The sequence below is a fragment of the Podarcis gaigeae genome (genome assembly GCF_964106915.1).
Source record: "Podarcis gaigeae genome assembly, chromosome: 1".
Lineage (NCBI taxonomy): Eukaryota > Metazoa > Chordata > Lepidosauria > Squamata > Lacertidae > Podarcis > Podarcis gaigeae.
Window position 1 is genome coordinate 115332854 of NC_139678.1, and position 141471 is coordinate 115474324.

General features: G+C 45.6%; 8 protein-coding genes and 2 long non-coding RNA genes across 17 annotated transcripts; 1 reads left to right on the forward strand and 9 right to left on the reverse strand.

The window, feature by feature from the left end:
• Nucleotides 1-16925: 16925 nt before the first annotated feature.
• HOXD3 (homeobox D3) lies at nucleotides 16926-68859 on the reverse strand. 5 transcript variants are annotated; one of them, XM_083711885.1, is made up of 4 exons: nucleotides 68747-68859; nucleotides 52633-52659; nucleotides 23193-23826; nucleotides 16926-19791 (listed from the first exon to the last, which is right to left on the reverse strand). In XM_083711885.1, the coding sequence occupies exons 3-4, from the start codon at nucleotides 23746-23748 to the stop codon at nucleotides 19043-19045; spliced, it is 1305 nt and encodes a 434-aa protein (XP_083568011.1). In that variant the 5' UTR covers nucleotides 23749-23826; nucleotides 52633-52659; nucleotides 68747-68859; the 3' UTR covers nucleotides 16926-19042. The 5 variants fall into 5 exon arrangements, with proteins under 5 accessions (XP_083568011.1, XP_083568014.1, XP_083568015.1 ...); XM_083711888.1 differs by lacking the exons at nucleotides 52633-52659; nucleotides 68747-68859 and adding exons at nucleotides 32751-35604; nucleotides 36596-37118; XM_083711889.1 differs by lacking the exon at nucleotides 52633-52659 and having other exon boundaries at nucleotides 68747-68793.
• On the reverse strand, nucleotides 46104-52659 carry HOXD4 (homeobox D4). Its single transcript, XM_083714670.1, has 3 exons — nucleotides 50714-52659; nucleotides 47857-50589; nucleotides 46104-47331 (listed from the first exon to the last, which is right to left on the reverse strand). Exons 2-3 carry the CDS (start codon nucleotides 48284-48286, stop codon nucleotides 47021-47023), a joined length of 741 nt encoding a protein of 246 aa, XP_083570796.1. The 5' UTR covers nucleotides 48287-50589; nucleotides 50714-52659; the 3' UTR covers nucleotides 46104-47020.
• Nucleotides 68860-69000: 141 nt separating the features above from the next.
• On the forward strand, nucleotides 69001-70968 carry LOC310833422. Its single transcript, XR_014558682.1, has 2 exons — nucleotides 69001-69178; nucleotides 70045-70968. It is a non-coding gene; the product is annotated as an uncharacterized lncRNA (long non-coding RNA).
• Nucleotides 70969-75002: 4034 nt separating this feature from the next.
• Nucleotides 75003-77763, reverse strand: HOXD8 (homeobox D8). The gene is made up of 2 exons (XM_083714304.1): nucleotides 76859-77763; nucleotides 75003-75883 (listed from the first exon to the last, which is right to left on the reverse strand). Exons 1-2 carry the CDS (start codon nucleotides 77445-77447, stop codon nucleotides 75582-75584), a joined length of 891 nt encoding a protein of 296 aa, XP_083570430.1. The 5' UTR covers nucleotides 77448-77763; the 3' UTR covers nucleotides 75003-75581.
• Nucleotides 77764-84590: 6827 nt separating this feature from the next.
• On the reverse strand, nucleotides 84591-87490 carry HOXD9 (homeobox D9). Its single transcript, XM_083743327.1, has 2 exons — nucleotides 85968-87490; nucleotides 84591-85537 (listed from the first exon to the last, which is right to left on the reverse strand). Exons 1-2 carry the CDS (start codon nucleotides 86965-86967, stop codon nucleotides 85296-85298), a joined length of 1242 nt encoding a protein of 413 aa, XP_083599453.1. The 5' UTR covers nucleotides 86968-87490; the 3' UTR covers nucleotides 84591-85295.
• A 2249-nt stretch (nucleotides 87491-89739) lies between these two features.
• On the reverse strand, nucleotides 89740-113769 carry HOXD10 (homeobox D10; the record flags this gene model as incomplete). Of its 4 annotated transcripts, none has more annotated exons than XM_083712574.1 (3): nucleotides 89740-91749; nucleotides 93342-94126; nucleotides 113629-113769. In XM_083712574.1, the coding sequence occupies 3 exons, from the start codon at nucleotides 113643-113645 to the stop codon at nucleotides 91472-91474; spliced, it is 1080 nt and encodes a 359-aa protein (XP_083568700.1). In that variant the 3' UTR covers nucleotides 89740-91471. The 4 variants fall into 4 exon arrangements, with proteins under 4 accessions (XP_083568700.1, XP_083568701.1, XP_083568699.1 ...); XM_083712575.1 differs by lacking the exon at nucleotides 113629-113769 and adding an exon at nucleotides 108966-108969; XM_083712572.1 differs by lacking the exon at nucleotides 113629-113769 and adding an exon at nucleotides 103324-103427 and having other exon boundaries at nucleotides 90026-91749.
• On the reverse strand, nucleotides 99292-106096 carry HOXD11 (homeobox D11). Its single transcript, XM_083714037.1, has 2 exons — nucleotides 104951-106096; nucleotides 99292-103842 (listed from the first exon to the last, which is right to left on the reverse strand). Exons 1-2 carry the CDS (start codon nucleotides 105711-105713, stop codon nucleotides 103607-103609), a joined length of 999 nt encoding a protein of 332 aa, XP_083570163.1. The 5' UTR covers nucleotides 105714-106096; the 3' UTR covers nucleotides 99292-103606.
• A 490-nt stretch (nucleotides 113770-114259) lies between the features above and the next one.
• Nucleotides 114260-116298, reverse strand: HOXD12 (homeobox D12). Its single transcript, XM_083714421.1, has 2 exons — nucleotides 115582-116298; nucleotides 114260-115078 (listed from the first exon to the last, which is right to left on the reverse strand). The coding sequence occupies exons 1-2, from the start codon at nucleotides 116192-116194 to the stop codon at nucleotides 114840-114842; spliced, it is 852 nt and encodes a 283-aa protein (XP_083570547.1). The 5' UTR covers nucleotides 116195-116298; the 3' UTR covers nucleotides 114260-114839.
• Nucleotides 116299-126693: 10395 nt separating this feature from the next.
• Nucleotides 126694-130761, reverse strand: HOXD13 (homeobox D13; the record flags this gene model as incomplete). Its single annotated transcript, XM_083712017.1, has 2 exons — nucleotides 126694-128283; nucleotides 129732-130761. 2 exons carry the CDS (start codon nucleotides 130759-130761, stop codon nucleotides 128033-128035), a joined length of 1281 nt encoding a protein of 426 aa, XP_083568143.1. The 3' UTR covers nucleotides 126694-128032.
• An 8539-nt stretch (nucleotides 130762-139300) lies between these two features.
• On the reverse strand, nucleotides 139301-140895 carry LOC310833935. Its single transcript, XR_014559009.1, has 2 exons — nucleotides 140647-140895; nucleotides 139301-139986 (listed from the first exon to the last, which is right to left on the reverse strand). It is a non-coding gene; the product is annotated as an uncharacterized lncRNA (long non-coding RNA).
• Nucleotides 140896-141471: the final 576 nt, after the last annotated feature.

A 141471-nucleotide genomic window follows, 5' to 3' on the forward strand; every position in this document is an offset into this window, starting at 1 on the left:
TCAGACTGAATTGTACGTTCCTGGTAAGTTCCCTTGAATCTCTCTTAAAAGAATATAGACACCACAATCTCATTCAAAGTCAATAAAGAAGTTTACTTCAGTGTGATCCCTGAAGGCAGACTTAGTTACAAATATGTACATGTGGATCTACCCCAAATGGGGGAATAATCCCAGTGCTTCTGCTAGCTGAAAGCAGAGCAGTCCTAGCTAGAAGCTGGTCAAACAAAAAAGGAAGTGAAAAAGAGGGAGGTGTACTGCGTGACTCATCCTTTTGCTACCTGGGCAGGTTAGGTCACACCCACCTTCTATCACATGCATAAGGAAGGATGCTCCAGCCAGGAGGAACAGGAAGTTTTGACTGGCTGGACGAAATATCCCTAATCATGTCCACTCGATTAAAACAAGGAATGTTGTATTTGACTGCTCCCAGTGGATTACATCCCACAAATCCTAGAAAGTCCTGGCTAAAACAAAAGCACCCAAATGATAGTTTTCACATCCTGTGCAATATTTCTAGTAAAACATGAGGCTTTAAAAAAGAACAAGGAAAAATAATAATGCTTGGGGAGAATATAAAACGGTGGCTGTAGTTATAAAGAGGAAGGCTTTATTACAACTTTCTGTGGTCTTTGTGGTTCATAGGGGAACAGTAATGTGGCCAGAAGCCACTTCTGACATATTTTAGGCAAAGAAAATGACATATCCTAAACCACACACCACTGGTTGATGGTTTACTTTGCTATAGTGTGTGTTGAAAACGTGTGTTATGTGTTTGTGTGCATATATATAATGCTTTTATTAATTTACTGGATTCTTTACCCCCTAGCCATCAGCAACTGTGGCACTGCAATCTGGCAGGACTGAACTGTACTCTAATTTTTAACAGTGTTAAATGTGAAATTGAAGAACATTTGTATTTTAAAAAATGAGCTTCGTATATAGGTTAAAAACTGTGTATATCTCACCAGATATACATATAGCTCAGAAATTAAGCTGTCTTCCTTGATGATGTTGTGGTATAAATTTGATGGGGGCTGATAGAAAGCTAACATTTATTTTCTCTTAAATACAGGAAGCTGATATACTCTGAAGAAGGAATGATGAAGCACGTGGATTAATTTTTTTAAAGAAACAGAAAAGGTGGAGGACAAATGGCTTACCAAATGGTCAGCAAGCCCTACTGTGAGGGAAATAGCCATTCGTTCAGATTTTCTCTGGAGTGATAAAGCAAGGCCTCAGTAAGGCACACATACATACAAACTTCTAAAAATATCCTATATGGTTTGAAGGAAGAGGAAGTATGTGTCCTTTGACACATCTGATGTAGAATAGAATTCAGCTGCATGGATGCTACTAGCCCAGAGATGGAAGGAAGAGACAATCCCAACCAGAGAAGAATGGCAAATCAAGTTGATGGACTATGCCGAAATAGCAAAATTAACTGGGAAGCTCAGAAATCAAGAAGACAAGAACTTTAAAAAAGAATGGGGAAAGTTTCTAATTTATACAATGGTACCTCAGGTTACAGACGCTTCAGGTTACAGACTCCGCTAACCCAGAAATAGTACCTCGGGTTAAGAACTTTGCTATAGGATAAGAACAGAAATCGCGTGGCAGCGGGAGGCCCCATTAGCCAAAGTGGTACCTCAGGTTAAGAACAGTTTCAGGTTAGGAACGGACCTCCAGAACGAATTAAGTTCTTAACCCAAGGTACCACTGTATACAAGATCACTGTAAGCACATTAAAACATTAGCAGGATTTTAAATACACTTGTAATGAACAGAATGTATGGAAAACTTAGAAAGACAAAAACTTGGAGAAGCAGTGATATGCAGCTGAAAATAGATTCAAAAGGACCCATGGAAGTGGGGGTAGTCAGGAGATTCAGAGTAATCTTGACACTTGAATTTAGAACTGATTTTGTTGTATGTGTATATTTCTGAAAATCAAATAAAAATTTATTGGGGGGGGGGAATAGAATAATAGAATTATAGTGTTGGAAGGGACCCTGAGGATCATGTAGTCCAATGCAGCTGTCCCATGTGGGGATCAAACCTGCAACCTTGGCATTATCAGCACCATGCTCAAACCAACTGAGCTATCCAGCCTCTATATCACAAAAGGCAATATGGAACTAGAGAAAGGAAATGGGGCTAGACAGGGTGGAAAGCTTTTTCTCCCCGGCAAACCATTTTTGCCCTATAAAAAGTGTGAGAAAGTAAGTTTCCAAAACAAAACATCATTTCAGTAACAACAGCTGCATTGTGCACAACATCTGAGTCGCCACTGTGAGTGTCCTTCCACAAAAAGACAGTTTGTCCATTGTGCAGTCCAGTGCACAGTCTGATCCTTCACAAGTTTACTTAGAAGAAGACCCCATTGCATTTGGCGGCCTTTGCATCCAAGCAACTTTGCATAGGTTTGCAGCCTGAAAGTGCAAAGGCACGTCCCGGGCCTGCCAACCCATGAGGCCAGGTGAGGCGACTGCCTCAGGCAGCAGGGTTCACAGGAGAAGCAGGTCCCGATGCAGATCTTTCTCCACCTTCACCCCTTGTTCCTGATGTAGATCTTCACTCACCCCTTCTTCGCTGGGCACCATTTTGTGGTTCACCTCAGCAGGTGCCAGAATGTATTGGGCCAGCCCTGGTCGCAGCATTAAGGTTCCCACAGAGGAAATGAGCTTAGACAAGACTGGAACACTCAAGGTTGCAGGTGCAGATGCACAGAAGAGACCAAGAGTGAGAAGAATGTCTGGGATACAAAAAGCTTGCAGGACACAATGTGAGAAAGACACAAGAGCCTGGTCTCCATGTGTATCACAATGAGGTAGCAGAAAGGACAAGAAAGGGGGTGTTGCTTACATCCCAGCACTTCCAGCAAAATTAAACCGTTTGTGTGAGTGCTCCCTCTTCACACACAAAGTAGCCTGATATCAGGGCCGGATTTAGGCTTGATGAGGCCCTAAGCTACTGAAGGTAATGGGGCCCTTTATATGTCTCACTGTCCTTTCTCAACAACAAATTGTCGCTGTTTTTTGTGTTGAATTTATGCTATATGGTAATTTATGGACCTAATAGGTATCTAAAGTCATTCGCACATGTTGCCAAGCAACCAGTCCATGCAGAATGTAGGCACCCTATATAGAGAAATGAGCAAACCAGTGATATTTTAGGGAGCAGGCTAGCAGGCGGGGCCCATGACTTACATCATAGGAGCCTACACAACACAAAACACTGTTGCTGTATGTAGGTTTTATTTTATTTGTTTTTTATCTTATATTTTGGAAATGTACATCCAGGTTTCATTTCCTTTAATTTTTTTTGGGGGGGGCAAGAGAGTGGGGCCCTAAGCTATAGCTTGTTTTGTTGTTGTTTAGTCGTTTAGTCGTGTCTGTCTTTTCGTGACCCCATGGACCAGAGCACGCCAGGCAATCCTGCCTTCCACTGCCTCCCACAGTTTGGTCAAACTCATGCTGGTAGCTTCGAGAACACTATCCAACCATCTCATCCTCTATCGTCCCCTTCTCCTTGTGCCCTCCATCTTTCCCAACATCAGGGTCTTTTCCAGGGAGTCTTCTCTTCTCATGAGGTGGCCAAAGTATTGGAGCCTCAGCTTCACGATCTGTCCTTGCAGTGAGCACTCAGGGCTGATTTCCTTCAGAATGGATAGGTTTGTTCTTCTTGCAGTCCATGCGACTCTCAAGATTCTCCTCCAGCACCATAATTCAAAAGCATCAATTCTTCGGTGATCAGCCTTCTTTATGGTCCAGCTCTCACTTCCATACATCACTACTGGGAAAACCATAGCTTTAACTATACGGGCCTTTGTTGGCAAGATGCTATCTAGGTTTGTCATTTCTTTTCTCCCAAGAATAGCTTGTTTAGCTTATTTAGCTTATACGTAAATCCGGCACTGCCTGATATTGTGGAGGAGAGCTGCAGTAGGAGACAGACAGTATATGATACAATCAGGGGGACTCACACTTGTGACAATATGGAAAGGTGTGGCAGTTCCCACTACCATTCATGAGACTGACAGAGGATTCCAAGAAGCAGGTAGGAATGGGTGTATGTTTACTGCTATTGCATAAATCCTCTGCATATCTTCCCAGGAGTTAATTTTATTCACTGGGACTTACCAAAAGTGTGCATAAGAGTGTATAGGATTTCACCTTTAAATATTTATAATCGTGTTAGAAGTTCAGCAGTGCCTGACCCCTCTAAACTCCGGGATCCAGTAAATGTTAGAAGCTAATCAAGCCAGATAGCTTCCCACATTCAGGTGATCACCTGGGAGATAGGTCATTAGGAGAACAAAGGAAAGGGGGCTCTGGGCCAGGTGGGAAATGAGTGGGGGTTCCTCCTGCAGCTCTTAGTTTGAGGGCAGAGCTTGCTGTGATGTGGGGGAGCTTCATGCTGGAAAGGCAGAGAGAGAGCCATGGGTGATTTCTGCTTGAATCCAAGGCTGCCAGCTCGGAGAAGCAGGACAGTCTTTGGGCTGTTAATGCTGTGAATCCTTCCATCATGGCTCAGGTTGTATTTATGTGTAAGTAAACCGTATATCATAAAGACACCACAGTCTCTGTTGTGCCTCATTCCCAAAAGTAAACATGAACCCTGGATGATCACTTGGAACCCCTGGAATCTCACACCACTTGAAGATTGGGGTGGCGTGCAACAATAGCCTTTTGTATTTAATTGATTTGCAGATAGATAGATAGATGATAGATATAGATAGATAGACAGACAGATAGATAGATGATAGATAGATAGATAGATAGATGATAGATAGAGATAGATGATAGATAGATGATAGATAGATAGATAGATGATAGATATAGATAGATAGATAGATAGATAGATAGATAGATAGATAGATAGATAGATAGATAGATAGATAGATGATAGATAGAGATAGATAGATAGATAGATAGATAGATAGATAGATAGATAGATAGATGATAGATAGATGATAGATAGATAGATAGATAGATAGATAGATAGATAGATAGATAGATAGATGATAGATAGATGATAGATAGATAGATAGATAGATAGATAGATAGATAGATAGAGATAGATAGATAGATAGATAGATAGATAGATAGATAGATAGATAGATGATAGATAGATAGATATAGATAGATATAGAGCTCCTATTGTTGTCTTGGTTGCTTTACTGGTTTATTATTTAAACAGCTTTGGGCACTTCACATTCCAATGTGGCTGCAGACTGAGGTACATGCCCCTATAATATAAATAAAGCAAAACCTTTATGTGAATCATTGGTCTTAGGTGTGATTCATTCTGGATAATTCAAAAAATTGCTCTTTCCTTGTAACATGAATGTTGGTCCTACTAAAATTTCCTCAGCTGTGGCCTTTTGAAATTTTACTAGTGTTTCTCTAGCATCAGCTTCATGGGACTCTGAATGGCATCTTTCAGAACCTATTGTTTTTAGGCGTCATTTTGAAAACTTAAAAGGATGTCAGAAATAGGAGAAAATGTTTGCTACATCAATTAAAAATAAGCCACTTTTTAATGCATTTTATTTATTTGCAAATATTTTGATACAACCAAATTGAAACAATTTCTACATAAATTTCTACATAAATTGAAACAATTTCTACATAAATTGAAACAATTTCTACATAAGAAGATCTAAATATAAAGACACAAGCATTAATATTAATATCAATGACAATAAAACTCAACAAAGCACCGTAAACAATGCCACAACACAAGTCTGTTCAGCAGCTTTTGTAGTTTGAGTCAGTCAGAGCCCCACCTTCCCAGGCCTGGTGGGAAAAGGCCAGCAAGGCAGGGATCAGGTCTTTCAGGACTCACAGCCAATATGGTTTCTGGCCATGTCAGTAGCTTCAGCTTTGTAGCTGGAGTCAGTCCACCCTCCCAGGGAAAAAGGCCAGCAAGGCAGGGAGCAGATCTTACAGGACTCACAGCCAACCATGGCTCAGGACATAAAGCTGATTTCATAAAATGATTATTTTTCAGGCTTATTGGGAAGTCCCACTCAGCTCAGTAGGACGGTTGTGTAAACATGTACAGGATCATGACCCATGTCTGATTTTGCAGAACTTCGTACACATCCTCCTTAAAAACATGTCTGAGAAGATAGGTGTTTCCATTAAAAAAGTGTGTGTGTTTAAAAAAAGTGACTTAAAAGAAAGATTGTTCACAAATTCTTTGGTAAGATCTCTTCCTTCCCTCCTTTTCAAAATCCTGAGTGTTTCAGCGTTCAGAGAAACATTCAGTAATGCTAATGCTCCAGTTCTGAGAATGTGTTCTATCAGTTCATCTGCCTTCAATGCTGTTGTTATAATGACACATTTGGCACCCATTACACTGAGTCAGCAGTTGGCAAACCCCACCATAAGTACACACATGCTGGTGCAGCAAATTAGGGACTTCAGTAACATACATTTCCCTTATCCCTGTACAGTTTGGATGAGCAACAAGAAAAGGAACAGGCCTATTAACCAAGTGCCTTTTTAACCAGCAAATCTGTTAGTTAACTACATTAAATTATATTTCCATTCGACCATTGACTTATTAGAAGACTGCATGTTAGAAGCATGTTTCCCTAGAAGGAAGTCTCACTCAGTTCAGTGGTCCTTACTCCCTAGCAATTGTGCTTAGGACTGCAGCCTAAAATGTGATCCTATGCCTGTCTACTTGTATTCAGTGGGACTCAGGCCAAGATTTGTGTGCGTAGGGCTTCATTATTCAAAAACTCCCTTTTTGAAATGCAAAAGGAAATGCGATGTCAATTTCCTTACAATGTCAATTAGAAGGAAAGGTCATGGTTAATATTTTCTTCTTAATTCCCTATTTCTGTTAGCGGGGTTTAATGGAATAAGGTTTAGGGATTGTGATGCCGCTGAATATTTAGAATAGTTCTGTATTTATTTTATTTTTCATATGGTGGGAGGCTGTGGGTTGGGCTGAACACCTAAAGTGATACAACTTTTTGGAAAGGTGAGCCAGCAGAAATTATGTCACATCTCTCTGGAAAAAGCATATTCATGGGCATTTTAATTAATGATAGGCAAAAAAGCCTATTTTTATTTTGTTTCTTTGCACGTGGATTTTGTTGACATGTATTGGAAATCCTTGAAGGGGGAGAAAGCCTTTCATACTTGAAATGACACTACATTTCATATCAACTGTTAGTTGAAGCTGTACTTCATGTGGTATTTGGATTTAAGGGAGGAGTGGTATAGTGGTTAGAGTGACAGACTAGGACTTGGGAGTAAAGGTAAAGGGACCCCTGACCATTAGGTCCAGTCGTGACCAACTCTGGGGTTGCGGAGCTCATCTTGCTTTACTGGCCGAGGGAGCCGGAGTACAGCTTCCGGGTCATGTGGCCAGCATGACTAAGCCACTTCTGGCGAACCAGAAACACTGTTTACCTTCCCGCCGGAGTGGTACCTATTTATCTACTTGCACTCTGACGTGCTTTCTAACTGCTAGGTTGGCAGGAGCAGGGACCGAGCAACGGGAGCTCACCCCGTCGGGTATTGAACAACCGACCTTCTGAGCGGCAAGTCCTAGGCTCTGTGGTTTAACCCACAGCCACCCGCATCCCAGTCAAGAGATTAGTAGGTGCATATTAGACAGCTCCTCCTGGCCGTGCTTTCTGGCTGAATTCCATCTGGCCCCGGACGCGAGCGGGAGGAGGAGGAGGAGGGGCTGCTGTCGAGTGAAAAGTGCACACACGGAGTGATTGATGAACTCTTCATAGAACTACAAAAATTATTTTAAAAAAATCCGCCCCATTGGCCCTCCTGTCTCACCGCGACTGCCCTGCTCCCAGCAGTAAGGAAGAACACACAGCCCTCCTTCCTTCCCCACTGGGAAACGCGACTTCCCTTGGTAATAACCAAAGAAGAGATTTGTTTCTTGCTGGCGATCAACTTACCATTCAGTCTCTCTCCTGATGAAAGTAGCTGAGGCCCCCAAAGTAGCGGAGACCTGGCCAAGCTCTCGCGCCTTTCCAGAGGCGGCGCTGGGTTAATGAATGAGCGCAGTGCCTGCCACGTGGTCGCACAAAGAGGCTCCGCCAACTCGTCTCGGGCCACGCAGCGAAGCGAGAGTGGGAAGAGCGATTCCCAACCCCGCACTCCTGCGCGCTATTGTTCGATTTCAGGCTCCCAGCCCTGGGATTGCGCGAGGAAGAGACTCTTTCCAAGAGTGTGCCTGGCCTGGTGTTGTTGCTGGCAAACGTTTGCCATTCCAAGCCAGAACCTTCTTGATTTATTTATTTTTTAAACCATTGTGCTGTGTGTGGTTAGGGGAGGTTGTTTGGTTTTTGGAAAGAGTCTGGTTTCTGCGCCTTGGAAGGCAAAACGGAGCCTGGTGAAAGACGTCGGGGGCTTCCTTTTCTTAAGCTGCAATGTTTCTGCCAGGGTGGTTTGGGAGAGGTGACTGCAACTGCCACCCTAATCGTGGACTGCTGTATATAAGAAAAAGCAGCCTGAACAGGTTTATTGTGGCACGAACTTTGTGTGCCACAATAAATCTGCTTTCCAAGCACAGAAGCCAACTCCTAAGGGCCGAGGTCCCTTTGCCCCCCTAAAATATTTGAGGGGTTCTCCTCCCCCCAAAAGTTGATGGACACTGCCATTCAAACAGTGTGTGCGCCCCATGTCATGTGATTGATTATGTGGGCGGGGCTTACCTGAGGGCCCCACCCCAATATTTTATTCAAGTTGGCACCGCTGCTTCCAAGGGTTAGAAGGGTGGTTCTGCCACAACGTTCTAGCGTAGCACTCTAGAAAAGAATTTTGTTGCAGCAACAAGCGCGGAAGACCAGTGAAGTATCCTAACTCTGCACAAGGCCGTTGCCTTTGCTGTATTTCTTCTCTGCACAGTACTGGAGCCTCTTCTTTTCCTTCTGTCACACCACAGACCAGCACGGCAGGGTTTTAAATGAATGGATCTGGGATCCAGAGCTCTTTTGGTTCCTATAGCAAGCTGACTCTGTTTTGCATGAATTGTATTAATTTGTGTGTGTGTGTAATATGCATAATTTGTATAACTGGGTTAAAAAATGGAAAATCAATACAAAATAATTGGCAAAAAAGAGAGAGTTTTGCCTAGTCTACGTATGTCAGTGGTGTCCAAACTTTTTTCACCAGATTTGATGAAGTGAATGGCCGACCAAAGGGCCAACCAAAGTTGCTGAGGGGTTTTTTTAAGGATTTAACCACAGGTAATAAATTGCCATAGGGACCGGATTAAACCGACCAGCGGGCCGGATTAGGCCCCCGAAAGGGACTTTGGACATTCCTGACGTAGCTGATCCGGATTGGGACCGGATGGGTGGATTTCCATCTCCTGACATTAAGTGGTGGTGTGGTGCCCCTGATCAAAGGCATCTTGGCACCGATGGCTTTGCCCCACCGAAAGCACTAGACAATGGTCCTCTCTGCGCTCATTAATCACCACCACTTCATGACCAGAGGAGTCCGGGACAGAATCCCCACGTGACGAGGCCCCAATGATTGGCTGAAAGGACGGATGAGGAGGTGATGGAATCCATCTATTTACCACCCTGATTGAGAGTACACCCGGGCAGAGGTGCCAACTTGAATAAAATATGGGGGAGAGGGCAGGTAAGCCCTGCCCCGCATCATCGATCACAAGACGCTCGCGCCCTATTTGAATGGCGATGTCCATCAACTTTGGGGCGGCCACCCTCAAATATTTATTGGGGGGCCCGAAGGTACCTCAGCCCCTAGGAGTTGGTTCGTATGCACCTGGGTGGGCACCGTGCACATGATTTAGTATCAGTGGCTTAGCGTGGGTTGTCTGCACCCGGGGCAAGGCAAGTAATTTGCGCCCCCTAACCCGTGGATTTGCGCCCCCTAACCCTAACCCCCAGATGTTGCTCCCGGTGCGGCCGGGCCCCCCCCTGCACCCCCACGCTACGCCACTGTTTAGTATACGCGCGAAGGCTGGAGCAACGCGTAATCGTGGTCTTGCGCGGTAGAGTTTGGGAGTGGAGTGGGTGGGTTCGGTTTCCACGTTCTGCAGAATGGAACGCTGAAATCTAACAACTAAGGTTTGTCCTGGACTACACCACACCGGGGAGGAGGCATTCTTCAAGCATGCATTCAGAAGAGTGCGGGAATAAAATAAAACAGACCCCATTTGCAACCTGAAGTAGTGCAGCCTAGGAAAAGTTTTACCTCTGCGCGGAAAATGGAAACAAATAAAATGCCTCGCATTCCTCATTACCGAGGAAGCCCCGCTTAGAAATAAATCATTCACTTGGAGGATTTAAATACGCGCGCGCGCAATTAGACTCTTTCCTCCCCCCGCTCCGCCCACGTAAATAACTTTATAGGAAGGGTTACAAGTATTTACACATCCAGCCCTTTCAGCTTTGACTGAAGCTCTTTGGCACAGCCCAAATGAATGCAGTTCAAAGAGTCTTTGGCAAAGGCAGCCTTCCTTCCAAGAAGCTAAAAACAACAACAACTACTGTGCTAAATGACTTGGCATTTATTTTCTCTTCTTATTTTCTCCCCATTTGCTCGAATGTGTCGTGCCCTTCCCTCCTGCAACCTCCTAGCCCGTGCCAAAAATCCCCAGCGGTCCAGCTTAGCTCCACAGACTTTCCAGGACAGAAAATAATAGAAGGCAGCTGGCAAGCTAGAGACCGTGCACACAGCAGAGAGACGGGCGAGGGCAAAGGGGGCTGGGCTGGGGGTTAGCACTGGAAGTCTGGACTAGGCGATTGAGGTTGACTCCGACCTGAACACAGGCCCCTGTCAGTGCCACCAGTGGGACTTAACTTCCAAGGAACTGCTCAGGATGGGTGATATCAGTTCCCCGTCCCCACCATTTCGAAACACACTTCGGACGGGAACTAGTCAGGGGGAAGCACTTTGGCACCCATATCCTATGCCTGAGTGGGCGTCAAGTAACTTCGACACAGAGCAGACCCAGTGAAATAAATTTACTCAGGTTAGCCATGTGCATTTTTTCCCATGGGCCTAACATTGGATAAGGGACACGGGTGGCGCTGTGGGTTAAACCTCAGAGCCTAGGACTTGCTGATCAAAATGTCGGTGGTTCCAAACGCCGCGACAGGGTGAGCTCCTGTTGCTCGGTCCCTGCTCCTGCCAACCTAGCAGTTTGAAAGCACGTCAAAGTGCAAGTAGATAAATAGATACCACTCCGGCAGGAAGATAAATGGCGTTTCCCTGCGCTGCTCTGGTTCACCAGAAGTGGCTTAGTCTTGCTGGCCACATGACCCGAAGCTGTACACCGCCTCCCTCGGCCAGTAAAGCGAGATGAGCGTCGCAACCCCAGAGTCGGCCATGACTGGACCTAATGGTCAGGGGTCCCTTTACCTTTCCTAACATTGGATACAACCTCGCGCGTCTCTACGGGAAAGCATGCCCTCCTGAGTTCAAGTGAGCCACTTTCTCTATAGCTCACCATGTCGTGACGTTTTGGTTGGTCCTAACAGACGCAAAGATTTTGGCATTATTGTCAAGCAAAAGGCTGCTGCTTTTACGGATTGGTTGTTGAACTCAATTGAATTCTAAATCTCTTGGGGTGGGTAGTTTTCAATCACTCTGCTCAGCCCCATTGCCTTTGGTGGAACTCTCCCACGAGAGGTATGTGACGATTGGGTGCCAAACCAGTACTTTCGATGCTAAGTACTGTACGCTTACTTGGCAATAGGTCATATGATATTGGACTCCGGTGGGACTTCTTCTGAGTAACTACGCGTAAGATCAGGTTAGAACAGCCAGAATGCTACAATACTAAACGGAACTGAAACCCACCCTGCGCTTGTATCCTGTGGCGCAATGGGTTAGTGCGCCTGGCTGCTAACCAGAAGGTTGGTGGTTCGAGGCCACCCAGGGATGGCTGTGGGCGGGATTCGTCCTATTGCACAAGGAATTGAACTATGAACCTCGGGGTTTCGTTCAACTCTATGACTCTATGTTTCCCTGTCCCAAGCAAACTGACCACTCTCCGATCCTACTTCTGACCTTTACTTTTGTGTTTAAGGTAGGATGTTACAGTGGTACCTCGGGTTACAGACGCTTCAGGTTACAGACTCCGCTAACCCAGAAATAGTGCCTCAGGTTAAGAACTTTGCTTCAGGATGAGAACAGAAATCGTTCTTCAGCGGCGTGGCGGCAGCAGGAGGCCCCATTAGTTAAAGTGGTACTTCAGGTTAAGAACAGTTTCAGGTTAAGAACGGACCTCCGGAAGGAATTAAGTATTTAACCCGAGGTACCACTGTACTTGGGTTCCACCAAGTGAAACATCCTTCTACATAATTGCGGGTTTTTTTATTTAAAAAATTAAAAATATGGGTGTCTCCTAACGGCATCTAGTGCACATGTGTCTATGTCCTAATGCCTCTAAATAAGTGCTATTTTGAGAAGGGAATTTAATGAATATAGATGTTTCTACTGATTAAAGGACCACGGAGGGGCATTCATTACTGGGGACGTTGTCTTAAACGTGAATTGGGGGTGATATATGTCACTTGTATTTTGAATCAATAGAAACGTTATGATTTGTTTCCTTGCCTGTTTATTTTTATTGCGGGGGCAGCATCAAGAGATTTATTAGAAAGCTGAGAACGACCCTCACAGCACTTGCACGTGGAAAAAAATTCCAGAAAGGAGACCACATTTAATCTGCAGATGGACCAGTGGTCATTTGCATGCAACTAATTATTATTCCCAGTGTTAATCAAGATAGCGTTTAGAAATAATACTACTGGTGTAAACACCCTTGTGAACCCTTTACAGAAAACCGCTTTTAGCTGGTAAATAATGAATTTGGTTCGGTAATGTAAAGTATGAAGACTCCTGTCAAAGCCCTATTATATGCCACTAATATTTTCCCAAAGTTGCCTGGCTGCGAACTAGCGAACTTCGAACTAGCCCTGAGTCCAGTGAGTGATATTCCGATCCAGGCCAACTTTGCTTTGAAGTATATCCCCTAGATTTTAATAAAACTGACTTCCAGGTTTTGGATCGCGATGTCAATCATCTTAAATGACACGGCGATACTTCAGTTTATCTCCGCGGTGGATCGGAGCGGGTTTTCTCAAGCCGCCTTTCTTTCCAAGAGGTCGGCCACGTGACTAGCTGAATAAATTCTGGAAAAGCTGAGGAGACGCTGCAGGGTCTATTTAAGCAGAGCTATTTTACAAATGGAGGCAAATAAAGCCGCACATTCGGTTACCATTGCAATTGATGTGAAATTTCAGAAAGGCTTATATACACCTTCGTTCGTAAACGGATGGCGTGATCTGCGTCTCGGTCATTCATCCTTCCTAACTGAACACGCTGCCACTTACTCCTTGAGTAAACATGCATAAGATTGCGCTGCAATTTATTTATTATGCTAGAAATCGAAGAAATATCCAGCTATCTTCCTGTGCAGCCCGACCCCTATATCTGTTTATCCTGCTATGTTCAATGGGACTTAACACGCACATTTACTTGGGAGTAAGCCCCAGTGAAAACAGAGGGCTTGCTTCTGACTAAACATGTATAGTATAGGATAGGACAGCCTCGAATTACCTTAAACCAAAGAGGGGAAGAGGGCTTAAATTTGACTGGATTGGAACCAGTAATAGAATCCCTGCTTTAAGGGATTTTAACGTCCTCATTCACACCCACCCGATCCAAAAGACATTGGGAAGAAGAAGCATTCTAAAGGCAGGATCCTCTCCAGCACTCCTCCTCCTCCTGGGTTTCATGCTAGTTAGGTGCTACTCAAGCCGGATCGGCGGATCCTGTGTATTTGACAAGGAAGGAAGCCTAGCGGAGTTCAATAGGACTTGATCCTAAGGAAGCGTTCGCCGGAGTGCAGCCTTCCATGAATCAGAAAGGAGTACTAATCAGCCTTGGCAAGTATCTGAAATGCTTTGTAGAACCCAAACCTAAGCATGTACACTCAGAATTAAGACCTACTGGGTTCAGGAAGCCTTACTCTAGAGTAAGTACACAAAGGCAGGAAATACACGGTCTATGTATGTATATTCACTGGGTTCAATGCGGCTTACAGTGTGAACAGGACAATGCACGCTTAGACTCAGGAGTAAGCAAGTATATAGGACTGGAGCCTAAGACTCTCTTCTGGTCGCGTCTTGGCTACTTCAGCCCTGTAGTGCGCACTATCTTCTGGAGCGCAAAGAGAAGGGGGAGCTGCCTTATATGTGTTTTAAGTTCTTTTCACCGGCGGCTCCTTTCTTTTATTTTTATATTTTAAAGATCTTCCATACCACAAAGGGAGGCCTCCCAGTCTAACGTCTAAATGCTACGCCGCAAATAAACCGTGCGCGCTTTTGTGCCTTGCAAGCGGAGTTTCTAAACCAAAGAGGCGCCTCTTTGCTTTGTTCCGTTGGCGACCTCTGCATTATTATTCCTGTGCAAAAATGGCTACCAGGCCCCTTTGTTTGCACACAGCTCTGTTACAGTTGGAGAGGGAGAGAGGCAGGGGAGGGGGAAGGAGCCAACGAGAGAAGGCAGGCGGACGGGCGGGCGGGCAGCCTCTATGCAGCGGGTAGGCTGCTGTATCATCCACGTCGCCTTGCAAATAGCTTCAGCAAAGCGTATCCCCCACTGACCCCGTCGAGGGGTGTCCTATCCGACGGACGTTGCTTAGCTACAGGGTTTACTCCAAGCCAATGAGGAAGGAGACCCGGGAAAGATGCAGCGCCTCGTTTCTTTACCTAAGTGTGGGAGTATCAAAGCCCGTCTAGGCACAGGAGGAAGATTAGGGAACCGTCTGAAGGCCCCTCTCCTCCCATTCGGAGGGGCTTATACCTGCGAATAAAAACGGGGAGCTAAATCTAGTCTAAATGTTTGCTCCTCGCTCTGCCTTCCTCCCCTGCTTAGAACAGCCGGAGCCCTGGAATCGCCTCCGAATCGACGGGCAGGAGGCTACTACGGATCCGTGTTGGCTGCTCCTTGCGTGTCAAAACATTAGGTTCAGTCCCATGCCCGCTTCTTTCCCAGGAGTAAGTACCATGAAATGGTACTTATTTCTGAGTAGGAATGCCTAGTCCAGGAGGGTGGGGGTGGATGCCGTTCTGAAGGGAATGAAGAGGAAAACAAATGGTGACTTATGTGACTTGGTGACTTATGGGGCCGATGCCAAGCAAGTTCACTTAGAAGTCAACCCAGCTGACTTCACCCAATATTACTTTCCAGAAAGCTCTCTTAGGATTGCCCCCCCTAAAGAGAGAACTGGGGTTGTGGGGGGCATGTGCCTCTGATTCTCAGGCTCTCTCGCGCACACATTCACACGCACGCGGATCTTTCCTTGTCGCCCTAGCTTCTTTCTGCCCACATGCAATACCACAATAAGCCACAATCGAGTTTACCACTTTGGGGTGCAGTGGGTAAGTCTAAATTAAAAGCGAAGGCACGCCACGCAATAAAATCAAGGGCAAAAGAGGAAGACTATTTCAAAATTTAGACTTTGTTTCCCTTTAAGAAGGGAGAAGGGAGTTTGTTAGGGTAGCCTAGTCCCTGTTTTTTCTTTCTTTTCACCTTAACCATTGAAAAAAATGGGAGGGGGGTAATGCTGGCGTCCTCCAAAAGCACATTCTTGGCTTTGGCCAGGAATCTGGCGCAGCTAAAATGAAGATGAGTTACATTTAAAGGCAAGTCCCCGCGACCTTCCTCCTGGTGTTCTTGAAAAGACATGGGCTTAGATGCTCCTGGGGAGAAGGACTGTTGACTCTTTGTAAAAAGGGGTGTGGGGGGGGAGAGAAATATTCTTGGACCCGCTTACAGCACATTGTATTTGATTCAGATAACACCCCACCAATTCAGGAAGCTAAACGGAGCAAGATTTATGTTAGGTGTGGAAACGGGTTGTATATCATTTATGACGATCCGAAATGCGCGCGAAAGCCAAAGGGATGTTGTGCCAGAAACGTCTTTGAGCTTAAAGCAGAGCCATTAAAATCCGTGGGAGAGTTGCCATTGACTTCTATGAAGAGTCCCTCCTCTCCTCCATCTCTCGCTCTCGGGCACGGATCCCACAGCTGTTTACTTGGAAGTAAGCGCCAATTTAATCAATGGGGCTTTCTGGCCAAGTAATTTGCTTAGCCTCGGCGTGTTCCTCCGGGGCTGGCCTCCTGAGTCGGGGGGGGGGGAGAGCCAGAAATAGAGCCAAGAGGAGACGTCGCTGTCCAGTAATTGGGTTACGCTTTAAATGGAGCCCTATGCCAATTCTAACAATATACTCCTACACAATCCCTGAAATGTACGATTTCGAGACTCACTTATGAAGGCTATAATGTATATATGTATAGCGCAGTCTGCTCAAATCCCCATTGAGAGGGTGCCAATTGAGTGCTATGAATATTTTGAGAAAGGCTATCCCAATTTTTCTACGTATGTACAGAACTGTGTGTGTGTGTGTGTGTGTTAGTTTATAATCCCTCCCAGCGATGCTTATAAATTATCGTGTCCCCTTTACTTGACTTTAAGAGGGAATAATAATGCAAGCCAGCCAAGGCACCATTTGAAGTCGAGCCCATAAAACATTAAGCTGTGCATAACACGTTGGGCCTCCCAGTCCCGCAGACTCAGCGGATGCCTTCTGAGTGACACACCAGACCATAAAAGGCCCACAGGGTTGGACTCTTTGTGCATTGTTTTGATTTATAGTACTATGTGAAATATGCCCTCACATGAAGAACATAAAAATAAAATCTACATGCACTATTTATTTATCAATTCAGTTGCCGGGAATTCCCTAGAAGACATATTAGAAAATCATTTTGTTGTGGTTGTAGCAGCTCACCAGTTGTGCGTATTATTAGTTATTGTATTGTGATTATTGTTTTTTTTTAATGCTGGAAGAAACAGAAACTGCCATAGAAAGCCACTTTAGATCTGGAAGTGGTTAAAATATTTCTTCATTTGAAGCTGTTTATTCTGTTTTGTTTACAGATCTACAACACTTGGGTAAAAGTGAGATTTAACAAAACGATACATTTCCCCCTCTTCTCTCAGTTAACAACATGGTATTTTTTAAAAAAGATAACGAGGTGAATATTATATATATATATATATATATATATATATATATATATATATATACATATGTTATACTATATATATCCATATCCATCCTCGTTGTCTAGACAGACACAAATGTAGGAGTAAAAACCTCTCACACACAAAAAGAATTGCAGTAGTTGCCATCATAGGACGTGGAGAGATGGAGCTGCATTATTAGTCAAACTGAAAAGTGAGGTTTTGCTACTGTTCTGTGGGACTTCAAAAGATCTGAATCTTAACTGAGTGCTTTTTAAAGCGATAAGGGATGCTTCCTTCTGAATTAATGGGCTTGTATCGCTTCTAACGTGTACCTAATGCCACTTTCATGTTGAGAAAAGCTTTATAAAACCCAGTAAGAGATTAAATGCAACATACAAATAAAGAGGAAGAGTGGGGCGGGGGAGGATGTTTGCGTTTCCTGTCCCTTCTAGGCTCGGGGCAGAAACATTAGTTTACACAAGGATTGTACCAATGTCTGCTACAGAAGACTATATTAAATATTGATAGACCTAATTTCCTATCTCGAAAGCCATTCTGAGCATTTCAGAAGGACTTCGGCTCCTAAACCCTACCGCAGTCTTTCCTTTGTAGATACTTGATTGTCAATATTTCATTCAAAGTTTCTTCTTCTTCTTCTTCTTCTTCTTCTTCTTCTTCTTCTTCTTCTTCTTCTTCTTCTTCCCTCCCCTCCCTGTTCAGCAAAAGTAAGTTCGCGTTTCCAGTGACTTGTACAAAATTGATTTATGGTTAGCATAAATATCATATCATATAAATAATAATAATAATAATAGTAACAAAAATAATAACTGAAACAACAGTTTTAGCCTGAATCGCTAAGAAAATCCTAATTACATCAACAGTATTATATTGCTCCTAAATGTCAGTCTGAAGGTGTTGCATATTTTAGACTTTAAAATTATAAACAAGCAACCAGGCGAAATGGTGTGTGCAACAGATAGGAAGGAACCAATTTATGTATGCAGAAGTTGGTCAAAGACCAAAGAGTCAACTGGCCACTATATAGCAGAATATAACAATATATGAGATATAAGGTAGCTTTTAATGCTAAGTAAAACCATACCAAACAATCTGAAATAAATAAACATGTGATATATATAGATAGATATATATTAAAATAAAAAATGTATCGGCTCTTTTGTGTAATGTTTCAGTTTTTGTATTAATCTATGACTTACAATTTGCTTAATCCTTACATAAACTACAAACACCAGCCACTGTTACAACTGTTCAAAACTACTCTTTCTATTTCAGACCAAATATACTAAATAGGTGAAAATGTATAGTCACCAAAGACCTGAATCAATCTTCCCAAGTTAAGGGGGAAAGGGGGTGTGAAGAAACTCTACAAATATCCACATAAATACATTGAAGACCAGGATTAAATAATCAATGATACAAAAAAAAAGAGTTCCTCTTAAAATAATAAATACATCTTATTTAAGTCCAAAGCAATCTTTCACATTACTGGAGAAAAAAAATCTTATAAATTATAACTCTCGAAGTAAGTCTCCGTTTTGGTCCCAAATGTTGTAAACGCCTCATCAGGACTCACTTTCGCCGAGTTCTAATGGATTTCTACAACTTACCTTCCAGTACATCGTTACCAATTATTACTCCCTTAAGGGAATGATTAGATTTATTTATTTTTGTTAAGGATATTGCACTGCCATGCTTTTAAACGGCTAAAACATTTAAGAGGACAACAAGGGGTGGGGGGTGGGGCGGAAATAATTCTCATGGACTCGGTCGCCAAAGAAAACAAGAAAAAGGTAGCTTCTACCGGGGACACACAAAAAAACCCACTGTAATACTCAAAGTAATACTGCAACGTCAGGGGCAAAGTGAGGTAATTTAAACGCGAATGCATTTCAATCTCTCTCTCTCGCTTTCTTTCTCTCTCTCTCTTTCTTTCTTTCTGAACGCGTTTCAGTCTACTACAGATGCGTCAGTTTGGGCGCCTCCTGAATCCTTCCCTGAGATGTGTGGTGAGAAGTGAGATCTGTGTACGTGGGATGGGGGTCACAAGGTCCATGGTGATGGTTGCCTGGGATCTGAGCAGCGCAGCTGTAGTCCACGCTGGCAGATGAAGGATGGGAGAGGTGGCCGATGTTGAACATGGGGCCAGAGGCTGGCATGGAATCAACGAAGTTCCCTCCGACATAGACGGGGCTGCCCTGCAAATTGGGGTTGGCGAAGCCGCCGTTGCTTTGCATGGCGTGATGGTCGTACTCGGCGCCTGGGTATCTCTTCTGCTGGGGCAAGCAGCTGCTGAGAGGCGCCGTGTAAGCCGCCAGCCCGTACATGTTTTGCTGCGATTTGGCAAAGGACGTCGGCGACGGGGCGTCGTAGCTCAAGCTGTTGACGGTGGGCAGCTGGCTGGAGTATCCTACATGGTTGGGCCCGCTCAAAGGCGGGCTCCGGTCTGGGGACTGCCCTACCGGGGAGTGCATAATTCCTTTCGCTTTTTGGTCTTTTTTGTACTTCATCCTCCGGTTCTGGAACCAGATTTTGATCTGGCGCTCCGTCAGGTTCAGCAGGTTGGCCATCTCCACCCGGCGAGGGCGGCACAGATAGCGGTTGAAGTGGAACTCCTTCTCCAGCTCCACTAGCTGCGCGCTGGTATAGGCGGTGCGGACCCGCTTGGAAGCGGGGCCCGGGGGGCTTTTGTCCTCGCAGTTCTCTCCTGTCCAAAAAGGAGAGAAAGAAGAAAGAGAGGAGGTTGGCTGGCTGGCTGGCTGGCTAATTTACAAAGCCTGAGAGTATTAACATTGCAGCGGCCGGGGGAGGGAGGGACGGGGGAGGGACGGGAAATGCTTTGGTACTCCGGGGCAGCAGAGGACTAGGTGCTAATTTTGCGGGGCGCGGAGCGAAAGAGGCGCACAAATCGCTATTATCACGCCGTTCCCACACTGCGGGAGACCTGCCCGAATTGGTATTATCCTCTATTTGTGGAACATCTTTAGCTGTTCACGATCTTCTTTTTTCCTGAAGGTCCCTCTCTTCCTGAAATTCTAACCCATCCACACTCCACTTTCCCCAAAGTATTAAATCTGGACATTCAAAGCGAACTGAAACAGGACGGGAAAAGGACCAGGATATGTCCTCCCCGTGCACAATTGCCATTAATTAGCGAGGGTCGTTGCCTCATATCCGCACGGGAGAGGCGTGATTTAGGGACAGGGTGATCCAAACGACACTTCCCCCAAATCCTTCGATTTCATTGGATTTTATTTTATTTTCTTGAGACGGGCGGTGCTACAGTCGAGGTTTTCAGCTGCGGACAACACTCCCTCCCTCCGTCGCCCAGTGTCTACAATGAGAATGGGGTTCGATCTCTCAACTCCGGGGTTCTCAGAGGGTTAGGAAAGTTACAGTTCCAGATGAGAGAGCTGTAAATCATCTAACTTAATTGGAAGAATCGATCGATCCCTGACAGAGCCCAGGAAGGTTCTCTTGGCTGGTCCCAAATAGGAGCAGGCCCCGGCCTCCAAACTTGGAAGACAATGGAGCCGCCGCCGCCGCCTCTGGTACAGCTAACAAGAGAAAATCAGGCGCGTTCATTAGGTCCGAGGCGGTGCTCTAACTAGCAAGGCAACAGAAGTGGGGAATCCCATAGGAAGAGCGCCGGGCGCGCGGGGTGGGGGAGAATCTGGGTTTACAACTCTCCACGCTCCCCTTCCCCAGGAAAGTTGGCAGCAGCCATTTCAAGACAAGGGAGAAGGTCGCAGTGGTTGGATCTGCGACCACGTCAGCGTGTCTGCATAATAAACACATGTTTTGTTAGACTGCGTGTTTGCATTTTGTACACACCTTTGACACTGCTCGGGTTTAGACAGTCTGTAAACTTTCTGCATGCCAAATAAGGGGAGGAATGCTTGGGTCTCCACCTTGTCACCACCAAGATGGTTTCAGAGGACAGAGTCGCCAAAAGCAGGCCACACACGCTTGGGGACAGAAGGTCTCAGAAGGTGATGGACCGCTACTGTTTATTTGTGATGGGGGAGTTATAACTGATTTGATACTTTTATTGCTTTATTGTGCTTATTGTAAATCGCTCTGTAGTTTTTTTAGAATGAAGAGCGGTCTAAACGCTAAGTAAGTAAGTAAGTAAGCAAGCAAGTAAGGGACAGAGGGAGGGAGGGACAGAGGGAGGGTGGTCGGTCCACTCTGGATCTGGAGAAGAGACCGGCCTGCTAGAATATAGATGGGGATTTATTGGTTCATTGTTTCTTGGAATCTGATGTAAAGCACCATGGATAAGTTACAAAATGGTGGGAATTGTGGGAAGAAGGAAGCTCTATGGTCTGTGGATGACTGCAATGTGCCAGAAGAAAGCTGGACACTTGGAACGCAAATTGGTGATATTGTATGTTGTAGTGATTTTCATTTTTTATTGTGTTGGGCATTTGCATTTTGTACACTTTTTGGATATTTCTTATGTTTAGCAATTTTTAAAGTTCTTAAACAAATGACACTTTCAATAAAGAAGACACCTCTTAAAATAAGACTTCTAGCAATGCATTTTGCAGTGGGGATCCTTGCGAGCCTAAACTTTGAAATGACAAAAGAGCAGGAGTTTGTCAAATTCCATTCCCCACCCTTGCACTTTTATTTAATTTTTCTCTTCCTACCCCAGACTAAAATCCTTACTGAAGACCAATTCCCATCTATTTAAATGAGACTTTACCCCTTAAATGCACTTGGGTAACTAACCTCTTTGAGAAGGGGCAAGGGAAGGGCAATATTAAAGGAGGAAATCTTTCGGCTGGTGCAATTTCTATATGAAATCATCAGTGTAGGCTTTGAAGTTGCACAGAATTCGCCCTCTGGCTGAACGTTCAAATGACAGCTGCAGGGGGGAGGAAATAAATGTTGCCAAGACAAGTCATTCCATTTGCATGGCTCTCCCCAAGACCAGCAAGATGTTTCCAACTCACTAGTATCTTGCAGGGCTGGGGGAGTCAGATAAACGTCACAGCCTGGTCTCTGATGTTCTAGATGGATCTCCTCCCTTCAATATTGGGGGGGGGAGTTAAAAAGGGGGACTGTGTACACCCATATTAATGACTACTAGTCATGAAGGTTCTGCACTACCTCCAAGTTCAGGAACAGTTTGCCAATTATTGGGTAAGATGGCAAAAGAAGGCTCTTGCTGCTCTGTGCTGCTTGGAGGCTTCCCATTGTCATTGGTTAGACACTGCAGGATGCAGCATGCTAGACTAGATGGGCCTTTGGTGTGCTGGTGGAGGGGAAGGGGATTAGATTCATAGACCCATAGAGTTGGAAGGCACCCTAGGCCAGGGTTTCCCAAACTTGGGTCTCCAGCCATCATCACTAACTAGCAAGACCAGGGATGACCAGTGGTCAGTGATGATCCCTGCAATACAGGAATATGCAGCTGTCCAATATATGGATTGAACTTGCAACCTTGGCATTATCAGCACCATGATCACACAAACTGAACTATCCAGGCTTAGCCTTTTTTGTTACTGTTTTCAGGGGTTTTTGTGATGTATTTTGTGCTTTTACGTTGTTGTTTTTAGCTTGTGAATTGCCCTGAGCTCTATAGGTGACCAGTTTGGTCCATCCAACCCAAACCCAGACCACTGGGGTCGATCCACTTCATAGCATTGTCTATAGGAGCAAACTCCTAAGGGCCATAAAAACTCCATAAAATATTTGAGGGGGCTGCCTCCACAAGTTGATGGATATTGCCATTCAAATGGTGTGTGTGCGCACCGCATCTTGTGAATGATTATGCAGGGTGGGGCTTACCTGGGTGTCTCCCTCCTTCCACCCCAATATTTTATTCAGGTTGGCACCCCTGAAATTGCCTAAACCCTGATTGGCAGCGGCTCTGAACAGCACCACTGAGCGAGGCACTTGGGAATCGAACCTGCGACCTTCCGCATGCAAAGCGGGGCTACAGCCCCTCCCTTGGCAGGACTCCTGCTGCTGCTGCTCTCTTTCCTGCCTCCTGCTCTCTGATTCGCGGTGTGTCTGGACTGGAGCAACCAAGGGAAACCCCCTTGAAGGGCACAGAGGGCCTTGCTGCTCCCCAGGAGGTGGAGCTCGACTGGGTACCTGCGGGGGCGCAGCTGCTCTTCTGCTTGGAGTTCTGGCGGGACTCCTTCATCCAGGGGAAGATCTGCTTGCTAATCGTGGCCGCCGAGCCGCCCGAGGCGTTGGCCCCGCCTTTGCCCTTTTTGGCGGGAACCGAGTGGGCGGGGTTGCTGCTGGGCGGCGAGGGCGACGGCAGCGCGGGGGGCGGAGCCTGTTGCTGAGGCGGCGGTTGCTGCTGCTGCTGCTGTTGCTCGGCTAGGCCCGGCGGCTGCTGAGGGCCTCCCTGGGCGCCTCCGGCGGGGCGCATGCAGCTGCCGCTCAGCTCGGCGCTCTTGTGGGCCGGAGGCGCCCGGATGGCGGCGGCGGCGGCTCCTTGGAGCGAGCAGGCCGAGCCTGGGTAGTCGGTGTCCAGGGCGGGCTGGGCGTAGGGCTGAGGAGGGCCCGGCGGGTAGCCGTAGGCGTCCGCTTTGCTGTAGCCGCCGTAGGCCCCGAAGAGGCCCGCGTTGTCGTAGTAGGCGGCCTTCTGCATGGTGGGCTCCGCCGTCGCCAAGGCCTCGGCAGCCCGCTCAAATAACATGGGCCGCCGCCCACCCCCTCACGCGGCCTGGCCTCCCTCGCGCCACGGGCCTCGGCCAGTCGCTGCCCCAGAAGCCACCTGGAAGAGAGAGAAGCGGGATGGGGGCGGGTCGCAGAGGCAAGAGAGAAACAAGACAACCGTCAGTGAGGGAGCGGGGAGGGCGCGCGCCTGAGGGGAAAGCGGGAAGCGGTTTCCTCACACGTTGGCAACTACCTAGGAGGGCAAAGGGCTCAGGAACAGCTGCCCTCTTATACAAACACACACACCGTTGCAGTTTCACCTTCACACACACATTTCCCGTTCCAAATTCACCTTCACGACACAGACACTCCATTCCAATTTCACCTTCTCACACTCCTTTCCAGTTTCGCCATCACAACACCACACAAGCTCTTTCGATTTCACCTTCACACCACACGCACAAACACATGCCAGTCATATGTTCACAAGGCTACCTCATAAAACACTTCCGTGGCCTCATTTGGCACGCCTCTCACAAGTCTTATTAATTGTTTATTAATCAAATTAATACACTGCCCTCCTGCAAGATCTCAAGGCGGCTCACAGAATAAAATACAAGATAAAATGCGTGTAAATATTTAAACCAAGACATCAAAACGATAACTCCGCCTTTCCATAGACATATTTAAAAGGCTGTGGAATATTAATCAGCCAAGGACCTGGTTGAAGAGGAGCGTTTTAGCCTGGCGCCTCAAAATATGTAATGAAGGCACCAGGCGAATCTCCTTGGGGGAAGCATTTCACAACCAGGGAACCAGTATAGATTCTCTTCATACATTCATGATCTATACTAGGGCCAAGCTCACAGGCTCGTGCACGTTCTGATCATGTGGAACTCCTGAACGCGCCATGAAAATCACACACGCGTGTACACTTGGATGGAATCCAGAGGCAATCCGTGCATCCCCTCGCCCCTTCTCAAGCGTGCACAAAACGGACAAAACCAGAGGGCTCTGCGAAGGTGCTGTCTCGGAACAGGTGCAAACTTATTTATAATGCTCACAGAAACAGTGGTCCAGCTGTGTTCTGAGATTCGAGCAATCTCCCCAACAGAGGGGGAAAGTTGCTTTGTCGCACACATGCATACACACGATCTTCGTACCCATTCTCCCTTGCCAGTAAGAGTCCATAGGAACCAACTCCTAGGGGCCGAGGAGCTCCCTTCAGCCCCCCAATAAAATATTTGAGGGAGTCAACCCTCCTCCCAAAGTTGATAGACATTGTCATTTAAACAGTGTATGCGCGCCATGTCATGTGATTAGTTATGTGGGTCGGGGTTTACCTGCGCGGCCCCCCCCCCATATTTTATTTAAGTTGGCGTCCCTGTTTCCAGGGGTCTGAAGGGTGGTTCGGCTCTAGCGTAGCACCCTAGAAAAGCATTTTGTTGTGGCAGGAAGTGCGTAAGGCCAGTGTAGTAGCATAACTCTGCACAGAACGGTAGCCTTTATATTTCTTCCCTGCACACAGTCCCCATCCCCCACGGTTTCTTTCACACATGCACCACGTGGTAAACAACCCTCATACAGCATCCTTGCATCGCCTCTTCCGCTGGGTCCCTTGTCGGAAATCTTGCCCAGCCCAAACTATCATATGACTCCCCCTCTCCCTCATCACTGCTCCTCCCTCTCCCCTAGCAAGAAAGTAACTGGGTGCCCTCTCCTGCCAATTCTCACGGACGTTTTTTGCACGCTCTCTAATACAGTATAGTGCATTTCACCATTGGCCTCGCTTACCAATCATCCTCCCTTCTCTCTCTCAAGAGCGCATTCCAGAACAATTAGCAATGCACCCCGCTCTTAAACACAGTTAACCGGGGTGCACGATCCATTGGAATCAATGGTTTTCTTCTCTTCCAGGTATAGGTTTCGGGAATCGGGTGTAAAGAAATGAGTGGTCCAGAGCCATTATGCCACAGTGGCATGGGTTTTGAACTCTTGCCGCTGGAAGTGTACAACTCTGAAATAAATTGTACCGGCCTCCAACTAACAGTGTGGGGGGTGGGTGACTCTACAGCGAAAAGAGATGCCCAAACCAAGCCGAATACAGTAATGGATAAACGGGTCTCTGAAGAGTTAGGAAGGCATAGGTCCTTCTGTACAATGTTCCCTTTGTCCAGCTAGGGTGAGGAGGAGTGAAATGTTTGCCCCTGATTTCCCAAAAACAGAGTGTTAAAGGATGGCTTTCCATAACTTTATTTTAGTATTACAATAAACTGATGTTATTCCTAATGTAATGGGTGTGGATGTTTGTTTTTTAAAGGATCAGGTATTTTGCAAAGAAGGAAGAATTATCATTTAGCTTGGCGTGCTAAATTACCTTGGATCAGCTGTTACAAAAATAAGTTTGTTCAAGTGATTTCATTTCTAGCCTTCAAATTCTTACTGCTTTTGCATATCTATTTTTTTACGGTGCTCGAAAACCAAACACTTCTACAATATTATTTTCTTCTACCATATTATTATATATCTCTTTATTTTCCCGGAGGCATTTTTTATGGGCTCTACATTCTATCCCTTTGCCATTTTGGTATAAATATTAACCAACATTTTGTTGTTGTTCCTTTTTTGTCTCTTCACTCCCCCACCCTTGGGGTTTTATTTTTTCCTCAAGTCACGCATGCGCGCGACTATTTGTGAGCCAGGAGTGACATGATGGATTGAACCAGAACTGGAACCTGAAAAACCAGAGAAAATTCCATCTCTATTGTAAATCCTGTCTCTTGGTGTTTTGCTTTGTTTTTCCTGGGAAGATCTCTACGAAGTTAAAGTGTAACTAAGGGCATTCAATAACTTTCATTTGCAATATAAAGAAGAAATACATAGGTCAGCTACCTTAGCTCCTAGTCTTTAGAGATATTTCAACTAAGGTTTCTTGCAGATTGTTTTGACGCAAAAGCTATCTAAAGTAGAGAGAAGCGATTTCCAGGGCAGGGTTTTTCGCTGCAAAGGTCTCTTGTTTGTTTACTACCATGCAGGAAAGATTCCTGGTTGGGGAAATCCCTTATTACTGTATTATGTAGCATTAGATCTCCACTATTTCCTTTATATAAAAACCTGCATTTTGTGGGTGTTGGAAGAAGGGATTGTTCTTCAGTTATGGGGAAAGACCACTCTCCCCCCCTTATTTTCTAGATTCTGATGAGTGTGCTTAGACATATCTGTGGCCCAAAATATAAAAATATGTGTGCGGTGCTCAGAGTTATGGGCTTAGACTGGAAAAACTTGGGTTCCTTTCTCCATTAAACCCAGAAGCACCCTGGGTAACTTTGGCCAGCCACTATATCTCAAACTAAACTACTTTATAGGGAAATTCTGGAGATAAAATGGATTGGGGAATGTATGGAGACCCAAGCTTTTTGGAGCAGAATTCAATAGATAAATAGATAATTGCTTATCAGTGTATATTTGGATACCTTGTATGAAGCATACAGTATATTTTTAATAGGCCAGTCCATTGAATTTACATCTGTGCTTAGAACTGAGATGTCTAGGAAATATTTTCTGAAACTCCTAATTTCCAAAGATGAAAAGTGTCATTTGCAATCAGTGATCATTGGGTTCCTAGCACATCACTTATAAATGTATTCCTCAGAGATAAGACTGAATTAATTCAATTTAAATTTATTCACAAGTAAGTGATGAACAGTCCAATCCCATCCCTGTTTTATTTAGAATCTCTACTGAGTTTGTATGGGACTTTCCCCTAACAGTTAAAGTATGCACTGAATTGCATCTTTTAAGATCACAACCAGCAAGTAGTTGTCAGCTCCAAATGCTGTCTGAAATGCTACCCCTCAAGCAAGTTTGCTAAAGGATGCAATTCATAAGCCTTTGAGCCTGAAGGCACAATTTCCAATTATTTAATTGTGTGGTTACAGCTTTCAACCCCTGCATTTTTGGTCCCCAAATAATCCTATGAAATTAAAATCTCTGTGGGAGCTGACTGAGTGCTGGTGAATCTGGATGTTTACATCCGAATAAATCAGCTTATGATCACAAAATGTAGTGTTCTGATAATGATACCAGACAAGCTGATGTCTGTCACTAGCAGCCTCCCCCAAACAGTTTTGCATTGTTTGTATTTATAGGATATCTTTCTTTTTGCCTTATATGTTTTCTGACTCCCCAATAATCATTTATGGATGTCATAGCTACAACTTAATTTATCACACAACATATTTATCATAAAACATTCCTAATTACTATGTTTTCTCATCTTTGTCATAATCTACTACCCTCACTTTAACCTACAAAACATTCCAGGTGCCTGCATTTTAAATTGGAGAACAATAGTTGGGTGAGTTGGTTGGTTTGGACACATTTTGGTTCTTTCAGTTAGGTTCCTTACAGTGTAATCCTATACATGTCCACTCAGAGGAAAGACCTTTTTAGGATAAATGATAAATCGTTCCTAGGTAAGGCAGTATTAATTTCAGCCTAAGAGTGGTGACTTTTTTAAAAAGGCAACTTTAAATAAAATACAATTTAGGACATATTCCATATATCCATTCCACCTCCTTCAGAAATCTAAAATATAGTGAGCACTTCTAGAAGGGGTAGCAGTGTTAGCCTGTTACAACAAAAACATCAAAGTCTCGTGGGACTTTTCAGGCTGACACATTTATTGTGGCATAAGCTTTCTTGGTCTTGAAGTCCCCTTCATCAGATGCATGAAGTTTTTTCCTCAAACACTGGGATAAATTTATATCTATAAACACACACGGTTTGTTGCAAAATGCCATGAAATACAAGAAGGATACGGATTTTTTAATTTTTAACAAAGATGAAGAAAGACCAATAAGGAGTTACATGATTTCCTTCCATGTATCTAATCACGTTGAATCACTTATTTATTCACGAATGATCATCTATAATCAGAAAGTTCAACCCTCAGCCATTTACAAATTCACTGGTAGTCTGCTCTGAATTGTTTTTATTTATTTCAACCCAGCACCCTCTCGCTGCCTCCTGCTTCATTCACCAAAACCAGGTTTCTCCCAAATAGCGCACGAAGCCTTCAGAGAGAATATTGCTGCAAAACTGAGGAGCTTTATTTCTTTTCTGAAATACCAACTGCTTGTGAACTCTGCTTGAACCTAACAAGGAGGCAAAGGGCCATAAATCACATGGACAATGCTCTACTGTTTGGTGGCTCATCTTTTTAGATCTACACACACGCGCGCGCACACATTTTCTCCCTCTTTCCTTATTTTCTTTCCTTCCCTTCTCTCTTTTAAAGCAACAACAACAACCCTAATGGCACGTTTTGCTTTTGCCAGGATGTCATACGCTAAAAGCAATGGGGTTCTTTTCGTAGGTAACACCCAAGCACTTAGTGGTTTGGCCCGAACTGTTTACAAGCTGCGTGGGAGGCAGAGCAGGGAGCAGAATTCGCTCCCGAGCCTTAGGAAGCCACAAAATATCCGTGCCCGTGTTTCGAATTTCCTTTTGCAAGCATCCGGAGAGGTTAACCTTGTCTGAACCGTTGTGCTATTAGGCAGAGTAATGGATCCCATTGTTCCCTTACTACTACTCTCAATCCACTGCGAGGAATAATCTCTCCAAATCAAACTGACTACGGGGCGTGGGGGCGGAGAATGAGAGTCTCAGCAACTACCTACCCCCTTCCACACACCCCTCTCTCTCTCACACACACACCCCACCACCACGCACAAAACACCACGTGCCACAGAAGAGCCCCCAAACTCCGCTTCTGACAAGTTCCCGGGCGCTGACAATTGCGTTCGATCGGATCCCCAACCCGCATATTCATACGAAGCAAGTCCTCTACTAATGCGTCCACTACACTTAATTCTGCTGGGGATCAATACCTAATATGATCCCGAATAAATAAAAAGCAGTATGAGAGAGAGAGAGAGGGAGAGGGAGAGGGAGGCCGGAGGAGTGGTTAATAAGCAGCCGGAGTTCTCACTGCGCATATCAATGCACCTGTCACGGTGCTGTGTAGCAAAATTTATGACTTGCTGGCGCTAGGGCAGTAAACGCTTCAGTAAGGAATGAAAGCAGCGAAGGGGGGAAGAAGAAGTAGGAGAAGGAGAGAGAAAGAAAAAGAAGGGGGCTGGTGGGGGGGAGGGGAAAGACCTGGGCACGGCGGAGTGTAAGACAGGCTGCGTAGGAAGGGGAGACCGGCGAAAGAATGCCCCAGTCTGCAAAAAAATTCCCTTCTCTTGCAGCCTACGAGGGGGCAGATCAGTATATAAAAGGGCCGAGCCGTTGTCCTTTTGGCGCTTTCCCCGCTTCTAAAGCAAGGCTGATATTCACACCGCGCCGTGGCAACCTCTAAGTATGTTCGGAGTCCAGGAGAAGCCCTTTTCTACCGACGGAAGGACTCTCCGGGTCTTTGCTGGGAAGAAATGCAGGGTTGAACCCAGCGATCCGCTGCGGCCGCCAGGAAAGAGCCTGAGGAAATGAGCTATTCTTCGAGGGAGGGAGGGAGAGAGAGAAATGGGTGATGGATGTAAATTGACCATAACTGCCATATTCTATCACCGTCCTACTGGATCATTTTGGCTATCACCGCCATGCTGGCAGAGGCATTGTGTATATTCGGTGTTATGAGCTTGTACACAGGAGCTCATGCGTTATGATGAGATGTAGATGCTTCTCTTCCTTCTGTTCATCTGTTTGTTTCCAGTAACTCGCAGTCTACAACATAGTCATGCTCTCTCAGTACATTGGCTCGAAGGGCATATATATACAGTGTGTGTGTGTGTGTGTGTGTGTGTGTATACTGTATATATATATATATATATATATATATATATATATATATGGAGGTTTTGGTGTCCTCGGGTGTCTTCCCGTGTAAAAGTTGGGGTGTCTAGGCGACGTTTCGACGAGGTCTCACTCGTCATCTTCATTCGTAGATTTTCATGGGTACAGGAATGCAGGTTTTGGTGTCCTCGGGTGTCTTCCCGTGTAAAAGTTGGAGATGACGAGTGAGACCTCGTCGAAACGTCGCCTAGACACCCCAACTTTTACACGGGAAGACACCCGAGGACACCAAAACCTGCATTCCTGTACCCGTGAAAATCTACGAAAGCATATATATATATATATATATAGGCATAGACTTCATCTGTAGCCTTGGGGAAGATACGTCCTGTTGGGAAGAGAACTAGCTTAACACTATGTATGCTCCTTGAGTAAATCTACTTCGAGCGTAACTGTGTAGTAAACCTCGAGTTGGGGGAACGGGGCATGATCCATTAAAAAAAGGAGCACGTTAAAACCCAACAGGTTTCAACGGCAGATATCTGAAATGCTTAGCTAGTGCGGAATCATGACTACATTTTCCTCCAGCCTTTGGTTTCATGTCCTTAGACGGTCGCTGGCATCTGCGTTTTGGGGGACCGAGCAGGACCCTTGTGGCACAGCTTCATCAAAGGCTTTTCCTAGCCCACCACCATCTTTAATAATGATCTACTGAAGCGGCATGATAGGATATCAATTCTGCTTAGGCAAAACAAAATAACCTCCGTGGCAATAACCTTTTATCTATGTACTCCAAGTATTTGTTTGAGGCCACTGAATATTAACAATATTTATTTATTTTTTTGAAAATCGATTGTCAGTTACATTATATCATGTGTATTAGTGCTCCTAGGGGGATGAACTGCCAGGATTTTCCCCCCCCCACACACACACACAAATACACGCTTCCTGCTCCATTTAAAATCCATCATCTACTGGTAAACCTCACGTGGAGAAGGAAAAGTAACAAATGTAGCCGAAACCATATTTTTAAAAAAACAAACACTCACCACAGTTACGTTTTTTCTTGTACTGTATTTTATCTGTAACACTTTTGATAGGATCTTCAGATTCCTTTGGAAAAAACGTGGAGATGTACCTGGAACAAAGGGGAAAACTCAGTGGATCCCCCCCCCGTCGCGTTTTTAACCAGGGGCATCATAAATAATGTATATATTAGGCAGAGCTAATACATGTATAATGCAATAGGACATGCTCCCAGATAGGTGCGCAGAGGGGCTGCTGTCCTCTTTGACTTTACGGTTTTAAGCGGGTTTCTTTTTCTTTGTTAAAAATGATGTCTAACTTTCTTTTTATTGAAATATTATACCCAAAGTGCTGGGGCAACTTTCTGAGCTTGGGATATACTCTGTGTGCAAATCTACACAGAATCAGAGTCACACGCATCCATGCACACATGCATGCTTTTCTCTCCCCCCCCCCCTTAATATTTAACCATTTGGGGAAATAAGGAATTGCAGAAGCCCTGAACTCAAACTTTCAGAATCTTTTTCACACGCACACATGCACAGGGCTCCATAGCATCTCTATGTGCCCGGCTGAGAATGGAGAAGAAATACCTCCCCCAAAATTGTAGTTGTTGTGAGCAGGAACTTTACAAGCACCCACAAAAAGCGGGTTTGGTGTACTCCAGCGCCAGTACACCCCGCGCCCCAGAAAGCCATATGCATCAGGCGTAAGAATGGAAAGCTAGCAGGGAGACCCCCGCGCCATAACCCGAGGCTCATGCATTATGTATGGATGTAGTGAGCTTGGGTATGTCACAGGGAGAAAAGCCCGGCCATCACACACCCCTTCCAGAATCTTAACAGCCCTTCTGCACTTTTCACACGAGGGCTGCTCCATGCAAGACGCAGCCAGATTATTATTATTATTATTATTATTATTATTATTATTATTATTATTATTATTATTATTATTATTATTTTGCTGATGCTAAGGAGTGATTTACCTACCCTCCCTCCCCAGAAAACCAGCTCGCGCCATTAATTTGGGGCTACCGTTACCATTTCGCATCGGAAATCTGCCAACTAAGAACTTTGAAGAACATTAACAGAGCTAGTCGGTAGGGCAAGTGGGCAGGCGGTGGGGAATCCCTCCTCGATGAAGCCTGGGTCATTATAAAGAGAAATATCTAACAAGCATAAGCCTTTGAAATGACCTTTGGCTTGTATAGCAATAACTCACCACTTAATGAACAACCAGCGGAAGCCCCCTCCAAGAGCTGGCAAGGAATCGAGATTCCAACTTTTCTTCTCTTATCCCTCTCCAAGCCCAACTGGGAAGCAAAGCAGCCCCTTCCTTCCCTCTTTCCCCGAGCCACCTCTAATTTATGCCGACAAAGTGGAGTTTGTGAGGAAGTGGAGCTGGCTGGTCACACACGATGCTCTAACCAGATCTTCGGTTTTCCAAGGCCTGTGCCCAGCAAACGTCTTATATAATACATCCACGTGGGCGGACGTCAACTTTAAGTGGTTTTATTTATTTTTTTCGCCCTAACCCCTTTCAAAACGCAGTTCATTAGAAATAAGCAGTGCCTCTGTGCGTGTGTACAGTATAAGAAGAAAGCTTAAGTTGAAGGGGGAGTGTGGTCAGCATCAGAGAAGCCCCTGAGCTGAAGGATCATTATTTGCATATACAAAAAAAGGCACAGACATTGTTACCCGCTGTTGATTAACGTGGTAAGTTTTCATTTTGTGTCTAATTAATTATCGACTTCTGAATCCTTCTACAGCAGCAATAAGACAACGCAGAAAGATGCTGATGGGAATCTCTCTCTCTCTCTCTCTTTAACAAAAAAACAAAGAAAGAGTAAGCCAAAGCAAATGTTTAACATGCTAGTTTGGGGTTTGTTTTGATGCGCAAACTGTCGCCCGAGTTTCCTGTTTTCTGCCGCAGCCTTGGGCGCCTCCTGAGCAGAAGCGGCTTCCAGAAACAGAGACCTCAAGCCTGAGCTCTCCCCCAAGGGCTGTCAGGGATTTGCTGAGACCCCAGGGCCGATCTCTGAGGATTCCCCAGCGCTCCCCCACTCCAAAATAGAGAGAAACGATTGAAATTTTAGGTGAAGTTCCAAGCAGGAGACTCCTCCGCCGCGTAAGGAAATGAAATGCCGCTTGTCGTAATTGGATTCAGCGAACTAACTTGTCAGGCCCGCAGCTTGGAGGCAAAAGGGACTCTAAAGGTGCGTGGAATGGGGCGGGGGTGGGTGTGGGAAAGTCGCTTGCTTCGAAACCTCTTCTGATAGAGACCAGCGCAGAACATTTACCAAAGTGCTGCTTGCTTCCCCTTTCCATTGTTTAGCGAAAATAATACGAATTAACACTATGTGTAGGATGTGCGGAGTGGTGGAAACTTGCGTGGGGGAGCGACATAAAGATCATGTGTCTATTCATTCCTTTTCTACATGATCATACGATGAGCTGAAAGCTATGCATTACTTCCTAGGGAGCAAGTCCCACTGAACTTAGTTGGACTTAACTTCTAAGTGAACGTCCATTAAGACTGGACTGCATGAGCAGAACGCTGCACGCTTACGATGCAGCAAGTTTTCATTGAAATCAGTTCGATTATTCCAGGTAAAAATGCTGTGGATTCAAGAATACCGGGATGCTATTCGCAGTGCTAGCTGTAAATTCCCACTGAAATCATCTAGACTGAAATCCAAGAAAGACAGCGATCCTTTCCTTACTTACCTGGGAGTGATCTGCATTGAGTTCAATGTGCAAGATTGCTCTCAAAGTGGATTTAAACCGGAGTGGCTTTTAAGGCCCCTGATTTTAAACAGGATCGAGTTTCTTTGGATATAAAGAAACGGAGTAAAAGACAAATGAGCTATCTACCCACTCGATATTTTTAATAATGTGATCCCTGCTTGATGGCAATTGGCCGCGGTCCAGCACAGAGCTCAGTACACCTGTGTTGCAGTCCCAAAGGCACCTAGGGAGTAAGTCCCGTTGAATTCAGTGGGATTTACTTCCGAGTAAACAGGCGGCGCAGATGCGGCTGCACTGTTTGTTACTATATGTGGGATTGGTTGCGCCTAACTCGGATGAGTTGTAGCTCTTACTTATTTCGATTATGGGGTGGTTCATACACACAGGCAGATACCCAGACCCTAGGAAACGCCGCTGTAGATGGAGCCATGAAAAATATTTCAGAAGTATGACAAAGAAGTGGTTCCCCACCCCCACCCCCCAGCATTTTGCTTTTGTTTGTTTCTTGCGGGAGGGAACAATTCAGAGAAGGTGGCAGATTCATTGTAAAACAAACGCGAAGTATGAAGGGCGAGTCAACGTTTCCAGAAAGAGCCACCAGAAGCAATAGGCAGTGACACGATTTCCACTAGTTGTGTTTAGAATATTATATATATATATATATGCATGTGTATATACACACACATAGTGAATGAGAGAGAATTCCATTAAGTCTGGCAGTCCGAGGCTAACAGAGCAGTCTAGAGCCATTGAAATACATAGGATGCTTGCCATAGGTCATGAATCCTAACCCAAACTGTTACTTTTTGGTTTCTTGTTTGAACACAAATATATGTCTTCCTTTGAAGTGCCTAATGGAAAATCCTCTTTCCCCCCACTTCCAGGTCACCCCAGCACTTGATGTCTTGGGTTGGGGAAATGCAACGCAGAAAAGCCCTAAGTTTACTACTACTACTACAGCCTCCACAACAACAAAACATATTATTACGTCTATACATGCATATATATAGTTCTATAGACTACTAGCACGTTCTATTTCATCTCCCATTACCTTGGTGGTGGGGAGTGGGGGGCGGGCAGAAAAAAAGGGGATCTGGGATTCAGGATTCCATCTTTGTTCAAGCTCATGCAGTCGCTTACCTGTATCCTAAAACTGTCCTCTTCGGTCAGAAATTGCGCGCTTTCAGCTTGGAAGATATATCCTTCCTCCTTTGTTCTGCAGACAATACACTCCTAAACCTGATCTTGCGGGTCTGCTCGAGCATTTCCATAGACCAGTATTCCCGGTAGAATATTTTTTTTTCAAGAGCAAGCCAAGATTGCAGCAGCTCCAATAAAAGAGGGCGAATGGATTCTGAGTTCGTTAGGTTTAATAATAATTTCGGAAATCCTTCACAATCAACCCCATGGAATAAAAAAATAAAGCCAGCAGGTCAAGCTTATCGTTTTGCTTTGTTTGTAAATAACAAGCGATGAGGCCACATACGCATCATCTTTTCAATTATAGCTACATATATATATTATCTTTAAAAAAAAAAAGAGCCGCCGAAGAAGCCTTCGGTAATAAGAAATACAGGCGCTGCCTTAAAATATAAGCATATTTGTTCACGTGATCCTGAGAGAGGAGATGGTTCTGATTAAGGCTGGAACTTTCACTCGGGTTATCCTCTGTAAATCCTCCCCCATGTATCCTCGGTCTAGGTGGCTGCGGAGCTGGGGTGGGCTAACCCACAGGGCCAAAGGCACCCACAAACCTTCCTAGGTGGGGCGGGGAGCGAGTCGTAATAACCTGCTCTAGTCAAGGTGTCCATTCACCGTCCAAGTGCCCAGGGGCATCACACACACAGCGTAGTTTTCAGAGCCCTCTTTAGAAATCCACATTGGCTTCATCACCTTAGCAAACTATTTCACAGAGTAGGTAGGGATGGTGATGAGGAGGAGCGGGCGTGGGGGGCGGCGGCGGGAGGGAGGGAGGGAGAGATTGGGGTTGAGGCTGGGGAGGGGGTTTGCAGACCTTGTCGGATATTCGCGGCAAGTTGAACCAACATCACAGCAAATTTGGCTCCAGGATCTCTATAGGGTATAATAACCCGCGATCAAAACGAATTGCGGGGGGGGGGGGGTGAGCCTCATGTTAATAGTAGGGGTGGGGCTTGTCCCCCATTGCTCCTCAAAATAATTATTATAGTTTCATAATGAAGGAAGATGTGTGGGCTTGCCTTGCTTTGCTATTTCTGTAAAATCCACTGACGATAGAGGGTGGCTGTAATTCTGTCCTAGTTACCCTTCCATTGTATAGAATAATCTCGTTCTTTTCACCTTTCTTGTTGTTGTAGGGGACAAACAAATTCGGCAAAGTTGGGTTTGGTCTACGATGAAGGTTGAAGATCAACCTTGTCTTCATGGCTTAATAAAGAGCTCCTGGTGTTGGGGAAGCATCTGATCTCTGTCCTACTCTGTCCTAACTCTCGCTTCTATTTATGTCTGTGTAGAAACCTTCTTCAGATACAACCATCTCGCGAGTTTGTCACACAAATAATGTCCGAAGCAAGTCAGATTATTGCGCAGCGTTGTTGTTGTTACTATGATGATGATGATGACGATGATGATGATTACTATTACAGCTCTTTTGTCTAGTGTCTCTAAAAGTAACTTGGAGCTATAAAAGCGCCCAACCTAATCTAGAATCTCCTAAGATTTCATTACCATCCAAAGCATGGGGAACTTGACAGTAATGTATTACCTTACAATACGCACCATAAGTGTGTGGTAGCATTTATCTAAATTACTCTGCTTTATCCTGACTTTGCAAACCAGTCTTTTTTTAAACACAAACACACACACACACCACACACACTGGTGGAAGAGGAGATAAACTGTAGTCCTGTTATCAAAGCTCAAGCAGAAACTCATATTCAAGAATCTGCTGTCACTTAAAACCTGCGGGCACAGGATCCAGCCGCGTTTTATGCATTTCTGGAGTCTGACTACATGCATGCTCACAGGGGAGTAAGCTCCTGAATGTGAGACATAATTCCAGGTAAATCCCAGGTACTCAGGATTGCATCCCATTGATGGTTCCAGTGGGAACGAAGCGTATGAGCTGAATTGGGAGCCCTCTACTTTTTCCTGTCAGATGTCTCTTCGTCTAGCTGTAAAACCTGTCGGCGTCGGAAATAAAAGCTGGTTCCAAAAATAATTTAACCTGAGAAACGCATACTAACAAAATCAAGCAGAGACAAAAGGAATAAGGATGCTGAAGAAGAAGCGGGAGAAGCGACTTCTAAATATTTTCAGGGGGGTGGGGTGGGGTGGAGATCGCACCTTCCAGAAGGGCCACCTATAAATTATGCGGCTAAAACAAACAAGCCAGCAACAACCCTACGAAATTAAGGCTGAAAACGCTGCAAGCCAAGTGTGAAGCTCACCGAGAGGGCGGGAGGTGAGGGGGACTCCCAGTTTGGCCGAGATGTGCCTCCGTAAAGGATCTAAGGCTTTTTCAGTCCAAACATATGTTCATAGAGCAATAAAATGGAAAGATTTACAGTCCTTGCTGGGCCTCCTTCTTTCTCTTTCTCCCCCTTCCACGTCGTACCACCCCTCCATCACACACACACACAAACGCAGGCGATCAGCATCGCACCCTTCCAGGAATTACTTACGATGATTTATAACAATAAACCCGGCAATTGTCAAACTGATAAAATATACTGGGCGATACGCAGGAATCAGCGTTATCATTAAAGGGCCTTTTCCGTTTAGGTTCGGGTTTCTTTGCCTCTCCCCCTCTCTGTGTCTGTGTCTCTTGCTCTGTCTCCTGTGTAGTTTGGGATTCTTTCTGGGACAAACCAGAAAGATATATATAAACTTTGCTCGTGTGTGTGTGTGCGCGGACAAATTCGGAAAGAGCAAATCTGATTCTTAAGTCACTATCCCAAACCAAAAGCATTTGTCATCTTTGAATAACTGAATCAATGTGTTATTGTTTGAATGTATAATTCACAACGCAGGAAACTCTGTCTTTGTCCTGACACATAGCAGAAGTAATAAAAATATGTATTATTATTATTATTATTATTATTATTATTATTATTATTATTATTATTACACAAGCTCTCCAAGTAACGCAAGAAAGACCACACCGCTGGCCAGAAACAAAACAAAGCATTTTCAAAGAGCCAAAGGCTTAGGAAGATAGCTCTTGGCTTTGTGATATACACACCCATATATGTATGTGTGCCTATGTATTTGCGTGTATGGTTCTATCTATGTGTACACACACAAATGCATAGACAGACACACGCACTGCAGTTCAAAATTCCCACTTGCTAAAGCGAGTCTTTTCCCCGCCACCCAAAACAAAACAAAACCCAGACTGGCTGGGTGTCTTCTACAAAATATTCAATGCCGACTCCAGTGGGACTGTCCCCATCTTCAGGTATCCCACCCCTCAGTGGTTCCAGAACGCCATCCCTCCCCACAAATATAATGCCGAACGGAACATCTGAAATCACCCACGTCTTTGTGTGACGGCACCATAGTGTATAGCCTAACCGGGTCGGGAGGGTGGCGGCGGTGGAGTGCCCTTAGAATTCATTATCTCTTGGTTAAAGTCTGCCTTGGGTAAAATTTCAACTCCGTTTTATAGCCTTCTATTATGACGCAAAGGGGGGAAAAATTTACGACCCTCGCTTGAAAAGAAGATCAGGGCCTTTTCTCACCATTTAAGAATGGGGCAGCAGATGCCCTGACAGCTATCTTTGTTCCCAGTAAGATATAAACAACCAGTAAATCTTCACCCATTTCCCCACACAAGCAGCTTTTGGCCAGACCTCCCTTCTCTCTCTCTCTCTCTCTCTCTCTCTCTCTCTCTCTCTCTCTCTCTCTCTCTCCTCTCTCTTTCTCTTCTGCTGTGGAACATAGAAAGATCCTTTCCTTATTCAGTACCAGAATATATCATAATAAAGAGTAAACATTGGGGTGTCTCTCCCCCCCCCCCCATATGCCTACTACAGCTTCTGACTAGGGAAGAGTTGCAAATCAGGAGGAGAAGGGCCCCTATTTGTCAAACATTTGACAGCTAAGTTCATTAAGGATTTCGAAATATAAAAGGAAAGAAAGAAAATGTGTACCTACCAAGCTCCGCTTTCTTTCTTTCTTTTATTATTGGTAATTTCCCCCCCTTCGGCTGTAGCCAAAGAGCTAGGTGTGCATAGAAAGAGCCTGCGCCCCTTTGTATATTATATTCTTGGGATCTCTTCAGTTTTCAAGTCTGATAGAGTCCTTTGCTTGGCAGATTAATGACGACTCCGTGTTTCTTAAGGGACGCGCTGAATTAATTATTTCGCCCATCACGTGGTCAGGACTTGGAGAAAAATCTATTCTTATCATCTTCCTTGCACTTTGAGAGGCTGTCTGCTGTGACTCTTCCCTAGCAAAAGATGATTTGGGTCTACATGCTTAGATTTAACCCTCTCCTCCACCTCCTCCTCCACCTCCTCCACTACCACCATCTTCCTGACACACACACACGCACGAAAGAAAATAAAAGAAATCGGGGGTGGGGGGAGCTTTGGCAAACATGGCCGATGGAAGCTACTTGAGGCGCTCCATTGAAAAGTCCCTGTTTACTATACTGTAGAGAGGATTTGTTCTGGATCCTGCCTCTCCCCCCCCCAGCCCCGCCCCGCCCCGCTTCCGCACCATAAGGACTAGCGGCGAGGCAATATACAAACTGGAATTGATGGCAACGGGAAGAGCACAAGGCAGCTGAGAAGCCTTCAGCGTAAATTTGTGTCCTGAATCTTTACCACTCGTGGCTGTGGCGGTGCGCTGACAAACAAACACACAACGATCCCTCATCAGTCTCTCCTGTCTAAAGGGGGGGGGGGGGATCATACTTCGCTCCAATACATGGATGGGGGTTTCTTGTTTTCATTCTTCCAGGCTGGATGATTTGGTTTTCGACTCCAGTTTTGGCTGCTCTTCCAAGAGAAGACAAGTCAACATGTGTAAAAGGGGGAAGAAGGCGGGGGAGCGAGGGGGAAACAAATCAAAATATATCCGATAAAAATAGCGCCATCGACCTCCTAGACAGATAAATGCTTTATTGCTGTCAGGGGTGTTTATGTCGGAAGGAAGGAGGAGCCATTCATGTTAGAAGTGTACAGGAACTTTCTGAGTGCTCAAGTCGTCTACAGATTGATTCCTAAGGAATATAAGATAATAGGTTCCTAGGAACAAAAAAAGGGGGAGGCCTGTTTCTATCTGCAGAGTGTGGACTTCAAGTTTTGGCGGTTATTCCTCCACAGAATGATTCTGATTCATATACAGCAGGCTTTCCCAAACTTGGGTCTCCAGCTGTTTTGGACTACAATTCCCATCATCCCAGACCACTGGTCTTGCTAGCTAGGGATGATGGGTGTTGTAGTCCAAAAGCAGCTGGAGACCCATGTTTGGGAAACCCTGCTATATAGTAATACCACATATCACACAGAAACATGTATGATGGGTCCAATTGACCTTACCTTCTATCAGTTAACACAGCAACAATAATGTGGGATAAGGCTATCAGTGGCTACTAGTCAAGATGGCCATGGGCTATGTACTATCGTGTCAGAGCAGGTATGCCTCTGAATACTAGTTGCTGGGAATCTCAAGTGGGGAGAGTGCTGATGCAACCAGGTCCTATCAGTGGGCTTCCCATAAGCCTCTGGTTGGTCACTCTGAGGACAGGACACTGGACTCGGTGGGGCTTTGGTCTGATCAGCTATTATTGTGCTCTTAAGTACAACAGAAGGCAATTGATATCAATGTGTTGAAGGCCTCCATTTTTGATTGTGACTCCTGTGTTGCCAGCACATTATTAAGCCACATTAATTCTGGAACTACTCCATTCATCAACTGAGTGAGACTCAGCACCATTAAAACTGTTAAAACCATTAAAGCCAAGGTGAGTTCTGCCGTACTTTTCAGCGACATGTAGGTTACATCTCAGTTTTGTGGATTCTTGTCTAAAGTTGCAGTCCAAAAAAACCAGCTAGAAAGTAAATTCCACTTATTAGTTAATTTTGCTAGAATTCTAATATCCAAATTCTGTGTGTGTGTTTACTCTCAAGCAAGTGAGTTCAGTGGTGTTCAATTAAACATATGTTCCAAGTAAGCAGGCATTGGATTTTCAGCTGGAAAAAACACCTATTAAAATCCATTACTTATAACACATCCACTACCCAGTTACCTGGGAGTATGTACAAATGAACCCAGTGGAACTTACCTCTAAAAAGACATCTACAGTATAGGATTGCATTTCTGGGAAGCAATTCACCTGAGAGCAGGGAAGGCAAACTTTTTAAGTCTGAGGGAGTGTGTTTGCATCTTTTGCCAATCAAATATGAGATGTGGTGTGTAGAGCAATGTACCATAGTATTCAAAGCTTGTATCAGCCATGAGCTCATCAGGAGGCCTTAGGGATACCATCACCTTTCATCCTCAGGCTCCCACCTGTGACATTTAATAATGATATTAGGCTACCCTTACAGCTACTTGTGTGCCTTACAGTATATCCATACCGGGAATACAACCACCCACCCACTATACTCAGAAGTAAGGTAAGTGAGTATGGGTTTTCAGACTGAGACTTGACGCCCTAAAAATTGACTAAAAGGGTTTAGCAATAATTGGCACTCTAATCTTCAATACACTGGACCAGATCCAAAGAGCTTAATTAATCTCACCTAGGTGCTTTGTTGAGCTGGAGGGAAATTACTGTTTTTAAGTTGGGAGAGTTTGCATACAAACACACACAAAATGCTTTCAAAATCCCTATCAGCTTGTTATGAGATTGGAGGAGGGCCTGCTGTCTGAGAAAGGCCACCCAAGCTGCATATGCACCTAAGGAATTAGTTACAAGTTTTTTGGGATCATGGCGAAAACTTGGAAGTAAGTCCCACTGAAATAAGTAGGATACTGTCAAATATATCTGATAATATTAAAGGCTTAGGAAAGAGAGTGAAAGGAGGCAAAGTCACAGCCTATTTTAACATGCTGTCTGTCACCTATTATATATTTTTATTTTCCCCCTTCCTTTCTCCTATTTTTGTAAACCATCCTGGGAGCTTGGCTGAAAGGCGGGATAGAAATATGTAAAATAAATACATTTAAATGTAAATGGCAGTTGCCACAGCTTTTGATACACATGCCCCCCCTCCCTACCCACAATTAATCAGCCATAATCTCCACTGAAAACAGTGAGGTTTCATTCCAAATCTGACTGTGTCCCTAAATAAATTTATTTGGAAGCAACTGCAGCTGGGATTAGTGAAATTTACTTCTGAGTCAATATGCTTGGGCTGAACTATAAAAGGTCCTGTGCAAACTTACTTGAAAGCAAGCCTGTGGAACCCAGTGGGTTTAATATAAACATAATTGGGTTTCCAATGTAAGGCAGCAAGCCTTTGAACCCTTACTTGGAAATGAGCCCTATTGAAATCAGCGATACTTACTTCTCAATACAGGATAGGATAAGATAGGTTCTTCCTGCATACTTCATTAACTACTGTTTGTAGAGTTCTACTATGAGATGGCAAACATGTCAAGGGAGGATATTAGAAGATAGCACACCTCTCTTGGGTCGCTATCAATTCAAAGCTTTTTTGATCGAGGTACAATAGAATACCAGTATTTATTTCGGTATGTGCGTGTCAAACATGTATGCTTAAAAAGGACTTAGACGGAAAACAATTTGTATAAATAGTTCTTTAATCAGAGGCAGCAAAAAAAATTGGCAAAGTCTAGAAAACATCTCAGGGTCACAACTGCCGTAGAGACAACGCAGCTTAATCACAGAGGTCATGGTAATAATATACAATTTTGTGTCTCCAAGGGGAAAAGAAAAGATTCCCCTACAATCTTCAGTGTGGTAGGAGGACGATCTCTGCATAGTTCAAAACAAGTACCATCATTATAATTACTTTCATCAACAACTCCACTCACCCCCAGAAAAGTGAGAAGAGTTTGTAGGAAATGAATGGGATGGTAAGGTTGTGTGCGTCGTTTTCTTTTAAAATCATTTTTGGCCAAATGTTTACATCAAGCAGAAACCCTTTGATACTCTCCCACTTCCATCACTCTCTTTCAAGAGTGGACCAACATCACTGCGACCAAGATTTAAGACTTCAAGAAGAAGAAGAAAGAGCTCAAAGGGTTTTTTTCCCCCCTAACACAACTTTAAGAGTTTGAACCAAACATTTGTCCAGAGGACATTTACATTACAAAAGGACTTTGGCCGAGTTCTGCCCCCACCCCTTTCTTCTTCACACGTTCTTCAGTTCACGTCATTTGGGTTGGGGATGGATGAGCTACATTGTGAAGTCAAATTTGTCCTACTGACAGCCCTACTGGAAACATGTTTACTCGGAAGCAAGTTCCACTGGGTTTAATAGGGATTGTTTCCTTGCAAGCAGTGGAGCATTACTGCCTCTTCCCCTTTGCTAAACCAACCTTCAGCGGCAGCGTGGCCATATTTGCCATAGATTGAGCCCCATTGAAATCAGTTACACCTAATTCTGAGTAAACATACAAAGGATTCGCGAACGCAATCCTGAACACGTTTAAGGAAGAAATCCAGGCCAATAAAGCCGATGGACCAGAACTTCCTAGTGAAACGTGTTCAGGATGGAGAGACGCGCAGACACACAAAGGAAATCCATTTTCTCCTTCCCTCCCGTTTCCCAGATTATCCTCACCACCACCAACCTTACTTACTTTCTAGGATATTACTCTCCGCGGTTACTAGAGAATACCCCACTGAACGCAGGATTTACTTCAGAATCACCGTGCCCAGGGACCAGACGTTTACTAAGCCCCGCGAAGCTCAGGCAGTCTTGCCTTGGGCTTTAGACTGCAAGAAAGCTAGGGTTGTTGACTTCTCTTTCCCAAACAACACGCTTCCATGGGACAAAATGACTCAACACAGGCCATATGTAAACAATGGTTGGTTTCCCTGTTTTTAAATCAATCTAAACTAGAGCTTCTGTTGAGAAGAAGATTTCGAAAGGGACGTGATGAAATCTGAGCACAGTGAAAATCTGGGGTTAGGAAAGATGCTTCCCCCCTTTAAAAAAATGATTTTAGGGTTTAGATCTCCAAATTTGAGGCTAGGTCTTGACAACAAGCCCTGTTTTTCTCTTGGTACTTTTTTCGGTGCCAGCAGAAAAGGAAGGGGAACTCCAGGTCCAAGAGGTTAAGGGTTCAGAGGTCATTCCTCCCGGCTGAAATACGGCGAATCGAAGGGGGGAAAACGTGTCCTCTGGATGAACCTGTTTCTACAATTTAGCCCGAACTTCAGTAAAATACCTTTTCAGCCTCTCAACGTGAAGGCGTCAGAAAAGAAGACGTCTCCACTATGTATGAACTGGGCGCTTTTTGTCATAGACAATGACGCGCAGTGAATGCAGGAATATCCATCTTTAATATCACGGACGGGCAGATATTCAAGGGGAGCCCCCGTAAGAGTCTGAGAAGTAGACTCAGCTAAAAAGAGAGAGGAGAGAGAGAGAACAAAGAAGGGGCTCCAGGACCCAACACAAAAGAACACAGTCTTCTAAGACCCCGATCCTAAATACCTCAAAGTAAGCCCTACTGATCGTCTAAGGACTGTCTTCCAAATATGCCTGCTTGGTTACTTTGGTGGGGAAAAAGCACAAAAGAAACTGCCAAACTGCCGTGATTTCCATGATCCACTACATTAAATATGTGCCTCTCGTCCTATTATTTAGACACATCCATCTCTCTTCTTCTCTCCCCTCCCATCTCTTTTTCTAATCAAGGAAAGCCTTCAGAACTTGGGCTATGCGATTATAAGATGAACCCAATGTGGCTATTTGGCATGGAGGAAATAACACAGACCCCATTCTAGAACACAGAAATGTCAATTCTTGGAATTCAGAATTCTCTTGCAACACTCGGTAGGCTGAGTGGGTTGGCGATCCTATGCACCCTTACCTGAGAGTCAGTCTTATTGAATTCTGCGGGGCTTACTTCTGAGTAGGCAGGTCTAGGGTTGTGCTAGAATTCTCGTCGAAATCAACATGACTGGGCAATGGCTGTTCATTTAAGAGGGATGCGAGCTTAACAAACAAGCTGATCTACCTTTCTTCTTTTTTCTTAGCATACTGATTGCGGGGAGGCGTGTTATAGTTACTTCGTTCCTATCCAAAGTTGTAATTGGAAAGGACGGCGGTTTTAGCATCGTTTATGTAAGGTTTGCATTGGTTCAGATACTTTCAACCAAATCTGGGTTGATCTACACAATAGTATAAAAGGCATGGATGCGTGCCGAGGTATGCTATTAGAGCATATTCTTCCCTCACTAAGCCTACCCGCTTCCTCTGAAATTATATTAAAACAGATCCAATATTTCTTATTTGGGTGTGAATAAAAAAGAAACACAAGCATTTCCATCCGAAACATGCAGTTCATTCCTGGGCTTTTGTTTCGTCTGTTTTGCTTTGAAAAACCAACACGATGGTTTAATTCAAAACATTATAGTAATAGTAAACACCATGCCACCTTGTTTGTTTGTTCCCCATATCACAAATCCCTTGGAATATTCACTTCATTTTTTCCGTTTTGCTTTCCTTTTGTTTATAATTTGCTCTGTCCCTCCTCCCACACAACACCCCTCCCTCCAACCCCGCCTTGGCTCAAAGTATAACGCGTGAACAAAAGGAAACGTTTTTAATCCATTTCATTTAAAAACGATAATAATGTTTTGCTCCTCGTCTCTAAAAGCTAGAAAATATTTGCCTATATACAGAAGAAATTAAAAAAAAAACATGGGGTCAGGGAGTGGGGGGGGGAAGAGAAAGATCTCTATTTTTATGGGAGATAAAAACACTGAATAAAATTGAAAGGAAGGGAGAGTACACGCTTGCGTTCTCTCTTTCTCTCTCTCTTTTTGGTTTGTCTCTCTAACTTTTTCTTTCTCCTAAACAAGAAATAAATAAATACGCTAATACAGTACAAAAAATAACAATAAAATAACCCGTTTCACATCATATTTGTATTAAATATTTCTGAAAAGTTAGAAGGATGGAAACGCTTTCCCCTCCCCTTAAGAAACAAACAAAAAAATTAACGGTAACAGCGGAGATGAGCGGGGGACGAGGGGAAGAGTTCACAGGTTTTCAGAGACTTCTGTTTAGGATTTACCCAAATGCACAACCCGGAATGGCATTGGGGTGGGGTGGGGAGGAAGAAATAACGAAATTAAGAGAATCAATTCCACCACCACCCAAAAAAACCTCTCTCCTTGGAGATCCCAGACGAAACAACACAATACGATCCCGTTTGTAATGGTGCAATAGCTGTGTGTCGGCAGAGGAGTTTTATTTTAAAAATATTTTTATCTATCTTTCTCTCTCTCTCTCTGTATATATATCTATATATATATTTATAGTTATCACTTTCTCACCACCTGGATGCAGAGTTTGTTTGAGTGTGAATGGTTGTGCTGTTTTGCATTATTCCTACGAAGTCCATAATATCGTTGGGTTTGTCTTCAGTACCTTAAAGCAGGATGAGGACAATTTGGGAGTTGTTGGCTGCTACGTGCAGGTTTCTGCTTTTAGCCGGCATGTGCGTTTGTTTGGGTGCTTGTTTGTATATTTGTTTGTTTGTTTGTGTATTCCTGGACAGTTCAGTTCCGAATCAACCGGGTCTGAAACGGACCATCTTCCAAGTTCCCTACAAAGTTGTCAAGTCTGTCTGAAGCTCCTTGGAGACAGTCTGTGAGTGTTGGCTGGGGGCCGAGGAAGAGCTAGAGGACCGGCCCTTGGTGTTGGGCAGTTTGTGGTCTTTTTTCCACTTCATCCTCCTGTTCTGGAACCAGATCTTGATCTGGCGTTCGGAGAGACACAAGGTGTGGGCGATTTCGATCCGCCGGCGCCGAGTCAGGTACCGGTTGAAGTGGAATTCCTTCTCCAGCTCGAGGACTTGCTGCCTCGTGTAGGCTGTCCTGGAGCGCTTCGGTTCTCCTCCGGTGTAATTAGGATTCACTGAGCGGGGAGAGACAAATCACAGGCAGGACTTAACAACCAACCCTCCAAAACAACAACAACAGCAGCAGCAGCAAACCCACAGCCTAATCTTGACTTTATCATTAGGCGTTAAGGAAGAGAGAGAGAGAAAAGGGAGTCTCTGGTAACCATGTGGCCGTTATATACACCATTACATTTGCTAATAACAGATGGCCATGCTTTCTCCCCCCCCCTCTCTCTCTCTCTCTCTCACACACACACACACACACACTAACCCCCCTCCTTCCCTCATAGAAACAGCGGACCTTTAAATATCTCTAGCATCTTTCTGAAATGGAATATTCTCATGCCCACAACCACATGACCAAGAGGCCTATTTCCCCGGCCATAAAAATTTATGGCGAGTGTAATTGGCTACCTCGCTTTCAACCCGCGTCGCGAAGCCTGGAAAGGACTTTGGAGGGGTGGGGTAATGAATCAAGAAGGGGGAGGCGGAGTGGGGTGGGGTGGGCGAGGTGGGTAGCAGCAGAATGGGATGCTTACCTGAGTTAACGTGGACTTTCTTCATCCAAGGGTAAACCACCGCTGGCTGCTTCATTGCTCCTGCTGCTGTTGGTGGCGATGACCCGTTGGGGCTTTTGAGGCTGGGCTGCTGGTTGCAGGTCCTCGTGGCGGGCATTGGAGGCTGCGGACAGTGCTCAGGCTGCCCGGGGAAGTGGCTCGCTGGGCCGGATTGCTCCTGCCCGTGACCCCGCGGCTGCACTGCCGAGCCTTGGGCATTGCTACAACCGTAGGGCTGCTCGCTGTAGTTTGACCGTGGGTAGATTCCCTGGTGCTGGAAGTCAGAGCCTTGCGAGGCACCGTAATAGTCTGAGCTTTGCTCAGCAAGGTAGCTGTTCTGCAGATATTCCTCGCAAGGGGGGAATTTGGGGTCCACATACTTAGAGTTCACCATATACGAACTCATGGCCATTAATTTCGGAAGGTAGAAAATACTAATTTTTCTCGTGTTGTCTTTTTTTCTCCTTCCAGAGAGCCCTCCTACTTGCTGTCAACTGAATAAAGTTAGGCGCCCATGTGACCTGCTCAGCCAATCGGGAGGCAGAGAGGTTTATCACCGGATTTGTGTGTGCACCTCATAATTTCCACAAATTTCACTAAATAATATACGGGTAATCAAGTGGACCCACATGCTGTCTGATGATTCGCGTGGTTTCCCCCCCCCTCTCCCTCCCTCCCTCCCTCCCTCCAAAAGGAGATATGAATACCATAAAACACGATTCATCAATAGATGGCCGTCTCCCTGACACCCACGCCCCAACCCCATCTGCCCTCTTCCCCCCCTCCCCCAGGTAAATCAAAGCCTTTTGTCTCATCTGACTTTCTTAACCTTTGATGCCCTTTAGTTTACAATTTCGGGGATCCTATGAAAACATTAGTTGGTTACATTTCAGAAATCAAGAGCCAAAGCGTTAAGTTCAGGCAAGGGGAGCGAAGGAAGCGTCGAAAACCAGGGAAAGGACAGAAAATCAGAAGAAGACATCAAACAAGAGGGCAATATGATGTACAATGGATCTCCTCTGCCTTTGTTTGGCAGGGGTCAACCAAAAGTTACCAGCATCTAGTTGGGCAGAACAAAATTAGGCAATAAGTAACTAGCTTCGAATTTACATTGCAAGTGTCGAAACAATCTGTTTTTGTAAACTCCATACAGATAACAAACTATCCTGAGACCTCTAAAGTTCAACCTAAAAAAAAGATATATTTTTTTAAAAAAATGGCTGGTTTTTTATTTTAAAAAATGGCTGGTGTTTTTTTTAAAAAAAGCTTTAATAAGATAATTCCAATGTTCAAATTGTTCATAGCCTTATTTCAGAGTACAAGAAAACGAGGCGACTGTTTCTCTTGGCGTCCAACGTTAACATAAAAATCTGGAGAAAATTGGGGCATGGGAACGAATGCAGAAATCGGTATTATCAAAGTTACTTTAGCCACCCTTTATTATTATCTGCAAGCACATATTAACTGGCCAATTAGCATTTTCACAAATTCTTTGCAGACTAATTATATTAATACGAACAGGTTTATGGTGAGATATAAATAACTGTAATATTTTTTTAAAAAAATAAGCAACAAATATAGAACTATTCTTTTTAATGTCCTAGTATACCAGAGTGAGGCAATAGCATCCAACATGCATGTGTCTTTGAGCATCTTCTATGTTTATAACTTATAACCATTTGCAGAAAGGTGAAGTTTTTGCATCGACCATATATTCCCCTAGAATCGAATCTGTGACTATGTAAACACCACACAAATTCGGTTCTACAGGGTATATATAGACAACGTAATAACATTTTGCTTTCGTCTACAGAGGGTGGGTAACAAAGGCAGCGTCACTGTAGCGTCCTGATCCCTCTGACTCGCTCGCGAGGAATTCATACTACTCTCTGTTGGGGTAAAGGTCTGAAATTATGGATTTGAAAAATATAATGATTTCATAGGAAAGCATACCAAAAAAGTGTCATTTTTGTGACTTTGGTCTTTTTCAAGACGTAACGAGTTCTCACGACGGGATTTTCAGATAATCTACGTGACAATCGCTCTGGATTCTTCAGCATTTAAAGCACTTGCGCTTAAAAAACACACCATTCAAATAATAACTGTACACTTTCAATAAAAAGAAAGGCTGTCAGCTAATTTATTTTTGTCAATAGCATGATGTTGATCTAAACAACCCGCCTTTCAATCCCATAATAAAAGTCTTGGTGCGAAGAGACCTTTATATAGGAGAAAGCTAACTATTCGTTTCTGAAAACAACTAAATGGAATTATTTCTATTTCTATTTTTTGTATTTTTACCTTGATGGCACTAGCATCAAGCTGAATATTCTCCTAACTGCGGAAAGTATCTGAGCCTTATAAAAAGAAGGGGGGGGAACCTCCACACCACTGTCCTTTGGTTTTCATGCAGTAGTGTTGATGGTGAAGGGCAGGGCAAGAGGTCATTTTAAATCATTTACAAACATATCCCAGCGTTTCATTATTTCTACTTTGTCGACGGCAACACACAGGATTCCAAAAGTTCATGCATTGTGGCTGACCCGGTTCCTCTGTGTTGTCTTGCGGTCAGTTCCCTTCCATTCTCCCTCTGTTGGGTATTCTAAGCAAACCAACTTGGGATAAATCAGAGCGAGAGTGAATGGGAATATATGTACGTGTCTGCGTGTGTGTGCATATATGTATATGTGCATGTGTGAAGCCGAAAGCACCAGCCTGAAGATGACGAGTGAGACCTCGTCGAAACGTCGCCTAGACACCCCAACTTTTACACGGGAAGACACCCGAGGACACCAAAACCTGCATTCCTGTACCCGTGAAAATCTACGAAAGCAAATACATATATGTATCTATAGACATGTATGCATATATATCACTAAGCATCTGTGAGCAAATGGCTTTTTAAGCAACGACCTGCTCGTTTTCATGGAATTAGGGGTGGCTTTTTCTTTCCAGAAGGTGGTCTCCTTGGAACAGAAATGGAAGAGCAAGTGGATCACTTTACGGATTTCTGAATCAGTACCTGCTCTCTGAGTTGGCTAAAGAGGCATTCTTATTTCTAATGAGAAGAATGCGTGGGTACTCTTCACTCTTGCTCCCTTTGATGAGTAAGTATTTAAGCAAGAAATGCAAAACGGTCCAATTCTACAGAATATACGTTTTCAAATGTTACTTCTAGGGGAAAGCGGAATTAAGGGGTGGCCTGGGACAGGACTAATCGGAGAAAGGGCTTTCTTTAATTTAATTTAAACAAAACAAAACATTTTTAAAAAAGAATCGTTCGAATATTTTGTGCAATAGCCCAGATTTTCATATTTGTTAGACGCTGTGACCTGCGTTTCACCTTATTGCGCGACTTGCTCAGACAGGTCAAAGCCAAAGGAGTTATTGATGAACAAAAGCGTTAAACATTCACCTCGTGCTCAACTGCCCGTACAAATTCTTTTGATCCACCAGGCCGTTTTTGTATTCTGGTTCATAATCAGTATGCTGCAGCTAAGTTTAAGGAATATTTTTTAAAAGAAGAAGAAGGAAGGAAGGAAGGAATGATAGAAAATGAAAAGGTGGTGCTTATTTTCTTGTTAAGTTTTAAGGCTGGCCAAAGAAAACTGAGGCAAGGGCAAAAAAAGGGGGGGGATTTCAGTAGGAAGGAAGAAAATGTGGGAAATCCCAGTCACCCTCTTAGTGGTTTAAAGCCATCCAAAAGCAACACACAGCGCAATATTGTGATTTTAAAACAGGCAGATCGATGTATCAGGCTGGGATTTAAAATTAGCAAAGTAAATGGCTCAGAGCTAAGGAAGGAAAGCATAAAGGAGACAGAAAGATGTTGTGCCGAAAATAATCGCTTTTAGAGGTTGAGTAACATATGGTTATATTGGTTTCCCTTTTTTTCTAAATAGGGAGGTAATGTATTGTATCCCAGGACAGCAGGCTAGAACTCATGCTCCACATATAATTATACTTGCAACCATTGAACTAATCATAGCCTTTCTTCCTTTCCCCTTTATTGAAATCTAGCCCTCCCTCTCGTATTATTTTTACCTCCTGTTTCCCCTAAGTTCAGACAGCAATATTTTCTGTATCTGCTTTCTTCCAGTATTTCATAATGTCAACCACTCTATCTCGGGAACACTTCACTGACACCTAACAATAACGTCATTAACACAGCCTTGGTTGCGATCCTATGCGTATTGACTTGGAGTGCACCTTTCCCTTGCAAGCAGCAGGCCTTTATGCCCAAAATAAAAGGGGAGGAGATACAACAGCATTTAGAGCATAACTGCTCGTTGGAGCATTAGTTCATCCTCAAAGGCTGCAGTACCGAGAGGGCAAGCGCAATCCGTATTTTGGATCTCCACCAAAAGAGGAGCCAGCCAGTAGAAGTGCTTGCCCTGGTACATGATAGATTCCACATTTGCACAGGGAAACACGGCATGACTTTATCCTGTTAAAATGCTAATCCTGCTCGTTAGCTGGAAAGAGCTTAAGAGAGGCATAAGATGGGCACCTTCACCTGCAATTATCTCCCCAGAAACTGCACAATCAGCGTTTGCTGTGATCTGCAGCCACAGACCGCAGGAGGATGGGAGAGGGAGACAGAGAGCGAGAGAGCGAGCAAGCTTGAAGCCCCACGAGCCGTCCAGTACAAAACAGCCTTGCAGAAACATCAGAAACACACCATCTCTGTTTACAAACTCAAACGTTGACAAGGCAATGTTTGCACACACGAAAAGGAGAGGGAAAAAATGCACTTACTGTAGACGCCCTTCCATTGTCCCGAACCTGTTGCAATGGAGGGAAAGAGGAGAAAGAAAATAAACAAAACCATTTCGTATTGTTGTTTTTCCATGTATAGATGACACTGATCATAGTTGCGGGGGGGGGGGGAATGCACGCATTGCATCTCTATTTAGCTATGCGAATGTTAAGGACACAAGCAGGCATCGCATATAAAGGTGACAAATCAACACACTCCCCCCCCCCCCCAATTGCTGATTTGCCTCTTTTGTTAAATTCTTTTTGTAATAAAAGCCAGCCCGATTAAATATTTCAGTCAGAGTTATCATCTAATTGTATACGATCATCCTTACTGCTAGTTTCAACCATGTTTCTATAAAATGTTTTATCTGATAAAGATATAAAGGATTCTTCCTCCAACTGGGTTAATCCCAGAGTGACAGAAACCTTACCAGCGTATCCCTGAAGCGCCCTGGCCAGTATTTAGTCAGTAACCCGCTTGCTTAAAAATCCATACCGTTTCCCCAACATGAACTTGTAAATATCATCATTATTACAGTAAATGTATTTTATTGTTTACTTAAACAGATTTCCCTTTTTCTGTCTGTGTCTTTCTTCTCTTATTGTAACAAATGAATTCTACATTATCACCCACGTGGAGAGAGAGAGACTGCTTAAACAATGTTTTCAAAAAGAAACAACCAAGGTTGAGCTATTTTGCAAAACATCCCCTTCACTTTTGCCTGCGCTATCCCTGAGAAGGGCTGTATATACACCCAGACCAGCTTAAAGCAGGGAGCAAACATTCCATCGATGTATCATCTTATCTCTCGTTCCGTTCGTCTCTTCACTCTCCTTCTAGAATAACAGCCAGAACGCAGTGCCCTTGAAATCTCTGCAAATTAAACGCTTAATGAAGGATCTACCGGCTTAAACCGAGGTTGGTTTCTTTCACAAAATTAAAATTAAAACCGTCGACGTGCGATTTACTGACAGCTCTCTTAAAACTTGGAGCAAATCCGAAAGAAATGCTATTCCTACAATACTTCCGGGCTTCCCTGGATCTGATCTTTTCATTCATATATACAGGGAACACTCAGACACACGGTCACTGGAGAGAGGGACTCGGTCACATATGGAGCGCAAGAAGAGACTTACTGTGAGCTTTGCCAAAGGGAAGAGGAAGGTACCCCCGGGAGAAGCAGAGGTCCTGGGCGCTTGGTTTCAGCCAGAGGTCTCCTGCCTAACACTTTCCCTGTCACTGCTCCCAGGAACTAAAGCATCTGCACTTGTATGCTCTTAAACTAATTTATGGTGGGAATTATATTTTGGCTTGTCAACTCTCAAGCCATAAAACAAAGTTTATTGGAATCACGTGCTTCGAAAGAGCCACTCAGGACTTATCTCGACGGAACAATAAATAACCTCTAGCTTTAAACTTTTATTCACTTATATAAAGAGGGCCTGGAAGGAAGGGGGGTTAAAGAGAAGGGGGAAAAGTGGGTAACCCCGCCACACATCCTGCGTTCTATGAAATTTAAAGTAGTCCAAAATAGCGAGGCCAGGCACTGGAGGCCTTGCGTGTCTGTAGCGTTTAGGCCAGGCTCTTTTTTTAAATTAAAAATAATAATAATGAGTTGTGCCAGGACAGGCCCCAGTGGCAGTTTAGATCTCCCCTTTAATGAGGAAAGGAACGTGTGAATTTCGCTGTGAGTACCGATTCAAAATTTATTTGAATGAATATGTATGCGGAGTGGTAGGAGGGAGGGAGGGAAGGAGGGAAGGAGGCGACGATTTTAAGCAACACCAAAGGCCATCACGTTTGTGGGATCCTCCCAGCTAGCCCACGCCCAGCCTCGTCTCTATGGTCAGGCCCCAGGCCCCAGGTTACGCGACCATCCAGACGGCTGCGATGCACACACAACTTTGGAGCGAATGGTGCCGTTCTGCAGGATAAATGGTTCTGTTGCCTAGGGTTTGTCAGAGGAAGAACGTGTTTATCTATGTCTGTTTGCTAAGCAGCTACGGGAAGTGCTGTGTGTGTGTGTGTGTGTGTGTGTGTGTGTGTGGAATTGACCAATAGCAGAACCTCCATGTGCAGGAGCAGCGCAGCAGACGTTGGGTGGGCGCAAAAAGAGAGAGGAAGGCCATCATTTTCAGCTCCTGCTTGGGAACTTCCAAGAGGGATCTCGCTGGCCACCGTGAGATCCAGAATGGATCTAGCAACACAGTTCAGCAGCTCTTTATCAGGCGGCCTCTTCTGGGCCCCTTCATACTAACCAAACTGTTTCACAGCGCAAGGAGATACACGGGACTTGTAAAAGTGACAAAACAGCTCAGCCTATTCGTGTCGTCGTCCCCCTCCGCCGCCTCCCGAAAACTTTGATAGCTGAAGCTTTAAGGAGGGGAGTCATAAAGCAATAAAAAGTAGTCTGGTGTGAAGGAAAGGTAGGAGGGAGCAGAGAGATGTGGGGGGAGAAGGAGCGGGTGAGTAAGTCAAATTGGATTTTAAAGAAACTAAAATTCTGAGACACCGGAAGTCAAATGTCCCTGGGAAGGTATAACCTTTTGCATGCAAAGTTGTGTGTGAGAAAGAATCTGTATAGATATACAGATATAAAACTAGGGGTGGCAGGGATACAGTAAATGCTTTTCCAGTTGTGTAGGTCAATGGACAATATTTTTTTGGTAAACAATACTCCAAAATGAAACAAATAAGATAAAACGGCAAGATAAAGGCAAGTACCTTCTGACATTTAAAAGGAGCAGAGCAGAAATGTTTGAATGGAGAAGGCCCCGCCCGCCACTTGGCTCTCCTGCCATGTGAATTGATCTTATTATTACAGGGAAATGATTTATGAAAATGACTCCAAAGCATGGGTGTGCATGCGTCGCTATAAGGCTGTAAGGTTCAGCCGAGGAGGAAGGTATCCGAAGTCATTTAGGTGAGCAGGACTTTTGTCATATCCTCCAGGGGAGGCCAGGATTCTTAGGAACAAATGCAACTGACGTTCACCTGCTGGAAAGGCTAGATTCTTTCTAAGGTTCCTCGGACCAGAATAACTTCCCTGCAACTAGTTCACGCAAAGTGTTTGGATGTTTCCATTCTATTTTAAACCAATGTTCTCTCACCCCCACCCCCTCGTATATACATTACTTTAAAATAGTAAATCTCCCAGTGGGGGTGGGTGGGAATTAAGAGGGATTTTCATGTGCCGAGGAAGGGTGTTATTTTACTGCAATGTGTGCAGAAACTCAAAACATAAATGAGGTCTCTCGGTTTAACAGGCTTACCAACCACTTATGTTGAAAAAGTAGCCACACTCAAATCCTAATTTTACTTTACGTGACACCTTCGGTAATATCGTGAAATAGGGGTTCAGAATTTCGGGCTCTCGCAGTTTTCTAAGATGTTGTTCAAATGGTATAAATATTTTTTAGAAAAAAAGTAAAAAAAAATATCGTTCCAATCCAAGCGAAATTCTGCTCAGCTTTCCAGAGCAAATGAAGACTCAGATAAGCCAAACGGGACAAAATTATAGAAACTTTTTCCAAGGGACGGGGAACACAAAAAGAAAAAACACAAGCAAATATTTATGGGGCACGGATTCGGATCACTAAGCCGCCACGAGGCTGCCTTGCAAATCAAGCTCCCTGTTACACTCAAATCTGGAATACTTGAATTATAGACAGTTTAAACACGATCCATGTGGATCATGTGCATTAACGGACATTATTGATTGATTAGACTTTAATTTTGATGGAAGTTGCCTTCAGAAAAGTGTGCTTAAAGGCTTGCGTCTGCCGTTTAGTTCAGCTGCTTTAGCTATCAAACTGAATTGAAGCTCCAGTGACTTGCATTAGTATCCTAAGTACCTCTCTTGGGGTAGAGTCCTACAACTGGATTTAAGCAGCCCAACTGCAAGAAGGACTAACATTGTTCTCAGTGTGTCTGGTTTCAATGACACAAGTTTAGAATACACTTTCCATTCAAGTACTTCCTCTTACCTTGGTGATTGATTCTGTGTGCACTCCTGAAGATGAGGATTTGTTCTGAGAACATATTATTGACATTATCTCTAAGGTTTCTACTATTGGACATAGATTCTAAATGATGGCCCCCTTTCCTGATCTTCATTTGGATAGTGTGTCCCAACCACTTAACAAAGTAGTATTTTGTCCCTTCTGCAAAAAAATCCTTCTAGCTGTGGTCCAGGTCCCATGACATCAAATTTCCAAGCCAGGGTGCTCAAGGTGCTGCTCTCCATATATTTTGGGCTACAACTCCCATAAGTCCCAGCCAGCAAAGCCAAGGGTCATAGATGATAGTTCTCATTCATAACACATTGAGGACACCACATTGGCCACCCCTGTTCTAAGTGGACACATGGACATCTGAGGTGCTTGATTTCTGCTTTACTCAATGCTCAACCTGTGTCTGGGCTGTACTACTTTAGAGTTCTAATCACATGGGGGATCAAGTGATTGAACATACCTCCATACCCTCCACCCAAAACCTGTGTAGAAATGCTAGGACCCAAAAGAAAGTTTGCTACTTTCTGTTATAAGTAGAACAGAGTCAAACGGTACAGTAGAACTGTGATAAGTAGAAGAGTCAAATGGTACAGTCTGTGAATACAGAGCCAGTAAGATTCATTATCTAATGCACAAGGCTAGCAGCTGGTTTGTCTCCTGTTTTTGCACACCACAGAGACTGGTCACTCAGTGTAGGTCTCCCGTACAATGCACTGCAAAACACCTTAATTAGCCAAGACATCTTCCTGCCTGGTGTGCACAGCAGCATTTTGCCAGCTCCCACTCCCCCCATCCCAGTGAAATTACTTAATACCCAAGACCAGCTATGGTTTTTTGGACCTGAATCAGGAAACCCACTTGCAATAACACCCCCTTGCACACAAACCCTTGCAATAACAGCAATAATGTAAATAAATAATTTAAATAAACACTTTGCTTCACCTTCATGACATCCAAAGCCAGCTGCCTGAGGCTGCTGCATCATTGTATCCAATGGCAGGCCGGTCCTACCTTCAATGCTAAAATTAGAGGCGCCGGGTTTCAAATCCCTTTGAAACTCACTCGCTGCCCTAGAATCACCTCTTCCTAAACTCATACTTGTACTGGTTAGTTGTTCCTCGGTGATTAAACAAATGTGCTCTGCACATGTTGAGAGACATTCAGGTCTTCACATTTTCCTGGCTTATCCAGAAAGCTCTGTTTTCCAGCCCTGGAGACTGGCCTCAAATCAAATGCTTTGTGACTATAAAATAGCATTTAGACGTGTTTCTGTTTTCTCAAAGTTATAGGAAGCACATCACGAAGCTAGTAAAAAGTTTTAATCCGCAAAAAAAAGAAGAAACAGGAAAAAAACATGCATTTTACATTGAGTGCCACAACTAAGGAAATGACCTGCCATTTTTTAAGTGGTCATCAAAGATAGCATAGGCTTCACTGGTGACGATATGCACCTAGAAGGGAAATGAGCATAGAAAATCATATTAGGAACGGAGGGGTCCAGTTCACAGGTGCAAAGCCTTCTTTAACAGGCAGGAAGAAATACGGTCAGGAATAGATTCCCCCTTTCTTCTTCTTCTGTACAAACTTTGCACTAAATCAAAACAAACTCGTACTGGACCGTGATCAAAATGCCAGCACAGATTACTTGGTTATTTCTCAAAACGAGAAGTACAGAAGAAGTCGGTTTCAGCTCCTTGGCGCTAGCCCATACAATTTAGGATAAATGCATCCACTGGAAATTGGCAAGGGGTTTAATGCCCCGAAACCACAGAAAGGAGGAAATAAGGCAAATGAGCTGTAGGAGGAGATGACGCGGCCTTTCATTAAATGTGGTCAAGGATACATCAGCAGAGAGGGAAAACGGGGAGCGTTCTCAGGTGAAAAATTAGAAGTTTGCAAAATGGCTCGGTTCAAAGCGGGTTAGTGCTATGCGGAGCCTTCAAAAGTCCTGGCCCCAGAGAAGGCGCGTGCAAAGGAGAGAATAACTTCGCTTTTATCCCGATTCTCTGCAAGGAAGCAGAGCAGAAGCCCCTCACCCCCGGATATGAACACAGTAAGATCGAGTCAAACTCAAGCCAATAACTTGCATTTAATGTAAACAGGACTCAAAGTAAGAACTCTTATTCAAGAGATTGATACATTTATTTACCACTCGGTAGCTCCATCCCGAATACATTTCACCTGGAAAATAAGTCCTTTGGTTTTAACTGCCGTCAGAAACCTGGGGTTTTGCACCTCAGAACCTGCTCTTCTTTTGCGAGCGGTGGGTGGCAAACAGGGGTTGTAGCCAACTAAGTCATACTCCGAGTAGAACCACTGAAGTCAATGCTCTTAACTTACTTTAATGATGTGATTTCAAACCGTCTATTCTTGGGATATCACCCCAGATCCAAAGTGTGCATTCATAGCACCATAGAATTGAAGAATTCGAAGGGACCACGAGGGTCATCTAGTAAAAGTACCTGCAAAGCAGGAATTGTTTTTGCCCAACGTCGTGTTTAAACTCATGACTTTGAGATCATTCGCTGACGAACTTCTACAGCTGCAAAGAGGGATGAGTTGAGTGAAAGTCCTACTGAAGCGTCGTTTGCTTTTTTTTTTTTTCCCTTTGTAGGACCTGATTTCACCTCAGGTAGCTGTCATTCCCCTGATTTAAATTCTACAATCTGATCTCATCAGCTATACACATTCGCCTCAAAAACGTGTGCTGCCCCCCTAATCTTAGCTACTAAGAAGTAAACTCGATGGGTTTCAATTCTTAGGATGGTGACCCACGACAGGAATGATATGGGAATAGGTTCATTTGGGGAAGTTGGGTTAGCCTCTGATTGAACGTGCATGGCTGATTGGGCAGGATTCTGTAGCCAGAGGAAGGAGACAGGTAACCTTTCTTCATTGGAAAACATTAGGCAGGTTTGGGGCTTCACAGAGCTCTTTCTCATTCCAAGAACTTTTGATAAGAAGGCAGCATAAGAGACATAAGAACATAATGCAAGTCTGTTGGATCAGGTCAATTGGCCCATCTAGTCCAGCATCTTGTTCTCAAGGTGGCCAACAAGATGCATGTGGGAAACCAGCAAATAGGATTAGAGCATGAGAGCACTTTGCCCACCTGCAATTCCAAGCAACTGATATTCAGAAGAACCCATATACAAAAGCCCTGTACAGTACAGAGCAGGCATAGGCAAACTCCGGCCCTCCAGATGTTTGGGACTACAATTCCCATCATCCCTAGCTAACAGGACCAGTGATCAGGGATGATGGTAATGGTAGTCCCAGACATCTGGAGGGCCAGAGTTTGCCTATGCCTGGTATAGGAAAGCTTTTAAAGGTTTAATGCTTTACTATGTTTTTATATAAGCTGGAAACCACCCGGAGTGGATGGGGTAAACCAGTCAGATGGGCGGGGTACAAATAATAAATTATGATGATGATTCCTCTGACAGTGAAGGCAGTGACCAGTAACCGTTGACAACCTTCTCCTTCATGAATTTGTCTAAGCCTCTTTTAACTTCATAACTTCAAAATGTACAGTGGTACCTCGGGGTTAAGAACTTAATTTGTTCTGGAGGTCTGTTCTTAACCTGAAACTGTTCTTAACCTGAAGCACCACTTTAGCTAATGGGGCCTCCCACTGCTGCTGCTGTGCTGCCACTGTACGATTTCTGTTCTCATCCTGTAGCAAACTTCATCCTGAAGCAAAGTTCTTAACCCGAGGTGATATTTCTGGGTTAGCGGAGTCTGTAACCTGAAGCATATGTAACCTGAAGGGTATGTAACCCAAGGTCCCACTGTAGTGTGTTTGACCAACAAGAATTTGTTTTGATCACCCAGTCACATGGCAAGGAACCTTGCATTTCTTCAGGATACTGTAGAATCATGTCTTGACTGTGGTGGCCATTCATGTTGATCAAGACCACTTTCTCAGGACAAATGAACTGCATTGCTCAATTAGACTAAGGCGTTCTGTTTCCAACAGTGACCAGGCTATGAAAACTCATAACCAAGGGATTAAAATCTTGGCATGTCTCATAGGCACCTGGTCCAACACCTGGTACTCAGAAGTATGCTGTTTGAACATGGAGAGTTTCAAATAGCTAGGAAGATAGCTGTGCAATGCCTACCCAACTAAATGAAGAGAGAAAGCCAACTTAGTGTGAGATGTGACATTTTAAAGATCATGGGGCTGCAGTCCTATGCACCCTGAAGTAAGCCCCATTGAACTCAGTCTAGCTTACTTCTGAGTAGACACAGGAAGGCAGGAAGCTGCTTTATATTGAGTCATTCCAGTGATCCACCTAGCTCAGTATTGTGTACACTGCCTGGGAGTGGCAGAGGACATTCCTAGCCCTTCTTGGATCTTCTGGGTGCAAAGCAGATGTTCTGCCACTGAGCCATAGCCTTCCCCTGTGTATAGTATTGTGTTGTATAAGTTTGTGTTATGAAGGCAGGTGCTCTGACTCAGGAAAGAAGAAGATGGCACCATGGATGAAGACCACAAGTGTGAAGAGGAGGACAGTGCATATCTATTGCACATGCCAATGGGAGACAGGGAGACAGAGAAACGGGGGGGGGGGGGGAGATGGTTGTGTGGCACAGAAGGTCAATCTAGGCCAAGTACTTGTGTCATGACTGTGGAAGGTGAACCTTGAAAGAGTCCAGTGAATGAGGTTGGAAGTTGTGGGGGTAGGGAAGGCAGACAGAAAGAAAAAGCTAGACATGCAATTTGCTTTTATCACCTACAATTGGGAAGACTGCAAGCCAATGGACTGGATGCTTTCAGCCCTGTTAGAAGTAAGAGACTTTTGAGAGGAATGGCTACCATTTTAGGGGCCATCAGAGATCAAAGGGAAAGCAAAGGAAGCAGGAGAAGAACAACATCAAAGATCAGACAGATGATGGTCCCCTGAAGTAACTAGCTGTGACCACTTGTTTGCTATGATACAAAAGGCTGTCTATACAGCCCCATAAACAGGGACTGCACTTGAGGGTGAGGAGGCTGGCTGATGGTATTTTAAATAGCACTGGTCTGTGGGAGACCCGGGGAGTGTAGTGAGATGATTATGGGCCATTTCAACTGTGTTTTTTAATAGGTAGCTGTAATATGTCTTTTGTCTGGTCTAAAGAGGTCTGGCTGACTGGCTGCACCCACAGGTATGTGCATAAGACAAAAGAAGGGGTGGAATATGAGCACTACTTGTGGGGCAGTCCTGTGCACCCTTGAATTCATTGGGATTTACTTTCAACTGAACATAGATAGGATCAGGCTGTGAAGTGCATGAAGGCCTAGCAGATGAACAAATATGTAGCCCTCCATTGACCTCAATAGCTTGCCTTGGTAGATCTAGCCTTAAGATCTCAACTCTGACTGATCCTATCATAGTTACTCAAAAGTAACTTTCATTGGGATCTACTCTCAGTGCAGTGTATGTAGGATTGTAGCCTTCCAGCTCAGTCTTGCAAACTCAGTGAGATTTAGGCTGCAATCCTATTCCCATTTACTTGAGAGTAAGACCCTCTGAGCTAACTATTACTCACTTCTGGATAAAATGGACAGAGGAAGGGGACCAGGATAAACATGTGTAAGGTTGCCCTGTTAATAATACAACTTCCTTGAGTAGAGTGCCGCTGGCTTCCAGTTTCAAATGTTGGGTCAGAACTAGCCAAGTGAAATTCAACAGAGATTGAAGTAAAGTCCTGTATTTGTGTACCAAGAATGAAAGACACAAATATAGGATCGAAGCAGCCTGCCTTGGCAGCAGTACATAGGGAAAGGATCAATAAAGGATCAATAAGTTGATCATAAGCTAAACATAAGCAGTATGATGCAGTTGCTAAAAAAAACGCAAAACACCTAAATGCAATATTAGGATATTTTAAAAGAAGCATAACGTCCCGATGAAAAGAAAAGCAATAGTTTCACTATATTCCATGCTGGTCAGGCGACAACTGGAGTACTGACAAAATGGAGCATGGACAGAGGAAGGGGACCAGGATGGTGAGTAGCATGGTATCCAAGTCTCATGAGGAACCATAAGAGAAGTTGCCTAGTTTTAGTCCGGAGAAAAGAGAATTAATGATCACAGCCTTCAAATATCTGAAGGACTGTCATGCAGAAGAAGATGGAGCAGGCCTGTCCTCTGTTGGTCCAGAGGGCAAAACTAGAACTCGTGGGTGGAAATGGCAAGGAAGTAGTCTTTATCTAAACATTAAGAGAGAATAGCAAATGCTGTTCAAGAGTGCAATGGGTTGCCTCCAGAGGTGGTAGCATCTGGGGTAGCCCCTGCTGGAGGTCTTTGAGTAGAGGGTGGACTGCCATCAATGAATCCTGCACTGCAGATACTGCACTGACCAGGAGACTGGACTGGATCACTTCAATATTCCCTTCCAATATTATGGTTCTATCAGGGTCAAGAAATGTAGAGCGTTCAGAAACTATTTAGGCTCCTCCCCTTCCCTAAAAGGGTTGTAGCTTGCTTTCCAGAATGCTGAGAGTCAAGAAAATCAAGAATGCCTTAGCTCTCATGAAATTACATGTGCCAAGTATAGGGACTGTTGTTGTTATTATTAGTATTAGTATTAGTATTAGTATTAGTATTAGTATTAGTATTAGTATTAGTATTAGTATTAGTATTAGTATTAGTATTAGTATTAGTATTATCTCATTTGATCTCTTGTGACAATTGCTTGGGGAGGGCAAGAAAGTGTCGCAGAGAGCTAGAATTTCGTGATCACTTTCTTCCTCGAACCTGCTTGCGCGGGGCGGGTTAAGAGAGGCTTTCTGGGCTGCCCTTGCAGATTGCGGGTCCCTGCCATGAAACAGATCAGCAGAGTCGCTGCAGCCACTCTCTGGCTGAGGGCAGGTCTTAAGATGCACAGGGCTGCGAGGCTTGTCCTACAGCGCCTTCTCCTGGACGAGCGGCCAGACGACAAAGTGACTCTTCACATCACAGGGGCTGTGGGCGGGGAGGGGGAGGGAGGAGAGGGGCAGGGTCTCCATGTGACATCTGCTCCCAAATCAGATAGAAGAGGATTAGGGAGAGGGGGAGAGAAAGGGAAATTAGAAGGAGTAGGGAATCCCTTCTGGGAAATAACGACAAGGATGAACCGCACCTTTGTGGCACCCCTCGACTCAAATATCAGGTGTGCAGAAGGCCTTCTGATTACTGTATAGATGGCGTCCCTTCAGACTCTGAAATGTTCCTACCATCCTGAGCGCAGTCATGCGAGTGTGCGCGCGTTTGCACAGTTGCAGGCTTCACTCTCAAGGGATCTCCTTACATAAAGCACGTATACGTAATATTAAACAGTGTTTTGATGTTGAAGAAGGGGAGGCATCCCGCCTTAAGTCAATATTAAAAGAGCTATTTATTTAACTGCTGAAACTGAAAGGCACGCCCGCCCCCACCGCCTCTGAATATGTTTGCTGGACAGGAAACGCGGAGCTGAGCTGTTTTTTTCTTGACCCAGGCTGAGGGTCTGAGAAAAGCAGCTGAGAATATGTGGAGGTTGTTTAAAGGGACGGGAGAAAAGGAAGCTGGCAGTGTGGACGGAGATCTGAGGCTGCATGGGGGAGACTGCGCTAGCCAGGCTGTTCTGCGTCCAGCACAGGAATGCAGAGGGACACAATAAGAAGGAACATAACGAGCGACTAGCAAACAGGAAGGCAGAGTAGGCTGGCAACGTTTCAAAGGCAAAACGAGCCTCTGACACCACTCAAGGCGAGACCCCAGACTCTTAACATCCTTCCTGATCCTTGGCTGGTTCTTTGAGCAGAACCATTGGCCTCAATAGCAATGCGTCCAGGCACGGTCGGTGACTAACAATGTGGGAGTTTTCTGTTCTGCTCAGAGTGAAGAGAGGCCTGTTGCTTGGCCGATTTCAGAGTCAGTCGGCCAGACAGAGACAACAAACCAGTTGCCAAACAACCAACAAGCCAGCGTGGATGGCCCATTTTCTCTTTCTAGCTAAAGATCTAGTAAAATCGGTCTGGCATCCAGGAGTTTTAACCCAGGCCTAGCCTTGTGCCGGATTGTGGCTAAGGGCTGCTCCATGAAACCCGGGGACTGCAGCCTGGAAGCCACATGGATTTTAAAGGAACTGCGCCGACCTTCTTCTTAACCCCACATAGCTCCTGCCTCCACGTCAGGTCTACGTCTTCCTGGTGGTGCTTTGAAAGGGTCCAACATAAAAAAGGTCTCCGATTCTTCTTCTTCTTAAATCTCAAAGCTGGGCTGATTCATTCCCAAAGCGCAGATTGCTATCAGTTTGGAAGAACTGGTGACTATCCTGATAGCCAACCCAAACCCGCAACTCTACCTTGATACAGCTAACCATTTTTTTTATTTTCATTTCATTTTTTCATTTTTATGTCTGCAAACAAGAGAAAACCGGAGGGCAATAATGTTCTCCATAGAAAGCTTTAGCTATCGCCACGAAAGAGCTCTAAAACAATGCGTTGCTTTTCCTTCTCCTTAAAGTGCTTGGACCCTCCTCTCACTTCCACCTTTTTTTTATTTAATGAAAGCCCCTCAACCCGTTTTTCCCCTTCCCATGCTGAGATCATGCAAGTGTTTGTGTCTTCCCCACGCACCCCCCCCTCAAGCACTTTAACTCACACATGTTTCATGTTTGCTGCCCTCAGCTTCCTACTTGGAAGATTATGAAAGGGGCGATTTTCTCCCTCGCATCCATTTAAACTATACTTCCTCTTTAGGAAAAAGCAGGTTTTCAAAAGCCACTCGGCGTAAGGATTTTTAGGGAGATCTTTATCCCCAATGTGGTGTTATTTTCTGTCTTAAGCTCTGTCCCACTGACCAAATGAACTGTTTATGGCGATTCCTTTTTCCTCTCCCCCTCACCACCCCACACTCACTTCCTGTTTTTTAGCTCTTAACACTAGCAGTAGCAGCATTCAGTGCCGCAATGCAGTAGAGCTGTAAATACCTTTAACAGCTGCCTGCCAACCAAAGAGTGAAATACTGTCTTTGTTCGGATTCTCTCTCCCACCCCCAGCTCCAAGCACTCATACAGCAGCCCCTGAGAAATATAGTTCACTGGTGTGTAGGTGGGTGTACACACCACGATTAGATTTTTAGAGCTTTGGGTGAATGGGTATTTAAGGGCACTGAACCCACCACCAATGTACAAAAGATCTAGGCAACATATGAACGGGTGGGTTCTTCTTCACTAAGAACATGACCATTTCTGGGATTATTTTTCCTTAAACAAATTATTGCCTTGTTCTGCATTTTCAGCTAGAAGTGATTAAACTATCCACGTTTGACCACTGGATGAATTCTCCTTTCTTGAGGGGGTCCTAACGTGCCTATTTATGAACTCTCTCCTTTTTTTAGCGGGAAATGAAATGAGCAGCCCCAAATACAATACCCCCCCCAATCAATTTTATTTCAGTGAGTTTGGGGGCAAACTCTCATAAAACTCAGTGGAATTCACAATGGTAGGGTGGTCGAGCTTAAAGCTGTATGCCTAAAATTGCGGTTTAAGGTGGAAAAATGCGCTGAGATCAGTGCCCCTTTCTTCCAAGGAATCGAATGCATTTAGAATCAAGAGTCTGGGTTTTTCAGCACCAAGCACTCTGGCACTTTAAGTCGAAGAACATGAATATATTCTGTAAAAAGAACAGTCATCCAGCAAACGTGATTTGGTTTGGTTTGGTTTTATTTCTTTAAATCCACGTACTTTGTAATGGGTTACGGATCTACGATGGGTTAGATCTTATGGTTAAAAAAAGAAGATGTGGAAATTAAGATTTCAAGAATGCAAAGGCAAACAAACCAATCAACAATGTGTCTCCAACTTAGCTATAATAAATGCAGTCTAACTGGGAGGGAGGGAGGGAAAGGGAGAAGCAATATACCAGAGGGGAAAGTGGGCGGACTTATATATGCACACATGATTATTTTTATTTAGGATGGTTTGCGACTTTCTGCTATAAACTGTAGCCATTAAACTGTAATCAACAATCACCTTGCAAGATTGTGATGGTATTTTACTCCCACCCAGCACCCAGCCCAATAACTTTCCCTAGACTGATTGCTAGAAAACCAGAACTCCACATTCTGTAGACTTGATCGAAAATAGAGGGGAAACCGGATTCGAGTGATTACGTGTTGACTTCCAACAAGTCGCAAAAAGGATATACGAAGTAGTCATTCTTTTTCAGAATAAAATTTGAGTGCATTAGCAAGATTGAAATTTATTCCTATCACCGATAAGTTATTTTAAATTGTGGGGTGATCAAATATTTATGCATAGTAGTACGGCCTTTAAACAAAACTGATGTATAAGCAACATTACATTAATATATTTAATGCACGTATAAATCACATTATGCAAACCAGTTTTCAGGAAGACCATAACATAATAAACATTAACATAACATAACATAACATAACATAACATAACATAACAATATACATTCCGGAAGAGATAATCGACCTTTTTCTTTAAAAAAAAATGATTTGTCTAGACCGGACAACAGCCCTGCTTTAAAAATAAATAAATAAATGGGGTGATGATTCAGCGTAACATCTTAAATAGAAATAAAGACGCCTAAGGCTACATAGCAACAACAGCAAAGTTATAGGGGAAATATATTAGATATTTGTATCCAGTCTGAAATCTTATGCCATATTTACTTATTAATTCCCACTGTAAGGAATTTATTCACTGCCAAGTAAACATGGATAAGATTGGACTGTCTTGAGCTATATGGATTATTCCCCTTCCCATAACTGTTGCTATGAAAATAAGCGTATTGAATCCTCATGTCACCCCGCTCACAGCCAGAAAGACAGACAGATAATCTCCCTTGGTTCAATTAGGCCTGATCGATATAAAATATATTTTTGAAAACGTCTGAGCACCACGGTGATGTCATCCTCGCTCTAGACCACAATAATCCGCAACGCCTTTACTCCAGAAGTCGCTGTCTTGCTACATAAGAGTAAGTACCTGCTATGTTGCAGCCATATTGGTGTCTGCTTAAACCTTCCACGCGTTAGCTACCGTGGAACATGCGTCTGCTCTTTATGACAATGCACACTAGGAAGTGTTTTGACCGCCCTAGAAAAAACCATCTATCCGCTGTTCGATCCATTCCAAACTGTTATATGTATCCGACAGTATGACGCAAACATTCCTTGCCATCCCTCCCTCAAGGTACAGTTTTAACAATCCCCTGATGTTTTCACGACTGCAAACATTTGGCCTTCGCTTTGCAAGCAAAATCCTAAAACAGGGTCTTGTTTTCTGTTTAGGATTGCCCCCTCCTCCCCGCCCTCCCAGTCATCTTGGTAGGATTAATCGGATGAAAAGTCGGACTCCCCAGCACAGAAGAAACCACAGATCGTAAGACAGTCTCCCTGCAGCAAATCTGGTCGTAGGAGCGCTCAGCTTTGCTCATTATTAGTGACCCGGATGGGGGCACACACACACACACACACACACACACACACACACACACACACACACCTGTTGATAATGAAAGGCATGCGGATGGAATCCTGCTGTTAAGAAAAACCACTAAGGGGGGGGGGGGGACGAGGCAACAGCGCACAAGTAGAAATTGCAGGACATCTCGGTCCAAATAGTTTTGCTAGTAGTTTTTGTTTGGGAATATTTTTTTAATTCTGCTTCGGCAGTTTCTCTTGCTTCCAAACCTACTCTTGCCTCCCCAACCTCAGAGGCATTCAATTCCACTAGCGAGCTACGCTAGTGGGGCGGGGAGTGCCTATCTCAGCCTTGTTCTCCGTGGCATGGAAGCCTCAAGAGCCAGGCAGGTGGCAGCAGAAGGCGGCGAAGCGCTTCCAAGCCTAACCCACCGCACCACCTCGCCTCTGTTGCCTCAGCTTGGGCGAAGAAAAAAAAACCACAGGCGCTTTCAGTGATGGTGGTGATGGTGATGGGCGCCCGCCTTGCTCACTTTCTTTTATGACTTACGGAGTCATTCTCCGGCGCCTGAGCGAAAGTAGGAAGCCCTGCAGCGATGCAGACGAGTCAGGAATAAAATGGGGGGAAGGAGGAGGAGGAGGAGGTGGTGATGGTGGAAAAGGAGAGCTGAAAAATCCCTTACCCGTTCGCTGCCCCGGTGGAAGGGCGTGGAGCCCAGCCGCATCCCTGTAATCCATTAGGGGTCGCGTTCGGTAGCAATCCGAGTCCCATCCCGATCGGAAAAGCCAAAGGAGGCAGGCAAGGCAGGCAGGCAGGCAGGTAGGGCTGGGAGGAAAGAGAGCTCGCTAGATAAACAAGCTGCCTTGCTGGCAAAGACAAGGGAGCTCTGCCCCCCCCTCCCAGTCCCTCCCCGCCCACCCTAACCCTTCACCGCACTCCGCGTCTCTGCTATGACTGGAAACTGGCAGGGTAGCAGCGGTGGAGGGTGGGCGTTTGCGTGTGTGCGCGCGCGCGTGTGTGTGTGCGAGCGCGTGTTGTTTTTAAAACCCTTGGACCGGACTGGATCGGTACTCAAACATCATAGGGAGCGCAATGCACCTTATCGGAGACAAAGGTTAGAAAAAGAAGGGTTGAGGCTGTGGGAAAGACAGAATGCAAAAAAAGCGGGGGGGGGGGGATTCGCCGGGGAAATCAGGAAGGGGAAAGGAGGGGGAAGGCAGTGAAAGCCATCAGCGCTCGCACATGACCAGGCGCAGCCAATGACGTGCCCAAATAGGTCATAAAAGGTCTATTACGAGTTGTAAATTCTCTTCAAACAAAAAGGAATTTACTGCAATTCCTTGCGGATTTTTTTTTTTTTAAACCCAGGCTGCTACAAACAGTGGGTTTTGTTTTCCTGGGTTCATTTCTTTCTGCCTTCTCTCTCTGCTGTTTGTCTTTACGCGCTACCGAGGCTCACCACCACCTTTCTGTTGCCTTGGCCTGTCTCAGGGAGAAGCAGATCGGTGGGAATCTTCTGAATGATTGACGCAGCCCAGTCCTCAGCCCCCTTAACCCGGAGGCCAAACGCTGCCGAGTAGAGGCCCTGATTCGATTCGGAAGCGTTTAGCCCAAACATAGGGGCCTGAACCCACACCCTACCACTTGCCTGTGAGCAACGCAACAATGCGTAAAAGTCCATTTGCTGCGGGGGCGGGAGAAAGTCCAGCAGGCGAGGCCCCTTTTGCTAGGTCTACATTATGTCTAGGCCGCTGGGCTTTAGAATTGCACTGCCTCACTCCGACCCTCCTTGACCTGCGCTGGGAAGGCTGAAGGGGTTGGGAATGGGAAACATCGCAATGAAACTCAGCTCCTGCAAATCTCGAATCTACTTTACTCCAAAGGCTCGTCACGTTCCGGAGCTCCCGAAAGCTCCGTTTGGAGTAGCAAATAAAAACCACCCGCTTGTGCGAATTAATGAGCGTCTCTTCCTTGTTGCAGGAAAAAGCCTCCCCAGAAGCTTTTCCGGCCCTGGCTGCGGATGGAACGTTGACGAGAGACAAAGCCTCGCTTGGCTTCCGATCCATTGATTTGTAACGTTCTAGAACGCGCTGGGAGTTCTGCGCTCTGGAGGAGTAACCAGGCGTTCTACCGGATCTGCAATGGCAAAAGAATTCGAGACATGGAAGGAAGGGTGGACGAGGGAGACAAAGCATGCCTCCAGTGTTTAAAACGGCCTCCCCTTTTTGAACTTTAAATCGAAACCGACATAAATACACCCAGGGACGTTTATTCTGGTTCCGTTTTCTTTCATGCAGCAATTGGGACTGACTGACTGACTGCACACTTAAGGGTACTCACTTAAGGCCCCCCTGGACTCAGTTGCGCACTTACAGCTGAGCAAATGTGTGTACAAATTGCATTATTTGGATATTCAGTGCGGTTCACTTTCTTCCGCTGAAGATAGGCTGGAAGTGGTGGGGAAATTTGCCGCTGTCTGTAGTGTGGGATCCAAACTCTGTTCACTTGAATTTTGTTGCTTCCCTCCGTAACCCAAAGGCCGTCTTTAATAACTGGCGAATTCATCCAATTATTTATGGCCATTTATGTGGGATTAGGGTTTAAGCGCCTTCTGTTGGAAAGCGACGTTCCGGGCGGCTTGACAGGTTCAGACTCACTTGCTTCCAAGTCAGCTATGTCACTGGGGCCGGTTTGAATATCTAAGATGTGGGTTTCTCGCCTTGAAGGACCGCATAGCGACTCCGCAAGCTTGATTTCCACCCAATTCCAAAATGGCCGCTTCCTCGTAAATAATCAGGATCGACAAACTCTAGGACAGTGTTATGTTTGATGGTATTAATTAGATTCGTCATTCATGATGAATTGTGGATGTTAATATATTGATTAAATACATTATAAAGCATACTGCGTTGCAATGTGCATGTATATATAAATATATTCAGGAGAATGTGCGCAGCAAATATTCGGATTTCCCTCCTCCAGAATCAATTGTCTTCAGACATTTTAATCCAATTTTGGAATTAGCGTTGGATAAATATCGGATAATACTTTTTTCTAGTTGAAAGGGATTATGGTTTAAGATGCTCAAAATGACCCCTCCCTTCGCTAGGGCTCAATTGAACTAAAGCTTTGCCCTTCGTTGCAAAGGTATTGCTACTTTACCAATAATGTCTGCAAATATTTAACTTGTATATTTACATTTAAATTAAAATAAAATCACCATCCCTTCTATATAGGTTTCTGGAAGTTCGCTTGTCTTAGACCCGCATAACCAATCCCAGACTAACCACTGAGACGTTTTGCCGCATTTATGCAAATCAATGCACCAAATTGTTTTGCTTCACAGTTTTTGCCGCAGTTCCTCTACGTGAACGGGTTCCCAGCCCACTATGGCGCTTGTAGAGGAATGCGGTGGCCAAGGAAGGCGTTTCCGGCGGGGAGGGGCTATTTTCTGAATTCGAAAAGAGCCTCGAAAATGATAGGCGCTGAAAGTATATTCTGCTTTCTTCTTAGCTAGCTGATTTCACAGCTAACATAACTGCTGAAATGTACATATATACTAAGGAAATAATTAGACCAGAGCGAATAGTAACATACACATGCACAAAGCAAGCAAAACAAAATGAACAAGACCCTTTCTCTCTCACCCTCCGTGTGTGCGTATGTAGGTGTGTGTATGTCTATAGAGGAATCTTCTAGTTAAGGCTAAATCCTCCGGATTCTGGTTAGATGAGAGCAGACTTTGACCTGGTATCTGTTCACTCATTTCGCCTTATTCCACTTCACCCTCTCTTTAAAGATTTAAAGTGAATTTGTTTCAGGGGCTTTGATATGGGCAAACAAGAAACTATTGACTGTCTCCAAGACTGATAATAAGAACAATGGGAGAGATTCAGCCACAGGACTTCAACACATTTCAGTTCTACTGGTCTCGCAAGCGCAAGCGCAAGCGCGCACACCCACACAGAAGTCCTTAGGACTTACAGCGACCTAATTTCGGTTGATAAAAGTGGTCCGAGTTAACACGCCTTGCAGCGAGAAAAAGGCTCGATGAACTAACTGGTGAACAGGGTACCAAAACGGTGATGGAGGATTGATGCAAATATAATGCCTCTCAGTTTTGAGAACTCTGTTGTTCTACATGTTACATATAAAAGGAGCCACCAAGAGGTTGCTGATTTCCTGCCCTTTGGGGTCTTTCGGGGTTTCTGTCTACAGCCACCCATCTAACAGGATTTGGTCCCGCGGAAAAGCGACAGAACTGCGCTTAGTTGTAACTAACTGAACTCGATTTCTTATCCACTACTAATTTTTGATGAAGTGCGGCTTCTTCTGCATATATGGGTCACTTCATACACAATTCCTCTTAGGCCTCTGTGTGTGGTTTCTGGGGGCTGCGGGAGGAGGGATCCCCACACCATTTGAAGGCCGTTCTTTCCAGCGACAGACAATTTGAGGTTTCTTGGCGAGAAGGCTCTACCTTTTAATTATCTGCATGATTTAAGATTGAGAAGCCACCTCTTTGAAATTGCCAGGAGAATTCTGGTGGTTTCCTTGCACTTTGATGTGGAGATATGATTACCTGATTCAAGCCAGCGCCAGTGTGAAAGTCCTTAATAAATCCCGTTGAAGTGAATGGGATTTGATAGCATTAAGGGCAGGCAAGATCACCCAAAAGCCGAGAAATAAAATCACACACACAGAAACCTCAGTTTTCTCACCAACTAAGCGATGTGTGTGTTATTTTAAAAAAAAAATTGCTGGGGAAAAATGTCGAAAATAAAGCTAATAAAGTTAATGTGTAAAAAAAAATATGTGTAAGCCAGTGGGAATCTCACGCGTTATTCATAACCTGGGACAGTTTTTTGTTGTTTTGCTATCGCTCCATGAAGTGTTTTCAGTCATCTGCAGGACTTCCATGCTTTGATAGTCTTAAATTGCCCGTTTTCTGCTGAATAACACCTACAACAACAAACCTACCACAGACATTGGACAAAATCCATAGAACGCTGGCACGCCTGGACCCCACTGGAATCAATGGAGTTCTGATCGCAAGTGAACTGCACACGCGGACCACAATCCAGCGATGAATTAAGTACTCTTGCACAGGTGCCTTATTTATAGTGCTTAAGCACTCTGATCTTCATCCTGGGATTATAGGCATTAACAATGCATAGGCCCGTTATATCTTGGGATTCTATGAACTAATGAACCCAAATAGCGGTGTGTGTGTGTGTGTGTGTGTGTGTGTGTGTGTGTGTCCCCCTCGCAAGTTATATCCATCTGCAGCGATTTCAAAGTTGGCTTCTGGAGCGGCGCAGGGCTGAATCCCATCCCTGCCATTAACTCAGACCTCGTTCCAATCCCGTTGCAGCCACTAATACCGCTCAGTCTCATCTCCTTTTTACTGTGGGGATAACACGGACCTGCTGCCTTACAGTGCTGTTGCATGTATGGCACAGACAGCATGTGAAAGCCTACTGCTCAGGGTGATTTTTATTACTCCTGTAAACACTAATTATCGCAACAGCTAAAGTCTGACCAAGATGAGGATGAGGAACTGCACCTCTCCAAATGATGGGAAGAACACGAAGACAATCACTGCTGCACACACGATTTTTAAAATAATAATAATTCAGCCATAGTGTTAGTAGTAAGAACGGCAAGTTTTTTTTTATAAATATAATAGCACAGGCACCTCTGGGAAATCCTTCAAGTTTTAGATGGTCAATTGACAAAATAATGCTACTAATCAAATTTCCGCTTTACTTCCAACCCAGACTAGAGATACGCAGGGATGTTGCACGAATGACATAGCATAGTGGGGGGGGGGGGGTGTCTTGCTGAATCCAGCTAGCCCGCCATGCTTTCTTCAGAGAGCGGCCTGAGCAGCTTACATCAAGCAAGGCATGAAGAAATGGAAAGAGGCATCTCGTGCTGTTTATCTAGTAATATGGTAGACTATGACGGGGATGGGTGGGGAAGGTTTCTGCAACACCAGGCTAGGACTTTCCATTACTTTTAAACCTCCTTGCTTTGATGGGTGTCACACTGTGCTCACTGCAGCTTCCTCGCAAGTGTCCATAGGACTGCAGCCTCTGGGACCCAGAGCAGAGAAAGCTGGTTGCCCCCTTAAGCCCCTCACTGAGACCAACATTGCTCCATTGCTTCGTATTGAATTTATTTGCGATTAATTTTAAACTGGACTGGGACCGTGCCATATTCGGGATAGAAACATCACGTGCCTTGTAGCACAACCCTAGGCATGTCTACTCAGAAGTAAGCCCCGTTGGATTGAGTGGGGTTTACTTCCAAGTCTAGGATTGTAGCCTGGACGACCTGATCCGGCCTTCTTCTTCCTGTACTTGGCAATGCAACCACTTCCAAGGGTCAAGCCTAAAACATGCTTCCTTGAAAGAAACCCGGTTGAAAACTGAAACACACACGTCTGTGGAAGTAAGTGGACTGAAAACAATAGGACTCCACTTCATGAGCATAGGGCAGGCGTTTTCCACAGAGAACCGAATAAGCCTCCCATAGCAGATAGCAGCTAAGCTCTCGAATACTTTTCATTTATTTTTTCAGGAGCTACCACAAGGCTAATGCAACTCGGGGAATACTGCAGCAAATGCGTAATGAAGCTGCGCGTTAGAGCTGTACCCAAATCCTGCCCGCTGAGCGCCGAAGGAAAAACCTTCGTGCAGTCAATGCAGGCAAAAGCCAACGCTGTATCCTTGAACGCCTCGGCCTCATAGCTGTTGGACGCTTGGGCTATTCTCTCAGCAAAACCGCGCAAGTTTGCTTGGAGTAATGTGACCTACGTTTTCTAAGTCCCGCTGCACTTTAGGGCTCCACAGAGAGGTGGTTGTTGTCGTTTTTATTAAAAACAGACCAACCAGCCAACAACAGGAACGTAGGAAGAAACCTGACCATGGATATTACAGTGGAATCACTTTTGTTTTATTTCGATCAATTACCGATCATTCAGTATCAATGTGGCATTAAAATATCTCCTTCTTCTTCCCCCTTTCCCACACCCCCGCAAAAAAAATCATTATAATGTCTAAATTAATTTACTTTACAAGAAATAAGTTGGAAGGAAAGTTTTGAGATTACAAGTGCACTTGCTTGATTCGAGCATTTGGGTTGGGTTTTGGCTTTTCTGTGCTTGGGGACAGGAGAGGAGAGGAAGAAAAAGACCGAGGAGGGGACGCGTACAAAATTGCTATATAGTTTTCGGTATCAAATTCCACGTGAAGGGCGAAATGGAGAAAGATGCAGCAGCAGCAGCCAGCTGGGACTCGGCTTAGGGCGCCACGGGTGCAGTAACAAATAAAATAAAACTCTCACCTAAGTACAGAAACATCATAAGGTAGCTTTAAAAAACAAACAGACTGACAAGGTCGGGCCCTTGCGAAAAAGGTGCCTGAGTAAGACCCGTGAAGGCCGGGAGGAGAGGCCGCTGGTGCCCTCGCGCGCCCGCTCTCCCAGGCATTGTCTTTGGCCAAGGAGAACCTTCAATTCGTCGGGCCTTCTGCTCCTTCTTCTAGAAGGTCCTCCTGGGCTTCTGTCTTGGCCTCCTCTCCTTCCTTCCCCTCCTGCCTGCCGGCTGGGAACTTGTCTTTGTTGTTCTCCTTTTTCCACTTCATCCTCCTGTTCTGAAACCAGATCTTGACCTGCCTCTCCGTGAGTCCGAGGGCATGGGAGACCTCGATCCGCCTTTTCCTGGTCAGGTAGGGGTTAAAAAGGAACTCCTTCTCCAGCTCGAGAGTCTGGAAGCGGCTGTAGGTCTGTCTCCCTCTCCGCCTACCAGGAGCTGCTATTTGAGACGAAACAAAAAAGCACAGCGTTTCTTTAAAACGAAACGAAACCCCACAAATAAACTGAAAACAAGTAGGACTCCCCCACCCCCACCCCGCGCGCACACGACGCGTGCTTAGAGATCTGGAGAACATCCTAAACTGGTTTACTGGGAAATAAGTCCCACGGGGGTCTTCGTGACGCCCTAGGGAATAAATGTCATCTAACTCCGTGGGATGTGCTTTCTACTGCATGACCAGAGGCTGAGGCAAGTCTATTCGATCCAGCTGTATTCCAACGAACAAATTTAGCGCAGGCACGTTTATCCAGAAATAAATCCCACTGCACTCAGCAGGGCTTCCTCTCCAGGGAGGAGGTTGAGGAATCCCCTTTAAATCAAAGTACTCCGAGTTATCTGGTCTAGGGTTGTTTGCCTCGCTTGCGCTTAACGCGCCTCAGCAGCGCCTCCCTGAAAGGAGACCACTTCTAAAGACTGGCGGAATTATTTGTTTGTTTGTTTCATCCCACGATTCATAACATTTGTGTCTTAACGGCCTCCAGTCCGTGGTGGGGTTGATTATCGGAGGGGGTGGATGGAATCGTGGAAAGTGTGCTGGAACCTGGAAGTTATAACAGCACCGCAATGATTGCTTGTCAATTATAGGTGAGAGAGAGAGAGAGAGAGAGAGAGAGAGAGAGAGGGAAAGAAAGAAAGAAAGAAAGAAAGAAAGAAAGAAAGAAAGAAAGAAAGAAAGAAAGAAAGAAAGAAAGAAAGAAAGAAGCGGGGATCTGAATTTAGGGATAGATGCTGGGTTGTAATTTGTTTTGGAGAGGAAAGGCTTGAGACGCACAGAGGGAAAATGGGGCTGCTGTAAAAAAGGCAGGAGAGGAAAGAAAGAAAGAAAGAGAAGAACGAGAAGAAAGAAAGGAGGCAGCGACTGGGTTGCCGCGGCGCCAAAGCCAAAGGGAAGCGGGGGTTTCGCTCGCGTCCAACCTTGTGGTCTCATCCAGGGGAACATTGGAGAAGGAGATGCGCCCTGATTTAAGTGCTCTGGGTCCTCGCCAATATTAGCACTGGACGATTTACAGTCAGGATACTGGACCAGCTCGGCCTCTTGGTGTGTCGTAAAAATCGGCTGTCTCTGTAAGTTATCGTATCCGTAAAACTTGGCAGGCTCTCCGGGACAAGGCAGGCCGGCGCAGGGGCCCTGCGGGGCCAGAGGAGGCGGCGGCGGCTGCTGCTGGTGGTGGTGGTAGGCTGAGGGGCTTCCTCCGGCTAGGTGCCCGTGGTGCTGCTGGTGATGGTAGTATTCCGGGCCGCTGCCGCCCGAGCCAGGCCCAGGTGGGGGCTGCGGAGGGGGGAAGCCCGAGGCGGCGGCGGCGGCGGCGGCCGCTGCAGCAGCGCTGTTCCCGTAGAGCAGGGCGGCCGCGGCCGCGGCGGGCGCAAAGTGACAGTCGTAGTAAGCGGGATTGATGGGCTGCTCGCCCCCTCCTCCTCCTGCAGCTCCTGCCGCCGCAGCTGCCGCCGCCGCCGCCGCCGCTTTGTACTTGGAGTAGAGCGGATTGACGAAGTAGGAGCTCATCGGAGGGCGGCGGCAGGGGGGGCGGCGAGCGGAGGCGCCACCACCACCAGCTGCAAGAGAAGAAGGAGGAGCAGCAGCAGCTGGGCCAGCCGAAGCCCACGAACCACTGCCTCGCTACTCCTTCCTTACTCCTACTTTACTCAGCCGGCCCGCCGCCGCTGCCCCGGCCACCACTGCAGCGCTGGTGAGGTCCGGAGCTGGGATCTAATCGCTGCCCGACTGACTGACCTGCCTCACTGCTTTTACTATTTCCTATTAGGCACACACAGGCAGCTCCGCCGCCGCCGCCGCCGCCGCCGCCGCCACACACTCACATGGGCCGGAGTTCAGGGCAAGGCAGGAGAGCCTGTTGGCTTCGGTTTACACTCACCTCCCGGAGGCAGAAAACGAGCCCCGGGAAATAAATAAATAACAGCGCAGCAGCCCCATGCAACCACCCATGCAGCCGAAGCTTGCCCCACCGGCTGTTCAGGCAAGCGGCCTCTTTTTTTCTTTCTTTTTCTTTCTTCCTTTCTTCCTTCCTCCTTTCCTTTCTCTCCCCACCCCCACCCGCTTCAGCCTCCACACCCGCAGCCCTATGCATATTTTCTCGAAAACTCACCAAGCAGAAAGAAAGTAGGAGAGATCAGGGTGAGATAAAGCGCAAGGACTGGGCTGTTGGATGGAGAGGCCTAGTGGAGTCCAGCCTGGGGTGGAGGGGAGGGAGAAGAGGTGATTTGGCTGGTTTGGTGACAACCCCTGCTGTAAGTTCTACTTTTATTTTTATTTTTAAACTGAGACTATTTCTAGGCCAAGCCTTGAAGCATACCCTCCAACATTTCTCCGATGAAAATAGGGACATCATTTTATTTTATTTTATTTTATTTTATTTTATTTTATTTTATTTTATTTTATTTTATTTTATTTTATTTTATTTTATTTTATTTTATTTTTACCCTGCCCATCTGACTGCTACTTTAGGAGGCTTCCAACATACATTATATAAAAGCATAATCAAACGTTGAACACTGAACAACTTCCCTGTGCAGGGCTGTCTTCAGATGTCTTCTAAAAGTTCTATAGTTACCTTACTTCTCTCCTTGGCTGGGGGAGGGGTGGTGTCGCATAAGCCATCATTAGATCCTTAGAGCCCTGAGACATGAAAACATCATAAAGGAGGACACGTGTCTCTGGACGTGTACAGAGATTTGACCCAACTTCCACACACACCAGAGCTTCCACTTCCGGGATCAAAGGGCATGGCTTTTAGGCGAGCCCTGAGCAGTGGGGCCGCTTCCTCACCCCCATAAACCCATTATCCCCCGGCATTGGAGGAGTGGGTGTCCTTCCTGCGCTCAAATCCAATGGTATTGGTAAAGTCCAGGCCCAGAAGGTCATAAACCATCAAAGGCTGGAGGGGGCAAGGGCAGGGGGAGGCCCAGGCAAAGGGGGAGATGCTGGGTAGCAAAACTAGGCGAAATCAATGGGTGTTTTGCCATTGATCTCAATGGAATGTGGATTTCCATTAGACAAGCAAGTAAATAAGTAAATATAAGTAAAATAAATGAGGCTGGGAGAAGCGAGCGCAGGCCAGCAGGCCGGTTTCAAACGCGGTGCCCATTTACCCTTGACGCACTGCGCGCCTGGCTGCAGATCCCGGATTAATTGATACTTAATGGAAGTCATGTCCATGAATATGCTTTCCATCATTTCACCCTTGGTGGACGTCATTAGCCAAGCCGAGCCGAGCGAGGGAGAGTGGCGGGTGGATGGCAGTGAGTGAGTGAGTGAGTGAGTGAGTGAGTGAGTGAGTGAGCGAGTATGGCGAGCGCTAGCATAGCTGGCGGGGCTGGAATCCCAAATAAATGAATGTTTTCCTAGGTGGAGGGGACGCAGAGAGGGAAGAGGCTGAGGAGGAGGAGGACAGCAGCAGGATCGCGCAGTAGCCTTTCCCCAACTCCCTGGATAGTACAGGCCGCTGCGCCTTCCTTTCCAGAGCTGGAGGCCGAAATTTTGGCCAAGGCTGGCTCCTCTTTTCTTGGTTTTGGAGAGCCACCCGAGAAGGTCGCGTGGGACTTTCCTGTTTCCCCCTGATGCTTGGGGTGGACCGAGGAGTCTGGTGAAAGTGACCGGGGTGATTCAGCCTGTTAGATCCGAGGCAGGAATTCGAATACACACGACCTTTCTTTTCGGGGCAGTTTCCCTGTGGTTAGAACCAAAGCGGCTGAACAGGAGTAGCCCCGTGTGGAATGCAATCGTGTGGACAGATTCCAAGATGCAGTCGCGTTTGCCCTCATTATTTTAGGAAGGGGGAAAGGGACGGGACGGAGGCTATTATTATTATTATTATTATTATTATTATTATTATTATTATTAACCACACACTTCTTTATCTCACAAAATAAATGCCATTGCGTTCTGGACTCACTGCAAAACTAAACTAATAATAAATTATATGGGTGAAATAGTGTACAGAGCCGGACAGAGAAGCGTGAGAAGACAGAGACGACAGTCTGGTGTGAGTTCAATAAAATTATTGTGGTTACATGACATGTCTCTTTGTCCTTGTCCTTTCACAAGAAGTTGTCCTCTTTTTTATTTTTTATTTTTTTTACAAATACTAGCATCTCTCCCCCGCCCGCCACGTTTATTCACGTAACCCAGCCGCATAAAATGTACCCTGTGTAGTTTCCATTTTGCGTTTCCCTTTTGTAGTTTTATGTTGTAAACCGCCCTGTGATCTTCGGGTGAAAGGCGGTATACACATTTTATTAATAATAATGATTAAAATGTACAGCATTTAACTTTAATAACAAAAGACACGGGGTGGGGAAAAGACAATTCCACAATAATTTAAGGACTCGAACATTGGAGTGTAACTTGGGAGACGCGAGAAGAAGAAGAGCGCTTTGAGGAAGCTTCCCCATCCAGTTGCGTTGAGGAAAGAAGGTTGCAGTATTGCTGAATCACTGCTGTGGTGGAGCTTAGATCAACCAAACGCTGCTACTTACGCTGTGAAAATACGTTCCCGTCTATGCAATAAAACAGGCACCCTACTGATACAGATGGAATCATTTTTATCTGCAGAAATAGATCCGGTCCTTATAAGCTTTTCTCCAGCGTTGACAGTGTAGAGTTCGCTCGAGTGGAGTTACCTGGTCTCTTCAGCTGTTGCAACTATTTCAGATTCATCAGAGCGAATGTTGAAGCGCGGAATGAAAGACCAAATCCAGCGCTTTCTTAGGATACAGGGAGGTCCAAATTCTCCAGTGAATTCATATTCTCCTATTGACTTTCTATAGTCTAAAGAAACCCCCTTTCTGTTTATTAAGCATATATGATAACACCCTTTTGAGATGTTTTGTTAAGATGCATAACTGTGCGCGCATCTTTTTAGATTCTGAAATCCTACCTAGGGGGCAGGAGGGATGGATGTGCGCGTGTGAGGAAATCAAATACAAGTTTAATGGCAATGCATTGGAAAACCCTTTCGTCGCAGCTGAGTCTCTTTTAGAAAAAGAGAGGTCCCATGTACGTTTCCACGTCGAAAGAGAGGCCTCCTCGTTGTTTCTCTTCTTTCCTTGTGCAGTTCTTAAACCTAATGCGAATCTATATTTCCAGGGTTTGAAAAAGGAGGGTAAGAACAGACGAGAAATATACTAGAATACCTTCCTGGATTTAGAATACTTTCTGGTGGTAGTTAGAATAACAATCAGAAAACAAGCTGCGGCCGTAAGATGTTCGATCAGCGTTAATTCTTCCTTTTTTGTAAAACGTGCTTTCTATATGCATACATATTTATAATTGAAATGAGGTGTTCTCGTCGAACTTTTTGTAGAAATTCTAATCATAAAAATAATGAATTGATTTCGCCTGTAGACACAAATAGCCCCCCCGCGCGCTTTTATTTTACATGCCCATAGTCTGCAGAAATTAAATTTGGTGTCACTGGCAAATTTATACGGGTGGATACTTTTTCAGGTGCTGACTGCGTACATCTCGCCACTTAATTAGTTAGATCATAGTAAAGGACGGTCATGTTCGTTTATTTTTAGCTACAAACACAAAATTCATTGATTAAAAGAAACAGTCTGTACATATTTTAAATAAACAAATAATCCTGGCCGAATACAGAAAATTATCAGAATATGGAGCAACACCGCCCTCTAGTGGTGAGATGAAATCTTGTTCGGCAACCGGGTTGACGCCACATGTTTATGCTTTTTCCACGATGAATGTGAAAGAAAGATATTTGCAAGGAACACTTGGTTGTTGTTGTTTCTAATAAAATATTTCTTTTTCGTTGGCTAAAGACAATTAAAGTCATGCCAAAAAAAAAAAAATTCAAATGAGCGTGCAATTGTTACAAAGAATGAGAAATATCCTTCATATTTACAAGTGAGAAGGGGTATATGCCAAGTCCTATATCTTGAATGACGGGGAAATGTTTACAAAGACTACACAATGCTGCCTTTTGTTATCAAGAGCACAGGACTTTAATCATAGGGGTTTTGCTTAACCAAAGACACGACTTCTTTATGCCTAATGAAGTCAGATTAAGTGAAAACACGAACGAGGAAGCACGTTGCTGTTCCAGCGCAGTTTGCATAAAACCAAACCCGTTTCTGCGTTGTCTGTTTCTGTTCTGTGCTTCGATTTCAAGCTCAGAAACCTTCCTGCCTTGAACTTGCCTGTGTCGTTTTATTTCTCCCTTTCCCCATCGGAGAGCTGGTCCGTTTCGGCTTGCGCACTTACACTTGGAATCCTAACAACATCTACGGTTCTGCTTTACTGTGACACTCAACATATCCAAAAAAGAAACGGACTCAAGCAAATGTTACTCGGCTTATTGGAAGCGGAGGGCTAGTGGTTTGGGGATGGCAGCGTTTCCATGTTTCCAAGCAGATCCAGCTACATAGCTGGGCTGCAATGGCATTTTGAAATAAATAAACGTGGACTTGGGTTCAAACCTCGGCAAGTTTAGATTCGGTCCCGTCCCAGCCAAGGTGGACCTTCCCCAACGCTAAAGTCTCGCCCGTTTCAAGTTCTATGTATTGCCCTAACCTTTACGGGTGTTGTTGCTCTTGCACTTTTTGCACACCAAGATCTTCGTCTTTTTTGTTTTTTGTTTTCAAAGGAACCCCTGACTTTCTAATATATGGCTACTTCCAGGTCCATTGGCATACCCAGCCGAATTGGCCTTAATCTCCTCACTTTTCAGACTTCAGCGGCGTCCAAACTGCTGTCTCGCCCAGCCGGGGTGACATATTGAAATTTATAGTACGGATTTTAAGACCTGGTTTTGTCTGCATCGGTGTTCTGTCCTAACAAACGCAAACATCAAAATAAGATGGTCTCAAAGAGAGAAAAGCGCCATCGCATATCGTAAACTCATTAGGTCCAGACGTCTAGCCTTCTCAATGGTTTTATTACGCCTCCGTTCTTCCTGTTTTAAAAAGAATTATAGGTATAGGGTTGACAATGAATGGGGAAGCAAGGCAACACCTTTTCCTAGGCCTTAATCGCTGTGGGTCTTTCAGAGGGGAAGGGGGAAGTGATAGCATCTACAGACCCCCAGGTCTCGGTGCCTGTTTCCCTTCACCTTAAATCTTCTTTCAAATGGCTTGAGAGGCCATGTTTTCCTCGAGACGCTTAATTAAAATGGTGTCTCACATCAGGACAACGCTCCTCTCCTCTAAAATATCCAAGAAGCCTGCTGCCCACACCTCAATTGCATTGTGTGTGTGTGTGTGTTGGTGTATTTAAATACAATGTACATACATGATTCAGCTAAAGTTTAACACTTGGACATTCCATTTATTTCCATCGACGAGTTATGCATGTGCTGAAATCTCTACATCAGGGTGGCTTCAAAGTCCTTATCAGAAATTCACATATGCACACACACACATACAACGCGCATATATCTGGTGATATGTGCCGATAACCGTATGATCGAAAAAGACGTACATACTAAAGCAGCTCTTGACAAATACCGACAGAGCTGATCATCATGTCTATCAAGTGTCTTTAAGGTCCAAGAATTTGAATGAGCGACATGGCGTCATGATTATGAACTAACTTCAGTCTTATTTGAGAACCTCTATGTTTTCCTTACAGATCCCCACACCCCACCCCTGAAATTGCTACATGAACTTTTCGGGGGTTTTGTGGGGGGGTTTTGGTTATGTTCCGGATTTATTTTTTTAAGAAAGGCTACGAAGCTTGCGCCATGCACCGCCGTCAAGTAGGTGCGTCCACCACTCACAATTGCAACAGGGAATATTCTCAGAAAAGAAGGTCGTAGGGGCTATGAACCCGGGGCAAACGCTCTCGACCTGTCCTAGGATGTATCTCCGCATATTTAGATCGTGGCTTAAAGACCAGCTCTTTTGCTCGGTTGCTTGCAGAGGTGGGGGGGGGGGGGAGAGATTTGAGAGCAAGTCAGGTTCAAATAGAAAATATATCCAGGAGGAGTGGGGAAGGGAAGGAAGCAGAGCGGGCGGGGGTCATGCAGGCCTGCTCTGTACTAGCTGTTACACAGTTGACCTGCTGAAACTCTTCCTTCATGTCCACGATTTGTATAATAATATTCAGGAGTGGAGAATGATGAACCTGTGTCGATGGAGACCGCCTGCCTCTCTAGAAACAGAGGAAGCGTCCCTTCGTCTGCAAATGGCTTCCTGCGGGTTATATGCGAGGCATCTTTATTACAGAGAGCGCAGAAAGACTGGGGTTTTCTTTTTTTCTTCTCTCTCTCTCTCTCTCTCTCTCTCTCTCTCTCTGGAGGGGGCGGCGGTTTCGTTTATAGTCAGGCGCTGTCTGTTTATTTCCACTTTGCAGAGAGAAGTCAAAGGCAAACCGCGGGCGCGTTTGCACGCACATTACATCTTATTCCACAGCACACGCAAACCCCCATCTTCCCAGTCAATTTATTATTACTGTTGTTTCACCAGCTCAGCCTTTATTATAATAACCTATGACAATTACATTATTATTATTATTATTTTAAAAATTAAGTCCTTAGGTAGAGTTCCAGGCCTCGGGCAATGGGGACGGGTGCTCAGAACTGTTAAGCCGCGGGGCCTGTGGAAGTTAATACTGTTTCAAGTACCGCTTTTAATACAGTGCACTGGAGAGGATGAAACGGGCCGCCAGGGGGGAAGATAATAAAAAATATTTTATATATTTTTTAAAAAAAACAACATTTCACAGCCTTGATCTGGCAAGACTCTTGCTAAGCATAACCTGCAGAAGGAAAGCGATGCACAGGGTCTGGAATCTTCCCCTCCCCCCTCCCCGCTTTTCCTTTTTGGAAAGTCCGAGGTAAACGCACTATTGCCGTCAAGGTAATCCTCGCTGTCATTCAATATTATCGTCTTCATCGCCGCCTTTGCCTTCAGTTTGGAAACGCGACTGTCCCCCCTTCTTACAACCCCGCCACTCTCTCTCTCTCTCTCTCTCTCTCTCTCTCTCTCTCTCTCTCTCTCTCTAGTCTAGGGTCACTTGGAAGTAGCATGTCAAACATTTAGTATTTAGATAAATCCCCCCCCCCAAAAAAAAATCCCTAACGTGCACTCACAATATCTTAAAACCAAACTGGAGGCGCGGGGAAAGAAGCAACTTTTACCAAATACATTCTCCACACCCAGCCCTTTCCTTTCCAAAATACCTGACATCGACCACATTACTGCTATCTAAAGAATAAACCCACCAGTTCAATAGGAAGTTTCGAGCCAGTGGACCTGGCAACATAATAATATTAATAATGACAATGACAATAATTAATATCGATACTTTTGTGTGTATCTTCATAGAAAGCCCAGCACATTTCCACAAACGCGCGCACGCACGCACACCCTCAAGGCGCTAGTCCCCTTTATTCCCTTTTTCCTTGTTCATCTTTTTCATTTTCATTCTTCGGTTCTGAAACCATATTTTAACCTGTCTCTCGGTCAGGTTTAAAATCCTAGCCACTTCGTAACGGCGGTCGCGGGTGAGGTACATATTAAAGAGGAATTCCTTTTCCAGTTCCAGAGTTTGGAATTTTGTGTAAGGGCAACGCTTTTTTCTGGTGGAACGAGCGTGAATCCAGTTCGCGGCGGGGTTATCTGGAGAAGGGAGAGCAAGAAGGGGGGGGAGAGAGAAGGTCAGGGTTCGGAGGGAGAAGAGGGGCAGGCATTGAAGTAGGGGAGAGGGTTGGGGAGGGGAGAAAGGTCGTTAAATTAATTTAACGGAGGATGCCTGCTCTTTTCACAATTGAGGAGGAATTATCATAAAACCTTGAATGGCCCGGTCTGTTTACTGTACAAATGATGTCTTCTTGATGGCCGTAGGTGGTTATGGGGAACCTTTTTTATGGCTGCTTGTTGCCGCTTGCGCTCGAGTAGGCGTCTAGACGTTTTTATAGGTTAGTAAAACTATCGGTTTTGCACATTGGAGCCTTACAGGTTGGGTAATAAATCAAAGCGGGTGCAATTTCTTTTCTTTCTCTCTCTGGCTCGGATTTTTTTTCTTTTTAATTTTTTTTTTTAAACTTACTTGGGTCCAGGTGCTGCTGAGGCTTCTCCTCCTTCAGATCGCTGCTGGGGCTCGCATTGCGGCTGCAACCAGACGCTGGCTTGGCCGGGGTGGCGGTACTGCAGTTGCTGCTGGTGGTGGTGATATTGCTGGTGGCGGCAGCTACGGCGGCCGCAACCGGGTGAGAAGAACCGTTGCTCACTGTTGCTGCCGCCGCCGCTTTCTCACGGGGCTCTGTCAGGAAGGAATTGCACGTGTACTCGGGCCCATTGACCCCCGAGGGCTCCCTAGACGGCGCGCACTCAGTTCTTTTGGAAGGAGACTCGGAGCTGCAAGACGAGGAGGAAGAGGAAGAGGAGACGGTGGCAGAGGAGGAGGAAGGAGAGGGCCCCACCGGACCGGTGGTGGTGGCGGCGGCGGCGCCTGCCCCGCTCTCCGGCTTGACGATCCCGTAGTGGCGCGCGCTGGAGGAGCCACCGCCGGCGCCGTTGGAGGCGATGCTGGTCGTCGCCGCTGCAGCAGCAGCAGCAGCAGCCGCGGCACTAGCGGCGGAGACGTTGCTGTTGCCTCCGCCGCCGTTGCCGGGGCTGCTGGGGAAAGAGGCGAAGGGCTCAATCCAGGAGCGCACGTATCTGCCTCCGCCGCCGCCTCCGCCGCCCTCGCCCGGTCCGCCTAAGTGCGGCTGGGGCATGTAAGGGTGGTAAATGCCGGGCATGGGCGCCGGAGGCTGGGCGTGCACGGCGGGCCACGAGGCTGGGAAGACGGCCGACTTGGGCGCGAAGCTGCAGGAGGAGAAATCCGAGCCCTCGGCCACCACACCTGAGGGTGGCCTGGGGGTCGCATGGTGACCTCCCTGCAGGAACCGGGCAGCCCCTCCGACGCCGCCGACGCCTCCTCCTGCTCCTCCGACGCCGCCACCGTACACTTCCTCGCTGTCGTGGCCTATGAGGGAATCGACATAGTAGTTACTGAGGGTGCCGCCGGTCGACATTTTTGGGAGGCTCCCTCCGTAGCAGGGCATATGAAGGGGGGAAGGCAAAAAAGGTTACTCTGTTAACTGTAGATGATCGCCTGGCCCGGAGAACAATCGTAGTATTTTGCAGGCGGCCAGGCTCAGCCATTGGTCCCTCCGCCCACGTGATCATATTTACCAATACTCCAAGTAAATCAATCCGCTAAACTGAAGGGGTTGCTGTGATTCAAGCGGAGGTGGTGGTGGGGGAAGAAGGGAGAAGGAAAAAGGAAAAACCCAAGAAGGCAACAAGCTAAGACAACAACGTCCTTTAAAAGAAAACCTAAAAAAACAAACAAAAAACCCTCATTCCCATCCTCTGAGGAAAACACTAGTCTCCAAAACGTGTAATTGTATACAGGCAGATAGAGAGAGAAAATCCTTCCACTCTCTTGCCTTAAGCTTAGCAGGACTCCAAGCGGGCGTGGCGCGCTACTAGCAGAAGCAAGTTCGGGGACTATTTGTTCGCCTCCTTGGAGAGGTTCCTGCCATTCATTCCGCTGCTGCCATCAGCCTCAAGCACGGAAGTTCTGCGAAGGCTTGGCTTGTCCTTGTCTTTGGAAGCTGCCGAGGAAAACCCCCATTGAAATCATAAGGAGAGAGAGAGATGGGGAGGGGGGGAGCCCAGCGAGATCCCCGCCTGTGAAAACAAACCCTGCCAAAAACTGAGAGTGTGTAACGACTCCTCATAAAACAGGGAAATGTTACAGTAAAAAAGAAAAAGAAAAAGCGCAACAATGCAGGAGAGGGCCACTTTTCCAGAGCAGCTCTTGGTGTCGTTTCCTTTAAAAAGGGGAAAAAAGGGAAAACAGCAACACAGGGGCAGAATTGAATGATTGAAAAGAGAGAGAGAGAGAGAGAGGAAGGAAGGAAGGAAAGAGCTGCCCATTGTGTTGTTTTAAAACAGGTGGAAGACCTCTCCGCAATGATTTTATGCCTTTCAATAAAAATTTTATGAGGTGCATTTGATTATAGATTAATGTGTCCCTCTAATAAAATGGACTGATGGCACACGAGGAAAAAAAAATCTCAATCTCTCTCTCTCTCTCTTTCTCTCTCTCAACACCAGTCTTTACTACAGTTTTCAAACTTTGGATTCAAACGGGGGCGTTGTCATTACTTCCAAGGTACTCCAGAGTTTGGGAAGCTGAAATGCACGAAATGAATGAATGAATGAGCCCCGAAACGCCGCAGCCCCTTGGACAAGATCTCGTTGTAAATCGAGTCTGCTTTGCAAACATTCTGCGAGAAAGACAAAACTCGAGGCACCAGTGGCTAGAACTTATCCCCACTCCCCACCTCAACACCTTCCATTCCTTAATTTTATTTCCTAGATATTTCCTAGTAAGCACAAACTCCTCCTCCGCCAACCCCCACCCCACCCCCGCACCATAGAAGTCAAGGAGATTCAATCTGGTTCAACCACCTTTATTATTTACTATCAGAGACCAAGTATTCAGAGTGGGTTTTGAACCTGAAGCAAACGCTTCGCCGGGGATTTCAAGCCAACTGAGAAATTTATTATCATTCCTCTTTTTCCCCCTCCTGCTTCTCCTTCTTCTGTTGGATTCTGAGAAAGCCTAATATGACTGACCGAGGAGAGAACGTGCAGGGCTACTTCAAATCCAAATCTTTGCTTGGAACAAAACAAAGGAAAACAAGAAACGCATCGAGGGAAGCCGACAGGACTGCGTTACATATCTGGGCGCTGGGACCAGATTTCTAGGAACCCATCTCTCTCTCTGTTTGGTCTCTTTGGGTTTTATTTATTGTAACTTACTGTTTTCTTTATGTGCGGTGGAACTCACGCCCTCTTCCTTACCTCTCTCTTTCTCTGTGTGTCTACATGCACTCCATGTTCATGCTCACATACCAGTTCAAAACAACCTAAGTATGTGGAAGGAAGCCATTGCCCTCTATTCCAGCTGAATTTACTTTCAGAGGAAAACGAGTTTGAATCATAGCCGTAAGTGCCATTTTCTCACGGCAACATCACGGAGTGTTTATTAAGAGCGAGTAAAAAGGAAAGGGAAAAAAACAACAACACCAAATATCTGTAGTTGTCACAGTGAGGGAGAGACGCTTTTATACTGAAGTTATGGATATTACAAAACAAAAACACAAACCCACAGCTCCGTATAACATCTCACAAATACCCAACGACCTGGTGTTAACAAAGACAGAGAGAGTACAGTATACCTATCATTTGTGTACATGACTATATACAAATACATAAACAGGTTTTGTGCGCGCGCGTGCATACATGGCATATTCTGTACGCGCTTTGAATTTAGATACACACAGTTTACTATTGATAAATCAGTACCCCCCCCCCCCAAAAGCATCCATCTATATAAGAACAACTTTATCAGAATTAACCAAAACGCTGGGGTCGGGTTGGAGAGATGTGATGTCACTCGTTCTTTCATGAACTGTCTGGGTGTCATTAGGTTAGCAAATATTTCCAACATGTTAGAGGCAATTTCCTGATTTGGAAGTCAAGGAGGGGCATTTGTTGTTAGTTACGAGCCCATTTCTCCAGAAGCTGAGCCGGCAGTTTCTCAAGCTCTCCCCCCCCCCTTCTTTCTTTCTTTCCTTCTTTCTTTCCTTCTTTCTTTCTTGAAGGTGAAAGCATTCCCAAGTATTTGGACTTCAGCCTGGAGTCATGTTCATTTGCAAACTCCTTTTAAGGGACTTTCTGCTTCGGATCTCCCCACCCCACCCCACCCGACGCCCACCCCCGCCTTCCTAACCCCTTCCCCAAGATAAAGTGGCTGTGAGAAAGATTTCGCAGCGATGTCCGGGGAGGGCGTTGCGGAGAGTCGTGAACTTCATTATCCTGATGTGGGCTACAACGAAGGAACCACAGAAAACAAACACACGCACAAAGCAAAATAACCCAGGATTGTCAGGAAATCAAAACGTGTGAGCGTTTGGAGACGAAGCGGGGAAAGGCCCTGTAGATAGAGACTAGGCAATGTGGCTTCCTTTATTTTTTTTACAACACTGCAAATAGGAATCTAATAATAATAATAATAATAATAATAATAATAATAATAATAATAATAATAATATGTGTCTAGGGTGCATTAAAAGCAAGGGAGGTGAAATGGAATAAAACAACTGAATTTATTTCGCACGCTGTATTTGTAACGATATATACAAACTGCAGTAAGGATTTGCAATAATAGCACATTTTAGGCTGGCAATCGGGGCTCTGCGCGAAGGCTCGTTACGGCTTCCGTTTTTTCCTTCCTAAAAGTCAACTTACCGTTTATGATTGGATGGGATAAAGGTGTCCACTTTCGGTCATAACATTTCACTAGCGTTTTGGCGCTCCCTTGTCAAGACTGTCTGTTCCCGACGCCCTAGGCCATTTCCTCGCGACCCTAGCAATTGCTAAAGGTATTATTAGGACTGACTGACACAGACAAATCTACCCCCCTTTTTATTTTTTTTAAAAAAATATCTACCAGCTCCCACACTAGTAGGAGGATTTGGGTTGGGGGTGTGGGGTGATGGCGGGGTGCGCGGGAGGGAGAGTCTTTGAGCGCAAGGGAATGGCAAGGAGAAGCTGCGAAATGGGCGAAATGGTGTCGTGTTCTGGTTCGGTTTGGATTTGGAAAGACCAACCAAAGGAGCCTCGTGAACTTTACAGAGTTTATTGCATTATACATGCGAATAGGACATGCACAAAGAAGAAGGCGTAGGAAAAAGAAGAAGAAGACATATTGCTTGTTATACCACTACGATTCCACGTATGCACCACAAGGGGAAGAGAGAGAAAAAAATGTCTACAGTTGAGGAAGAATGAAGGATTCCATTGCACGCACGAAGGACAAGTTTGACGCACACGGGAGAAAGGGGAGTGTTACATCTTAAAATGTGCTTTTTAACATTCCTTTTCATCTCACTCTCGCTCTCGCACTCTCACTCGCTTTGCCTCCCCCCCCACCTCTCAAGGAAGAAAAAATGCTTATTTTTCTTTCTTTTAAATAATTATTAAAAGTATTGTCATCTACTCAAAATGGCATGGCCCGTGTAACAGCCCCCCCCATAAATACCACGTGGTGAGTTTAAAAAAAAAAACATGGAAAAAGTCACATTATCTGGATGTCCAACAGCTCCAATAAGTTAAGACCAAATGATCATATTGAATCAGTGTTTACCCTGCATTACGATGAGAAAAATAATAATAAATTACACGTGCTAGGCTATATATATATATATATATATACATACATACACATATATATATACATATATATACTCGTCGTAGGAACATACATAAACACTTGCAGCACTAAAAAGAATGACAAAAGGTCACATTCTATCAGAAATTAAAAAAATGGAAAATGAAGGGGGTCTACTTTTGTCCCCCCCTCTCTGTCTCTGTTCCCCCCAAAGTCTTTCCTACATATATATATTTATTATATATATATATATTTATATATACCAACTGGTGGTAACTGAGCCCAGGTCTCAATCCTTTCAAGCCCCCAGCTGAACCGGTTTATGAGAAGGTCAGATTGGCGGTCAGTTCTCGGATCCGGTTCTCTCTGCTCATCTTCTTGAGCTTCATTCTGCGGTTTTGAAACCATATCTTGACCTGCCTGTCAGTGAGGTTTACGCTCTTACTGATCTCTAGGCGGCGCTCTCGAGTGAGATACATATTGAACAAGAACTCTTTCTCTAATTCCAGTGTTTGATGTTTAGTATAGGGACACCTCTTCTTTCTGCCACTCTTTGCAGTTAACCAATTGCTGGTTGGAGTATCAGACTTGATTTCCTCTAGCAACATCAAAGGAGAAGGAAAGAAGGAAGGAAGGGAAAATAAGAAAGAAAAAGAAAAAAGAAACACCTCAGTCTGTTATAGAGTACCCTTGGCCATGAACCTACTACATCCATTGTGTCTCGCAGATATGGTGGCTTGTGGGTATTAAACATTGCTAACGGAGGTGTGTACATTGGGGCAGGGCGGGTTTTTTTTTAATATAATGATAATGATACAAAAAATGGTGTCCACATTCGAGTTAAACAATGCCAGCAGCAACACTATTTTCCACTCTTTAGGTTATTTCTGCAGCTTTCCCAAACATTATCTCTATGCATTCTCCCTGCTAATCCACATATTTCAAAATAGCCTGCGACATTGGGAGCAATATGAATACTGTCATCTTCCCAGTGGTTCGCATTTTAGTGGATGTGAACTGTACAAACCAACCCCCGCCCTTATAAAGCCACTTGTTTGGGAAATGCCTCAGTTAAAAACAGTACTATCCCCAATCATGTTGAAAGAGATTCATCTGCATCACTCATTAAATTAAAGAAACACCCAAGGCGGGGGGGGGGGGGAGGGAAGTGGCCTTTTTAGTCCTCAACTAACACCAAAATGGAGGGGGCCGAATACCTAAAAATCAACTGTATTTATCGTTTTCGCTTTTGATTCCCCATCTCCTATTAGATGCAAATGGCAGACCTGGGCTTAATAAACATGGTCTGTATTGTTCTGCACTTCCTACGAGTAACAAATGCACAGTAGAGATTGACAAGTTAATTTTTACTAAAGGCATGGTTTCTGAGGGGCCCCCTCCCCGCTCTTGCACCATATTCTCCCTTCTCCAAACGAAGCCCCTGCGGTCCTCCCTCATCTTGAAATAAACAATGCAGTTCCTTCCATTATTTCATAACAACTTTCAAAGCCTAGTGAAATTAGGAGACCAAAACTTGTCTTGTCTATATTACCTTATCCCAAATTTAGACTTCCTTCGAAGAAAGGGCCTTGCCTTATTCTCCTCATACTTTATATGGGCTCTGCGGCACCTCCCTGTTTTATTTTATCTCGTCAAAAGGAAAACAACAACCCACAACTTTTTATTACCATGCTTAGCAATCGACTGTGCTCTTCACAGAGAACATCCATAGGAAATATTTGATCCCAATTTGACCAAGGATGGGGGAGAGAGAGTAACAGTGGGTGTAATTTAAGAACCTCTAATCTGAAGGAGCTGCTGGAGCAGTTATAATGCAGCAGTCTTGGCAAGAGAGAAACGAAAAGACCCTTTTCCTGGCTGAATCTCTGGGATTCAAAAGGCATGAAACGATGGGTGTCACCAACATCGTGGTCAGGCCCTAAGGCATCCATGCCCTTCTATTTCCTTTTTGTTTTTCCAATTGCAAAAAAACAAACAAACCAAAAACCCAGCACCTGCAGCAGCAGCAGAAAGAGGTGGGGGGGGCCCTGTCTGCTGAGCAGTTATGGCTGAGCTTAAAGCATTAAATGCTCCTGTGGTTTACGAGACTGGCGTGCCCAAGTTAGTCAGTCTGCCACCACGTTCGGGTATCTGCCCCCCACAGCCGCCAACTTCTGCGATCATACCGACCTTTGCTTTCCTTCTCTTGGGTTTCTGGGCTGGAAACGGAGGCTTCAGCCAGGCAGCTCCTGTCGTCTTGCAGCGTGGACTTAGACTCGGGACTTTCCACTTGAGAGACTTTGGCAGAGTTGTCTGAATGGTGGCTGCTGGTGCTGCTGGTGGTGTTGGTGGCGGCGGCGGTGGCGGCGCTGCCGCTGTTGGGGTTTTCATTCATTTTCTTCTCCATCGGAAGTTGCGAAGCTATCTGCGGTTTGGAAGCGCCGCGAGGGTTTAACTGCAACATGACAGTTGAACTCGTTTCGGGGCTGTTATGGTACTCTTGGGTTTTCCCAGTGGCGTAGGTCTGGCTCAGCCTGAAATATCCTGGGACGGGGACCTCGGGGTTTTCAATGGAGCACGAGTCAGAGACCAGCCTCTGGTAGGAAGGGACGTCGGACGAAGACACCAGCTTGGATCGCTTATCAGAATACATGCAGCAATTGGTTTCTTCCTTAATATTTGTCGTGAAGGAGCAGGTGGGGACCTGCTGAGTAACAGGTTGCTCTATTCGGCAGGACCTGTTCGGATCAGTCCAGTTGTCTACTTGAGGTATATAAGGGTGTACATTCATACCCATATTTTGATGGTTGACTTCTCTCTTGGCCAGAGACGGTAGAAGTCCACAGGTTTGCATCCCATAAGTCCCAATGTCTGTGCTAGGTGGCATGTACATACTGGCGCTGTTGGAATAGAAACTATCGCTCCTGCAGGCACTGATCAAGGAATCGACTAGGAAAGTGTTGGCGGCAGGAGAGCTGTTGGGAAAGGACATTTTGGGGAGGAATTTGAAGAAGAGAGATTGTGTCCTTTGTAGGCTGACATCTCTACGAAAACATTCCCTGTGTAATTGTGGATGCCTCTGCACAACCACATGACAGCTAAGCCAATGAGATTTGAAAATGGCCTTGAGCCGCTACCTCCCCGCCGGTCACGTGCTCCGCGGGACACTCCGGGCTGCGGCGCAAAGGTGGTCAACAGCGACATCTAGAACGTCGAGGAGAAAGTGCGCGCGCTCCTCCAAGCCAGGGAGCTCCAGCGGCGGCGGCGGCGGCGGCGGCAGCAGCAGCAATATTAGTAGCAACCTTTTTCTTTTTTTGTGTGTGTCCTTTTGCAAAGCCAGCCCTGGCGCACTGCGCTGATTTAAAACAAGGAAATGCGTTGAACTAATCTGACCCCCCCCATAGCCCCCCATCTCGCAACTCTTTCGTTGTTGCTGCTGGGTTGTTGTTGTTTTGTTTTGTGTTTTTTGTGTGTTTTTTAACACCACAAAGGAGTTACTGTCCGAATTCAGGCTGATCCTGAGCCATGCCCCTTTGCTCCAATATCAATATATATATACGTATATATGAGACAGGTACTTCAGGAAAATCCCTGGCTGGCTTAAACAGAGACAAGGGGGTGGGAGATGGACGCAGAGGCGCGCGCAGACACACAGAAAGATGGAGGGAGTGGGAAGGGGAGACGCATGCAATCCTACAAGGCGAAATATGTGGGTCTTCTTCTCATTCTCCCCACCTGTGAATAGTAATGGTGATGATAATATTGATAAAAGTGGTTTCCCCCATCTCCAGTCCTCATGGTTGCCCAACATCTCCTTCAAGTTACATGAATTGGCGGCAACTGACGTCCTCAGAAGATACGTCCCTAAGTCTCAGCCCTGGACAACACATCCTTCTCTTTTCCACTACTTCCTCCTTTCACTTCATAATCAAACACTTTCTAAAACAAAAGCCACAGCATATAATAAAGGTCCAAAAAAAGTTGTGTGTGTGTTGTTTGTTTTTTGAGGGTGGACAGCTGACTATGTCTGAAGTGTAGGCGATCTCCCAACGTGTCATAATTTGGGGAAGATACAAAGGGGTGGTGGTAGCGGTGGAAATAATGTTACCTTTTATGGATTTTGTAAAAGCATTGGTTCCTGACAAGTGCAAGGTACAAAAGGTTGTGGAATTTATTAATACAGATTAAGAAGAATCAGAGCGATCAATAAAATTCTCATCTACATTCTTGAGCCACTTGGTAATTTTCTTGCTTCTGAAGCTTTTTCAAGAGTTATACCCTCTGTTGCCACACACGGGAAGATATTTTATTAACAAATCAATCGAGACTTTGTAAAGGATAAGATTAATAGTTAAGATTTAGCATAATGGTGTTCGTGTTATGAATTATTGAAAATTATACTATTGATTTTTCCTCTTCGCTGCTAACCAAGAAGGTCAATTTTTGTTTTAATACAAATCGTCAAATATTAAAAGCTAGAAAAAAAAATTTGGTCATAAGTTTGGTTTTATAGCTCCAGCAGATTCCTAAAATAAAATAATTAATAAATAAGATGAGGGTCCTTTCTCATAGTACACATGTGAAGAAATTCTCTTTGCCCACGAAAATGGCACCAGAGAAAAGGTAAAGTTTTCGTAGACGATGTTGCTGAACTTCACACAAAAAAACCCCCACATATGCACTCACAACGTGGTAGCCCGCATCCCACAACGGAATCTGCTGGCTTCTTACATTATTTCATTACCCAACTTCATATCTATTAAAAAGGGCGATAATAAACACCTGAGTCCACCACTCCCTAGTTCTTGACCACAGGAATCGTGGGCAACTCTACCTATGGATAAATTTGGACGCTTCTTTCAAAAATAGATTTTCCCACTTCGATGTTCATCCTTTCTTTTCCTTATATTTATACCGCATCACTCCCTTTTCTTGAAACACAGGAGGAGACATATCCTTGAAATTAAGGACTGTTCTCCCCCCCCCCTCACCTTCGGGACTTTAAAAACATTCATATTTTCCCTCTCCTCCCGCTTGTTTGGCAGTGTGTTTTTACTCCAAAGGTGTCTCTTTATTCATAAAATGTCACACGCCGCACGCCACACAGGAACCATCTACTTGAGGTTAAATGTTGCCTTGAGTCCATCTATTTATTCCAGGCCTTGAGCTCATCCCTATCAGCAAACCACTCCTTTGAAATAAGAACGGGGAAACCAAAACAGACCCTTTGAAATGGCACCCACGGCCTCTCCAATGACTGCAAGAAGCTTAATTTTCCGTCCTGGTTTTTTCACCCTTATGTCTTTGGCACTTTGGGGGGGGTTGCTTCACTTTCCCCCCTCTCCTTCTTCTTCTTCCTCCCCTATCCATTTGCCGAAAACAACCCCCTCACCCCAGTTTGAAATCTCGCTGTGGCAATGAGACAGACCCTTTTTGAAAAAGCTTATCGCAGCTGTTCAAATACAACATCATTGTCAGGTTAAGAGCCGGTGGGTTTTACGGCTCCAGCCGCCTCTCTTCTCTCCCTCTGTCTCGCTCTCTCTCTCTATGGCTTCTGTGTTTGCCGGGGAGTCTCCAGCTTACCTTCGTCAAATAAGCTACATTCCACCATCACCACCCCAGATAAACATTTTCTCTCTTTCTTCATGGACTCCTTTAAATTGCGAGTCCATAAGCCATGCCCTTATTCTGGACAGGGGCTTAGAAATAAGGGAAACAGCACCGCAAGGAAGTGGTGGTGGTCCCAGTGTAGGAGAGAGGATTTTTGTCCCCCCCCCCCACACCTCCTCCTCCTTTTCTCCAATTTGAGATCATTATCAGAGCCATTGCTAAGATTTTGTCTGAGCTGGAGAACAAACAAAAGTGGAGGTCACGATGCTCCCTCTTTGGGGGCCGGCTTTTTATGTCCTTTCCAGCAATTTCCCTTCCTCCCCCCCCCCCTTTCCCTCTCCCCACAGAACAAGACGCCAGACAACCCACCGAGTTTAAAGCAACCCAATACTATTTTCTGGTCTGCATCTTAAGACTTGACTGTGAAATCTAATCAGGTTTTTTTAAAATAATAATAATAACAATCCCCCTTCAAACGGCCTTCCGTAATTCTTATTTACACTTTAAGAAGTGCCCTAGAAATCTCCCAATGGCCGCATCCTCTTTATTTTATTTTATTTTGGCTATATGTTGCCCAGTTGTAACATTAAAGCAAGCCAGACTTTCCCCCGTTTTCCATCTCAGGGGTGTGTGTTGTTTAATGAACTGACTCCGAGTCCTCCCTTTAGAGTTAGGAAATTTCGCTAGATTTGAGGCGCAAGATACTAATGCCGCCATCTAATGACCTCCAATTATTTTGTTAGATAAACCATGTGTACGGTTAAGGCTCTCCAGTTCTGAAGCAATCCATTGATCATCACCAATTACTACTTTTAATAAAAAAGAATAAGGGTGAGGAAAGAATTTGAGCAGGCTTGGGCAAATATATTAAAAATGTGTGGGGTGGGTTGGGGAATGGCACTGAAAACCGAAAACCTTAAAATTTGTGTGACACATCTAAAGGTTGAATAAACATCTCATTGGGAAATGGGTTACTCAGACCTTGTGTGTTTAAGGCCACTTCAGTTTTAAATCATATTAAGATGGAATTGTAGTAATTAACATTAATAAATAAATCAATATTGTGCCATAAATGAGATATACAATCTACATTAATGTAAAGGTTTTCCTCTTTTACTGTCCCATATTTTTTCTTCAAAGGGGGTGAAACCCCCCGAAAAAAGCTCCATTTATAACTCGATTACTATTTGCAGTAAAATATATGTTGACATCCCCCTTTTCTGCCTTAATAAATAATAGAAAATAAAAACCGAGAGGAAAAGTCGATACTTTAAACTTTAATTTTAATCCTTCAGATTTATTCGACATTTTGTGCCTGGCCGTTTGATGCCCTTTTGGGGGCTTTGTTTTGGAATGTATGTAGGGACGTATTAAAAGATATTCCTCCTACTTTTTCCTCTTCTAACTGCAATTTATTTTATTCTCTTCTCATTATTAAAGGGGTGGGGGAGGGGAAGGAGCCTACCCAAAAGTGGGGGGGGGGCAGATACTTTGCAGCTGTGGACTCTGAACTGGACTGACAAATATTGTTCAAAAGACTGGCATTCAGACGGGCTCCCTGGAAGCCTATCCAAATGTTCCCTTCCTCCTTTCATCTAAGTATTATTTAATCTGGAGGCGTTTACACATTGATTCAGTTTATTTCATTCCATACCACTGCAGAGCAGAGGCGCTGAAAGGTATTCCTTTTAATTAAGAAAGGAAATTAGTGCCATACCATATCGTGGCTTTTCGTCCCATCATAACACAGCAATTAAATGAGCCTCTGAGCCTCACGTTGTTATGCGGAGCAGAGACAACGTCCCAAATATTTGGATTAAAAAGACGAGGGAGATGTGTGGTGAGACCATCGCTCTTGGTAATGTACAGAACATAATTTAACTAATATTAACTATACTACATGAGATATGAGGGAGAAGTCAACAGCACGCCCTCCCTTATTTTTGCTCTGCAGATATTATATGCATCTCTATAGCTATATAGGTATCTAGGTCTAAAGATATCTATAGATGTACCAACTGATTCACGTCATAAACGAAACTCCCCTGAAGAGGATTCACGTTTTGTCCATTGTTTATCATAAGCCTTTTGTATACAAAAGCACGAGTTCAATTTCAGACGCTCGCAGCCTTTACTAGAAGGGTCTGGCCAGGTTAATGTCTTTACACCATACATCCTCTACTCTCTCAATTAATTAGAAGCTCCGGAGAGACTTAGTACTGTATACAATAGCATTGGCCGTAGTCTTGAGTTACAGTTATTTAAAACATGGAAGTATCAATACGGCATAAGCTTTAGCAGATTTGGCAACCTTGAATGGAGGGATGGATAGACAGACAGACAGACAGACAGACAGACAGACTTGTATTTTTTTTAAATTGCCAATGTTTTCTGCGCCATCTTAACACTCTCAGATCAAAAAGGCTTTGGGAAATTGCTGAAAATCATAACCAAAATGAACTCCCATCCCCACACCTCCCCAGGTCCGTCACACGTGCGTGAAGGTTCCACAAAGAACAAAGGCGAGATTTTAAATATCCAACTAATTTAATGAGCAGAGTATATATAATACGCATATAGCCCCAACCACAATGTTACATTTTTTTAAAATTTTCAAAACAAGGTCTTAATATAAATGGGAGGGGAGGGGGGTGAGGGAGAATTCTAACCGTGTAGTTTAGTCTTCATGCGGTGTCTGACAAGGCGTGCGTTAATTTAACAGTGGGGGAAAGCCCCACACCAAACATTAACCTTTTCTACATTATTCTTTCCCAAAATAGATTCATCTTACACCATCCAGTTTATTATGGATCTAAAATGGCAAATATTAATTTCATTTGTGTTTCAACATAATGGTGTGTGTTTTTTTAAAAAAAAACATTTCATTTTATTTCAGAACACTTCCGTTTATTTCAGGCGGAAAGGCTATTCTAGGTAACTGGAGTAACAATGAACTCCTTTTTATATGTATAAAAAAAATTTAAAATCCACTGGAAAACAATGCGCCCAACATTCATTTGGTAGGGATGACTTTGAATGTGTCTAGTTTATTGGATTACACAATGCCAAATTTCGAATTCATATTATGCAGAAGGAGAAAGGCGGAGGAAACCAACTCTGATCTTTGGTGTTTTTACCTAAAAGTGCGTTTTCGGAGACAACTAAGATCTCCCAAATCAGATGCCCTTTTTGTGGAAGGAGTTTCGTTTTTGTTTTAAACATTTTAGGGGTCCTTGGAATACATAATTATTTCTCCGTTTGTATCTTTCTGTGGAGAATGAAAATTAGTTTCACAATATCGGGTCAAGGTGACGAAATGATAGCCACCCTAAGCAAAATGCCCGACTCTTCTCTGGTAAATAAAGCTATCTCTAGAGAAAAGGCACCCCCCCAAAAAAAATAAAATACTCAGCAGCCCATTTTCCCACTGATTAAAAGCACACATTCTTTTTAACATTGAACTATCTGCCTGCGTTGGTCTTCTCCTGAAAAAATCTCGACCTAAATATAAACTGGCTTTGATCACATTGGTATTCTTGGGGCGCTATGATTGCGCTGAAAGAGAAACAATTAGAATTTCGTTCTGTTGAGGAAATCCAGGAGATAAACTACCCCGTCCTAAAAAATTACTAGTTTAAAAAAATTCTTATGCATCATATTGTAAAAGATTATGACCCAAAATAATTTTTTTAAATGAAATACGTCTTGTTCATGTCATGGTCATGAGTTACTTGTTTAATAAATCCTGTTTATGCTCTATTTTCTCATTTCCCAAGCCCTGAAAACTTATAGTTGCTTATATATTAGATATTTTATTAGTAGCAGGGTGATTGGGGACGGGGGTGGAAATACAGTACACTTGAACATCAGGACAATTAGACATTCTGGAATATTAGCGCGCCCTCTTGTGGAATTTAGCAGTCCGGCATGCAGGGAATTTTTTATTTGAAAAAAACACTGCATGCTTTCTTCTTGGATTTCTGAGACATTATTCTGCTGGGTTTTTTCTTCGAAAAAAAGCTTTCATATTTATTTTCCTATATATTAAAGCTTTTTTCGAAGAAAAAACCCAACGGAGTTGTCTTAGGAGAACTGTAGTTGGTGAATTTGAATTGATTCGCCTTTTTGGTACATTCCTGACTGAAGAGTAAATGATAAGGAAAGTCACCCCCTTTTTGATAAAACAGTTTAAGGCATCAGGAAAGCACACAATATTTTCCTATAACGTTAAGAGGATATTTTTTCAGGCGCCTTGAGATTATAAATTGAATTATTTGGACGTCCTATGGGCTCCAAACCACAAGTCAGTTCTTTTTCGGATAATCTGCGTCACACTGAATTCCATGAACGAATTCTCATTTATTTTAGTGGCACTGAGTTGCAACTGTTGCTTTTGACTTTATTTATTTATCTATTGGGATTAAAAAAAATGTATTGACCTGATTTCTGTATGTATATCACTACCAAACAGTAAAAGAAAAATTGGGAAGAAATAGTGGCTTATGCCTTGCGGAGCGGGAGGGTGGCTAGGGACAGAATTCTAAATATGGTTTCAGGAGGAATTAGAAGAGGTTTCGCGGCAAATAAGCTGTTAGTCTGGAGAAACTGCAATGGCGTTAGTCTGGAGAATTCTGCAAATACCCCTGGTAAGAACTGATGAAATGAACTATTTCCTAGTGGAAGTCGAAGCGCTCCAAAGACCTACGTGGTGGATTCGTGGGTGTGGATAGCTATGCAGTAAGAAGTGTGTTTGTGTGTGTGTGCGTGTGCGTGTGTGGTGGGTGGGTGGGTGTGCGAGAGAGAGAAAAGCCAGAGGGGGGGGGAGGAAGTAAGAAATGGGGGAAAGAGGCACACAGAGAGAGTGGGTGGTGGTTGAAAATAAGAGAGGAACCTTTAAGGCTCCTAATTATTCAGAAAGGTTAAAGGTGATGACCTTGACATTTTGGAAGTTCAAAGGCAGACACTTACTGTTTTCCTTGCTTAAGAGTTTCAAGTTTTAATTTTTGGCCATGTCTACCTGAAGCCTCGACGCTTAACGTTTGCTTTATATGTTTGGCTCTCATTTTATCCGTCCAGTTTGGCCTTTAATTGATGCAAAATGGACCCACCGCTTCTCCTTCCCCCGCCCTGCTCTCCTCCTTTTTTTAAGCCAAATTCTTTTCTCACTCGTCTCCTTTATTGCTCGTTGCGGAAATCTCTTTTTCTGCCACCAGAAGGTGTACAATATAACCCAATTAAGCTGTTTAGACCCTGAGCTTTTATGGTGTTGTCTAGACAGTTCAAGGTTTTGTAAACAGCCTAGCTAGGTCGCGCAATATAAAAGTAGAGGCGAGGACCTCCACCAAACCCTTCTCAGAAAAAATGGTAATAATTATAATAATGATAATGATAATGAAGACTGGGCAGCTTGGTGGCTAATTAGATTATTTCTCCCGTTCCTTTGTGTGCGTGTGTGAATATAGGGTGGGAGATCAGGAGGCACCTTTTAAAAGAATTGCGCTCCTTATCCCAGTACCAGTCACCCATCCTTAATTAAGTTCAAGTTTTGGAGTGGGAAGTTTCGTTTCGATTGGAACTCTAAGTCGCTATGCTAGTTCGCTTCGCCTCCCCAAAGTTCATTAGAACTTTGTACTACAGTGGATCTGTTATCCACTATAAGTCGGATCAGGATGCGCTTTACAATATAGCGCATTTTTAAAATACAGGATATGTTCCAGACAGAGTTTTAAAAGCAACACCTTTTAACTCCCACTTATTCAAATGGAATAGATTTACATACATATTTTTTCCCCCAGGCTGACATGTTGAGTTTCCCCCTAAAAATAACAAAAACTGGGTAAGCCCGCCGGGGACGTTGCTCCTGTTTTTTGGGGTTTTTTTTTTTAAAAAAATATTCTCATTATAGCGGAGAAAAAGAGAACGAACAGGTTTTTTTATTTGAAATGTAGGGGCATGAGGGGAGCACATAACGGTGGGTCGGACCACACTCACAGCTATTAGTCGATTTCACTTGACACCAGCAGGGACCTGACTATGGACCTTCAGAGATGGCACTGCTCATAACGCACGCGGAAAAGGCAACTTCAACCTTACTAGGAACCATTTGTTCACATGGGCACGACAGTGTCCCGTACTGCTTCTTTTTAAAAACAACCCCCCCCCCCAAAAAAAGGCAATGGAAACCAGATATCTCTCTCTATACTGGTGTGCGTAAAGGTAGCTACCGAATGCACAGAACCACCTTTTCGACAACGACAACGAAAGGAGGAAGTTGAGAGGAGTCACTCTCTCCTATCTCAGACCCAACAGAAAGCGGGCCCAACACGGCTGCTTCATAACGCGCTTCCTTCTTAACTACCATCTACATTCGAGGTTTAGTAGCGGCCTCCGCCAGGAACTAAGGAGAAGTGGGTGGGGAGAGAATTAAAGCAACACGGTGGGTAGTTTCACCAAAGAAAAAGAGAGAGGATGGAAAGGGAGTGGAAATCCAGACAAAACGACAACCCCCAAACCCAAAACTCCAACGACACACAACAAGGTTAGAATGGACTATTGGATTTACCCTCTCGGTTTCTGGTCCCCCTTTAGAGGATTCCTCTCCGCCAAGCGCCCCAAGACCTCTCGTGGACACAAGGGCTGTTTGGAAGAACCAGATCTGTTGAGCATGGGTGAAATAAAAACAATAAAAATAACAATAAAGGGAACTTGTCCGCAGGGTGGATGTCGTGTAAACCTCTTGATTGTTATTTTTTTGATTATTATTATTAATTTTTTTGCACTCAGGTGGCAGGTTGGACCAGGGAGGGAGGTCTCCTTCGCCTCCTTCCCCTCCGCGCTTAGTTCTCTCAAAACAAGGGGTTCCCCGTGAAATACTGCAGTCGATCTCTGTTCAGTTTCTTTTCTTTCATCCGTCGATTTTGGAACCATATTTTGACTTGTCGATCCGTGAGGTTCAGCATCCTAGACAGCTGGAGTCTTTTCTCTTTGTTTATGTACACGTTGAAGAAAAACTCCCGTTCCAGTTCTCTTATCTGGTATTTCGTGTAGGGACATCTTTTTTTCCGGGATCGCTGGGGAAGTGCTGGACATTCAGGAAAGGAAGGAAAAAAACACAACCCAATAATGATGATAATAATAATAATAATAATGAGGGAAGCGGGGTGGGAGACAGAAGGGGGAAATTAGGAACGAAGAAATTAAGAAGCTGGCATATGTTGTCCCACTCAGAACACTTTCAAGCAAAGTTACACTTCCTCAGGACTTACTGTAACTATTCCCTTACTCCCTGGAAACATCCAGGGAGTTTTCTGCCTCACGCAAGTCAACTTTGTCAAAGTGGTTTTTGGAAGGTGTGGGTGGAAGAAGAAAAGATGGAAATAATAATAATAATAATAATAATAATAATCGACGTAATCCCAAGTTTATGCTACCCAACTCCATTTACAGGACTGAGAGAAGGGCATGAGTGGAATTGTTTGAAACTCACTTTGCAAAGTACACCTCTACGCGTTCAGTTGGGACCCTGGTTTTCCCCCCTCCCCTTCCACAGTAGAATGGTTTGTGGAAAAGAATCCTGCCTCTCTCAAATGTCAGTCCCAAGTCCAGCCCAGACAGGATCCCCACTGATTTTATACACACACACACACACACACACACACACACACACACATATATATATATATACATACATACACATATATACACACTATATATATATATATATATATATATATATATATATATATATATATCACATACCAGTATATGTCTGAACACCCCCCAAAAAAACTTTGGGAGCTCTCAGCCTCCCAATCAACAGTTTCGTCACAATTAACATCCTCCTCCAAGAACATCTATAAGTTACCCTCAATGGGTTTCCTATCGTAAACACGCTTTACAACGGTGAGGGAAACCTTATAGGATATATAAAAGCCCTTCGGATGCTTATAAAATCTCACATAAAAAAGACCTCGGGCTTGACAAAGTGGTGGCCTCGTGCTCCCTCCCTCCCTCTCTCTCTCCCACCCACCTACTCACCCATCCTCCCTCCACCCACCCCACCCTTCTCAATTTTTGGCTTTCCTCTCGCTCCCCGCCTCCCCAACTTAGCAAATAAATAAATAAATAATCAACAGCTCGGGAAAGCGGGGCTGGTCGTGCGGCTCTTCGGAGTGGGCGCCTCTTCTTACCTGAAGTGCTGCTGTTGCTGCTGCTGCTGCTGCTGCTCTTGTCCGGTCTGGCCTCCCCCGACGGCGACTCGGCGCTGCCCTCGCTTGTCACTTTCTTTTCCTGGCCGGGCCGCGGGGAAGCTTTGCCACAAGTGTTGCTGGCGAGCTTGAGGTCGCCCTTGTCGCCCTCTGGCTCCGGGTAGGGGGTGCCTCCTCCGCCCCCGCCGCCTCCGCCATGCGCCGCCTCGTAAAACTGGTCGAAGCCCTGCGGGAGGATCCCGTTCCTGCCCACTGCGCTGTAGAAGTTGGCGGCGGCGGCGGCGGCCGCTGCAGCTGCGGAAGCGGCGGCGGCGGCGGCGGCCGCCCCGTGGTGGTGGTGGTGGGCTCCGCACACGGGATCTGCCTTGAAGAGCACGTCTGTCCTGCGGGTGGCCGGCTGCAGAAAGTCCCTGCCGTGCATCACCTCCTCGTAGTAGCTGCTGGGCGCGTAGCTGCCGCCTCGGTAGGGCCACTTGCCGCCGCCGCCGCCTGCGCCGCCGCCACCTCCGCCGCCGCCGCCTCCCGCGTAGTCCCTGAACGCCGCCGCTTCGCGCACCGGTTGCACATGGGGAGGCAGGTTGGAGGCGTAAGGGAAAGTCATTTGACAGGAGGGCGACTGGGACAGGAACGGGGGCTTGCCGGAGAAATCCGAGGAGGAGACGTAATAGGCGGCGGCAGCGGCGGCGCACCCGGGGAGGTACATGCTGGATGCCCCGTGGCTGCCGCAGTCGTCAAAGTCACTCATGTCTTCTCCTCCTCCAGCTGCTGCTGCCTCTGGGCGAGGGCGAGCAGGCAGCGGCAGCAGCAGCCGAGCCAGCGCGTGGGAGCCGGAGGAGCCCCATCTATCTGCGCGCGAGGCTTTGGGCAGGAGCAGCCACCACCAAGGGGGGGAAAATCCCACCGTGTGCTGACGTGCAATTCATCTTGATTGATTCGAGTGGTAATTATGTCACGTGACGGCAGGCGATGGTAGAAATGTCCTTATATCTAGAAACGGCTCCCCTTTTCGCCCGCCTGCCTTCGCCAGAGGTTCCTTCTCTCCAAGAATGCCCTTCTTCCGAGAGCTTCCCAGTTCTCTCGCTCACACACACACACACATGCGCGCGCGCGCTCTCTCGCTCTCTCTCACGCGCAAAACAGGCACAGGTTTGGACAAATAGGACCTTTTCCAGCTCTTTCGCTCTCTCCCCCCCCCACCTCCCCAAACTCCACACACACACACTCCCCTTCCCCCCTCCTCCTCCTCCTCCCCCCGTTTCACCCCCCTTTCCCCAACCAGGAGTCTCGATAAGCTATAGGTAGGGCAGCAAATCACCTGGGAATGCCATCCTTTGCCCAGATTCCTGCGCGCATACATCTCACATGCACAGCCCAGACCTATATATCCTAGCAAAATCCTCCACAGAACTGGAAGGGAGTCAGGCACACAGAGCCTACGACACCATGTCCTGGTTTGAGACACAAACAGGAATAGTTTGTATTTCTATAAAAAGAACAAGAACAAACAGTCGCCGGAAATGCATCAGGGAAGGCTTAAGGGCCAAGAAGGTGTTTAGGGAGAATATCTCTCTCTTTCCAGACTTTGCAAAGCAACCGCCAATATTTGCCCTGATTGGAGCATCCTTTCTCCTTATTAGAAAAAAGCATGTAGGAGCTTGTTGCTTCTCTTTCAGATACACACACACAAATGCTTGATAGCTAGCTAGCCAGCCAGGGTATCTTGTAGCAAAACCAGGACGTTCCCCCTGTTTCATTTAATATAACGCAGTTTTTCCAACTCGAAATTCTGTTGTTTGCTTCCCTTCCCTACTTCCCGATATCATTTTGTACCGGAAAGAAAGAGAGAGATAGAAGAGAGGGAAGGAGGGAGGTAATATGGAATGGGGACTAGGTCTATCTGTGTAATCTATGCAGAGTCTTATATATAGGCTTCAACTTCCACCGCCACCCGCGTTTCATCGAAGTGTGAGCCTCGTTTCCGAGCGCCTGTTGGACTGACAGAACCCTAGGCTGCATCAGACATCTTAGGGTGGGGCAACAGCCCCAGCACAGTCGCTTCCTTCTGAAAAGCAACATTCAGATCCACGCAGAAACACACCGCAGCTTCAATGTCACTTGAAGGGGGAAGGGACGGGGGAAAGACCCAGTAACTGAGAATTAAATTCCGAAACACAGAACCGCACACAGCACCTTCACCTCGCGGTTGTGCGGTTAGAATGGCTCCCTCGCCCTCCTCCCTTTCCTTCTCCTTCTACACATTCAAGGCGCATGAAATGAGCGAGGACACATTAAATCAGATACACACCGAGAATCCCCACGGAAGAAGAGGCACATTTCTTCTGACAACAGGTAATAACAGAAGACCGGTTCTTCCCTCCCGGTTCTTTCCCTTGGCTGTAGTACAATGTCAAGTTTAACCCCACAACTTTGTTTCTCCTCCTAATCGAAGCAGTACCAGAACACCGTCGCTTTACTAAAGACAACAAGATGGAAATCCATGTCTATTTCCCGTTCCCTCCCGCTCCCAAACTTCTGAGGGCTATTAATAAAATAAAATAAAGACGACATCTAAGATTATTATCCAAGATACTGATAGTAAAATGAGATGGAATTTATTTTCTCTTATGAACCATAGCCAGGAGCACGAAAAAGAAACCAAAAAACCTCGAAAGAAATTGGATTCCAAGGCCATCTAATATGACTTTCTGAAGGGGGGGGGGAAATGATTTTTTTTAATTATTATTTAAAAAACACACGCATTCCGGTCTCAACCTTGTAACGTCCTATACATTCAATCCTCTAGAAGCACGAAGGCGAATTAAAACAACAAGGCTAATCGTAGTCAGGCGGGTTTAAAAGCCTTAGTTCAGTGTGGGCTTTCGAGCCGGCTAAATAGGTGTAGGATTGGAGCAGTGTGTGTGTGTGAAAATATGTGTGTAACACACACACATAAATACACCTCCCAAATAGGAAGAGAATACGAGATATTATTATGATATATTTTGTTATATTGTTTTACATTAATGAGAGGCTTATATGGATATATAACGACACATATTCGTTTGATGTCCTCGATAAACCCCAAAATGACCAAGTATCTTGTACAAGGGTCCTCCTGATGGACATCCGCAGTGACTCACAAGTCCTCAGCCGTCTTTTGCACTTAGCTCTAGGAAGGAAGCTGAAAAGGTAGGAGAAATACCTTCATCTCTAAAGCCTAACCAAGCCAAGTCCCAGCTTCCCCATATATGAACCTCTTTCCTAATTTAAAAAAAGAAAACAAAAGAGGTGGGGAAGTAGAAGGAAGGGGAAGATCATATGCCCAAATGGTATCCAGATCTCCTTCGAGTGTCCACCATTTAACCTTGGTTCCCTTGCTTGTATGACGCCCATCCACGAATCACCACTACAAGCTCACACCAAACCTGCGCAACAGATCCGGGCATAAACCAGCTGCACCACCCAATGTCCATTTAGCCAGACACAGTTCCATCTCCTTTCTTTCGAATGCTCATGCTTGCTTTTAGGTTTTGCTGCAATGAATGGACTCCCCTCCCCTCCCAAATGTTGACTGCGCAGCTAAAATGGCCCCTGCGTCTCCTGTCGCAATGGAGCGAGGCAAGGGCTTTCTCGCTTGCGCGGTTGTCTCCAATATATCCTCCAGACCAAGCGCCTCAGGATCGTGCGGAAAAAGCAGACGATTCCAAAAGCAGACGATTTCCCCCCTTATTCGCCCCCACCCATCGACGCGCCCTCCAGTAACCACACCACAGGAAATCAACATAAAGCTAATAACCAGCATCCTGTCGACCCCCACCCCCACCTCACCTCTCCTTTTCAAAAACCCTTGAATCAGCTACATATCTAGATAGGAGGCAACTAGTTTCCACCATTCCAAGTTCAAGGACACGGTGGTCGTTTGTTAATAAGGAAAAGGAAACGAGCGCGGGGGGGGAGAAAAAGACGCCCTCCACGATTCTTGCAAAAGACCACTTACAGTCTGGAAATGCCTATTAAACAAACCACAGCAAAAGAGAAGAATCCGGTGTCCTTGAGCCGCTCGAGGATTCCTACCCTGATTAAGACGCGAAGAGAAATCTGGGACTTTTCTACAGACGCGTCTTCAAAATGGGTCGCCTTGTTCTATCCGGCGCGGTAGCATGTCAAACCCGGGAACTAGCAAACCCCCACCCCACCCCGCCGCGCCCGCCTCGCAACGCGCAACATAGCACAGAAGGGTGGCTTTACCGTTCGGCGTCTTGCAAGGTCTGTCGTCGTTGCCTCCTGGAACTAGCCGGTTTTCCCCTGCGAGTGACATCTCCAAAGAAGCCTCCGTGAAAAATTAGGACGGCTGGCATAACGGTGTCGGAGCGAGGGGGGGGGGCGGGCGGAAGAGAGAGAAGCAAAATATGCCTGGTCCGCCCGGAGAGAAGGTGCTGTATATTTGTGCCACCCAAGATAAGACACTAACTTGACCTTAACTTTGTTATGGCGCCCCTAGTATCTGGAGAACGTGAACAGACACTGTCTGGCAGCTCTCGTAAAAACTGACTGGAGAAGCGATTCTGAGTCATTTCATTTATGGCCACTACAGTTCTGCAAGAAAGCTTTTCCTCCCTGCCAAACTTTAATTATTTATGCTCTTTTAGGAAACACAAAAGCGCCCAGAGCCATTTAAAACAATCAGAGGGACGTTCCTTTTGCCTTATCAAACTCCCAGGCATTGCAAAAAGCACCCCCGGCTTAGCCTATCAGAGCGAAGGACTCGTCCCCGCGACGCCAACAAGATGCGGATTTGGGGATTGACTCCAGGAGGAAGATGTATGTGGACATGTGTGTCGCTAATGAAGCCATACAATCATGTTGGCGGTGTGTGTGTGTGTGTGTGTGTGTGTGTGTGTGTGTGTGTGTGTGTGTGTGAAGGGGAGGGAGGGAGAGAGAGAGAACCTTATTTTCTACACACCCCACCCTCCAAATCGCATCACACTACATACACACACCCACCACACACACACACACGTACATACATACACACCCCAACGCTGAATGCGGGTCATTTACAACAGCACCATTTCTTTCTGTGTGCGATAAACAGAAAGAGAACAGCAGTCCTGTATTCTTCCGGCCAAGGATGGGAGCTTTAACTGAGATGCCCCTCAAAGCATTTAAATAAACAAATAAATAAATGCATGATTAAGCTCTAGGCCAAGTAATGCTGCAATCCTACGCACATTTACCTCCGAGGAAGCCGTCCTGATGCCAACGGGATTCCAACACGCCTCCATGAGCATCGCGTTGATTCCTGCTGTAAGAGGACTTGCTTCCCAGAAAACGTGCTTAGGATCGGAACCGGGTGCAAATCCCATTCGGAATCCATCATGGGAAATTTGCCTATGGATTCCGACAGCGTGTAAATCGCAGCTGATCAGCATGTGAGGATGCGCAGATACAACGTTAACTCATGTGTGGTTGTCGCCATTTTCAGGTTTTTATCCACAGCAGTTATAACTGTTCCGAATTTAATGTCTAGAACCCTGTCTATATATATAGATACCTCCAAGATAGCCCCAACCTACCCCGTCCCTATGATCTTTTCCCTAGCTACAGTCACATACACAGGCATATATGATGTCCAACTACCTAAAGCGGCCATGACACCGAGCGAATAAAATCTGTCGCAATGCGCTTCTCCAGTGATATGCATTTTTGGAGCAGTTTACCGACCATTGTGTGTCTTGAGCGCTTGTACGCCTCGGAACCAACAGTTGTTGTTGTTTTTTTGAACACGTAAATACCAGGAATATTTATTTCGGTGGCTCAATTAAAAAATACATGGACACACTACATATAATGTGCATATACTGATACTGCTTCTTTCTCTCACTCATTTTATTTCACTTCACACAGACTAATTGCAAGTCCATAATCATCCACAAATGGAAACCAATTGAACTGAATAAAGAACGCATCGCCGTTTCTATATTTTCCGCCGCTAATGGTGCAATCTTGCACAACCGTTGAGCCTGGTGTTTGCAAGGAGTTAGTGAAAGAGAGAGTAAAATAATAATTATAATAAAAAAGAGGACCATTAAAGGACGCCCTTCGCTTTTGGGTCAGATGTGCTATTTGCGAGGTAAATCGCCTGTGGATGCTAGCGAAAAGAATCTCAACATGGGAGGAAGTTAGTTGTATTCGTAGGATTGATTTTCGTTAATTCAGTCTGTATTTTATAAACATTTATTTAGCGACTTAGAAAACTAAACAATACCTTGATTACCTAATCAGCTCTGTTGTGGCCTCCGTTGTCTAACGGGAAAAATTTGGGAATAGAGATGGAAAGGAGTCGACCATATAATTGAAAAAGAATCATTAGCTCCCAGTCATTCCATAACCATCATTGTTATTCTGAGGCACCATTAAACATTTATCCTGTTTTAATTATATATATATACTTTAAAAAGTTATCTGTTAGCTTTTTCTCTATAGCAGTATTCAGATATTTTAAAATATCGAGTTACAGATAGGTAGCCGTGTTGGTCTGCCATAGTCAAAACAAAAAAAATTCCTTCCAGTAGCACCTTAAAGACCAACTAAGTCAGTTCTTGGTATGAGCTTTCGTGTGCATGGTATCTGAAGAAGTGTGCATGCACACGAAAGCTCATACCAAGAACTGACTTAGTTGGTCTTTAAGGTGCTACTGGAAGGAATTTTTTTTGTTTAATATATCGATTCCTTCTTAACCATGCTTATCGCCTCAGACTTCTCCAAAAAAGGGGGGAATTGTAGATAATCATTTTACAGACAATAATGCACTGTAAATACCGCATTTCCCCCCTTGCAAAATGGAAATTGTTTAACACATCTGATAAACTGCTACGGCCACCTACAGTTAAATAACATCTCCGCTCAAAACCATGCCTGGCTGGGAAACAGCTGAAGGAGGTAAAGTTCAAACATTTAGTTAAGACTAAAAATGTAGATAATAAACATGAACGTCGTTTTAATTCCTCATTTGCGGGGTGTGTGTGAATGAATGAATGCCCCGCTTTTAGCTCTGGAGAGATCTGGAAACGTGAAGGATCAAAACAAATCACTGATCAAGGGTTTAATTTGAAGATCAGGGAAAACAAATTTCATTTTATCCTTTGTGGGAAAATATATTTCTTTCCGCATTCGAGGCGTCTGAATTGTGAAATACTCTTTCGCTCTTAGAAAACTATTATTACACACCGTTATCAGATGAATATGAAATTATACCACGACCTCCACTCAAATAAGCTTCATTAGTGTGTGCCTATAGAATCACGGTGTAAAGGAAAAACAGCCCCCAAGGTAGATCCCTGGCCAGTTATGCTTTAAAACTTGCTGGCTTGGCGAGGAGTTTTGTTTTGTGATGTGTGATTTCTGAAAGCAGGGGCTGGAAACAGGCGGCCGAGATGGAGCAGAGGATACTCCGATTGAGTCGCATCCTTGATTCCTTTGTGTCTTCCCTCCCTTTATTTTGCGCGCAGCCTTTGGACAAGGCCAAAGTCAAGCTAAAGAGGAAGGAAGGCTGCAAGCAGCCGAGACAGAGCGCCGAGCCAAGGGCAGCCGGCGAGAGGGGCGAGGGGCAGTTTGGGGGGGGGAGGCGGAACAAAACAGAAACAAACCGCAAATGGCAGACAGAGTGTCGGAGAGGGGGGGGCGGTAGGGAAAGGAAGCGAAGATGTTTGGATATGCCTTTGGAGGCGCGGACCTAAGTCGTATTCAAACTTACGAAAGAAAGAAAGAAAGAAAGAAAGAAAGAAAGAAAGAAAGAAAGAAAGAAAGAAAGAATATCAGAAGGAGACTGGGTGTCAAAGGTGCGCCTCAGGCATGGCGGGAGGCAGATGGAGAACAAAGAGACCTGTGGCACCGTCAAGACGACAATCCAGACTATTTGGCAAGACGGAAGTTTCTGTGAAGTGCGGTCTACTTCGACCAATGTCCTACATAACGATGGTGGTGAAATCTCCTGAGACTCAGGATCCCATTTGGTGTTGTATCTGGCGAAGGGTTAAGAGAGTGGACTGCTTTAAGAAAAGGTGGTCATAGAATAATAGAATTGCAGAGCGGGAGGGACCCCGACGGTCATCTAGCCCAACCCGCGGCAGCGCAAGAATCTCAACTAAAAGCATACAGAGCAGATGGTCGTTTTTAAGGTGTCACTCTGTTTCCCCTCCTGCCCGCGACAGACTAGCAGGGCGACCCCTCTGGAAGCGACTGCAGCGGGAGGCGCGTGGACGCTGGTCATTAGCACACACACACGCATGCACAAGTATGCCCTCCGTTTGCTTGTGGCGGAGGCGCCTTCCGTTCCAGTGCAGCAAGCGTGTGAGGACCAAGCGACAATGCCTGCGTCTGGAAACCGAAGCAATAAGGCAAGAATAGTCGTGAAGCCACTCCTCGCTGTCAAGGGACAAAGAACTCTGAACGGGATCCACTAGGAAAGGCGGCTTCCTCCGCCCTCCCCACTGCGGCGCAGGCCCCACCGCCACGCGCAAAATAAGACCTCGGTAACATCTTCACCGCTCCCCACCAAAATCTGCATGAGAAATAGCAGCCTAACACCCCTCGAGCATTTTCAATTCACACAGCTTTTTTTGCTTCAGGGCAAGCAGACACAGCCGCGGTTTTGTCACCTCCATCTTCCTTCCATTCCTGGGAGAAACGCGAAGATCTTTCCATCTTCTGCTCCCAACCACCTCCCATCTCTCTCTGTCTGCTCCCCCCACCACTTTTATCTAACAATCAGGGCTCCAGAAGTGGGGGGAGGGGTTGTTCGAGCAACCCAGAGACCACGGAGGAGACTCAGGCAACGAGGCCAAAACGCTGGAACGCCTTGCGAAGTAACGGAGGAAGATGACAGCCAAGCCTTGACCGCGAGGTCACGTGCCTTTGTCGCAATAAATACACGTGTGCGCATATGTGTGCGTGTCTGTGTGTAGCTATTTCAAAAAAATATATACATTTTATTGTGAACCACTTTAAAAAATAGATGTTCCAGCGCTTCCTTGTTTTGTGGTTTTGGTAAAACAAGCCCCCACAACAGCCCCCCCACACACACACTCTGCGTCCTACTGCAAAGTAGCTGGAGCCATACACGGATTACCTGCCAATGCAACAATTTTAGGGCCTTTCCCATTCAGCCAGAGTCACACACAATATTCTCCCTGTGCTTTCACGCAGATCCAGGCGGCGGGGGGGGCGGGCGCTCGACGCGTTTCTCCCCCCAACTGAAGTCTTGGTGAGGGTGGAATGAATGTTAAAGAACATAACAAAAGAAAGAAACAGACGACGGGGTGGGGTGGGGAGAGCTGACGCCACACATTTCCTTTATTATAGTTACAGTGGTACCTCGGGTTAAGTACTTAATTCGTTCTGGAGGTCCGTTCTTAACCTGAAACTGTTCTTAACCTGAAGCACCACTTTAGCTAATGGGGCCTCCCGCTGCCACTGCGCGATTTCTGTTCTCACCCTGAGGCAAAGTTCTTAACCCGAGGTACTATTTCTGGGTTAGCGGAGGCTGTAACCTGAATGTAACCCGAGGTACCACTGTACTTCCTTTCCCCTTCAGCCAAGAAGTGAGGCTTTTGCCGATTTACACAGCCAAGCAGGTTGATGGGGGGGGGGGGCGGAGAGCGAATCTGGCTGCTTGGGCTAGACCCCTGTCAACGCTCCCCTCCAGATTTTCCCTGCGTTTTCGCCTGGAATCCGTAGTAGTTTCGCTTGGTTTCGCGTCGCTTTGTTGTCCCTCTGCTGAGCCGGGAGACAGCCGCTCCCGAGGCAAGTTCATGATTAACAGGGAGGAAGAGAGCCAGCCCCAAGACGCCCCCCTCCCTGGGCGGCGTCTCTAGTAGAGCGAGAGCGCCTGCTCGCGCATCACCACGCGCTTCTTCTTCATCCGCCGGTTCTGGAACCAAATCTTCACTTGCTGGTCGCTCAGATTCAGTCTGTTGGACAACTCTTTCCGCTTTTGCCGGTTGATGAACTCGCTGAGGAGGAACTCGCTCTCCAGCTCGGTGATCTGTTGCTTCGTGTAAGGCTTTCGTTTCTTCCTCGACCTCCCTGGCGTGGGGCACCAGGGCAAACCTGCAACAGAACAAGACACATCGAGAAGGGGTTTGTGTTTGGTTCGTTCTTGCTTGGCGCGCTTGTTCTGACCCAGCTGGGTCCCCGGTGCTCTGGGTGGTCTCACGCAAGCGCGGAGGAAGCCGCGCCTATGGCAAGGAGGTGGGGAAGCCTATTTCAAGAAAGCCAGTTTTTAATCCTCTAGCATTTAAGCCTGTAGGATTATGCGCTTTGGGGTGGGATGGAAGTCCCATCCGGAGCAAGCGCCACTGAACCCAGAGGGACTTACTCCCGAAGCAGGAGCAGGCCTAGCGTGTTGGTGGCTGCAATCCTACCCAGATTTTCATGGAAATGAAATCGGTGAGGCAGATAGATAGGCCTAACAGCTTTACCGTGGAAGTAATCTCACCGAGTGTACCGGAGTTTGGGTGCAACATTTGTGAAGGCTCAGGGACTGGGGTTTTATTGGCTGGGGAGGGTTGGGGAGGGAGGATTCTCTCCTCTAGCATCGAGAAGGCACATACCGTCCTGCAGAGGAGGTCTGAGGTTTGGCTGGGTTGCTGCGGGCGGGAGTGTCAGGTTCAAGTTGATGGCGTGCTTGAAGTCCTCCTTAATAAAGCCCGAGGCGGAAGAATCCGGGTTCAAAAGAGACGCTGATGCGCTGGGCAGGCTTCTCGGCTCATACCTGAGCCCTTTGGCCTGAGTCGCCGCCGCCGCCGCCATCCTCACCATTCTCCCGCAACTCGAGTCGTCGGTCAAAGATTCCCGGCTCTGCCTGCCTCTCTCGTCCTGCTTGGGAGCGGCTTCGTGGGCGGAGTACTTGGGGTGGTGGCCGTCCAAGGCGGCTTTGCTGCCGCTGGGGTTGAGGCTGACGCCGGTGAGGGAGCCAGTGGCTGCGGCGAGGTAAGACGGAGGCTGCGTCGAGCCGCTGAGTACGTGGCTGGACGGCTGAGCTGGACAGGAGCTGGCGCAAGTCCACGCGATGGGGCTCCTCGGGTAGGAGAGCGCGGGCAACGAGGCGGCCAGCTGGTGGCTTCCATTAGCTCGCAGGTTGGGGAAGTAAAAGGAGTCGGCGGCAGAGGGCAAGTTCAGGAGGGAGCCCACGTAGCCCGGCCGGCAGAGGCTCCGATCGCACATTTTCCAGCGCCAAGGACGTGCGCTTCCGCCGTCTTCATTCAGGGCGGTGTGCGTGGAACTGTCGGAAGAGGACTTCTTCTTCGCTCGGGGGTGCTCCCGAGCCCGGCATTTCCAGCGCCTCTAGCAGACGAGCCTCCTTCGCGAAAAGTTGCAGGAGAACTTCTCGAAAGAAGGAGATGGACCCCCAGTGCAGCGGAGGAGGAGGAGGAGGAGGAAGAGGAGGAGGAAGAGGGCGGGAGCGGGGGGGGAAGAGATGGTAGACTCCAGTCATGGGACGCCCGAGGGCAAGTGGACGGGGATTGCCCTGGTGGCAAAGTTTTAGAAGACCCCCCTCCCCCGTTTCAGGGATTCAACCTGCAGGAACCCCCCCGTTCTCTGTTCCCTCCCCGGCAGGCGCAAATTAGTCGGGTTCTGCGTTTTAACCTCCATCATGGCTTCCCTCACCATCATTTATTCTTCCAAGAGTTAATTAAGACCGTGTGTGTGTGTGTGTGTGTAATATTACACACACGCACACACTTGCATATTTGTTCTTTGCACAAGTAATATACAAAGCTTGCCTTGATGAACTTTGTCTAAGTACAGTACCTCAATCTATATACAAAGGTGAGGACGTGCTGCTTCGGCAAGGAAATTGTTTTGTTATTTTATACGCGCATATCCCGCACATATTTTGCCTCCTGTCTATTGTGAGATAGCAGGAAGTAGAATGAGCCGCAGTCCCTCACGGATACATGAGGATTTGAACTTGACACACCGCGTGACTCTAAGGTATTTCTGTAAACATAAATGTGCGGTGCAATCTTTACTCAGAAGTAAGGCTTACCGAGGTTTGCTCCTAGGTAAGCATGCGTTGGGTCACAGGCGCAATGCAATTTCGGCAGTTCTGAATTCTGAATTAACAGTTCCCATTACTCATATGTTATGTAGAATATTAATTAATACGTTCTACCTGTATACTGAATGCACGGAGAAGTGTCCTATTTATCTGTGAAATCGAATGAACACATTAGGGTGAGGGGGGGAGAGATATGTTTATTTTAATGAAACTTATCCGTTCATACCTAGTGGAGGCTGTTTGTTAGTATAAGTTCTCCTCATTTTAAAATTACAACTTTTGGCGTCTTTCTCCCAGGATTTCCAGTAAAAGCGAGTTCTTGCTCCTTCTCATACGCCATTCTTTACAATAAACTGCATATATATGATATAATGTATAAATCATATAATGTATATAATGTATAAAATGGATATACATTTTTTTAAAAAATATCAATTCCTGGGGAAAAATATTGTGCTGAAAGGGAAGGGAGCTCAATTTTTCCTGTGCTCTCATGGAACCTTACCTAACTCGCTTCCAAACCTTCTGCGTGGTAAGGTGCCTCTGGAAGTTTCTCCCATCGATTTCCTTGGGACCGACTTTGGCTTACCGATAAAGTAACTCCCCGCAAAGGAGCGGGCCTGCTAAGGAAGGTCTTCCGCGAAGATGGAGGCCTGCTTGCTTTGAAATCAACGCTTCGCTTCGCAGGAAGGAAAAGGAGGAACCTGCTAACGGTTCGGCAGAGCAGAGGGCGCGGATATGCGTAATAGCCGCTATGGCGAGCCTTTTAAGTAATGACCGCCTAATGGACAGTGCTAATTTGCATGGCAATTACACACACACACACACACTGAGGCACCTTGGTTAGAAGCAGTGAAGCTGGAAGGGGCCTTCCAACCTATCTTCCTTTGGGAGCCAGGAGCAACAACAACAAATGACTGCGGGACTTCCGCGTTTGAGGCTGAATCTCCACCTCACTCACCCCAAAGCAGATTTGCTTTGTTGGCTATTTGGACCGTACCGTCAATGGACCGGAAAGGAAGGACACTATTCCTCAGAGAGTGCCTTACTCACTAGCCATTTGAGGCAGGTATATTTTTACTTAAGAAAACTTTGTGACCGGCTCTATAACGGAGACCCGACGTTGTTTTGGGAGACGCCTTTTTAAAAAATCGTCCGCAGCAGCCATTTGTCACCAGACCGGTCTCATTTAAACGCGGCGCGTTTAAAAACGGAATGCGAGGGTTACCCTTAAGAAGTGCCAGAAATAGATTCGCAAGGAATACCGGGCTGGCTTTGTCCCCTGTCCGCGGAGGCCCTGATTCTGCGCGGCTGGAATCGACCGAGCCCTCGAGGACGCAGACGCTCTCCAGCTTTGTGGCTGTGGCGGGTGGTCTGCGAATGATGGTCCCTTCCTGACCGAGGAATTTGGAGAGCAGGAGAGCCCTATCTAGAGGCTGACTGAACACTTGGGGGAAATAATTAAAATCTGGAACAATTCGAACTTTTCGCTTCAGGCACCAAAACAGGCATCAAAATAGTGTAAGACCGGTTACAGACAACAATTCGGCCTCCAAGATGCGTTTCTGAACTGCGTAAGGATCTCACCCTGCGATATTCTGAATTTCAAACTTTTAGCGCATTCAGCTTCAATCCAATCTTTTGGAAAGCGAGAGAGAGCATTGGTTCCTCCTCGTCCTGTTGTTGTTCGCTTGCTTGTCTGATTGTTTTACTTTTTTATTTTTTAAAAGAAAAACCCTGGAAGATTTAATTCCTTATGTTGTATTATCTTATTGGTCCAAGTTCTCTTGGATTTTCCCTTCGAGATCACAGGCGCGGCTCTTTCCTCTCTGCTTTGATGGCGAGGCACCCCCAGCCTAAGAGCACCCCCGCCAGAGAGCAGCAAAACAAAACAAAATCCCTCGGCTTTGAAATAAATCTTTAAATCATTATTCCCCACATGATGCTGCAGACCACACCAGACCACACAGGCACCGCCGGAGGATATTGCTCACCACTCACATTTAATTTTTATTGTTTGACTTATGTCTACCAATTGAGTTTCTCTTATTAACTTGGGGGTTTTGGCTTTCTCCAGCAGGTCTCATCCAACGGGGAACAGAGCTCAGAAGTTTCTGGCAAAAACCTCACTCTAAAAGACAAATTGTTACTGTTCTGCTACTTAAAAAAAAGTTCGTTTGTTTGTGTGTGTCTCTCTCTGTGTGTATTTTACTTCCTCTCTCTCTATTGCTAGGTAGATAGAGCAACAGATAACGCTCTGGTGCAAAGAGGGGGTGCAATCAATCACAGAAATTTATTTTAAACGGCAGAACAGATATAACATATAATATAATGCTCTCAGTTTTTCATATAGATGTACACAAATGACGGCACATTTAAAACTATGGCTATGCAGGCCGGCTGTTTCAGTGTATTCTTGAAAATAAATCCCACTTTATTCGTTTTTTTTTAATTTTTTTTGTTTATGCGTTATTTCAACTTGTATATACATAATACAATATCCATCCATTATCCCTTAACCTCGGACTTCCCAGTCTATCTCTCCATGGCATTCTAGAGAAACCTTTGTCGGCTGCATATTGTATTATTCCACCCATTTCCGTCTCAAATCTTCCTTTATTTAGTATTATCTGCTGCTCATATGTTCATTCCTACTTGTAGGTTACGTTGACTATTGTGCCCTCTAAGGTATTCTCCAAAACGCTTCGACTCATCTGTTATCCGTGACTAAATCCCACTTTATTCAATCGGAACTTACGCCAAAGCCATTACCGCCTTGCGCTTCTGCCGCCTTCACATCGGAGAAGCCTGGAGCGGAGAGGGCTCGCTGTCCAAGACAGGATGAGTCCCTGAAACCCGTCGAAGATATTGCCACAATAGCAAGTGGTCCGTGTTACTTAACTATGAAACTTCAGGAATTGATAGTGCAAGCCTATGCGTGTTCTCTCAGTAGCAACCCCTCACGGTTTTCAAGAAGTGTGTAGGGTTACAGCCTAAATGGACAGCGATTCTTCCACCCCTCGTTCCGCTTACAGAAATGGGAAATTTCCACCTATGCCTTAAATACACAGGTACAAAAAGGCGCATTCACCCCCCTGTCTTACATACTCTATCAACGTCCTATCCCATCCTCTATCCTTGCTCAAAACAAAGGAGGCAATATCGATGCAGTTCCTCGCAGGTCTACTGAGAAGTAATACCCACTGAGTTCCATAGTAGGGGCGCAAAGGGGTGCAGCCTTAATTCTTCTATCTAAACTTCATGTCTATGTGTGTTATATTTTGGTACCGAACTGACCAAATTTTGCTTCCTTTGACTCCCATGAATTATTCGTGGGAATCCTAGGGCGATGGTCGGAATGCACGCGAGAGGCACTCAGTTTGCTGGGTAGGTCTGGTCTATGCCCAACTGGGAGACCTCCTGGCAACCTCAGGTCTTCCAGTTTGGGCTCACGGCGGAAGGACGGTGGGCTATAGAACGGCATGGAAATTAGCCAATGGACTGAGTGATAAAATGGGAGAGCCGAGAAAGTCTTTAGCAGTGCTGAAGTCCCGAATAAGTGTGCGTAAGGCTGTCACCACTACGCCTTTCCCATTGAAATCAATTAGGAAGTTTGACTTTGGGGGCGTCGTGTGGTGGCCTTTAGACTGGAAATGCCGGTGAGAAAATACTGATGAACTCGTAATTAAAACAAGTTAATTACACTCTCGAGAAATCGCGAAGCAAGAGAGACTATTACCATACACTCACAGTGCAATGTTGAACGTATTCAGTAGTAGTCATGGTTCAGTCCCAGGAGAGACGTGTGTTTATTAGATAGAGCCGCTCTATCAGAAGGGAAACAGAAAGGGCTGGGTGTTAAGATGCGGTGAAATGATGTCACTATTAAGAGGTTCCATAGCATTACCCTCAAAATGTGGATCATTCTAGCAGAAAGGACAGTGAAAATAGAAATAATAAAACCTTATACTTGAATATATACCGGTACAGCAGTGAGGATGCAGCTAAAAGATAAGAATCAAACCAAATTATATACCTTGCAGCAAGTCTATTTGTGCTGGAAGTCTAGATGCAACTCAGATTTGCAGAAGACAAGTTTGCTTTTATTCACAGGACATTTATTTATGCAGTGATCAATTGCACCACGCGCAAAACAAGCTCCCTTACCCTGTCGCTGAGACAGCCTGCTTGCAGCCTCCTCATAATCCGAGGCCCTAAACTGTAGGTTACTTAACTTGCGCATAAATCCAGCTCTGGGACTAGAAATAGTGTGTAAACTGACTCAACGTGTAAACTGAAAATTAATTCTGGTTCTGCATTACGTAGAGTTCTGTATAACTGGCAAGCTTACACAGTCCGGCAGAAGTTCTTACATCAAAAACATGCCGCCTTATCTGGTCCATAATCTGCCCCTGATCACGTTTACCAGGAAATAAATCACATTGATTTGAATGTTACTTACTTCCAAGATGTAGTGCATGCCCAAAAAGGGACAGAATAACAGATCCAGAGCAACTTGCAGGATGTCTGACTCAAATTGTTTAACAACAGCAAAAACTAAAATGTTTTCACCCACCCACCCAATAATAGGCTGCTGAGAAAGAACGTTTGGGTGGTGCTCAGATTTGGTTTATATGTGAAATGTGGGGCTTAAACTCGGTTCTGAAATGCACTGCAAAATTATGAGCAAAACACATGCCCAGAGGCACTCTGGCCCATATTCCTCCAGTCTAACTCTTGGACCTTGGTGGGGTTTTTTTTTGGGGGGGGCACAAAATAAATCCCACAAATGTGGCCCCCTTTATTGAACAGAAATCACAGACACACAATGTGACCCTCTACATTGTTTTATGATAAATAAATCCCACTGACTTTTAGAGGAGCTTATGTCCCAGGATGTAAATGCTAGGCTGGAGAGAGTAAGGTTGCAATCCTAACCCCGTTTACCTGGGAGTAACTGCTATTGACTTCTGAGTAGACATGGATAGGGCTTACTTTCTGTAAACAGACTTGACAGTCCTAAAGGTATGGTCTCAGAATCAGTGGGAAATAACAGTCATTTCCATTGTAGTAGGAAAATGCAGTCCTACTCCTGTCTCCTCAGAAAAAAGTCCCAGAGAAAGGGTGTACAAGATTGCAGTCTTCTTTCACTTTGCTTTTTCAGTTTCCAAGTTCAGTGAACTAGCGATCAAACTGAGCCAAAGGAGGTTCTCCCCCCCCACCGTTTTTGTACACACACACACACACACACACACACACACACAAACATTCATGGAAGAGGAAAGGACAGAGGGTGAAGAGCTGTAGTTCAGGCATGGCCAAACTTGGCCCTCCAGATGTTTTGGGACTACAACTCCCAGCATGCCTAGCTAACAGGGCCAGTGGTCAGGGATGATGGGAATTCTAGTCCCAAAACATCTGGAGGGCCATGTTTGGCCATGCCTGCTGTAGTTAGAGGGGGCCCTTTCCCCTTCCTTTGGACCCCTTCCCTCTGGGAAACTCAACAAACCTGCTGCACCTGGGACTGGGTGTGGAGAGTATAGATGAATTTGACACCACTATGGGCAGCTTGAGGAAGCCCCATCAACTCCGGGGCTGCCCATAAATGCCAAGTAATATAGTAGCGTGATGTCTGCAATCTCCAGGAATGCTTCTCATGAGACTTTTGTGGGTGAGCTAAGAGTTTATTTGGACCCTGGGTGAGAACCCGGGAGCTGAGAGGGAGGATGTGTCAGAAGGAAAATGAATTGATACTCATGTGCATGTATATGTATTATTAAGGTAACTTTTTTTATATGTAGCTGTGCACTTTTGTAATATTTTGTTGCCTGTTGTCTGTTGTTGCTTCAGTTTTTTTGTACACCGCTAAGATATATTTTAAATATATTTAGCAGTATAGAAATTAAATAATCTAAGACAAATACAAACTCCCCCCCCCCCCAGTGCACACACCAATGAACTACCCAGTCGCTGCCAGAAAGAAAAGTGACTCACTCTTCAAACTATTTTTATAGGTCTGAAAAAGCCCAACCCTTAAGGAATCAGTAAACTCTTAGCTAACCAATTCAGGCATAATATGTGAAGGAAATATAGGCTGACTTGGGTGAAATAACACTATTAGTGAAATGTTAACTATAGTTGTAAGCAAACCGTAAAACCTACGCCCGCAGATGGCAAAATTAGGCTGACACTCTCGGGAAAAACAGCATGCACCAGAGTAAAGCTATTTTATTTCCTAACCTGGTTAGGATCATGGCCCGGCCATATTCCTGACCATATTCGGAAGTAATTCTCAATGAATCAAATGGGCCAATTACAGAGCCTCAGTTATCTAAGCTGAGGCTTCAGAATGAAGAATATCATAATTGGGCCGTTTGGAGTGTTTATTTTAATATTACAGTTTAAAATGTGTTGGCTATCCAGGAAACCAAGCGCGAACATTCCACAGGAATCCATCTTTCCCCCTTTTCCCGCTTTCATTTTACGGGCATATCCTTTCAATTACGACATGAAAGTTCTGTTTCATACATTGCTTGGAGGGTTGCGAATAGAGTTTCTCCTCAGCTCCTCAGGGCTATGCTGCAATTCGTCCAGCAGATGGCAGTATTGTTCTACATATTGAACTGTCTCGATTAGCAGCTGCAGGAAACCAGCGACCAACCCCACGCAGCCGCAATGGCGGTCTTTGTGTAATTTGCCCCACAAAATATGGTCCACGATTCCCGATTACAAGCAAACGACCGTGCATTTTCGGACGGCTCCCACCCTCCCTCCCCACCGCCTCCGCTTAGGCGCTAGCTGCCCACACACTTAACACAAAAGACGTTACTCCAGATAGTTAAGACTTCAGCCAATTTTTAAGGAACTGGAAACGAGGTCAAGAGCTGCTAGATTTGGCGGCCCTGGATAATTCTGAATTGCACTTGAGCGCTGCAGTCCACGCTTAAACTCGCGAGCAGACCTATTCAAGTCAAAGGAATTTCTCTGGAGTAAAGCACGCTGTGTGTCTCTTTGCAGCCGAAGCACAGTGCTCGGAGAGAGGCCTGAATTTTGTACAGCACTTTACTAGCTTTCGTGTGGGGGTGGGGAATAGAGATTAGATATGTACGATTTAACCCGTTAGCGTCCCCCGCCTCCAGCTCTCTCCCGCCAGCCTTTCTAATTAAATTTGGCATTTGGTACACTTTCGGTTCCTTTATGAGCAAAGAGGGTGCGGGTAGCCCTTTCGACGCTGTTGATTCAGCAGCCAGTTCAAAGTTCATTCCCCAGGGTCCCCTCCGCTCTGGACTGAGTCGTCCCGGGGCTTCCTGCGCTGTGATTCTGAGACGAGGGCAACCTTATACATGCCCACTCAGAAGCCAGCCGCGCCGAATTGAATGGCATTCATTAATTCCTGAAAGGGGGGCGCGCGTTTTGCAGCCTAAAGTGATTTTAGGACCCCAGCTACGCTTGCATTTGCAGTAGCGCATGGCACGAGTAGAGAGCGTATCACTTTAGCACCCCAAAAGTTGTTTGAAAGTCAGTTTGACCACTGACCTCAATGGAGCTTCTTCCCACAGAATTGCAACTCAATTCTGGATGTTAAAGAGGTGAGTTAGCGCAGTACGAAAACAGGTCTGGATTTATTTCAGTGACAATAAGGGTTAACACTATCTTTTGCATAAGAGGGGATTTCCAAACTCAGCACGCCGAGCAGTGATTTCATTTGCTTATGAGTATTTATGGGTGTGTGTGTGTGTGTGAAAATATTGTTCACCCTCCAAAGGAGGAGATACCAGAAATTTTAAAAAAACAACACTATTATATTATTTACTTACCTAAGACTTACCTAAGCCTTCCCAGACTAACCTCCACCAACTGCTGCTACATAATATGGACAGTATCCAGTCAAAGTAAGAACGTCCGGATCATATGCTACGGAGAGTTGGACGCGTCTTAAGGACCACAGTGGAGGAGTTGCTGCGTTACAATTTAAGGTGCATCGGCCTAATCTAATTTTCTATTGCAACTTTTGTTACGTAAGTTCATATACAATGTAATATAGCACAACACATATTTATTCCATCAGTATAATCTTTTGCAGCAACTTATTTCAGGAGTATGTTTACCTGTCTGCATTAACATTAAAAAAAAAATTGTTCATGCCTTGGAAAACTTTTCATCCGCTCTAGTTGAGTGTGCTATTATTTTGTGTAGGATTTAAATCGAGAGAGGTGTCAGAATCTAGGGAGGAAAGGAAAAGATGACCATAGAAAGATGCTCTTCCTTTCTTCTCTTCTCTTCTATTTTTCTTTTCTTTCTTTCTTTTTTAAAGAAGAAGCTATTTGCGTCCAGCGCCAAACCGCAGACCCCAAGGAAAGGCGTCCAAAACGCGGCGCGGGGAAGGAAGTGGGACAGCGCACACGTTGAAGATTTCCAAAGACCCAAATCTTTGTAGTGAACTGAAATACACGGACACGGCCCTTGAAATATAATACTTGCATTTCAAGTGTTCGACATATGTACTCGGACTCATCTGTTACTTCAGCATAAACCGAAGGATAAGACATATTACACTGGTATGGCTTTAGATACTTAAAAACAGAACAAAACCCCAACATCACACACGCTCACTGTTTGAAAACAGACCCTTTTCTTTTCTTTTCTTTTCTTTTCTTTTCTTTTCTTTTCTTTTCTTTTCTTTTCAGGCCCTTTCTGACAAATACACACACACACACGTCGTTTTCTTTCCCTCTGGGCATCGAAAATAAATAAATCCGTTTATTCGGGGTAGTGTAGGAAGAACATGTCTAACAGCTTGTGAGATCAAGCCTTTTAACCAAGTAAAAACGAATGTTAGCCTTAGAGCAAGAGTTTGAGAGCAGGATGGGAAACGATTTTGAAACGCAAGGGCCAAAGTTCAATACTTCCTTTTCCCCGCCCCGCCCACTGGATTCAATGATCCTTTATCATTAAATGAGTTCAGGGGCTTCTGCTCCTGAGGGCTGTGTAGCCTTAAGTCCCTTGAAGTCCATTCAAGAAACAGATCACTCTCTCCCTGCCCCTGCCGCTTTCCTCAACGACGCTATCAGCCCGTGAGATCTGCATGTATCCCAAAAGCAAAGCAGAGCCAAACACGAGGTCTCAGTTTAACCAAGTAGTTAAGTATGGGAGCAGCAGGAAGGAGTGCGGGCAGCAGGGCTTTCGTTTCCTACCCGAACCTAAAGAAAGGAGACCGACAACAGGGAGTCGGATTCAGATTCACTCCACAGCAAACTTTTCGCCTCTAACCAGGCGGGCGCCAAACGAGTTTCCCTTTTTGGGGTTTTGCGCAAATCTGCTGCGACGCAACAACCCACCTGGAAAAAGAGATACTTCGCCATTGTATCTCCTCCGCGGCGCCTGGAATTTTTGCTCGATTATGTGCACTCTCTTGTTGCAACCGGGAGAAGAAATAAAACTCTTGGGACTACGTAAAGCACTAGGACTCTTTTAAAAAAAAACATAACCTATTTTTTGTCATTTATTGCTTCTTTCTCTAACACCCGTTTCATTTAGTGTAGTTAACAAAAGCTACCAACCCCCAGCTCCCACTCCTCTGAGCAGAAGCCTGTCCGTTCCCAGGAAGGGTTAAAAGCGAATGCTTTTTTGTGATTGTGGAGGAGGAAACAAAACAGAAGAGTTAACAGAACGTCCCGATATTTATATAAAAATACGCATCGATTTATACACACCTTTATACAAACTAAACATATTAGGCACAGTCGGTTTAAAAACCCCGGAACTCCAGGCCACTGTACTAAGTTGAGAATTCAGCCCAGCGCGTGAGGTGCCCTAGCTCTTAGTACGACAATAATAGAAAAGAGCTTACGTGTTAAGCCTCGCTTGCAGACTGCGTGCAACAGCGAGCAACCCAACATCACCACTTCCACTTCACACACGCGTACACACACGCACCCCTCAAAAAATTGCAGGCAGGATCCGGCCAAAATTTAAAGCACTTAAAAAACCACGTTTGGTTCCAATAATCCAGCATACATGGCAGCAAACCGACAGAGACTTAGTGGAACTAACTTTGCCGTGCGCAAAGTAGGTTTCCTTTCGGTCGGATCTTGCCTTTCACTACTGCAGGAAATCAGACTCCATTGACTGTACATAAAGCAACCGATTATTTCCCCCCACTACCCGCAGAAAATGTGTGGGAGGTGGGCTACCTAAATCACAATGCATTTTGGGGTTGGTTTCAAAAAGATTATTTATAAACCTAAGAACCGCCCCATTCTAAACAGATGGACTTGGGACGAATTTCGAACTCGTTTCTACAGTGTATACTCCCCTAAATGAACTTTGTTTAAGCCTGGAACGGTAGGTCTTCAAAACTGGGACCCCCTGACTCCGGTTTAAGCTCAGTGGGGATCGGTTTCGGAGGAGGCGGAAGGAAAAATGCAGTCCTCTTTTTTAAAAAGTAATTTCACATTAAGGTCAGAGGTCAGTGGCGACCCTCGACTTCATTTACCTTGGCGTTGACGTCATCATCACAACTCCCTTGCACATAATTATTGTCTTCTGGTCCATTATGAAAATTCGGGAGATTGATGATAAGGATAGACTATATATACAGATAGATTATACATATCTATCTATAATCACACCTTTTAGCACTTAGCATATTCTTAAGGCTAGTTTAGCGGTTTTTCAGGAAGGCCTCGTGGGAGGGGGAAGGGAACAGAACCTACCAAAATACAATGAAGGAGAATGACCTTTTTTTAAGGGGGGGGGGGGAGAGGAAATTTAACACTTGCAAGTAAATCCGAAAAAGAAATTGCAAACCTTTTTCCTATAAGTACTTCAACAAGGTTCCTCCCTTCGGGGGGGGGGGGGAATATTAAATATATTTCAAGTCTTTCCAAAAGTATTTTTGAACCGATAGTGGATGGTTTGCAATTAATATATATTTATATATATTTATAGATAGAGATAGATTCCCCCCCCCCCAAAAAAACCACCGATTTGGGCCCGGATCAGGAGACATTGTCCTTCAGCTTGGAGACTATCTTCTTGTCCTTGACCCTGCGGTTCTGAAACCAAATAGTGACTTGTCTCTCGGAGAGGTTAGTGGCCGCGGATATCCTCCGCCTCTTGTCCTTGTTGATGAATTTGTTCACGGCGTACTCGCTCTCCAGTTCCTTGAGCTGCAGTTTCGTGTAAGGCACGCGCTTCTTCCTCCCTCGTCGGTAGACACACATATCCGGCTGGTTTAGTGCAACGTCCCCTACGGAAAGAGGAGACCAAGGGGCAAGTTAAAATAAAAAACCATTTTTTTTATTTTTATTTTTACCATTACAGTACTACTTATGCCTTAACTTAACGACCGACAACTCTCTTTGGAGACAATGCAACGCAAGAGCTGGTTTGCAGCTATTTCAGTGAAGATTTCTTATTTGGTTTACTCTAACTCCTCAAGTGCATATGGTTCAAAGGGGAAAGGCACACTTGCGCTCTCAAGCAAGCAAACAAGCAGGCGCGCACAGGTTCCTAAGTTGCAACTTCGAAATATCTTCCTTGCTTGATTTGCATGTGGCTGGCGATGGGTGACACGGGATACTCGGCGCCCCCCGCGGCTTGAGGGCTCTGGGGCAAGTTTGCAGCAGCCAACAATAGTAAAACGATCACGGCCAGCCTCGGAGAGGCCCGTCTTCATTAAGGCCAGAAATCGTCCCCCCCCCTCCCTCAAATCCTCAACTCATTTCCTCTCCGGCTTTCAGTCCCTCCGATTACTTTCCAGCGAATCTAATTTTATTTTAAAGCTGAAGGCTGCAAGAAGCCCGCGAGGGACTTTCTGAGAGAGTAACGTAAAGGGTGAGGAGCGGCTTTACTTCCGAGAAAATACGCCCCGATCAGGCGGCAGGGCTGAGATCCTCACCCAGTCTGCTCAGAAATAAATAGCGAGTATTTTAGTGGAACTCGTTCCGATGCTTTTTCTGGAAGTTAGAACACACACACACCAATGCAAGCCTAAGGGACCTTCCTGGATTTGGGTTTTAGGTCTGGGGTGTTTGGGGGAAGGAAATGCTTTCGCCCCGACATATTGCCGTGTGGCTTTTGTACGGGCAGTGTTTACATAATGACAATGATTGCACTAATAGTACAATCTTACCCAGAAGTAAATCGCATTGAGCTCAATGGGTCTGCTATTCTCCCTGGAAAGTGGGTAGGAGAATTGCAGACCAAGTCCCATAGATTTCATAGGACCCTGGGGAGGGTGTACAAATGAAAGCCGGACGTCGAACAGGCTTACTGGGAAGCTAATGCCCACTGAGTTCAACAGAACTCTCTACAGCCTAAGACTAAGTTACTGGGTCGGAAGTTCTTTTGAAAGTCAAGGCGATTACAGGCTAGGCGTGCCGGAGACCCCTGCAGCCCAGGAGCAAAGACGTGAGAACACGGAGAGCGCAGACCCTTAAGGGATCCGCTCCACGGCTTTCTGTGGGGCTTCCTTGAGGGGCTCTGGGAGCTGCAAAAGAGAGTAGGCCGTTCTCTGGCTCCTGGTAGGTCTAGCGCGTAGCTAACCAGCTGGAGGAATTTCCCCTCCTCTCCTCCTTCCCCTCCCCTCCCTGTAGTTTTAGGTGGGCAGCTACTTCTCCCAGATGTCAGCTTCCTGTCCGGTTGACCTCCTCCTCCTCCTGCTGCTGCTGCGATCACCACCTGGCCGTGCCATACCTGGGAAGGAGGATTTCCAAAAGTGGGAGCCCTGGGCCTGGTCTTTGGCGCAGTACACCTGGCCGTTCCACCCGTTGGCCAAAGTCCACGACTGGTAGCCCTCCATGGAGATGTACGTCTCGTGCCTGGGCTCGCCGCCCGCCGCCGAGCCGAAGGTGGAGACCACGTCCAGGTAGCCGGCGGGCACGTGCTGGTAAGGGCCGGCGGCGGCGGCGGCAGCGGCGTAGCCCTGGTAGAAAGAGACCTCCTTGGCTCGCGAGGAGACGTCGCTGCCCGACGGGACGCTGGTGCTGGCCAGGCCGGCCACGTCCATGTACTTCTCCACGGGGAAGGCGGCGTGCGGGGAGGCTTTGAGCGCGGCGTTCTGCTGCAGGCAGCTGTAGTAGCCGTTGCCGAAGGGGTGGTAGCCCGGGTGGTAGCCAAGCGCGGCGGCCGCGGCAGCCGCGGCCGTGGCCGTCGGGGGCCCACCGCTGGAGCAGTCCTTGGAAGGGGCCGCCTCGGACGACGACGACGACGAGCGCGCCCCGGCCGACGAGCCCGAGCGCTCGTAGGGGAAGCCCGAGGAGGCGGCGGGACCCGCGGCTCGACCCGACGGCGGCGGCGCCGCTCCGAAGACCGGCGGCGATAGGAAATTGCGGCACTGGCCCCGGCCGCTGCTGCTCCCGCCGCTCCCGCCGCCGCCGGCGTCTGCCCGCAGCGCCTCCATCTCCCAGCCGCTGCCTGCGCGGCTCATGCTGCCTGCGCCCAAGAGCCTCGCTGAAGGCGGGCGCGCCGCCGATGCTGCTGCTGCTGCTCCTTCTCCTCTTCCTGGCCTGCCTCCTCCTCGCCTCGGCCCGGCGGCGGCGGAGGCCCCCAGCAGCTCATGGCGCGCCAAGCCACCGTAGCCGGGGCGACTGGTGCCTGGGACGGAGCGCTGGACGGGGCGGCCTCGCTCGCCCCCAGCTCGGGATGGTTTATAAAAACTAAGGCCACGCTGGGAGGGGGGACGCGGCGCCTGGCTTCGCAGGGAGGGCCAGCAGGGAGCCCCCATTGGCTCCTCACGCCCACGTGATGGTAACCCGGCCACCGGGAAACTGAGCTGGGGAGGGAGGGAGAGAGAGAGAGAGAGAGAGAGAGAGAGAGAGAGAGAGACCTCACCCCTCCCTCCCTCCCACCTCCTCTCCTCTCCCTCTCTAAACTTTGTTTCCCTAGGTAGTTACGGTTCTCAGATAAGGGGTTTTGTTCTATTTTTGGGAGGCGGGGGTGGAGAAGAGGAGGACTAATAGGAGGGGCAGGGAAAGAGGGGCTTGAATACGACTGAAATATTAATAAATGCCGACCACCCTCCCCCTTGTCCTTCTCTTTGACAATCTCGGGCGAGGGGGGGGCGCTGACATCAATTTCGAACCAGTTCACAAGGAGAAATTCCAGTTTGGGATCCTTTTTACAGAATATCAGAACGCACACGCGCGCACATTTCGGCCCTGTATAGGACCTCTGTAGAATTATCTATTCATAGATAAAGAAGGAGACTTAGGCGGGAATATATACCCTGTCTACGCTGCGTTTAAATGTTATGTGGATATGGTTCTCAGCTCTAGGTCGCCCAGGCCAGCTAAGATACCAGGCGGTAATTTGAGGGGGGAAATGTTCTCAACAACAGCTCATCTGTCCTAGTTCTGCTTTCCTCTGATGCCTCGACCCAAACTGTACTCTTCCATGGGGTTTTAATGGTAGAGGTGCTTACCAGAGTTTCCTGAAGCGTAACTTGTCCGAAATGCACCGGTGGCGCCACGATTTGAAGCTGAACACCGATCCTAACCCAGTTTGCACCTAAGTAAGTTGGACTGGTTTCATTAATTCCCCGTCCCCCAACTGGTTTCACTAAGTGCTTTCGAGCTGCAGCCTAACTTAATTGTTAAGAGCCCGAGAACGTGTATAGGCGTGAGAGGCCATTATACATTAATTCGTATAACATTATATATGTATTTTGAATGATAGACATATCTCTGCACAGCAACAGTGTATTGCACAGGCACAAACGGCAGTAGGTCTACCTCTCAGCCCGCAGTATCCCTGCATTAGCAACCAAATCTGAGATTCTCTTTCTTGGGCTTTGGATTTGAATCACTGGGTTCTAAGAAACCGGTGAGTTTGCTTAGTTTCCAGATGGGTTCAGCCCTGGGTCTAAAAGCAACAAAAGAGTTGTCTTTTGAGTGTCACAAGTCTCTTCGTCGGGCTTCTTTAGTGCAGCTTTCAAGAGGGTGAAGATTAAGGAGAATCTTCCTGCTGCTGAGCAGGAGCTGGAGCTCAGAAAAGTTAAAATGCGAGTGTGCGCACCGGTTTCATACAGTGAAAACAGTGCCAGAGCTCTTTATTTATTTATGCGGTTACGGGCGAGGTAGGGCTCTGTTTACGCCTTCCTTACACCTCGATTCTCAGAAAGCTACCTGGGAGCAAGCCCCGTTGAACGCAGTGTCAGCATCTACTCAGACGACCTACGTGGCTGCAAACCTCCCCGGGACTTTAGTCCAGAGACAAAATTCGTAGGATCGAGCTGCTGTGCTTCAGCTGTGATCCTAGGCATGGTTGCCCGAGAGTAAATCCCGGTAAATTTAACCTTAGCAGCCTTACTTCGTCCCCTTGGCTTTCCGGAGTTGCCGGGGATCTTCCTAAAGGCCGCTCTTTAAGCTGCAGTTCCCACGAGCATCGCACAGGTATGCGGGTCTGGGGTGTTAGATGCGCATAGAATCGAATAAACCCCCTCGCTTATTTTACCCTCCCTGGTCGATGGACTTTCTGGTTGTAGGAGCTTATCAGCAGGCTATAGAATAGGAAAGAAGGAAGGTAGGAAGGTAGGAAGAATGAGAGAGAGAAGAAAATCCCTGGAATATAGCAAAATGCTTTTAAAAGACACTCAAGTCTTAAAACATGTCTTAAAAGTGCTTAAACCATTGTAAGGAAAAGGGGGGTGGCTCCTTTCCCCCTGAGTGGAAAGAGATATTTATATCCAAGCAGAAAGGCTGAACTAGGACTGCGAAAAGACTCCAGCAAAGGGTGTGGGTGGACAGGCGCTTGAGAAGAAAGGAACCTGCAGCAGCCGCGGCTTCTGAGAATCCCTCGGCAAATGGAAGCAGCAACCGGCCGGGCGGGTCATGAGAGGTCTATTCGCCATGGTTTGCAGCCTTCCTAATAACTCTTGGCAGTTTCCGAGGCAAGAGCGAGGAATGACAAAGCCGTGCCAATAACGACAGCAGCAACCGGCTGAGAGCGAACACAAGCTCACGTTCATTAAGTCTCGATCGCTTAACTTCACTGACTGCCGATCCTCCTAATCAACGGAGCGCGCCAGTAAGTGAAGCTGACAAAGGTCACGAAGTTCACTCCTGTCTAAACCCGATTTCTGTTTGTTTCCAGGACGTGTAAAGGAGTCGGTAATTAGGAAGTGGTTACTAAGGGCACGACGTAAAAAAAATATATATTTTAAAAAAATCTACTCGGCTGAACTCCACCCCCCCCTTTTCTTCCTTAATTGCATACAGTTAAGGAAACATTTATATTCCGAAATAATAGAAATATCGGAACAGAATAAGGTTGCCACCAAATTCAGGCTGCAGCCTTTCTACGGCTTGCCTGGATGTACGTGGTTAGGATAAAGGTGTTTATGTAACCCAGTTGCAATCCTGCTCAACATTTGAGTCAGAAGTAGGATAAATACATTCCGGACACGATGCAGCCAGAGGTGGGCCTTTGAAAAGGATTCAGCCGGCTTACTCGGGGGCAGTATTTACTAGGACTTAAATATTTCCCATTGTGTTCAATGGTGCTTCCTCCTAGGGGCATAAGGACTGCAGTCTTCCTTGGAGAGGGTTAAAGGTTACTTTCCTCCAATAGAATCATTAGGCTTCCCAGACCGTTAAATTGTGTCTGGATCGTGTCTTATCTTCTTGCTATACGTTCTTCAGTGTTTTTCATTGCAGGAGAGATCGTCGCTGCCAGCGGTCGTGGTTGGGGGAGTCTCTCCCCGCACCCACACTTTTTGGGGACCATCTATTCCATCTATTCCGAACACGGCTTGACCTCATCCATTCCAGCGAGGTGATAAGGTAGTTTTATGAGGTGTGGGGAGAACTGAGGGTCTGACCACGCGGGGGCGGGAGACCGCGAATGGGAATCAAAACAATGAGGTCAACCAGGCAAAGGTTCTTTGTAAGGTAGGTAGGAAAAGCACCCTGCCGCCATTCTCATTTGAGCAAAACCTGTTGCTCGGACTAGGGCTGAGGCTCATTCCAGAGGAGTCAACAGCCGCTGCAATGATCCACAGGTTAGTGCTGCAGAATGACAGGCCGGGTCGTGTTGACCTATGGTTCTGCGCGCGCAAGGAATGGGGATGGCTGGCTGAGATTACGAGGAGGCGGCAATGCTCGGAAAACAACTTGTCTAACAAGACTGGCATATTTGAAGAGGCACCAGGGCATTCTGGCGGAGCTTTATTCCGTTTGCAACACCCCCTTTCGGGAATCCCTTTCCGTCCCCTCCCTCTCCCCTTTGGCATTAAGTCAACGTGTGTGCAGCTGACATCATATCTGCCTTACATTTTCCATTTGCAAATGGCGCAGGCATCAGAAGAAACGATTTTGTTGGGGACGCAGTGAAAGGTACGAGAGGCTTCCTAGGAAAAGAGAAACACACACACACCCGCGAAGAAGTTGTGATTTGTGCTTCGAGGAGAAATTACCTCATTTTCCCTCCCTAATATCTGCAGCGACCTAATACAATCACTATGCAGAGCCATTTCCTAATTAAAGGCTGTTTTAAGTCTTTCGGCGACCCACCCCAAGCACATCCCTCGGCTTTTATCTCCTAAGCACAAGTTCCCAATGGCTCCATTTAAATTGACCCGTTTCCAAGTGAGTGGACCCGGAAGCGCCGCCTCTTGCTGGGACACGCAACAAAAACCCGAGCCAGATAACCTCGTGCGCAAGAGAGGATCGAATGTCCTGCCCGCTGCCAATTCATCTTCTTTATGAAAAGTCTTGACCTTAATTTCGATCACCCGCGTCTTAAAATGCATTGCGGATAAGTTAGTTTAGGAATTATGTCAATGGGACTTTTAAAATATATTTATTACTTCGGTGCAAGTGGTTATCATCACCAGCGCAGGAAGGTCATTCCGTTTATTCAGCAAATCTAATTCAGGGATTCCACCCTGACCAAATTTTGTGTCCTACTTGCGCAAAACGGCTGGGTCCCCCCCCCCCCCAAACTCCTGTATGAGAAAGGATGGGTTGCCCTCAGTAATGTAGTAAGCAAGGGAAACGAGGGGGTGGAGGGGGAGGAACTATTGTAAATATATGGTTGCTTTACCACACTCATGTATTTGTTTGTTTGTTTGTTTGTTTGCTTGTTTGCTTGTTTATTTATTTATTTATTTGTTTGTTTGTTTGTTTGTTTGCTTATTTGCAATCCAGTGAAAATTCTCCCTCTGAAGTGGTTAGGATTTTGACTACCTCTATTTCCATAAACTTCCAGTCCGCTGAGGTGTAGCTGAATTGTACTACAGTGGTTCCTCGGGTTACACACGCTTCGGGTAACAGCCGCTTCTGGTTACAAACTCCGCTAACTAGGAAGTGCCCCAGGATAAGAACGGAAATCGCGCGATAGCGGCAGCAGGAGGCCCCATTAGCGAAAGCGCGCCTCAGGTTAAGAACAGTTTCAGGTTTAGAACGGACCTCTGGAACGAATAAAGTTCTTAACCCGAAGTACCACTGTATATTGGACAGACAACTGTAAAGAAGAAAAGCTAGCGGTCCAGCTCCTACATATCTTGTGTCACTGATATATTGCCGCTACATACATACATATTACAATGTCTGAATTATGACTTACGGCGCGATCCTATACATCCCTGCTAAGAAGAAGGCTGCGGCAACTTCAGTAAGGTTTGTGCCCAAGCAAGTGGCTGTAGGCTGACATCAGCAATCCTGATTTTTAAAGAAAGGAATAAATCGCTGTTTAAAAAAAGGCAGACGCGTCCGCACCGACCGTTTCTAGGTGTACCACCAGACTAGGCGTGCATGGCAAAACTGACGGTGCAAAACGGTGTAAGACGCATTGGTGTCAAGACCCGCTGGTTTTTAATGGGAAAGTCTCTCAAGCGTTTTGATCTCTCCCAGCTGAATTCAAGGGAACTTAGGAATGGTTTCCAAAATTAAAGCCGCCTAACTTCACAAATCCCGTTTTACTTGTTGGGGTTGTGCCATATCAACAGTGGATCAACCCTGGTTTACTGTCCAGCCAAAAGGCCGCTTCATTTCGACGGGAGAAGTCAGCGCCCTCTTCAGCCTCTCTTAGAAACGGCTTCGGCTGGACCGTGTCCTGATTGCGACCCCAAACTAAAGTTCGCCTGCAAATCCTGAAGTTAGCAGTTAAGGTAGGTAACTCAGACTGAACTGGTAGAAAGCAGCAGAGATTGGCAATACCTCTGTTCCATGCATGCTCACTTCATAAGTTTAAGTACCATGGGGCTTGTTCCCAAGTGCACCCACGTGTACGCATTCACCTGGGAACTTTGGGCAACATTTTATACATCTGATGAAGCGGGTGCCATTTAAGAAGGCGGCAATATTCTGAATATCAGCCGAAGAGTCAGAGAGGAGAACGCTCTTGCGCCTGTGTCCTGCTTGCCGGCTTCGCATGGGTATCTGGTGGTCACTGTGAGAACGCAGGATGCCGGGCCTGATCCTGCAGGGCTCTTCTTTAACGTTTTAGTTCTTAAAAGGTTTCTGTGTGTGTGTGCATAGGATCTCAGCCTTCTGAGTTATTCCCACCTCAGTATAATTCAGCTAAAATGTTTGCTGATTAATACCTGTTTCCATCTATAAGCATTGCAAGATATATATTAGAGCCCTCTTCAGCACGTACCCGAAGCGCATTATACCCCTCGCTGATGTGCAGTTCCCAGTTCAGTGCGAGCCCCGCCCTACAGAAGTCAACACGAAAACCTCCCATGGATATGGATCTGAATGTTTCCGGATCGCACGCAAACCAGGGATAATGCCTGCTATTGCAGAACGCATTAATAGAGAAGTGTAATCGTGCAGCCCCATATACGTCTACTTAGAAGTAAACGTAACTGAGTTCAGCGGGGCTTTCTCACAGGTAACTGTGTATCGGATTCATAGGAGCCAACTCCTAAGAGCCAAATAAAATATTTAAGAGGGGCCAGGAGCCCCTAAAGTTGATCGGCATTGGCATTCAAATGGGGTGTGCGATCGATTATGTGGGGAGGGGCTTACCTGTGTCCCCCCCCCCCAATGTTTTATTCAAGTTGACACCCCTGATCGGATTGCAGTTTTAAGTTTCCGCAGAAGTCCAGAAAACTCCTCGGCATCAGTTCTTCAACACACGCTCGGCGTCTCTCTTTCTCTGTGTCTGTGTACATACACGCACACATAAATACATATCTACGGCTTATTTCTTTAAACTGAGATGGAAGACTCTTATTTGAAGTCGGACGTTCTTCCAACCATTCCATTAGAAGCCGGAAGTACCCAAACCTGACCACTAGATGGCCCTACAAGTTCTCCTGTAAGGGTTCGGAATGTTGGTGGACGCCGGTTTGTGCTCGACTGTCCTGCTAGCAGGAAACGTGAAGCCTCAAAGTTTACCTCGGTTACTGCAAGAGGAAGAAGAGGAAGAGAGCTGGGGGAGATGCTAGAAATTCTTCTCTATCCTTTGTCTTCCAATAAATCAACCAAACCTCAACCTCTTCTCCAGGCACTGCAGGATAGATAATCGCGTGTGCATCGACAACTAACGCTTACCTCTAATTAGAGGAGAGACAAGGACAGGGAATCAACTGGATTACCTTGGCCTTCCAACTGGAGTCTTTGCTCTTGCATTATTATTGGGTGTTTGTTTGTTTGTTTTTTGTTTTTTTGTATTATACTATCAGAATGTTGAAGGAAGCAAAAGCAGCTTCAGAAGTTTCATGGTGGCTTTCCTAGGCAGAATTCTCCATCAGATGCACGAAGTGGACAGAGAAATAAGAGGGTGTGTGTGTGTGTGTGTGTGTGTGTGGAGAAAGCCAGGGGAGGGGTGCCAGACAGGCCGAGTGACTGGAGAGGCAGTGGGAGAGGTTTGCGTGTGGTCCTTGTCCCAGATGCGAATGTTATTTAGTCTATTGAGAGCTAGTGTAGTGATTAAGAGCGGTGGACTCGTAATCTGGTGAACTAGGTTCGATTCCCCGCTCCTCCACATGCAGCTGCTGGGTGACCTTGGGCTAGTCACACTTCTCTGAAGTCTCTCAGAGTGTTTGTTGTGGGGGAGGAAGGGAAAAGGAGAATGTTAGCCGCTTTGAGACTCCTTAGGGTAGTGATAAAGCGGGATATCAAATCCAAACTCTTCTTCTACTGGTTTCTGGATTCCCTATATTTATCATTTTTGTAAATATATCTCATCTACTTCTCTCACTCATACACACGCACACATATGCATATGCAAACATAAATAAATATGATATTTGTGGGCGTGTGTTTTATATGCTTATTTATTTAAACAAGTGGGCTGCTCCGGTGTTCCCTATATACCAGCGTCCTTCGTAACTGTTGTGCAGTCTTTGCGCCTATACGTGTTTGTGAGCGTGCCGTGGTTGGCGCGGGTGTGTGCGCCTACACATCCCCACGGGCGCTCCTGTACTCGCAGCCAGAATAAATTGAGAACTGAGGGTGCAGCAGCAGCCCCGGTGGTGAAACGAGAAGGCAGAAACATAATCTGAACGCTTTCGGGACCCTGGAAGGGTGAATGTTAAAAATCCTATGAGCGCTGAGCGCCCTATAATACCACGGAGAAGGCGCGGGTTTCTCCTCTTGTGGGGGGGGGGAGCACCTGACCTATCGCCCTCCTCCCGAGGTTGAGAGAAACCCAAGCGAGCTTGACCCCCCGTTTGACCCGTCCTGTTCTTGCTGACACTCGCGGTGAAACCAAGTTCATCCCAGACGGTCTGGCATTGGAGGGTCTAGACAGATGTAAACATAGCCAGAACTTCCAAGACAGGCTTCTGTGTGGAGACTCCGCTGCTGGGACGCCCCTGTTTATTACCTGCACCAGAAGCAACGCTATGCAGTTCACCTCAAAGGACCCGCAGTAAAGACGGGAAACAAATATTTACTCAGCCTCCCTTCCTATGAACACTTCGACTCTTTAAAAGCTGCCGGGGCTTTCTATCCCACTTGAAACCTGCGCTCCATTTCAATTAAGTCGGATGAGACCTCCTCAATTAAAAGTTAACAAACAAGGGTCGCTTATTCTTTGATGTCTCAGGGCTCAGTTTTTGAGAGGGGTTTATTTTAAAGCTTGGCTTCAGGCCGTAGCAGCTACATAAAACTTATAAGGACAACTGAGTCAACACGGTGCAAGCAAAACCAGCCCTGTACATTTGTCTGCGAACATTCCCCATTTCTAAAATGTCTTTAAAAACATACACACACACAACAAGAGCAACAACTTTAAACCCCCAGAAATAGTTTCCTAAACGAAGAATAGTTCTAAAGAGCCTTCGAGCCCATTAATCGAGTTGTCTAGGAATATAAAACATCAAATAACGACTTTATTAGTATTATTTTGCTTTCTTTCTGGAGAGTAATGACCAGCTGCCATTGGCTGCGGTCGGCGTCGTTACGCAATATCTACTTAGCTGATGATTATTAAACTGCCTTTTACGGCGCGCACTAAACTTTCCCCTCTCACGAGAAGAGAGCCAAACTTTGAAAGAGGTCTCACATAAACCCGAGGACTGCTATTCTTTAAAAGGTGCAAAATATAAAATAACACTAATAAAGGGGAGTTGGGGAGTCCAGACGATTGCAGCCCTTCTTCGGCTGAAGGGTCTCAGTTCGAAACGCGCGCTCGGCACCGCAGCTATTTTCCTCGAAAGGAGAAGGGGCCAGGAGACGGCTGGGTTGGAAATCAATTCGGAGGTTGGGGGGGGGGCTTCGTGATTCTAGGAGAGGGTGCTGAAGATGTCGGTTTTCTGAAGGTTTTAGGCTGGGGAAAGAAAGGGGGTGCGGGAGAAGAAGCAAAATAATTATATCGCGCGTGTTAACGCCGCTGAGAAAACGGATGGGGGCGCCAAACGACAGCAATAAAGCCGCCCGCAGATTTCCGCTTCCCATTTTATAACTGGTCGGTTACTCACTTCCACGCGGTGGCTAAAGCTTCCTCGGAAATCGATATGCATGTCTTCTCCAGCCCAGAGCCAAACCGTGTTTCTTGTCTGTTTAGGGAGGACAGCATCGCTCTTATAGTATTATTATTATTACTATTATTATTATTATTATTATTATTATTATTATTAGGTTTAGGGTTTCTTTTGCTGGCGATCCTCTGATATGCAAAACTCGGAGGCCTAGTCTACAGTCAAGAGCGTTCACGCGGAAATCTGGCGGATTCCAAGTTCTGTGGAATTTTTATAGGATCCCAGCAAAAGAGAGGGAGGGAGGGAGGGAGGGAGGGAGGGAGGGAGGGAGGGAGAGAGAGAGAGAGTTGTGTGGACTCAGAAAAACAACAACTCGGAACTGGTTTCTGCTCCAGTTTAAAACGGGAGACTGACTGCCAGAGAGCAGATTGCTGCTGTCGTCGTAGTTTAGTCACCGGGTGGGCTCTGGGACGCTTGTCAGGATAGGGGCATCTGGTCAATCAGACAGGAAGAGGTTAATTCCTAACCGCACCGTTATCCGCTTCTACTTCCTTGTGTGCTTTTGAGAAAGGGAGGGGTTTTAATAGTAGCAATAGATGATCGCACAGAAATGCAATTTTTGCACCTTGAATGTTGCTCAGTAATAGGAGATCCTGTTCTCAAACGCCTCTACGTACAAGCGCATGCTCTGTTTCCAATTTGTTTGCCATTTTCATCCTTTCCTGTTGTAATACGCACCCAGGCTTCGACAGCGAAATTCGCACTTCGGGGAACCACCGAAGGCTCGCCTTAATTGGTTGGATGGGGTTTAATGAACAACAGACCCCCTTAGAGAGCCTCAACCGATCTCGAACACTTGACCTGGGAAGGGGAAGAAACCCAACAAGAGCAACGAAGATAGCTCCGTCAGCAACTGAGCAAGAGACTCCTAATTTCAGGGCTGTGCGTTCCAGCCCCATATTGGGCACCGCAGGGAGTTGGACTAGATGACCCTGGTGGCCCCTTGCAACTCTACATATCTATGGATAAGAGTCTTGACTAACACACTGATTGTGGCGGAAGTTTTCATGGCTTAGAGTCCTCTGGCTTCTCAAGTCCAGGAAAGCTTATGACGTAATAAACGTTAAGGCGCCGCTGGGCTCTTGGACTGCCTGCGCACCATATATTTAAAGAACACACCCCTCCCCAAAAATAATAATCATGGGAACCGTAGTTTGCCCACCAGAGAGCTGACATTCCTAGCACCCTTAACAAACTACAGTTCCCAGGATTCTTTGTGAGATGGGAGTTATGTGCTTTAAATATGTGTTTTGAAGGTGCGGTGCGCACTGGGCCTTCGTTGCTTTTGCAACAACAGCCTTAACACAGGAACTAACAGAGTTGGGGGGTTTGGATTTTTTAAAAATCTGGCTATTATGTGTAGAATCAATTTAATGTTAATATTCCATGAGGTCTTTAAGAGGATCTTGGACCAAACCTCACTCTCTCTCTTTCTCTCACTCTCACACACAAACACTTCTGAGTCACTTTAGGGGAAATTTTTATGTAGGATCCAGGTGTTCT

What these genes read in the sequence shown, in the direction of transcription:
- HOXD4 (XM_083714670.1), bottom strand. Translation starts at nt 48,286, where the DNA reads ATGGCCATGAGTTCGTATATGGTGAACTCTAAGTATGTGGACCCCAAA. An exon ending in GAAAGTCCACGTTAACTCAG is followed by an intron (nt 47,332 to 47,856) that starts GTAAGCATCCCA and finishes CTCCCCGCTCAG; the next exon opens with TGAATCCTAATTACACCGGA.
- HOXD11 (XM_083714037.1), bottom strand. Translation starts at nt 105,713, where the DNA reads ATGAGTGACTTTGACGACTGCGGCAGCCACGGGGCATCCAGCATGTAC. An exon ending in CAGCAACAGCAGCACTTCAG is followed by an intron (nt 103,843 to 104,950) that starts GTAAGAAGAGGC and finishes CTGAATGTCCAG; the next exon opens with CACTTCCCCAGCGATCCCGG.
- HOXD3 (XM_083711885.1), bottom strand. Translation starts at nt 23,748, where the DNA reads ATGTTATTTGAGCGGGCTGCCGAGGCCTTGGCGACGGCGGAGCCCACC. An exon ending in GAGCAGCTGCGCCCCCGCAG is followed by an intron (nt 19,792 to 23,192) that starts GTACCCAGTCGA and finishes CTTTTTGGACAG; the next exon opens with GAGAGAACTGCGAGGACAAA.
- HOXD9 (XM_083743327.1), bottom strand. Translation starts at nt 86,967, where the DNA reads ATGCCCTGCTACGGAGGGAGCCTCCCAAAAATGTCGACCGGCGGCACC. An exon ending in TCAGCAGCACCTGGACCCAA is followed by an intron (nt 85,538 to 85,967) that starts GTAAGTTTAAAA and finishes TCCCTTCTCCAG; the next exon opens with ATAACCCCGCCGCGAACTGG.
- HOXD12 (XM_083714421.1), bottom strand. Translation starts at nt 116,194, where the DNA reads ATGTGCGATCGGAGCCTCTGCCGGCCGGGCTACGTGGGCTCCCTCCTG. An exon ending in CAGACCTCCTCTGCAGGACG is followed by an intron (nt 115,079 to 115,581) that starts GTATGTGCCTTC and finishes GTTCTGTTGCAG; the next exon opens with GTTTGCCCTGGTGCCCCACG.
- HOXD8 (XM_083714304.1), bottom strand. Translation starts at nt 77,447, where the DNA reads ATGAGCTCCTACTTCGTCAATCCGCTCTACTCCAAGTACAAAGCGGCG. An exon ending in CCCCTGGATGAGACCACAAG is followed by an intron (nt 75,884 to 76,858) that starts GTTGGACGCGAG and finishes CGTCTCAAATAG; the next exon opens with CAGCTCCTGGTAGGCGGAGA.